This window comes from Lithobates pipiens, unplaced genomic scaffold, assembly GCF_037356315.1.
Source record: "Lithobates pipiens isolate NorthernLeopardFrog02 unplaced genomic scaffold, aLitPip1_a1.2 Scaffold_8, whole genome shotgun sequence".
NCBI classification, from domain to species: Eukaryota; Metazoa; Chordata; class Amphibia; order Anura; family Ranidae; genus Lithobates; species Lithobates pipiens.
In genome coordinates, this window is record NW_027507903.1 from 468,366,443 (window position 1) to 468,510,621 (window position 144,179).

Genomic DNA, 144,179 nt, shown 5'->3' on the forward strand with positions numbered 1-144,179 from the left:
GAGTATGGCGATACCACATGTGTAGGACTTTTACACAGCCTGGCCACATAGAGAGGCCGAACATTGAAGTAGTACGTTCAGGCGTTCTAGGAGCATAAATGACACATCTCATTTCATTCCTACCTATCACACTTTTGAAGGTCCTGGACCACCAGGACAGTGAAATTACCCACAAAATGACCCCATTTTGGAAAGCAAACACCCCAACGTGTATTCTATGAGACTTGGGCTGCAAATAGGTACTCGGGTACTCTGATGGGCTGGAGATAGGTACTCTGGTACTCTGATGGCCTGGTGACAGGTACTCTGGTACTCTGATGGCCTGGTGACAGGTACTCGGGTACTCTGATGGCCTGGTGACAGGTACTCGGGTACTCTGATGGCCTGGTGACAGGTACTCTGATGGCTTGGTGACTGGTATTTGGGTACTCTGAAGGGCAGTGACAGGTACTCATATGGACTGTGACAGGTACTCGGGTACTAAGATGAACTGTGACGGGTACTCAGGTACTCAAATGAACTGTGACAGGTACTCGGGTACTCAGATGAACTGTGACAGGTACTCGGGTACTCGGACTGTGACAGGTACTCGGGTACTCAGATGGACTGGGACAGGTACTCGGGTACTCAATTGGACTGGAACAGGTACTCGGGTACTCAGATGGGCTGTGACAGGTACTCGGGTACTCGGATGAACCGTGACAGGTACACGGGTACCCTGATGGACTGTGACAGGTACTCGGGTACCCTGATGGACTGTGACAGGTACTCGGGACCCTGATGGGCCGTGACAGATACTCGGGTACTCTGATGGGCCGTGACAGATACTCGGGTACTCTGATGGACCGTGACAGGTACTCGGGTACTCTGATGGGCCGTGACAGGTACTCGGGTACTCTGATGGGCCGTGACAGGTACTCGGGTACTCTGATGGGCCGGGACAGGTACTCGGGTACTCTGATGTGCCGGGACAGGTACTCAGGTACTCTAATGTGCTGGGACAGGTACTCGGGTACTCTGATGGGCCGGGACAGGTACTCGGGTACTCTGATGGGCCGGGACAGGTACTCGAATACACTGATGGTCCGGGACAGGTATTCGGGTACTCTGATGGGCCAGGACAGGTACTCGGGTACTCTGATGGGCCGGGACAGGTACTCGGGTACTCAGATGAACTGTGACAGGTACTCGGGTACTCAGATGGGCTGTGACAGGTACTCAGGTACTCAGATGGGCTGTGACAGGTACTCAAATACTTTGATGGGCTGTGACAGGTACTCGGGTACTCTGATGGGCCGGGACAGGTACTCGGGTACTCTGATGTGCCAGGACAGGTACTCAGGTACTCTAATGTGCCGGGACAGGTACTCGGGTACTCTGATGGGCCGGGACAGGTACTCGGGTACTCTGATGGGCCGGGACAGGTACTCGAATACACTGATGGTCCGGGACAGGTATTCGGGTACTCTGATGGGCCAGGACAGGTACTCGGGTACTCTGATGGGCCGGGACAGGTACTCGGGTACTCAGATGAACTGTGACAGGTACTCGGGTACTCAGATGGGCTGGGACAGGTACTCAGGTACTCAGATGGGCTGTGACAGGTACTCAAATACTCTGATGGGCTGTGACAGGTACTCGGGTACTCTGATGGGCCGGGACAGGTACTCGGGTACTCTGATGTGCCAGGACAGGTACTCAGGTACTCTAATGTGCCGGGACAGGTACTCGGGTACTCTGATGGGCCGGGACAGGTACTCGGGTACTCTGATGGGCCGGGACAGGTACTCGGGTACTCTGATGGGCCGGGACAGGTACTCGAATACACTGATGGTCCGGGACAGGTATTTGGGTACTCTGATGGGCCAGGACAGGTACTCGGGTACTCTGATGGCCCGGGACAGGTACTCGGGTACTCAGATGAACTGTGACAGGTACTCGGATACTCAGATGGGCTGGGACAGGTACTTGGGTACTCAGATGAACTGTGACAGGTACTCGGGTACTCAGATGGGCTGGGACAGGTACTCAGGTACTCAGATGGGCTGTGACAGGTACTCAAATACTCTGATGGGCTGTGACAGGTACTCTGATGGACTGTGATTGACAGGTACTATGAGGGGTGGTGACAGGTCCTCTTTATTGGGGGGGGGCAATCAGTATGATTGGTGCACACTGTATGCCGTAACGAGATGTTACCGCAATCTCCTCCTCACACACGATCGGCGTGTGAGGAGGAGAACCCGGTAACATCTCGTTACCGCGGTTTGTTTACATTTTAGTGATCGGCTGTGAAAGGATCACAGCCGATCACGTGGGTAAACAGCCAGCCAATGGCTGTTTACCAGCGTCGGTGACGAGCAGTGTTCCCGGGGAACACGCCGCCACCGACGTGCACACGCAGCGCGCTCGCGATCGCGCGCATGCGCCGTGCACAGTCGGGGTGTGACCATCTGTGATCGGCCGTGACTTCATCACGGCCGATCATGTGGCAAACAGCCATAACCAATGGCTGTTCACCCCCTTTGGTGGCGAGCGGTGTCTCCGTGACACGCCACCACCGAAGAAACAGGGGTGCACGCGCGCGCACGATCGCATTTTACAGCTGGCGGTCAGCATCTAGTTAAAAAATGAGGGTGTGAAGCAATGGATCTGAAATTGGATCAGCTTTTCAGTGAAAAGATGAGCCCATACTGTAGGGTACGATGACTCTGGTTAGACAAACAAGAAGGGACATCAAAATTGCCCCAGGTAAACACAGGGGGGGGTGTATCAATAAGAGTGCTGCACCAACAATTTAGTAATCCAAGAGAATTTATTTGATAGAAGGTAAAAAACAACCAATACATTTTGGGATGCTATACATTTTCCTCTGGCTTCTGCACTGCAGCTTACACCTGTATTTGCAGATGTGTGCAGACGAAACCCCTTGTTTATAATGTGAATAGTTAGGGTCAATTCAGTTTGTTGCAAGCTGGCTGGTAAGTGGGCTGGGAATATTTATTTATTTTTTGACATGCATCGCCCTTCCATGTGTGCCTTGCTGTAAAGGCCAGTTATAGGTTGGGGTGATAGACTTTGTGTGTATAAGCTATAAGTTGTCCCCCTTCATTGGAGCTTAAACTGCTTGTTTGAATGAACTGTTATACTCGTGTGGGTTTATAGAAGGTTAATTCAATTCAGGAAAGAAACTGGCTTCAGCAGCTGACTGTGTAGGAGGGTTCTACACAACCAGCTGAAGAGGCATGCATTTGGAACAAAATAGCCAGTTTATTCCTGAAATGAATTAACCTTCTATTAACCTATATGAGTCCAAAATTCCATTCAAACGAGGAGTTAAAGTCTTGATTAAGGGGGAATCTTATAGCACCCGAGATGCATTGGCCCGTCATGTTTGGATTCATATCCAAAAAATATAGGACTGCTAAACCTTTGGTGTGATGGTCTTGTTTTCCCTACGTTGTTAATGACACCCCCAGATCGGTTCCCAGATCGCAGTGCGAACTGTGAATTCGCTCAGGAATCAGATCGCATAGATGAGAGCACCCATGCGATCCGATTTCAGAGCAGGACAAAAAAAGTCCATGCACTATTTTCGTGTGAATCCAATCGCATTGCACAGACATCGCATGCGATCGGCACCACAGTACGGGTGCAAATCACATGCAATGTCTGTGTTCGCACTAGCGTGAACCTGGGCTCAGGATTCGTCTTCTCTCTATGGGTCGAATGACGATTTGCCAGGGGTCACCGAATCCTGGGCTGTTCCTGAAGCCCACACCGCTCTCCCAGCCTTTTTGCGGCCACCCAGCAGGGCTATCCCTGGAGCCTGTGGCCGTCCAGCCAGGCTGTTCCTGGGGCCCGCGGCCCCCCACTCATCTCTTTGCAAGCGTTCAGTTCACGGCATGGCTGGGGGGCAGAGACTAGAGGTCAGCTGACTGGTGAGGAATGTGAAGTGGGAGGGGCTGGAGGAGACCCAATCTCCTGATTTCCGCATAGGTGTCACTGCTACGGGACACCACAAAGTCGGAGACACAGTGAGTAATTCTACATGTGATTATAGTTGCCATTAACCACTTTCCGACAGCCTCATGCAGATATACTGCAGTAAAAAGGCATGTACAGGCACGTACATACCTGTACATTTGTCATTTAAGAGGCGCCTGCCGGGAGCTCAGTGAGCGTGATCGCGGGTCCCGCCGGACTCGATGTCCGCGGGGATACCTGCGATCATCTCACGGTGAGGAAGAACAGGGAAATGCTTGTTTACATTAGCATTTCCTCATTCTTCCTCACCGTGAGACGATCGCAGGTATCCCCGCGGACTTCTGCCTAATGACACTGATCATAGTTCCCTGTAATCGGGAGCGGTGATCAGTGTCGTGTCACACATAGCCCCTCCCCACCACTGTTAGAATACCTCCCTAGGACATACTTAACCCTTACAGCGCCACCTAGTGGTTACCCCCTTCACTGCCAGTCACATTTACACAGTAATCAGTGCATTTTTAATTGCACTGATTGTTGTATAAATGTTACTAGCAAAAAAAAAAAAATATTAATAAAAATGCCATAAAACTATCCCCTATTTTGTAGACGCTATTTTTGCGCAAACCAATTAATAAAAGCTTATTGTGTTTTTTTAACCAAAAATATGTAGAAGAATAAGTATGGGCCTAAATTGAGGAAAAAACATTTTTTTTAAATATTTTTGGGGGATATTTATTATAGCAAAAAGTAAAAAATAATGTGTTTTTTTCAAAATTGTCGCTATTTTTTTTGTTTATAGCTCAAAAAATAAAAACCGCAGAGGTGATCAAATACCACCAAAAGAAAGCTCTATTTGTGGGGAAAAAAAGGACGTACATTTTTTTGGGAGCCATGTCGCATGACCGTGCAATTGTCAGTTAAAGCAACGCAGTCTTTGTCCATCCGAATGGTCCGGGGCTTAAGTGGTTAAAATACTTTTTTAATATTTTTTTTTATATATATATATATATAGTTTTATATATATATATATATATATATATATATATATATATATATATATATATATATATATTATATATTTTTTTTACAATATTATTTTTTAGGAGTCTGCTGGGGGCCTTTGGTGAGATACCAGGGGTAGAAAACAGACCTCTGATGTGCCACCTGTGAGACAGAAAAGGGAGATTGAGGACACAGACACAATGTAATGGGAGCGCTAAATGTCCATGGGTTAGGGGCACAAATTACTTGTCTTGCCTTGGGTGCCGACAACCCAGGCTACGAAAATAATTTTACTGTTAGGGGTCCCCACAACTTGGGAAATTTTATCAAGGGATCACGGCACTTGGAGGTTGAGAACCACTGGTCTATGTCCTCCTGAAATGCATTGTCCCTCACATTGTTATAAAAACAGACACTTCAGAGAAACCCTTGTTTCCTGTCCTTTTTATGGTATGCTTTGGACTATCAAAGATAAGCTTCAAGTCAACCCAATGAATAGGAAGGGTATAGTGTAGTTACCACTATTGCATGGCAGACATGCAAAGGCATGAGATGGGCTTCCCACTTTCCTGTTTAACCATATGCAGACCAGGCCATACCCAAAAGGCGACTACAGCGCGGTCGGCCTATTCTGGAATGGCGTCTATGGACGTCCTCACAGAATCTTGCTCCCGCGCGCATCTGTGACCGCCAAGCCCAGAAGACCCGGCGCATCACTGATCATGGTAAATGGCCGCTGATAGCGGCCGTTTACCACGTGATTGCTCTATCAAATGACAGAGTGATCACAACAAAAGACCGGCGTCACGTCCAGTTCTCCCTCCCCTCTCTGTACCGATTGGTACAGTGTGAGGGGAGAGGGGGAGAGATTGTTTGCAGCAGTGCTGTAGGCTGGATGTGTAGTGCCCATTCCAGCAATTCCACTCTGCAATACTCTGCCCATACTCTGACTCTGCCAATACCCTGAAATACTCTACCGTACCCTGCAATACTCTGCCATACGCTGCCATACCCTGTAATACTCTGCCATACCGTGCAATACTCTGCCATACCCTGCAATACTCTGCCATACCCTGCCATACTCTGCCATACCCTGCAATACTCTGCCATACCCTGCAATATCCTGCAATACCCTGCCATACCCTGCAATACCCTGCAATATTCTGCAATACTCTGCCATACCCTACAATACTCTGCAATACTCTGCCATACCCTGCAATACTCTGCCATACCCTGCCATACTCTGCCATACCCTGCAATACTCTGCCATACCCTGCAATACCCTGCAATACCCTGCAATACCCTGCAATACTCTGCAATACTCTGCCATACCCTACAATACTCTGCAATACTCTTCCATACCCTGCAATACTCTACCATATCCTGCAATACTCTGCCACACCCTGCAATACTCTGCTATACCCTGAAATACCTTGCAAAGCTCTGCCATGCCCTGCAATACTCTGCAATACTCTTTAATATCCTGAAATACTCTGCAATACTCTGCCATACCCTGCAATACTCTGCCATACCTTGCAATACTCATCCATACTCTGCAATACTAATTCCTACTCTGCCATACTCTGCAATACTCATCCATACTCTGCAATACTCATCCATCCATACTCAGCCATACCCAGCTATACTCAGCCATACCCAGCCATCCCACCCACACTCAGCCATCCCACTCACACTCAGCATACCCATCCATATCCAACCATCCACATCCACGGCTCATCCATGCCACGTCAGTTCGCATCCATACTACTACAGTGCTTCAAAGTGTAATTATATAATCAAATTAGACTTGTAATTTATGCCCCTAGTGCACGCCTGCTGGTGCTCCCTGCACGCTGGGCCTCTGTATGTGGCCACGCTGTGTAAAAGTCTCACACATGTAGTATTGCCATAATCAGGAGGAGTGTCATTTGTGGTATGCATATGCTGTGTGTGAGAAATAACCTGATAATATGACAATTTTGTTTAAAAAAAAAAAAAAGAAAATAACTTAATTTTGCAAAGAAATGTGGGAAAAAAAATTACAAAACCTCACCATGCCTCTTTCTAAATATCTTGGAATGTCTATTTTCCAAAATGGGTTCTTTTGGGGGGTATTTGTACTTTCCTGGCATGTTAGGGTCTCAAGAAATGAAATAGGCCTTCAGTACTTCAGGTGAGATACATTTTCTGAGATTGGCACCATAGCTTGTGAACGCTATAACTTTCTCACCGACCAAATAATATACACTGATTTTGATTATTTTCACCAAAGATATGCAGTAGCATAAATTTTAACAGAAACAAAGACTTTTTTTTTCAGTATTTTTTGATTTGTAGCGCAAATAATAAAAATCCCAGCGGTGATTAAATACCACCAAAAGAAAGCTCTATTTGTGTGAAAAAAAGGACAACAATTTCATATGGGTACAGTGTTGCATGACTGAGTAAAAGTGTGAGAGCACCGAAAGCTGAAAATTGGTCTGGTTAGGAAGGGGGTTTAAGTGCCCAGTGGTCAAGTGGTTAAAACATTGTAGGTAAACTTGATGGGCACAGTTTCTCCGAAAATAAGACCTAGCGTGATTGTCGGTGATGGCCCTACCCCCTAAATAACCCTAGCTAAAGTCCTTGTAGGTCTTATTTTCAGGATAGGGCTTATTTTGGGGGAAAACAGGGTAGGGCTTATTTGGGGGGGGGGGGTAGGGCTTATATTGCAGCCATCACCGACAATCACGCTAGGTCTTATTTTTGGAGAAACAGTATAGGAAATAAAATGGCTCAATCTGACTTGCTGCTGCTTCTAATGCACATTGGGATGTGTGCAATTAAATCAATTAAATCAAAATAAGCAATTTCTGTACAAAAGAGGAGGTTGTTCAACAGTGTGAGGCTGAAGATATGGCTGGAGTTCCCCTTTAAGCTATTCAACCTTTCAGTTTATCTATTCTGTGGTGTCAAAGGAGACAGATTATGCAGGCAGGAAAGCCATACTTCATATATAACATGGACATGTTCTTTTTTATGTTCAGTAAACTACCTTCAACCCCTGAGTCAAGTACGATATTAAACAGAGACTTGACTCAGCTATACACAAGGGAAAGTACATTGCTAATGAGCAGACGCAGGGGGATCTCTAGGTGTCTTGGCTGTGTGCTTGATATACGGTCCATTGAATTGGGAGGATGTCAAGGAAACATACTGTACATTGATGGGGAGGGGGTGCCTAAAAATATGACAGCCAATCCATTTACACGGGGAGGCCTTGGTGCACTTAACTGCAAACATAATCAGTAACTCCTGTGCTTTGGTCTTCATTCCGCCTGTTATCCGAGTTTATTGTCAGGAATACAAACACTCTCTGAGCGTGATTGGCTCCCCTGGGATTTGTTTCATGTTTGAAAGCAACTTATCAAGGGTATCAAAAGGATAAAAAAAAAAAAGCTTTTAATTACTCAAATTGCTGCAGAAATGAAACGCGGTGATTGCCTGAATGATTTCCTAGGTCTGTATTTATCAACACTTGTTGCCTGTTTTACCATGTGCGTAAAGAGTCAAAGGATTTCATTTGTAAAAAAAACATGATTTGAGGTAGTGATGTCTTATTTTAACCACTTCAGCCCCAGAAGAATTTACCCCTTCCCTGACCAGGCCATTTTTTGCGATACAGCACTGTGTCGCTTTAACTGACAATTGCGCGGTCGTGCGACATTGTACCCAACGTTGTACCCAACGTTGTAGCACACGACGTTGTACCACAACATTTTGTGCACAAAAAAAAAAGCGACTACCCTGTTTCCCAAAAAAAATAAGACCTAGCGTGATTGTCGGTGAAGGCTGCAATATAAGCCCTACCCCCCCCCCCCAAATAAGCTTGTAGGTCTTATTTTCAGGGTAGGGCTTATTTTTGGGGGAAACAGGGTAGGGCTTATTTGGGGGGTAGGGCTTATATTGCAGCCATCAAACGACAATTTTGAAAAAAAAATTATTATTTTTTTACTTTTTGCTATAATAAATATCCCCAAATAATATATAAAAAAGTAATTTCTTTCTCAGGTTAGGCCGATATATATTCTTCTACATATTTTTGGTAAAAAAAATTGCAATAAGCGTATATTGAATGGTTTTCGCAAAAGTTATAGCGTCTACAAAATAGGGGATAGATTTATAGCATTTCTATTATTAGTTTCTTTTTATTAGTAATGGTGGCGATCTGTGATTTTTATCGTGACTGCAACATTATGGCGGACACATCGGACACTTTTGAGACTATTTTGGGACCATTGTCATTTATACAGCAATCGGTGCTATAAAAATGCATTGATTACTGTATAAAAGACACTGGCAGGGAAGGGGGATAAACACTAGGGGGTGATCAAGGGATTAAGTGTGTCCTAGGGAGTGATTCTAACTGTGGGGGCTACCACCGACATGACAGCGATCACTGCTCCCGATGACAGGGATTAGTAGATCTCTGTCATGTCACTAGGCAGAACGGGGAAATTCCTTGTTTACATAGGCATCTCCCCGTTCTGCTGCTCCGTGACACAATCGCGGGACACCGGTGGACATCAAGTCCGTGGGACCCGCGTGCGCAGTCATGGAGAACACGGTGGGCGTGCGCAGGGGTACGTACAGGCACGCCCATTTGCACAGCCGTGCCATCGTATATCAGTGTGCACTGGTCGGCAAGCGGTTAAGGCTGAACTCCAGGCAAGCAGCCAAATGCATACTTGAAATATGTACACTATATTGCTTTCATTTAGAAAAAAATTATTTAATGATGTATTCATGAATACAGAGCTGTATTAATATGTGTCTTTTATACCTGCCTGGGGTTCAGCTTTAAATGAAAGTGATTCAAATTAAAGTAATAGTTTAGGTGACGCTTCACTTTTATCCTGTTTGAAATGATAACATGATGTACCATAGCAACTCTTACCTTTAATGGCAGGACTTCCTTTTATTACCTTATTCTGTGCTGGACCCGCACATTTACAGGTGTATGCAAACAAATCACATGGCAGTATTATGGTAAAGCAGTTTTTTTTCTGATTTTCTAAATTACAATTGCTGTTCCACAAATTTCATGGTAATATATTGGTTTATACAGCATTTCCGACCAGTTAGCACAGCTCGTATGTATAATGAGCAAACATTTTAAAAACTCTCAAGACTTTCATAGAAAGACCCATTCACCCCATAACAATTTTAAAAATGAAAAATGATCTGTCATCACAGAATTAGCCGTTATAGGGCCTTATGCACAATTTTGCACTTTTTATTGGCGACAACTTCAAACCAATTCAAAAATGTACTGCCAAAAAAATGTTGTATGTATGTTTTAATTGTATATAACCAATTAGACCTATCTATCTATCTTTGTTACAAGTTGGTGGAAAAGACCCCACAGGGTCAAAACACATTACTGATTGCTTTGATTTTTTTTATTGGTGCTCTTTTTTATAAATTTTTATAAATGTGAACATTTTATAATAAGGCCATGGCTGAGTTGATCATTGTGCTTGGCTGAATACCTGTGGATGGAGACCATTGAACATGCACTCTGGGGGCTTTATGAAGGGATCCTGAGCTGGAGGTGAGCTGAGTTTTACCTTTAAAGTCAACTGTTGTTGTTTTTTTTTTTTTGCCCATGTAGGGAAAAATAAAAGAGTCATACACTTTACATCCAAATATTTGATAATACTTGACCATCATACCTATATGAGCTCATGGGGTATCCCATTCCGCAACCAATGGGCATTAATATAGAGTCGTCGTCCCCCCACCCCCCATTTTGTGGATATAATAGCCTCCATTCTTCTGGAAAGGTTTTGTACAAAATGTTGGAAGGTGTCTAAAGGCCATTCAGCCAAAAGAGCATTTGTGAGGGCAGGTACTGTTTTTGGATGAGAAGACCTAGCTTGCAATTAGTGTTCCAATTCATCTTAAAAGTGTTCCATAGGATTGAGGTCAAGGTTCTAGGCAAGCACTCAAGTTCCTCTACACCAAACTCATCAAACCATGTGTTGATGGAGCTAGATGCAGTCATACTGCAACAGAAAGGGGCCTTCCCCAAACTATTGCTACATGTTTGGAAATGCACAATTGTCTAAAATATATTTACACACTATAGCATTAACAGTACCCTTCACTGCAAACACAAGAACCCAATAATTTTGAGATTGTCTTTTACCTTTGACCATACAGTGTAGCTATCATGGTGAGTTGTACACAACGCCCCCTTCGCCCAAAGTCCTCACCGTTTCATTCTTCCCTGCCTATCCATTCATTCCATGGGACTGGGGCGAGAAAGACCTGTGTAAGCTCCAGACTGACTTGTTAGAGCTTACACAGGACTATGTATTCTTTCTCCAGCCCCATATGACAGCGCTGAGCAAACCATAAGGAACATAGCACTCTTACATGGAGGAGGAGGAGAGTAAGTCTTGCTTACCTATAACCAAAAGTTCCATCCCCTGGGAGAGAAAAGGTACATGTTGCTGTAGGGGTGGGGGATTAAGTTATCCTTTTCTTTTTCTGTGTATTGGAAAGTAAAGGTTCCTTTTAAAAGAAACATGTCACTACAAAGAATGTTGTCAGCTGGAATGTGACAGTTGAATTAGATTAGAATTAGATTAAACTTCTGATTGAGCAAATTAATATTTCACGGTCATACCAAATTTATTCTGGGTGCAGCCACATTGAATGTTTTGCTTTGTTGATTATTAAAATAACTTTATTGTTAAAGATGTATATTTTTCTAATAAAATCTATTTAAATATTTTAAATAGATTTCGGCTCAAGCAGTGTGTATTCGGGGGGTGGGTTAGGTTGGGAATCCGGGGTTAGATAAAGGGAAAGGCTACAATAACTTTAATGTTGTGTATAGCTCTTTTCTTGTGGTAGTGATGATGGTTTCTGAGAGCTGTGAATATTTTTGTTAATTTTGTGGTTGAAAATTTAATAAAAATAATTAAATTAAATTATATATATATATATATATATATATATATATATATATATATATATATATATACATATATATATATATATATATTATATGTGACTGTCTAATTCAGTTGTTGTACGGTACCAGTAAAGTCCACCATAGCCCCCCCCCCCCCTTAATTTTTTCCTTCATATTGAATGTTTATCTCCAGTGTCCAAAGCTCCGAGTCTGTCAGAACTTCTCCTTTTCCACGGTTGATGAATTGTTAGAGGAGTGTGAAAGATTTATTTTAATCTGAATACATACTGCATATATAGAAAAAAAAGACAATAGATTTTGTTCAACAGTAATGCAATAAGTGCTGTATAATGATGAACATTAGATCAGAACAAGCTGCATGCTGAGGATTTTCTAGAACATTCCTCCTTTGTCTCCACCACTTAAAACACTTTATAGATCTCACCAAACGTTCTGCACTTTACAAAGTACACTTGGCCTGTATTATGCAGTGCATTCAGCAGAGCACTTAGGGAACCAGTTTCAGGTCAGACAGAAAGCTGTGCCGGGCAGAGTGCTTCCAAGTTACTGGAAGGACTGACAGACGTGTAGATGGATACCAATTACTTTCAATGGGCTGATGAAATTGAGGGATTCGGTCAAACACCAGACGTAGCTCAGGAATCCAGATGAATGCAACGTTTACAATATCTAAAGCAAATTGCGCAGGCCATCCAGAAACAAATATGGGCAGTCAAGAGAAGATTCCAAGCCAAAATCCTGCCAAAACCTTTGCAATTGGGACAGAAAGTGATTAGAAATCTCTCCTTTTTTTTTTCTCCTTTTTTTGTTTTTGTTTTTTGTGTGTTGGTTAGTTTTTGTATGTTTGTGTATATGCAGTTAATATTTGTAGATGTGTATATGCTTTTTTTTTAAACTCTTTATTTTTTTTCGTTGTTTTCACCAATACAAAACAACCGTTGAAAAAAAAAAACAATAATATTTATACATACATCAACATATAATAACTTTTTTTACAAAAAGATGTGTATATGCTAATTATGTTATATAGATGATATATGCAAGGAAAAAAAAAAAGAAAAATTTCAGAACTTGCCTTGGACTGACCACATATATGGTTTTAGAAATAAGGAAATTATGTATTAGTTTAAGCCCTTGTACACACGGTCGGACATTCCAACAACAAAATCCGTCGGATTGTGTCCGAAACTGGTGCATACACACGGTCGGACAAAGTTGTCGGAAAATTTGATCGTTCGGAACATGATGACGTTATTTAGTTACGACAGGTCTACGTTCAGGCTAGTAGCCAATAGCTTTGGTCTAGGAATTTGATCTGAGCATGCGTGACACTTTGTCCGATCGGAACTCTCTACAAACCATATGTTTTCGGAAAATGTTTATATCCAGCTCTCAAACTTTGTTGGTCGGACATTCTGACGGAAAAAGTCAGATGAAGCCCACACATGGTCGGATTATCCGACATCACGGTCCGATCGGACATTTTCCGTGGGTTTGTCCGACTGTGTGTACAAGGGCTAATAATGAGATAAGGATTCGATTTTCCAACAAAAATGTATTTTGGTCTGTAAATGATGAAATTATATAATAAAGAAATATAAAGAAAAAAAAAGAAATCTCTCCTACAGGAAACAAATTTCAACATAGTAGGAAAAGATTACGACTTCTGCCTGTTTTACTATTGCTCTCTGTATCATAAATTCCTGATAACAACCCTACCTTCATTTCTTTGTATGGATGTCACAGGGACAGGAAGTAAGGAAAAATATCCCGAGTTGGGTCACAGACAGAAATAAAAACGTTTTATTTTTATTTATTTTTTTTATTTTTTTTACACAGTACAACCATTTTGCTGTGCACCCACCTTTAGGCTTTTTCCATTAGTAGTCTGTACTGTATGGTTTTCTTTGATTTAGAGTTAAAAACCTGGCAAAAATTGGCTGGAGTTTAGCTTTCATCTCTACTGCTCACAGATCTGTCCCATGTTACAATACATTTATTAATGGAAGATTTACCTGAAAGTAAATTGTTGGCATGCCTTTCACATTGTTTACATGCATTTACATTTCCCTCTACTGGCTCCTTTTATACAGTGCTGAAATTACAGGATAAGCCACCTAGAGACTCCATGGTCTTTAGTCCATCTTAGCATACTGATTGAATTCTGTGGAAAGGAACAGTAACACACAATATCCATGTAGTACAACTAAGAGCCTACTCTAGTGTGGTTCTCTTTTGTTTCTATAGCTCCTTGTACTTGTTTGGATGTCCTTGTTCCATGTTCACCTCACCTCACGCAGTAAATTAGGCTCTAAAAGCAAGCAAAGAAGAAAAGTAAAAAAAAAAAGAAAGAAAAGAAAAAAAAAAGAATTAAAGAAGGGGAAGAAATGTAGAAGAAAAGTAAAACAAGCAAAAAAGGGAAAAAAAAAGAAAAGTAAAGAAGAAATGTAAAATAAGCTTGTAATGAAAATGAAGTTTCCCCACATTTTTTACATGCATTTACAATTCCCTCTACTGGCTCCTTATATACAGTGCTGAATTTACAGGGTAAGCCACCTAGAGACTCCATGGTCTTTAGTCCATCCTAGGATACTGATTGAATTCTGAGGAAAGAAACAGTAACGCACAATATCCATGTAGTACAGCTAAGAGCCTACTCTAATGTGGTTTTCTTTTGTTTCTATACTATATCTCCTTATACTTGTTTGGATGTCCTTGTTCCATGTTCACCTCACCTCATGCAGTAAATTAGGCTCTAAAAGCAAGCAAAGAAGAAAAGTAAAAAAAAGAAAGAAAAGAAAAAAAAAAACAATTAAAGAAGGGGAAGAAAAAGTAGAAGTAAAACAAGCAAAAAAGTTAAAAAAAGAGGTAAGAAGAAATGTAAAAGAAGCTTGTAATGAAAATGAAGTTTCCCCACATTTTTTACATGCATTTATATTTCCAACTACTGGATCCTTTTATACAGTGCTGAAATTAACGGGTAAGCCACCTAGAGACTCCATGGTCTTTAGTCTATCCTAGGATACTGATTGAATTCTGAGGAAAGAAACAGTAATGCACAATATCCATGTAGTACAACTAAGAGCCTACTTTAGTGTGGTTTTCTTTTGTTTCTATACTATATCTCCTTATACTTGTTTGGATGTCCTTGTTCCATGTTCACCTCACACAGTAAATTAGGCTCGAAAAGCAAGCAAACAAGAAAAGTAAAAAAGAAAGAAAAGAAAAAAAAGAATTAAAGAAGAGGAAGAAAAAGTATAAGAAAAATAAAACAAGCAAAAAAGTAAAAAAAAATAAAAATAAAAAAAAGTAAAGTAAAGAAGAAATGTAAAAGAAGCTTGTAATGAAAATGAAGTTTCCCCATGGACATACATAAACTGTATATGGAAACACACTAGCAGTGACACACACAAATACCATTATGTAGTTTATTCTTTCACACAATGCATATAATATTATATAAATGGGTGTAACTACAAATCATAGGGCCCCAAAGGAAAACGTTGATGGGACCCTAGGGTAACTCTGTCTGTAGTATCTGCAGCAGCATTGACAACTGTGACAATACGTGTCCAGACATCCCAACCTGCAAAAACTAATTTCAGGGAGGTGACGCAATGTGACCCTCCCCTTCCCCCGACATGTTAATAGATGTGCGAACATTTTCTGTGTGTGTGTATAATGTCACTCACATGCAGCTTACATGCAGATGGTCAGAGACTGAGGACATGATACAGGAGATGGTCAGAGACCGCAGACATGATACAAGAGATGGTCAGAGACTGCAGACATGATACAGGAGATGGTCAGAGACTGCAGACATGATACAAGAGATGGTCAGAGATTGCAGACATGATACAGGAGATGGTCAGAGACTGCAGACATGATATAAGAGATGGTAAGAGACTGCAGACATGATACAGGAGATGGTCAGAGACTGCAGAGATGATACAAGAGATGGTCAGAGACTGCAGACATGATGCAAGAGATGCTCAGAGACTGCAGACATGATACAAGAGATGCTCAGAGACTGCAGATATTATACAGAATATGGTCAGAGACTTCAGACATGATACAGGAGATGCTCAGAGACTGCAGACATGATATAAGAGATGGTCAGAGATTGCAGACATGATATAAGAGATGCTCAGAGACTGCAGACATGATACAAGAGATGGTCAGAGACTGCAGACATGATACAAGAGATGGTCAGAGACTGCAGACATGATACAGGGGGTGGTCATAGACTGCAGACATAACACAAGAGATGTAACCCCCCTGTGCAATCCCCCTAATGTAACACCCCCTCTGTGCAATCCCCCCCTGTGCAATCCCCCTAATGTAACCCTCCTCCCACGCAATCCCCCTAATGTAACCCCCCTGTATATATGTCCCCTCCCTACATTCACAGACCTCAGTTTAGCGCACTCTGTCCACATAGATGTTCCTCCTCCTCCTAGGCTCCTCCTCCTGATGTGGATGTACTGTCAGTGTGGAAGAGGAGCCTAGACTCCATCTGTCTGAAGAGTGTAATTGTTGTCATAGGCAGCCGACAACGGCGATTGCAGTACCAGTTCCCAGAGGACATGGGGGCACCGTGCACTGGGCTATAGCACTCTGGACGGAGCTGTCTGCCTCACAACACAATTCTTACTCCTCCTCCCTCCCCGAACATCGCAGGGAGTGAAGGAGATACCGAAGTGTGCAGGGGAAGAGCCGCGGCACCTCTCTCAATCCAGCGAGATCCCCCTGAGTGACAGGCTCAGCCGGGAGATTGCCTGGCACTCACGGGTGTCCGGGAGCCCGCAGTCAAATGTGGGAGACTCCCGCAAGTCGCGGGAGACTTGTGATTTCTGCGTGTCATTGTCTTAGCATAAAGAATAGCTAAATCAAGGAGAGGCAGCAGGAGAGGCGTCAGCATAGTCAGTGCATTTATAGGGACAAGGATTTTGGATAAAAGTTATAGTTGAAGTAGCAATAATATTAAAGGGGTTGTAAAGGTTCATTTTTTGTTTTCTAAATGGGTTCCTTTAAGCTAGTGCATTGTTGGTTCGCTTACCTTTTCTCTCGATTTACCTTCTAAATGTTTTTTTTTCTTTGTTTTCTTTGTCTGAATTTCTTACTTCCTGTTGCTCCTCAGTAAGCTGTTCAGTAAGCTGTTCTGGCTGACTAAACACCGCTCGGAAGATGGTGTGAAGTTTACTGAGGAGGAACAGGAAGTGGGAAATTCAGACAAAGAAAAAAAACATTTAGAAGGGAAATCGAAGGAAAAGGTAAGTGAACCAACAATGTACTAGCTTAAAGGAACCTATTTAGAAAATAAAAAAAGAACCTTTACAACCCCTTTAATAAGAAAAAATAAGAGCCATTTTATATTATAGTTAAACCATTAATGTATATGCACACCATTGCTAACACTAATACAAACTTGTTTTTTGAGAACTGCAAACCTCAGCTGTCCAATAAGATTTTAGCTGAGAAGATCTGTGACTCTGGTGCGTATACAGGGTTTCATTTCAGTCTGTAGAAGACGTTCAGAGGACAGTACATCTAAACTGATGAGACAACTTAGGTCTCATGTGCACTGGGTGTTTTTACAGCTGCTGTTTTGGGCAACAGATGTTTTTTTCTACAGCTGGTAAACTCCCAAGCATGTTATCCTCTGGGGTTTATTTACTAAAGGCAAATCCATTTTTCACTGCAAGTGCACTTGGAAGTGCAGTCGCTGTAGATCTGAGGGGGATATGCAAGGAAAATAAAAAACAGCATTTTAGCTTGCACATGATTGGATGATAACATCAGCAGAGCTTCCACTCATTTCAGAGCTTCCCCTCAGATCTACAGCGACTGCACTTACAAGTGCACTTGCAGTGAAAAATGGATTTGCCTTTAGTAAATCAACTCCTCAGACTTTTATTAGCGTTTTTTTTTGGCATGTATACTGATGAGAAAAAGTATTTAGCAGTTTATATTTACTATATTAATTGCATTTACATGTTCTGTATACTGTAGGTTGACCAAATATAGTGAATGCAGGGTCCTGAACACTTTAAGTCTGGAGTTTGGCTTTAAGACATGGGAGGAAGAGGTGAAAGGAACCACATGCTCTCCATCTAAAATCAATAAAGGATGCCATACATTAAGGTAAAACTATCATCTATTATCTGTAGACATATACTGTATAGAGAAAATGCATGACCGTGACAGACTTAGCTTGATTTAAAAGCCAGTTGAGCCATGGACAAGCCAGGGCTAGGTGAAGAACTCCTTGATAGGGCTCAGATAGCAGTAAAGAGAACCAGCCCTGCCTTCTCCATTTAAAATTGAGAAATCTTTGCATTGGCAGCTCTTCAATGCGTTACTTGTGCATTTGGACCAATTAGATAAATTGGTACGAATGCAGTTCACTACTCCTTTCTCTCTTCTCATAAATAATAGGGTATAATCAGGTGATTTATGGGTAGCCATGGAAAGAGGAGAGGAGAGCGGCGATACTGTGTCAGACTCCTACATCAATACTACACAATGCGGATTTTTGATTGCTATATGCATTGCCAGCACCTGGGCTTCCAAACTGGAGGAGAGCTTTTCTACCTTTGTCTGACCTACCTGGAGCGGTGATATCCCTTTCCCTACACAATGCGGATGGACGAAGCTTATGCTGTGCTGATTGTTCTCTGACAAGAATATCTTAACCACTTTCAGGTCCATTTTGCTGACTTAAGACCAGACCACTTTTTGCAATTCGGCACTGCGTCGCTTTAACTTACAATTGCATGGTCGTGCGATGTGGCTCCCAAACTAAATTGATGTCCTTTTTTTCCCCACAAATAGAGCTTTCTTTTGGTGGTATTTGATCACCCCTGCAGTTTTAATTTTTTGCGCTATAAACAAAAATAGAGCGACAATTTTGAAAAAAAACACATTCTTTTTTACTTTTTGCTATAATAAATATCCCCCATAAATATATAAAAAAACATTTTTTTTTCCTCAGTTTAGGCCGATACGTATTCCTCTACATATTTTTGTTAAAAAAAAAATCGCAATAAGCGATTATTGATTGGTTTGCGCAATATGTATAGCGCTTACAAAATAGGGATAGTTTTATGGCATTTTTACAATTTTTTTTTTACTAGTAATGGCGGTGATCAGCGATTTTTATTGTAACTGCGACATTATGGCGGACACCTCGGACATTTTTGACACATTTTTGGGACCATTGTCATTTATACACCAATCAGTGCTATACAAATGCACTGATTCCTGTGTAAACGACACTGGCAGTTAAGGGGTTAACCAGGGGGTCGCAGTGTAGGGGTTAAGTGTGTCCTAGGGGCATGTTACTAACTGTGGGGGGCTGGGCTGTGTATTAGTGAACACTGATCTCTGCTCCAATCACAGGGAGCAGAGATCAGTGTCACTTGTTGCTAGGCAGAACGGGGAGATGCTGTTTACACCGGCATCTCCCCGTTCAGCCTCCCCGTGAGATAATCACGGGTATTCCCGTGGCAATCGAGTCCACGGGACCCGCGACTGGATTCACGGGGGCCCCGACCGCGCGCGCCGGCAGCGGCGCGCGCGCAATGGCAGGGCGGCAATTACAAATGGGCATACCTGTACGCCAATTTGCCTGTCCGTGCCATTCTGCCGACGTACATCGTCGTGCTCTGGTCGGGAAGTGGTTAAAGTGTCACTAAACCTACAACAGTAAAATCAGTCTGTATATGCAGTAATGCATGCTTGTTATACTCACTGTAAAACCTAAAGTATTAACCCTCTGTATTGCGTAAAAAGGCTGTTTGATGCTGTCTTTTCTGATCCTCCCCTTCTTCCACTGACCCCAATCCATCTGCTGATAGTACCGAGCCTTGGAGGCACTCTGCAAATGCTTTGGTGTCTATTGCTAGAGAGTTGTTTTTTTTGTTTTATTTTTTTAAGAGGCTGCATGTGATCAGCACAGGGCCAATCAGCACTGGCTAGACTGGATCAGGGGTCATGCAGCCTCATAGGACAGAGTAGAATGAAAACTTCTCCTACCTTAACCAGTGCTCGGCCGGACACTGATAGAAGTTCTAAGACTGTTATGTATGTGGATGAGAAAAGGTATTATATTTACTAAATATTTACAGTTTATATTTACTAAAATAATTTCCATGTTCTGTGTACTGCGGGAGACCAGATATAGTGAATGTAGGGTCCTGGGGTTAGTAACACTTGAACAGTGGCTGCATCTGAATGAATACAACCACTGTTCAGCCAAAATTTTTCCATTTGGGTCCTTTCATTTTCAGTTGAAGGATGTTGGGTGGGAGGGGCCATCCATATAGCAAATATCACATTGTGTATTGCCAGCATTGGGAAAATAGAGGGAGAATCCAGGGTTGAAGCGAGAAAGAGGGAGAGGGAGTGTGGGATATTAGCAATATAAGCGGACAGAAAAAGGGTGGGAAGGCATTATTTAAAGTGGTTGTAAACCCTTTACAACCACTTTTTGCTACAGGTAAGCCTATAATTAGATATAAATATAAATAATTATAATTCTGGATATCCCCTAAACCTCCATGTTTTAGGAGATATCCCCTATATCTGCATGTGCCAACGTCATCGGCACATGCGCACTGAAGCAATGGCAGTATGTGCCGTTGCTTCAGTTGGACTGTGCCGTTACCGCATGCACGGGAGTGACGTCATCGCGGCTCCGGCCAATCACAGTGCCGGAGCTCGCGATACTCGGAAGTAACTCCGGGAGCGATGTCGTCAGCTGGAGCGGTGAAGGAGGAAAGCTGCGGAGGCTTCGATCTAAGGTAAGTAGTACATAATGTGCTAGTATGCTATGCCTACTAGCTTATTATGCCTTTAAAAAAGCACAGAGATTAGGACTTTATGGGTGCAAATAAATTGAAGAGATATCAAATATAATGTGTAAAACGTTCCTTTATTTTGAAAAACAAGATAAAAATTCATTCATTAGAAAAACGTTTCTAATGAATGAATTTTTATCTTGTTTTTCAAAATAAAGAAATGTTTTATACATTATACTTGAAATCTCTTTAAATTTATTTGCACCCATAAAGTCCCAATCTCTGTGCTTATGTATTACCTAATTCTAGGATGTGGTGCCAAAAACAAATTGGTATGCTCGTGTACATAATAATCTGCTTATTATGCCTTTGTCTTGCAGGTTTTTATTTTTTATTTTGTTAGTTTTATTTTTGGGTTTACAACCACTTTAATAAAAAGGGATGTAGGTGTTAGAGCAGGGGTCTCAAACTGGCGGCCTTCCAGCTGTTGCAAAACTACAAGTCCCATGAGGCATTGCAAGGCTGGTAGTTACAAGCATGACTCCCACAGGCAGAGGCATGATGGGACTCATAGTTTTGCAACAGCTGGAGGGTTGCCAGTTTGATATCCCTGTGTTAGAGGGAAAGAAAGAGAAAGAAGGAACACTGTGAAAGAGAAAATAAAAGGTAAAGGCAGTGAGGAAGGGGGAAAGAAAGGGGAAGATAAGAGAGAAAGGAATAGATAAAATGATAAAAAACAGAGAATAAAAAGGAAAGAGACAGATAAAAAAAGAAGAGAACAGGATAGACATGGAGGAAAAGCAGGATGGGGAGAGAGCAGGAAAAAGAGAGAGAGAGTTACTAAGTTAAATCACTAGATGGACAAAGATGCACAAACAAGTTGTCATCATAAGTGCTTCCCAAGAATAAGATGGATGAACTGCACCTACCAGGCATGTACTGGCCATCGGGACTACCGGGAGTTTCCCGGTGGGCCGATGGCTCAGTGGGCCAGTTTCAGAGACAGGGGAGGAGAGAGAGATACACAGCGCCAATTGTAGCATTAAAACACCTTTTATTCCACTTAAAGAACGTTACTGACAAAGTTGTAGGGTGAAAGGCATTAAGACACTGTGCAAGAGTCCAGGCTTGTCATCGATCTGAATTAGGAGCCTCCACCGGGAACCGATCGGGCCAGTAGATAGAGCATCGGTGTGTGCTACTACTTCCTGGTGGCGGAGGAATGATGGCCTGAAGGATGCGTCACCTCCCACAACTTGCATCATTTCCGGCTGATAACATCACGTCCGCCCCATCATGTGTTCCACCGCTACCAGAAAGTAGTAGTACACACCAATGCTCTGCATCTACTGGCTCGATCGGTTCCCGGTGGCGGCTCCTAATTCAGATCGATGACAAGCTTGGACTGTTGTACAGTGTCTCAATGCCTTTTACCCTACTAACTTTGTCAGTAACGTTCTTTAAGTGGAATAAAAGTTGTCTTAATGCAACATTTGGTACTGTGTATCTCTCTCTCCTCCCTTGTCACGTTGTGTGTTTTTTTTGGGGGGGGGGGTACAGAGCTGGGTTGGAGGTGACCATCAAGTCCTGTAGTAGCACTGCATCTGGTGACAAGTAACTACGTGTGGGGGACCTAAAAAGAAAAGGCACACACAATCTTGCCTCTCCATGGTGGGTCGGCTGGAAATTGGATTATGTGAGGTGCTAACCCAGTCACAGCTGTGGTATTTCTATAGAAAAATCAGGATGGTTACACACCTCAACGTAAATGGCTAAAATTGACTTTATTCCAGAAGGCCTCAGCAGAGACGGAATATTAGCTGTAGGCTGTGGTACTGTGAATCAATTTCTCAGACACCGGTAGATAGTTGTGGCAGCTGGGAATACCTTTTTTATTTGTCACCATTCTTATCTTTCTCTGTTGCGCCTCAATTTTAATTTACCTCTGCAGCATATTCATCTACTTGCATGCTTCTGCACTGTATTTAAACCCATTAGGTGGAGACCGAGATGACGAAGAGGCCTCTCCTGCATCTCTTGCCCAATACTTGGCAACAGGAAATATGAGAACATGGCGTGGCACAAGTGTCAGTGTTACAGCCAGATGTGTTGAGGCTAGCAGGTGCATGGACCAGGTGACTGTGGACTCCTGCACAGGATACAAGCAGGAACACCAAGGTTCAAGAGCAGGTGACAACAACATGGACAGGATAAAAACTGATTTTGGTAAGCATTTAGGAGACGGAGTTGGGGATTGAAGTCAGGGTCAATAAGAGTAGGGAAGTGTCAATAAGATTCATACCAATTCAATAAGACAGAATCTGAGTTAAGGTCTGAAGTCAAGGTTGGTAACGACTGGGAGTCGAGGACTGAAGTCAAAGTTGGTAACGGCTGGGAGTCAAGGACTGAAATCAAGATTGGTAATGGCTGGGAGTCGAGGACTGAAGTCAAGGTTGTTAATGGCTGGGAGTCGAGGACTGAAGTCAATGTTGGTAATGGCTGGGAGTTAAGGACTGAAGTCAAGTTTGGTAACGGCTAGGAGTCAAGGATTGAAGTCAAGGTTGGTAACAGTTGGGCACTGAAGGTACCAATTCAGAAGACAGGATTGGAGTTAAAGTGGTTCTAAAGGCAGAAGGTTTTTTTTTTATCATAATGCATTCTGCGCAATAAGATAAAAAAAACTTTCTGTGTGCAGTAGCCCCCCTAATCGAGCCCCATTTCGATCCAGCGATGTTGCACGAGAGACACAGCAGCGAGCAACATTGACAAAAATTTGGCAGTGAAGGCACCTATATGGAATTTGGGAACGGAGTTGATTGAAGCCGAGAAGAATTGGGTAGTGATGGTAGCAATTCAGAAGACAGGATTGGAGTCAAAGATTGAACTTGAGGTTTGTAACAGCCGGACAAGTGAAGGACTAAAACTATGAGGTGATACTGAGCCCATCTGCCATAACCACATTGCCACCTTTGGTGCACTTCTAAGCTTGGAACCTTTTCTGTGGCCCCTGCCTGAAATGCATACTATAGCTACATTGACAAAGGGTCTGCCATAGCAGGTCGCAGTTGGGATTTGACACACACATACTAGGGCCACCTTGGAATGTATCTAGTTAATCTTCAGCATGGCTTTGGAGTGTGGTGGGAAAAGGACTACCCAGAGGCACAGGGAAAACATGCAAATTCCATAGTGTCCTGGCTAAGGTTTGAACCAAGGGCCCCAGTGCTATGAGGAATGAGTGCTAACCACTAAGCCACCTTACAGCCCCGGGTGCTATCCTGAGATTTCTTTATTCTTGTAATGAGGTGTGCCCAGGGCTGTTCTTCTGATGGTTTGTTTTTCTTTTTACTTCTGCCTATGAAGCAGCATTAGCTCAGCGGAAAGAATTATGTGCCCCCCACATATAGGCATAGAAATCTGACAAGTTTAAAGTGGCTGTAAACCCTTACAAACCACTTTGACCTACAGGTAAGCCTAGATTAAGGCTTACCTGTAGGTCCAAGAAATATCTCCTAAACCTAAACGGTTTAGGAGATATTTGCAAAAAGACAGGCACCACTGTCTACGGCGCATGCACGCCGCTGCTTACAGCGATATGCCGCGAGTGGTGGCTCCCGTGCACATGCGTGGGAGTGACATCACTGTGGCTCAGGCCAGTAACAGCGCCGGAGCCACGATACCCGTAAAGAAGACATCGCTGGCTCCTGTGTCAGGTAAGTGACACATAATGGGCTACTATGCGATGCATACTAGCCCATTATGCTTTACCTTTGCAGGGAAGCAAAGAGGAAGTAAAACCCACCAAGGTTTACTTCCTCTTTAAGCCCATAAAAAAAAGTATGTATATATATATATATATATATATATATATTCCCCAGCCACTTTATAAGGTGGTCTGTGCTGTGCTATGTGCTCAGCATGCCTTGCTCTGTGTGCTTTTCTCTGTATGCTATGCACTGTTTGCTCTGTCCTGCGTGCTCTGCGATGTGTGCGTTCTGTGTGTCTTGCTCTGCAATGTGTGCTCTGCCATATATGCCCTGCTCTGCATGCTCTGTGATGTGTTCCTGAAATTAATGTCTTCTATACATGGACTGCTCTGTGTTCTCTTCCTCAGATGTGGGTCATCATTCTGCACCACCCTTCCCCCTCCTCCTCTTACATCACGATTGCTCCTCTTATATCCCCATTTTTCTCTATTGTAAGTCAGAAGCATGCACAGTACGGCCTCTAATATGCATGCGGCCCTGAGAAATCCAACATCTACTGCGCATGCCTCGGATTTCCGTCCTATGCATGCGCAGTGTAGTCCGGCAAAATCCGGCATCTACTACGAATGCATCGGATTCCCGATCGACGCATTTGCAGTGTGGTCACAAGAAATCCAACATCTACTGTGCATGCGTCATATTCCCGTCCGACGCTTGCGCAATGCGGCCCCGAGAAATCCAACATCTACTGCGCATGTGCCGGATCTCCGCCTGATGCATGCGCAGTGCGGTCTGGCAAAAAACGGCATCTACTGTGCATGTGTCGGATTCTCGGTCGACGCATGCACAGTGCGGTCACGAGAAATCCGACATCTACTGCGCATGCGTCGTATTCCCATCCGACGCATGCGCAGTGGGGTCTGGCTAAACCCAACATCTACTGCGCATGCGTCGGATCCCTGTCCGACGCATGTACAGTGCGGTCTGGCAAAAACTGGCATCTACTGCGCATGGTCGTATTCCCGGGCGACGCAAGCACAGTGCGGTCACGAGAAATCCGACATCTACTGCGCATGCGTCGTAGTCCCGTCCGACACATGCGCAGTGCGGCCCCCAAGAACTCCGGTATCTACTGCGCATGCGTCGGATCCCCGTCCAGGCATGTACTGGCCATCTGGGAGTTTCTCGGTGGGCCGATGGCTCAGTGGGTCAGTTTTAGAGAAAGGGGAGGAGAGAGGGATACACAGCGCCAAATGTGGTATTAAAACAACTTTTTTTCCACTTAAAGAACATTACTGACAAAGTTAGTAGGGTGAAAGGCATCGAGACACTGTACAAGAGTCCAGGCTTGTCATCGATCTGAATTAGGAGCCGCCACCGGGAAACGGTCGGGCCAGTAGATAGAGCATCGGTGTGTACTACTACTTCCTGACATGGCAAGTGACATGCGGCATCTGGTGACATGCGGCATCTGGTAGCAGGTAACGTGGCAAGTTACATGTGGCATCTGGTGACATGCAGCATCTGGTGGCAGGTAACGTGGCAAGTGACATGCGGCATCTGGTGACATGCGGCATCTAGTGGCAGATAACGTGACAAGTGCCCTGGTGTGTACCATCTGGTGACAGGCGATGTGGCAAGTGACATGCGGCATCTGGTGACAGGCAATGGTGGCAAGTGACATGCAGCACCTGGTGGCAGGCAACGTGGCACTCAGAGCTCCCACTGATTCTGCATTATGGTGAGTTGAACTATTTCATGTTATATTACAATGTAATAAAAGAAATAATGCGCTTCAATTATCCTGAAACCATATCAACCATGGTGCTGTGATGATTGAAGCACCAACACCAGGTGTTTGGAGTAAAGTGGGCCGGTCTGGGTGAAGTCCAGGGCCAAATTTTTGTCCCAGTCCAGCCCTGGCACCTGCTGAGTCCAGAACATACATCTAGGCATTTAAATGCAGGAATCCCAGTAGCCCTCACCTCTGCGAAACTGAAAAAGGAAATTGTCTTTGGGAAGCCTATATACTGCATGCATACAGCATGCCAGCGAGGAAGAAGACAGCTGGCCTTATATAGACCTTAAACTGTAAAACACACACACACTCACACACCCACACACACACTCACAGGCTAGTAGGTTGCAGACTAGCACCGTGATCTTCCAGACAGTGCTGGGGTCAATGCTATTTTCAAAAGCACTACACGGTCCTACGACTGGTCCCACAAGCCTCCTATTTCAACCTGTTTGAAATGCTATTTTCTGTTTTGCACCGTTTGCAAATGTCAGGGTCATGTACCAAGAGGGCACGTTAGGAAAACATGTTTGTGACGCCTCTGCAGGTGGCAGCTGTAATGTTATATTGCTTTGCTAAGGGATTCTTGTGTACCTTTAACAAAGAACACTAACCCAGCAAAGAAGAAAAACTGTGTATTTTGGTTGTTTACTGTGGCTTTTGCCCGTTGTCGGCTGGTTCTGGGTCACAGGACGGTACAAGCAAGTGCGCTCCTGTGACTCACAAGAGAAGTATGGTCCAAAAAAAGCTTTGCCCATATTTCTTTTTTAAGTATTAATATAAAAGAAAACTTCCTGTGTAGCCAATAATGTTGCTCCAAGCACCCAAGATGGGCAATCATGTGCCCATATGCCTTTAGTCACTTGATCACAGAGCAGAAAGTGAGAGTAGTGGCCCTGCCATGGTTGGAGTGCCACTAGTCTACATATAGTGGGCCGCCGTAGCCAGCCTGAGCTCTGACTGTAATGCCGCGTACACACGACTGGACTTTCCGGCAGACTAGGTCCGACGGTCTTCCCGACGGACTTTCGGCGGAGTTCAGATGGACTTTCTGAGTGAACAGACTTGGCCACACACAAACGGACTAAGTCCATTCGAAAGTTTGTTAGTTTTGAATGTGATGACGTAAACGGGACTAAACAAGGAAGTTCAACAGCCAGTAGCCAATAGCTGCCCTTGTGTCGTATTTGGTTCATCGGACCAGCATACAGATGAACGGTTTTCCCGATTTTAGTCCGTCGGAATTGAGTCCGTCGGATAGATTTGAAACATGTTCTATTTCTAGGTACGTCATATTTTTTTGGGAAAAAAGATCGGACTAGCCCACACACGATCGGATTATCCAAAGGACTGATTCCATCGGACCTAGTTTGCCGGAAAAGTCCAGTTGTGTCTATGCGGCATTATTGTTATAGCACATGGTTTACTCTGCCAGTTGTTGGAGAATGTTCCCCAGCGGATATAACAAGACGATACAATATAATGGGTCAGGACAGGGCTTGACAAAATTGCTTTAAATCTAGGAGCCAGTTTTTTTAAAGCACTTGCCTACTAGGCACTTTTACCCCCTTCCTGCCCAGGCCAGTTTTCAGCTTTCAGCGCTCTCACAATTTGAATGACAATTGCGCGGTCATGCAACACTGTACTCATATCCAATTTGTATAATTTTTTTTCACACAAATAGAGCTTTCTTTTGGTGGTATTTAATCACCACTGGCTTTTTTATTTTTTGCTAACAAAACTATAAAAGACCAAAAAAAACAAAAACAACCCTTTTCTTAATTTCTGTTATAAAATGTTGTAATTGAGTAATTTTTCTACTTCACTGTTGTGCTGTGATGAGGCTGCACTGATGGGTGTTTTGATGAGGCTGCACTGTTGTTAGGCTGCACTCATGAGGCTTCACTGATGAAGCTGCACTGATAAGGTGGCATTGATGGGCACTGATAGGTGGCAATGATGGGCACTGATATGCTGAACTGATGGACACTGAGGAGGAGCCACTGATGAGGCTGCACTAGTAAGGTGGCATTGATGGGCACTGGTAAGAGGCACTAATGGGAACTGATAGACAGCACTGATATGCTGCACTGTTGGCCACAGATATGCTGCACTGATGATCACTGATTAGCACTGATGGGGCTGCACTGATCATCAGGGCACTGATGATCAATGCCTTGATTATTAATGTAAATGTCCCTTTGTTATCAGCTTTCCTTTCCTCACATTGCGACAACACTGAGGCAAGGAAATGTCATTAACCTGCATTTGTTTACATGTGATCAGCTGTGATTGGACACAGCTGATCAAATGGTAAAGGGCCTGCTTTGATTTGTCCTTTTCCTCGATCTATGTTCAGCTGTCTCAGGCCGCGTACACACGGGCGGACTGTTCGCCCAACTTTGTCCGCTGAACAGTGTTTCAGCGGACAGTCCGCTCGTGTGTGGGCTTCAGCGGACAGTTTCAGCGGACAGTCTGACGAACAAAGTTTTTCGGAATTTCCGTAAGACAGTCCGCTGAAACTTGGTTTCAGCGGACAGTCCGCTCGTGTGTAGGCTTGTTCGACAAACTAAGTTTCGCGCATGCTCAGAAAGGATTTACATGGCGAAGGTTGCATTGCAGTGTATTGGACGTCGAATTTCTCGTCCCGTCGTACGTGCCGTTCACGTCATCGCGCACGCTTTCAGCGGACTGTTCGTTCATCGTGTGTGGTCAAGTCCGTTCATGCAAATTTTGAGCGGACTGTTTGTCGGATTGTTTGACGAACAAAGTTGGGCGAACAGTCCGCCCGTGTGTATGCGGCCTCAGACGCCTCATCACCTTCTTATCACTGCCTTTGATTGAACCAATGGCTCCTGCTCATGTATCTGAGCCAATGAGGAGCTAGAGAGCCTCGGCTCTCATGCACATCGCTGTTTCGAGATCAGGTTTAGGTACGTACTTGGGGGGAGTGGGGGGGCTTTATGCCGTAAGGTAAATAAAAACTTCTGCTTTTGCAACCACTTTAAATGTTTTTTTTTTTAAAACAATTGGCTATGGCAAGCAATGCCACTTTCCTGCATGGAAGCTGATAGATGTAAAGAGGTCCGCCGACGGAGAGGAAGCTGCAGATGAAAGTGTCCTTGTTAGAATGACATGTGAGGCCACGTAACGATGGCCCTATTTTGTTCTGTCACTTAAAAGTAGTAAAGTGACATAGTGCTGTGAGTTCATCGATGTAACACTGATATGGTTTTGTAGGCTATCTATTTCAGGACCTGTCCTGCACGTAAGTCAATACACGATCGGCCTGCATCAGACTCATTATACTGCGTCTCGTGTTACAGTTAAGTCCGTTTTGCCTAGGTGACACGGCTTCACTTTAAGTGACTGTAATGCATCTATTTCGCATTAGGAAGGTATTCTAGGTAAAATGCAGGCTCTTTTGGTGGGAACATTCTGTATAACACTGGCCTGAAAATTATAAAGCTTTATTGGCACAAATGTGTAGCACAATGATTCAGTGATTAGCAGTACCTTACAGAACTGAGCTCTTACTAAACAGTACCAGGAAAATAATTATTTCAGGCATTTATATACTGCTAATTTTTGAAAACTGTACATATACAACAGTCCTTACCCTTATGGAGCTCATGATGAAATGTCCCTAGATACACACCCATCCATACACACCCATCCATACATACACCCATGCACCAGGGCCAAATTAGACAGCAGCCAAATATCCCAATGGAAACTCATGCAAATCCATTCAGATAGTCTCCTGACCATGAGTCAAGCCAAGATCTTCAGTGCTGCAAGGCAGAAGAAGTGCTAACCATTAACCCACTATGCTGCCCTGTGCTTAAAAGCTCAGCTTTAGGATGAAATCCAAATGAATGACATTTTTTTGCAGATAATATAGTCATTAAGGTCCCGTTTACACCTGGGCAGAATTCTGCCTGTGATCCCAAAATGCACTACAATCGCAAAACGCAGGTTCAGGTGCCATTATTTTCAATGGCACCTAAAAACACAATGCAGTTTTGCCGTGACTGTGGCACGATTTTTCGCGTGGCAAATCGCATTGCATGAAGCTTGTGTGCTTTCTTTTGGGGGACAAGCTTCATGCAATGTGATTTGCCGGCATTGCCGCATGATTTCGGCAGTCCTTGTGCAGCAGAGCTCAAAGACGTGGAGGGAGAATCAGCTCAAGGAACCAATCAGTTGTGTGGCAGCGCAAGCAGTATCCAATTGGAGAAGACAGCAGAGTGACAGAGAGATGAGCTCATCGGAGTGCTTTGTGTCCTTTCACTGAGCCGTCACTGGCTTGTAGTGGGTAGGAGACCTGTAAGTAAAAGTGAAACTGCAGAAGAGAAAGATCAGATTCCTCCCTCTGCCAGACAGGACTGTGCATTGGAGCAGAACTGTATAATGGCTACAATTCATTCCAAGTCCCCGTCCTGAAACAAGTATGAGGCAATGAAAAATAGAGAAAATGTCAGGTGTCTTTATCTGCATACTTGGTCAGTAACTCACAGAAGTGAAGCAAGAAAACATGGCAGCCAGGCAATAAACATTTTCTAAAGGAAAAGACAGGCCTTTGTGTTTTCCTGACAGATTTTCTTTTTATCAGGCCTCGAGTCTGTGTCTTCACTATTAGCTGATATTTGGGAGGCGGATATGTTTAGATACATATAGGCATACAGCAGGGAGGCATACAATAGTCTTCAGAACTGCGGAGACCAGTTTAATGCCATACAGACAGTTTTGTGGGCTCACAGGAGCGTGTTACTTTCCATAACATTAGGGGGGCAATGCTACTTACTTCCGGAGACAGGAAGTGAGTGAAAATTTCCCCAATAGGAAAACAGGCAGCAATAAAAATCCATTCATCAACAATCTATTCGGTGACAATACCTTTTAACATCTCACACTGGAGGATGCACGACCAAAGATAAATGTGAAAAAGTGGAGAGAACTCCAAACTGCTGAGGACATAAATGCAAAGTACAAAAACAGACATCATTCCACAACGTTTCGAGGACACATAGGCCCCCTTTCTCAAGGTGACAGACAAACGTAGACTCAAATAGCAACAAATATACATATTTAATTATTTAATCTAAAACCAACACACCTCTAAGATTGCCAGTTCCCTGCGCTCAACCCTGTGCACGTAGGGAAGAAAAAACTATTCCTTACTAGTGAGATGTGTCCTAAACAGAGGATGGCAAGTGGTATGTGCTGGGAGATCAGCTTTCCTGGAAATCGGAACTACCGTGTTTCCCCGAAAGTAAGACAGTGTCTTACTTTCTTTTTATCCCCAAAAGCCCCACTATGTCTTACTTTCGGGGTATGTCTTATATTGGAAAAAAATTGTCGAATTTTTTGTTTTAACCATAAAATTAACATTTATTAACAACCTGAACAGTATTGTATTCACCACAAAACAGTTTTATAAAAGGAAGTGCCAAGAATGTCTTGTTACAACATTGCATAACATGTAAAACAATGAAAAATGTTAAGAACGAACAGTGGAATACTGGAAGATAAAACAGATTTATGTGTGATACAGTACCACCTGCTGTATTTAATCCAGTGTGACACCTGCTGATACCCACTGGGTTACATACAGCAGATGATACCCCAGTATGCCAGTGTGTATGTTTTACTGATGTATGATTAATACTGTGTGCATTACCGTATTTTAAGCAGGAGGCGGCAGTGACAAGTGCAGGGGACAGCGCGGTGACGTATGGAGAGGGGGACGGCTCAGGCATGGGCAGGAGGCGGCGCTCATTAAGATCAGAGGGAAATGGCAGACGCGGCGACGTATGGAGAGGGGGACGGTGCGGACGTGGGCAGGAGGCGGCGCGCAGCTAGATGAGAGGGAGGTGGCAATACCCCCGTGTTTCCCCAAAACTAAGACATATGTCTTACTTTCGGGGTATGGCTTATATTAGCCGACCCCTCTGAAACTCCCGATACGTCTTACAATCGGGGGTGTCTTACTATCGGGGAAACAGGGTAGCATGCACTACACATAAAACACCCTGCAACAGAATCAGCAGTGAGCCTAAAGCCTCGTACACATGATCAGATTTTTCGGACGACCATTCATCCATTTTTTGTGGCATGCTAGTCTCACCGTACGAAAAGTTCTAATACGACAGAATACAACTTCAGAAGTGACGTAAAGTGTTGAATAGTTTTATATGTATTCTTTCATTTCTGAGCATGCATAGTCTTGCTCTTACGTTTTTTTTCGTACAAAAACCGTACTAACTTAGTACGTAAATCGGATGTTGCGTTTACATCCGACAAAAATTTTATAGTCTGAACATCCAGCTTTTGTCGGAAGAAAAAACAGAATTGGCTGTCAAAAGCACCGTACTAATGATCCCAAAATCGGCAGATCGTTCGACAAAATATTTCTTCCGATTTTCGTATAGTGTGTACGGGCATTAAGTCTACCTTAATATAAGACAGAAGTCCTGAAACTGAAAATCACTCTGTTTTCTGTTGGATTATAGAATAGAATAACCAAACAAGTGCAGAGAACACACATATACTTTGCATGTATACTATTGGGAATTGATTTACAAAATGTTTTGTCTCAGCACCTAGATATCTGAACTGGGATAGTAAAGATTTCTTGTGAGATATTTTCAGCGCCATTTAGGTAAAAGCCTGGTACACACGATGAAATTATCGGACAAAGTTTGCATGCTAGTGTCCATATCGAAAATGAAGAGGTTATTAAAGTTCTGAAAATCCTCGTACTGCAAAATAAAAATTTGGAAGTGATGTAATGTATTGCATTGTATTTATATTGTATTTTTGGATGAAAACTGTACTGATTAAACAAATAATCGTACGATCTGGTATCGTATGAGCAAAATTTTCGTGTATAACCCTTCTAATAATTTTGGAATAAATGTTGTGATCGGCTCTAGAAAGCTGTGTACTAAGAATCAGATTATAGTATGATTGCTTCAAAAGCGGTATTTTTTGTCTGATTTTCTGATCGTGTGTGCTAGGCTTAAGTACTGGGTGTTTTTTTTGTAGGTCGTACTTTATCTTGCACAGGTGCTTTAAATCAGAGTCAATGGCTTGAAATTTTGGACAGCTATTTTATCTAAGAGAAAATCCCAAAACATGGCCTGTTATGGGGGGGATACTTGAGGACAGGGTTGAGAACCTCTAGTCTAGTCTATGTTAGGCTTATGCCGCGTACACACGACCGGACGGTCTTTCCGACTGAGTTTCCGATGGAGCTCCGACCGAACGGACTTCCCTACACACGATCACACCAAAGTCCGTTAGTTTCGAACGCGATGGCGTACAACGGGACTAGAGAAGGAAGTTCAATAGCCAGTAGCCAATAGCTGCTCTTGCGTCGTATTTGGTCCGTCGGACTAGCATATAGACGAACGGTTTTCCCGATAGGAATTGATTCCATCAGAAAGATTTAAAACATGTTCTATTTCTAGGTCCGTAAGACTTTTTGAAAAAAAAGTCAGCTGAAGCCCACACATGATCGGGTCAAAGTAAATTTTTAAGGGATACACTATAAGGCTCGTGTTAAGGGTTAAGTTTTAAGGCTAAAGCTGAACATTGCACTTTTCTCCCCTTAAACCAATTAAAGGAATCCTTCCACATTTAAAAAAAAATGTTTTTTTAGATATCTCATCCTACATAATGCAATTTTTTGCAATTGGGTTTCTATTAAATTAAATTCTCAAGATCCCATCAGGAAAGCATCCTGTTTCCACAAAAACAGGTCAAGCCCACATCTGACATTTATGCTTTACTGCAGTCCTATGCTTCTCACCCTACATCAATCTTTTGCAATTGGGCTCCATATCAATTCACTGCCTGGAAACTTTCCTGTTTCAGCAAAAACAAGTCAAGCCTACATCTGACATTAAGCTTTTATGCAATCCTATGCTCAGGGCCGGATTAACATAGGGGCTATTGGAGCTGCAGCTCCAGGCCCCTTTCTCAAGATAGGCCCATTTGCCCAAAAAAAAAAAAAAAATAAATACATTTTTTTTTTTTTTTTTTTTTTTTTTTTTAAAGATAGACTTGTACGAGGATTGTAGCTCAGCAATCAGTCACAGAGACCCCACATTTGGGGAGTAGGTAGCTAAAGACCCACTCCAGCACTGGTTAAAATATGGGGCTGCTATCATCTATGGATACGGGGCTCCTTGCGCAGACTGTCATAAGCTACATACAGAGCGGTCAGTATAAATACAAGCTGGAACACTCTGCAGCAGACTCAGAGGATGAACTCACATAGCTTATAATAATTATTTTTATATTACTTATGATAATTAACCCCTTGCCACCCAGGCCCATTCTGAGACTTCTCTCCTACATGTAAAAATCATAATTTTTTTATGCTACAAAATGACTCAGAACCCCAAGCATTATATATTGTTTTAGCAGACACCCTATGGAATAAAATGGTGGTCTTTGCAATGTTACACAATATTTGCGCAGCAATTTTTCAAATGTTTCATTCATTAAAAAAAACGCTAAAGTTAGCACGATTTTTTGTTGTGTACTAAGTGATGCTTTACATTTTTTTACAGGTTACATGTTTAGAGTTACAGAGGAGGTCTAGTGCTAGAATTCTTGCTCTCACAGTAACGATGGTGGCGTATGTAATCTGTGTGTATCTGGCTCTGATACTAACCAGTGCCTACCCAGGGACTGACTAGTATCTCTCCCCAGCCTGTCCCCACACACCCTCTCACCCGCTGACCTGTGAATGGGGCAATCACTCCCGCAGTGTTATTGTGTTCTGCCAGTGAATACAATGATTAGTGTTGTTAACTATAGCTGGCAGCACTGATTGTTTTGGGGAAAACCTGACAGGCTGGTTGTACTCAAGTCGGTTAATAGGTTGACTTGTGTAAAACCAGCTAGCCCATACATAGATCAACTATGGCTGGTCTCTGCTTAATTGGTGTAATTTCAATCCATGTCTGGCCCGCTTAAGCACTACGCAGTCCCTAAACATCCTTCCAAAAACCTTTACATTTTTCATTCCCAGATTACTTCATCCTCCTCTCCTATACATAGTGCCCACTGTCATACTCTCCACAATTCTCTCCTATACATAGTGCCCACTGTCATATCCTCCACACTACTCTCCTATACATAGTGCCCACTGTCATACCTCCAACACTTCTCTCCTATACATAGTGCCCACTGTCATACCCTCCACACTCCTCTCCTGTACATACTACTCACTGTCATACCCTCCATACACCTCTCCTATACATAGTGCCCACTGTCATACCCTCCCTCCACACTCCTCTCCTGTAATTACTGCTTACTGTCCTACTCTCCACACTTCTCTCCTGTACATAGGGCCCACTGTCATACACTCCACACTCCTGTAGATATTGCTCACTGTCATACCCTCCACACTCTTCTTTTCTACATAGTGCCCAATGTCATACCCCCTACACTCCTCTGCTGTGCATACTGCCCACTGTCATACCCTACACACTCCTCTCCTGTACATAGTGCCTTCTGCCATACCCTCTGCACTCCTCTCATGTACATAGTGCCCACTGTTAGACCCTCAACATTCCTCTCCCTCACCTGCACATACTTCCCACTTTTATACCATCCATACTCCTCCTCTATGCCTCTTACCCACAAAAACTGTTCTTTAAAATTATACTGAATATCCTCAATGTTACCAGCTCTAGAATGGGCACTTTTGTTAGTTCAACTAAAGGAAATCTCACAGTCCTCATATTTGTTCTGCCCCATTATTAGTACTTATTTAATTTTGTAATTACTATTGTGATGCATAGAGGAACACGGGGGATGTCAGCTACTCCAGATATAGCACTTGTAAAAAAAGCGTCCCTGAAAATATTTTTGAAATGTTGACAACTATGTACTTAGGCACTGCCCAAGGGCCACAGGTAGGGGGCCCCATGACAGGCGCCTGTGATATTAAAGTGGTAGTAAACTTTTCTAACATTACTACTTTTTAGAGGTCCTGGGGTAGGTTATGCCACAATGTACAATTATGCCCAGCATATTAGCACATTAGGGTACACTTACCTGTCAGACTGAGCCCTCCAGGGCTGTGCTGTGATTAATCTGGCGGGGCCCGAGCACTTCCATCTTCACCCGCTCTTCCTTCTGGGTTCTGTGCCTTCGGACACTTGCCTTGGCCAGGCTGCTTTCATGTCATTCCCACACATGCTCATGTGCATCCTCTCTCTCTCATCCTCCCTCCCTTACCCCTCACACCTCTTTCATCCCCTTTCTCCCTCTCTCTCTCTAATTTAATTTGTTATAACAAAAATAGTTTGCATTTTTATTTATTTATTGTTTATAAAAGGCCCCACAAAAATCTTCAGCACCAGGTACACGAAGTTCTTAATCTGGCCCTGCCTATGCTTCTCGCCTTTTCAGCTTGGCCCTACAAAAATAGAAGTCCTTAAATCAATCTTATCAATGACTATCTTCCTAAAATTAAAACTATATACAATAGTTGAACCTGTCCTGAAAAATTTACAAAAATCGAGGAACAATGTTTGACCAATCCAAGAGGCTCCCAAATCACAGTCCCCCATTAAATGAGACTAATACCTGGACTAGGCCATGAACTCTAATCTTGTGCTTTTTGGGATATAGTCGGCTTAATGTAGAGAATGAGATTAGAGAATTAACCTCCCTGACAGACTCTGCTGTATTGTGCTTTTTGTTGGCAATAAATGCCCTTATCTTCGATACAGAGAATTTTGTATTGTATTGTACCTACCTTATAGTGTATCTTTTTTTTTGTTTGTTTGTTTCATCCTGCCTTGACTGTTATCAGGTGTATGTGGTCTGTATGAATGTGTAACACGTGGTTTGCTATTGTATTTTGTGTAAAATATGCATTTGTAAAAAAAAAATAATAATAATAATAAAATATGCAAAATAAGCACCTTTTATTAACTACTTAGTAAAAGCACCTCCCACAGTTTAGAAAAACGCTTGCTAGGAACACAGTTAACCCTTTGATCGCCCCTGATGTTAACCCCTTCCCAGCCAGTGTCATTAGTATATTTTTTAGCACTGATCACTGTATTAGTGTCACTTGTGCCAAAAACGTGTTAGTTAGTGTCAGAATGTCCGCCGAAATATCGCAGTCCCGCTATAAGTCGCTGATCGATGCCATTACTAGTATAAAAAACAAACAAAAATAAATGAAAATATCTTATAGTTTGTAGATGCTATAACGTTTGCGCAAACCAATCAATATACGCTTATTTGAACTTTTTTTTTAACAAAAACATGTAGCAGAATACATATTGGCCTAAATATATGAAGAAATACGTTTTTTTTTTTATTATTGTCTATGTTTTATAGCAGTAAAAAATATTGTTTTTTTTTTGTTTATAGTGCAAAAAATAAAAAACACAGAGGTAATCAAATACCACTAAAATAAAGCTCTATTTGTGGGAGAAAAAAAGGACAACAATTTTATTTGGGTACAGTGTGGCATGAACGCACAATTGTCAGTTAAGGTAACGCAGTGCTGTATCACAAAAAATGGCCTGGTCATAAAGGGGGGGGGGGTAAATCTTCTGGAGGGCAAGTGTTTAAAGGTTAAAGCTGAACTCCAGCCTTCCCTTTAGTCTAAAAAATTGTTGAAATTGTGCATTATAAATTGCTGAGAGTCTGTTTCCAATTCAGACTGACTTTCCCTGCACTGCCCCTTTCACTCATTGTATTTAAAGAGGGATTTCACTGAAAAAAAAAATATTAAAAGTCAGCAGCTATAAATACTACAGCTGCTGACTTAATAATTAATAAATGGACACTCACTTGTCCCAGGGTCCAGCGATGTCGGCAGCCGAGACCGATCGATCGGCTCTCGGCTGCTGCCGCTGCCATCCTAGGTGAGGGAATCAGGAAGTGAAGCATTGCGGCTTCACTTCCCGGGTTCCCTACTCCGCATGTGCGAGCCACACAGCGCAATAGGAATGGTCTGCGCTGTCTCTGGAACCCGTGTGTGTCCCATCAGTCATTGAGGCTCATTATTACATGTAGGTGTTTAAAGGGGTATTTTGCATGCAAATGCAGCCTATGTAGGAATGCTCAACTTTTCCAGACTGACATCCAAATATCAAGGCAATTTTAGATTTGCATAACTTCTGCCACGATTCAGCCCACTACTTGCTCATAGATACGAGTTCTTGAAAGGAATACTGAGACAGGGTGTTGTAATGTTTTAAGGCAGCTCTGTTCAGCACCTAGGCCTCCTCCAGCCAGGATCAGCCTGCCTTGCATAGAAAAGCACAGAGACCCCACTGATGACATCACTGGGTCCAAAATAAGGAATGAAATAAAAATGGAAAGGTTTTATTGAAACATGTCATTAGCATCTAATAAGGAGGAAAAATAGGAACCAGGGAAGGCAAAATATGAACAGATTAAACTTCACCTTTAAAGCGGAGGTCCACTCTAAAGTGGACCTTCCGCTAATTGGAATCCTCCCCCCCTCCGGCGCCACAATTGGCACCTTTCAGGGGGGAGGGGGGTGCAGGTACCTGTACAGTACAGGTATCTGCACCCACTTCCGGGATAGCTCTCTGCGGAAAGGGGCGTAGATTCACGCCCCTTTCCGAAAGTCCCCCGCTGCCTGCTGGGAAACACACAGATCCCAGAGGCAGCGGGTCCATCCTTATTGCGCAGCGTGACTCGCGAATGCGCAGTAGGGAACCGGGAAATGAAGCCGAAAGGCTCCACTTCCTGATTCCCATACCCAAGATGGCGGCGGCAGCACCCGAGAGACGATCGAGAGATCGGCTTTGGGTGCCGACATCGCGGGCGCGCTGGGCGGGTAAGTGTCCTTATTTTAAAAGTCAGCAGCTGCAGTATTTGTAACTGCTGGCTTTAAAAAAAAAAAAAAACGGCGGAACTCCCGGCGGACTCCCGCTTTAAAGTGTTACTAAACCCAGGACCCTGCATTCACTATAACTGGTCTCCCACAGAACATGGAAATGCAAATATTTAAGTAATTATAAACCGCTAATTAACTTTTCTCATCAGCAGTATATAGCAGTCTTGTGACTTCTATCAGTGTCTGGTTAAAGCTTATAAGAAGAGTTTTCATTCTACTCTAAATTTCCTATGAGGCTGCAGGACCCTCTGCGTGGACAGTGCTGATTGGTCCTGTGCTGATCACATGAACCCTCCCAGGAAAAAAAAAAAAAAAAAAAAACTCTCTAGCAATACATACCAAACTGAGCATGTGTCTCCAAAGGTTCTTTACTTTCAGATAGATTGGGGACTGTGGAAGAAGGGGAGGATCAGAGAAGACAGGCTCAAACAGCCTTTTTACACAAAGGATTAACCCCTTAGGATTCACAGTGAGTATAACAAGCATGCTTTACAGCATATGCAGACTTATTTTACTGTTGTGGGTTTGGTAACACTTTATGTATTTATAAATCTTTTTTTATTTCATTTATTTATTTAAATATAAGTATTTATAGTCGTGGATAGAATATTGAAGGGTTATATCTCTTGCAAGGTTTCATTGCTGTCTCTGTCCTGGCTTGGGAGTTACACTTTCTCTATTAGTCCTGATAACCATAGCCAGGGACACAGAAAATGTTGGGAAATTCAAAATTTTTAAGGTTGTCACTGGAAAATTAATTGAGAGGAAATCTTCCAATGGGGACACCAAGGTAAGAGGGTTCCCCACATATCTGAAAAGATTTTAACTCTACTCTACTCAGACTACCCACCTGAGTTTTGATAACATGTGGTAAAATGTGTGTAGCACCATGGAGTTTATGCAGGGTTGCTCCTAAATTTACCTGCCAGGAACAGTCATCTTGGCTAATTGTTAGAGATCTATTGATTTCTCCCTAAGTTTGACCTTGTTGCACTTTTCTCTTCTACCACTAGGTGGCCGGGTACCTGGTGGCACTGGATATGAGAAGGGCATTGCAAGGTCGGATCATGGGTATATGGGGTACCTCAACCAATGGACAGGGGCTTTCTTGAATCCCTTGGCCTGCTGAAAGAACCTATATATTTGGGTGGAGTAAGGTGATCAGTGATCACTACTATCTGGGAGGACATGTGTTGTACTGCTAGGTCGGAGACTGGGCCTATCCCAGGCACATCTGGCTGACTGAGGGCCTATCCAGAAGCAAGAAAGCAGCGCAGGGTTGGGACTGCGGCTAGCAGTCCAACCAAAAGTTATGGTTCTGCCAGCCGGAGAACTTGACATAGTCGGAGGTAGAAGGGAAAGCTGTCGCCACTAAGGGTCCAACCCCCTTATTTCCAGGGACCACAGTGAGTAACTGAAGCAAGTACCGGAGCAGCATTCTCACCAACAGGGGACGATGAAGAATCTGGAAACTTCAGTGAGTATCAAGCCAGGGACCCAGCCAGCGGAGATGATGCTTGCAGATCAGTCTTGTGTGTCAAGCCAGGGACCGAGCGGGCCAGTGGGGTAAAGCTTGAGAGGTATCTTGAGTGCCAAGCTAGGGACCCAGCAGAAAGGCAGGTGGGACGCTTGATGAAGATACCACCGCGAAGATTGGAGGAGCTCAAGGGATTCAGTGTCAATGAATCATCTACTCTAGTAAGAGACCAGGAGCTCAGTGGGCTGAAGAACTACAAGACGTGATTGTAGTGGAAGTGAAGAAACTATTACACTTTGTTTTAGGAACTGTTAAAGAATGTTGCCATAGGAGACAGCATTCCTACACATGCAGATGTGGTGTCTTGCCAGATGCCTTTCCCTGCATGGCTGTCCTCCTATTGAAATCTCAAAGTCTGCTAATTGATTTTGCAACTGCCTAAGGGTGTCCTGGCCCTAACCCTCTGTCCCCCAAAACGTTTTTTAAGAGAAATAAACTCTCTTTTGCATTCAAAAAGTGTCTAACTTTAATTACCTTGCACCCACCATGCCTTACAAGCCACCATCTACAGAAGGATGTCAGCTGTCTCTGGCCCTCAAGGTTCTCATTAGACCAAAGGTGGCCTGGGACCTTGCTACATGTGTTACTCCAGGAATCTGCATTGTGCTTTACATATACAACAGGGGTGTCAAACTCAATTTCATTGCGGGCTGCATCTGCGTCCTCAAAGGGCTGGTTGTATCTGTGAGACTAGATGTTCAGAGCAACCCCCCCCCCCACACCATCAGAAGTCAATAGTCCCCCACCCTCCCTTACATCGCAGTGCACCCCCTTACCATGTGCTGCTGCTGGGAAAAAGCTGGGGCATTGCTGGGAAGCATAAAGTGCAGGATCTAGAGGAGGACCAGAGGAGGGCTAGAGCTCTCCTGCAGCTGAGGGCCACATGAAATGGCCTGGAGGGCCGGATTCAGCCAATAGGCCTTGTGTTTGACTGTGTGCATGGCAAATAATGCATTGACAGCTAATTGAAAATAAACCTAGCTTGCCAATCAGAGACATTACATAGCGAAGCCATTGGATTATCATCACAGCCAGACAACTGAAGATTTCAGTACTTGATGTCAGTAACTGTAGCCCTCCTATTTGTCAAATAACATGTTTATTTGGGTAGATGCCCTTAGAGCATGATAACGCAAAGTGCATCTTTTACAGGGCTCTCCCTTTAGACACACATACCATTGTAGCACCCCCCTGACCCCTGTAAGCATGGTGGTAACCAGTGCTGGGACAAGGTCATCCAGCGCCCAGGGCAAAGATGCCAAACTGCTCCCCCTTTTCCCTTAGGGTTAGGGTCAGGGTGCCCCCTACCCCTGCAATAAGCCATTGTACCAGGGGCAGCCGCCCCTCCTGCCCACCCCTTGTCCCGGCCCTGGTAGTAACCCCTGTAGACAGAGTGGGCTGATATTTCACCTCTACGGTAGATTATTAGTGGGATGTGAGCAGTCATTTTAAGGTAAAACAAAAAGGAGTTTATTGTTCACAGACAAACTCCAGGGGGAGAGGGTAAGGACACCAAAAATTACCAGAATCCACATAAAGGGAACAAAAATACTTCATAGATAGATAACCTTGAAGCAAACCTTGCATTCTGTAATTGTAGCTCCTGACTGTAAAGCACTTGAAAAATCAGCTGCCTGCACCCTTGGGAGAAAATTTCCCCTCATCAGGTCATCCATGGCTTCTCAATCCCTAGGACCCACAGGCTAGGGCCCAAATCCAGGCCCTTTCCCAGCCACATGGTCACTGTCTCAGGAGGTTTCAGCAGCAAGACACACCCCTCCCCTAGGCAGGAGTCCCAAGGTCACACCATGAATATTTCTACCCTGTCCCAGGATGCACTAGTGGCCAGCAAACCCCTATTGGTTGGCCAGGGAAAGCTACCTATTTATAAAACTGGTTGGTTCAGCTCTCATGCTGTTGCCAGAGGCAGCAGTGCCACCTACTAGAAACAGAAGGACAAACAGGACCTAGGAGAAACCAGAGAAAGTTGAACTATTAGTGCTCATGTACACACTAGGTTGACTGCCGGCTGTGGGAAAACAGAAAACGCTGCAAAATGGTGCCATGATTTTACCATGCTTTTGCCACGTTTTGCGGCTGGCGGTCAAAACTTTCCTATCTTGAATGAGAGTCTTCTACTTTCAGGAGAGGGAGGTTGACGCTCCCTTAACCGCAGCGCCTTCTAAACTCTTGTAAAAGCCTACGTGTACATGGAAACATAGGCTTTTACGGAGTTGCATTTAGGAGCTTTGGCAAAAAAAAAACACCAAAAGCTCCTAAACTCAAGTTTAAAGTTGTAGTGTACATGAGCCCTAAATTCAACTAAGTGGACTGCAGCTTAGAGCCACTGAATTTCGTTTAACATAATGCAGCAGCATCTACACTAATGCCACGTACAGATCCTGGATTTATTTCCAACTAGTGTTGGCTCAAACTTGTCTTGCATAAACACGGTCGCACAAATGTTGTCGGAAATGCCGAACGTCAAAAATGCGGTGAAGTACAACACATACGACGAGCCGAGAAAAATTAAGTTCAATAGCCAGTGAGGCGCTTCTGCTTGATTCCGAGCATGCGTGGAATTTTGTGCGTCAGAATTGTGTACACACGATCGGAATTTACGACAACGGATTTTGTTGTCGGAAAATTTGAGTACCAGCTCTCAAATTTTTGTCGGAAATTACACACGCTCAGAATTTCCGACAACAAGCTCACATCGAACATTTGCTGAACATTTGCTGAAATTCCGACCATTGCGTATGCGGCATTGCACTAACATTAGTTACAAAACAAAAATACCTTTGTACACTGCTACTGAGTAGTATTCCAGCATTTCGCTCCTTCCGCAATTTATCAACCTCATTCAGCTAATGTGCCCCAGTGCTGAGGGAGAGGGACAAATAAGGACATCCTCGGGCATCTGACATCCTCCTTATCAACCTATAATATGATCTCTTGTAAGGATGCCGGCAGCTGGTCCACATATTGCCCAAGGTTGTAATGCTGCCCAATAAAAAAACTATGGCTTTGTGTAGCAAAAAAAGGCAGGCTTGATCCACCATCTGGCCTGTTGACAAGTTTGGGGCATTCTTTAGCCATTTTCTCAAGGCCCCCCCTGTAGAACCTAGAAAGTACCCCAGGGAAGATACCCCCCAAGGCACCCTGGTTGAAAAAGGCTGGTCTACTACATAGAGTGCCTTGAAAAAGTATTTATACCCCTTTCTATATTTTGTCATGTTACAACCAAAAACGTATATGTATTTTATTGTGATTTTATGTGATAGACCAACACAAAGTGGCACATAATTGTGAAGTAGAAGGTAAAGAAGAAATGGTTTTACAAATAAATATCAGAAAAGTGTGGTGTGCATTTGTATTCAGCCCCCTTTAATGTGATACTCCTAACTAAAATCTAGTGGAACCAATTGCCTTCCGAAGTCTCCTAATTAGTAAATTACATCTGTATGTAATTTGATCTCAGTATAAAGGCAGCTGTTCTGTGAAGCCCTCAGAGGTTTGTTAGAGAACCTTAGTGAACCAACAGCATCATGAAGGCCAAGGAACACACCAGATAGGCCAGGGATAGAGTTGCGCAGAAGTTTAACCATTTCAGCCCTGGGAGGATTTGCCCCCTTCCTGACCAGAGCACTTTTTGTGATACGGCACTGCGTCGCTTTAACTGATAATTGCACAGCCGTGCACCGTTGCACTCAAACAAGACATTTTTTTCCCACAAATAGAGCTTTCTTTTGGTGGTATTTAATCACCTCTGCGGATTTTATTTTTTTGCACTATAAACAAAGAAAGAGCGTCAATTTTTTGTTATAATAAATATCTCCCACAAATTTCTTCCTCAGTTTAGGCTGATATGTATTTTTCTACATATTTTTAGTAAAAGAAAATCGCAATAAGCGTATATTGATTGGTTTGCGTAAAATTTATAGTGTCTACAAAATAGGGGATAGATTTATGTAATTTTTAGCATTATTTTTTTTATTAGTAATGGCGGTGATCTGCGATTTTTATCATGACTGCAACATTGCGGCGGACACATCGGACAGCTTTGACACTATTTTGGGACCATTGACATTTATACAGTGATCAATGCTATAAAAATGCACTGATTACTGTATAAATGACACTGGCAGGGAACGGGTTAAACACTAGGGGGCGATCAAGGGGTTAACTGTGTTCCCTCACTGTGTTCTAACTGTAGGGTGGATGGGCTCACTAGAACATGACAGAGATCACTGCTCCTGATGACAGGGAGCAGTAGATCCCTATCATGTTGCTAGGCAGAACAGACATCTCCCCGCTCTGCCTCTCCGTGTCACTATCGCGGGCCACCAGCAGACATCGAGTCCGCGGGACCTGCTGGCATACTCCAGCGGCGCCCACTAGCCAACGATTTAAAGGGGATGTACAGGTACGCCCATTTGCGCAGATGTGCCATTCTGCCGGCGTACATCATCGTGCGCTGGCCAGCAAGCGGTTAATGACCAGGCTAGTTTTTGCGATACAGCACTGCGTCGCTTTAACTGACAATTGTGATGTTGTGCACTGCTGTACCCAAACAAAATTGAAGTCCCTTTTTTATCACAAATAGATCTTTCTTTTGGTTGAATTTGATCACCTCTGTGGTTTTTAGTTTTTGCGCTATAAACAAAAAAAGACCGACAATTTTGAAATAAAAACATTTTTTTTTACTTTCTTCTATAATACATATCCCAAAAAAATATTTAAAAAAAATGTATTCATCAGTTTAGGCCTGATATGTATTCTTCTACATATTTTTGGTAAAAAGAAATCCTAATAGGTGTATATTGATTGGTTTACGCAAAAGTTATTGTTTCCACAATCTATGGGATAGATTTAGGGACTTTTTTTTATTTTATTGTTTTTACTAGTAATGGCAGTGATCTGCGATTTTTAGCAGGACTGCGACATTATGACAGACAAATTTGACCCCAAATCAAACTTTTTGGGGATCAGTGACATTAGTACATTGATCAGTGCTATAAAAATGCACGGATCAATGTAAAAATTACACTGGCATGGAAGGGGTTAATACTAGGGGGCAACCAAGGGGTTAAGTGTGTTCCCTGGGTGTGTTCTAACTGTACGTTGGATGGGCTTACTGGAATATAACAGCGATCAGTGTTTCCGATAACTGGGAAGAGAAGATCTCTGACATGTCATTAGGCAGAACAGGGAATAGCCTTGTTTACAGTTCCCAGATCTGTCTCTGTACACAGCGGCGCACAGCCGGCAGCGCGCTTGCACCCGCTAAACTCCTTGCATTGGTTTGTGCAGGAGAGCCAACCGGGCACAGTAAATGTATGTGAGCTGGTCGGTAAGCAGTTATAGCAGGGTTATGCCACGTACATACGACCGGACTTTCTGTCAGAAAAGGTCCAACTGTCTTCCCGATGGATTTCCGACCGCACGGACTTGCCCACACACGAATGGACCAAACTCTGTTCGTTTTGAACGTGATGACGTACGACGGGGCTAGAAAAGGAAGTTCAATAGCCAGTAGCCAATAGCTTCCCTTGCGTCGTATTTGGTCTGTTGGACCTGCAACAGTTTTCCCGATAGAAATTGATTCCGTCGGACAGATTTGAAACACGTTCAATTTCTAGGTCCGTCTGAATTTTTAAAGAAAAAAGTCCGAAGCCCACACACGTTTGGAATATCCGACAGAAAGATTCTGTCGGACCTTTTCTGCCGGGAAGGCCGACCGTGTGTACGCGACATTAGGTTATAAAAAAATATCCTAAGCTTTGAACATCTCATGGAGCACTGTTCAATCCATCATCTGAAAATGGAAAGAGTATGGCATAACTGCAAACCTATCAAGACATGGCCCTCCAACTAAACTGACAGGGCGTGCCAGGAGAGCATTAACCGCTTAACGACTGCCCACAGCATATATACTGTGGCAGGGCGGCCCCTCTGTGCCGGATCATGTAGCTGGTACATGATCCACGGGCAAGGGTAGAGAGTGCTCCCTCGCTCCCTCGGCTGTGCTGTGATTCGCTGCAGGGAACACACCCAGGGAACACACCCAGGGAACACACTTAACCAATCAGTGGTTGCCGGCCACTGATTGGTCACCAGCAGCCGATGATTACCGGAGATTACCGAAGAGAGCACTGTGTAGATAAACAAACACGAGGCTCTCTTCTGACAACAGCAATATGCTGTTTTTCTTCCTACAAAGCAGGAAGTAAAATACAGCACATTGCTTAGTAAAATCAGCACACAGCACACACAGTAAAACATGTTAGGCCCACATTTAACCCCTTGATCGCCCCTGATGTTAACTCCTTTCCTGACAGTGTCATTAGTACAGTGACAGCGCATATTTTATAACACTGATCACTGTATTAGTGTCACTGGTTCCCAAAAAAGTGTCAGGTGTCCGATTTGTCCACAGCAATATTGCAGTCCCGCTATAAGACGCTGATCGCCGCCATTACTAGTAAAAAATAAATAGAAATTCCCAAAATCTATTCCATAGTTTGAAGAAGGAAGACATTGTTGAATAAAATCCATAAGAAGTCCTGTTTGTAGTTTGCGAGAGCCATGTGGGGTACACAGCAAACAAGTGGAAGAAGGTGCTCTGGTCAGATGAGACTTTTTGGCCTGAAAGCAAAAGTAAAACGCTAAACTAACACTGCACATCACCCTAAACACCCATCCCCACTGTGAAACATGGTGGTGGCAGCATCATGTTGTGGGGATGCTTTTCTTCAGCAGGGACAGGGAAGGGACAGGAAGCTGATCAGAGTTGATGAGAAGATGGATATAACCAAATACAGAGCAATCTTAGAAGAAAACCTATTAGTCTGCGAAAGACCTGAGACTGGGGCAGAGGTTCACCTTCCAGCAGGACAGCGACCCTAAACATACAGCCTGAGCTACAATGGAATGGTTTTGATCAAAGCATATTCATGTGTTAGAATGGCCCAGTCAAAGTCCAGAACTAAATCCAATTGAGAATCTGTGGCAAGACTTGGAAATTGCTGTTCACAGACGTTCTCCATCCAGTCTGACAGAGCTTCAGCTATTTTGCAAAGAATAATGGACAAAAATGTCACTCTCTAGATGTGCAGAGCTGGTAGAGACATCCTCAAATAGACTTGCAGCTGTAATTGCAATGAAAGGTGGTTCTACAAAGTATTGACTCAGTGGAGCTGAATACAAATCCACGCCACACTTTTCACATACTTTTTTGTATGTGCCGCTTTGTTTTGATCTATCACATAAAATCCCAATAAAATACATTTACTTTTTTTGTTGTAACATGACAAAGTGTGGAAAATGTCAAGGGGTATGAATACTTTTTCAAGGCACTGTATGATTCTGAGTTTGGGCACTGAGAAATTTGCAAAAGTTATTGAGAACTTGCTATCTCTACCCACTTCATTGATCATACATCCAATAAATGAGTATATCTAAATTCTTCTGTACAACAATCTAACTAAACCCAGTGACTGTTATTCACAAGCAGAACTGCTGTTAGAAATTACAATATTTTTGCTAAATATACACAAAACTCATTCTTAGCAGACACACACACAACATCATTTCACAAAATGCCTGCTAAATCTAAAAGATAAAACTGTATTGAGGTAATAAATAAAGCTCTGTGTGTGAATAAGGTCTTAAGACTCATTCACATGGGTGATGTGACCTGTACAGTGTGAATCAGTGTTTTTCTTTTATGTGGTTGGAGCTGTGTGTAGGCAGGCTATGTTACGCTATGGGGACACACAGCAGTTGTATAAACACAGCCGCAGGTCCCAATTTGACAGGCATGTGGGTGCAAGTGTACAAACAGATCTCTGATATATATATATTAATTCTTCAGTGCCTTCTTCTGCAGCCTCAGCTACACTGGACAGTGAATGAACAGAAAGCACTCAGTACAGAGGCTCCTGTTCATTTACAAACTGAAGCATAGCAAACACATAGAAAATACAGTTTACTATGAGTTATTGGTACCCATAATACCGATCATTTGGTGCCAATCACTCATTATGTTCATTCAGGAATAGAAGGGGCCAGTAAATATGACAGATACACATTTACCATCTCCTTCCCCTGCTCTCCATCCTCAAACATCCCTCTGTGTGCCTGCGGCAGCCAGGCACACAGAGGAGAGGAGGAGAGGAGGGAAGGGAACACACAATGAGCCCGGGCAGCAGGGGGAAGAGGATGGTGCACAGGAAATGATTCCCCTGTATGGCTCTCTGCAATAGCTAAAACTAAATGGGTGTTACTATGTCCTATGTCCCCACAGGGAGGATCCTCTATCGCTCCCTGTCCCAGTGACACTCTAGGTGCTAGGGTGTAAAATGTCAGCAGTTCTTCAGCAGGGGCAGAAACCCCCCTTTCTGCTTACAGACAGCACCTTGAGTACAAGGTGACCCACATCTATAGCTACTGAATATGGAACAAAAAAAGCGTCAAATCGAGACAAAATATTTTCAGATAAATGTCAATGACTAGAAATGTGTAGTTGTTGATAATACAGCACAGCCTCCATTTATATGAAGGAATAAATAATGAAATGAAGATTCGTACACACGATCGAATTGTTGGCCAACAAAACCGTAGACTTTTGTCCAAAGAGCATTGGCTCAAACTTGTCTTGCATACACACGGTCACACAATTGTTGGCCAACAATCACGAAAGTAGTTACGTACTAGGTGGTTTTTCATCTCTTTAGCTCCACCCTTTGGGTGCCTTCTGCTAATTTCGTGTTAGTAGAAGTTTGGTGAGTGTTGATTCACACTTTTCATTTCACGCTTTTCAGTTAGTTTCTGAACGGCCGTTCCTCAACCAGACATCTTGCGGAATCAGAGGAGATAACGTGTTGTTTATTATTGGCCTTGGAGTTATTGACAAACAATTGTGACCATAGTGACGTACAAGACGTACTACATGGTTTTTCAACTCTTTAGCTCCACCCTTTGGGCTCCTTCTGCTAATTTCGTGTTAGTGGAAGTTTGGTGAGTGTTGATTCACACTTTTAATTTCGCACTTTTCAGTTTGCGAATTTCAATTGGTTTCTGAAAGGCCATTCGTCAACCAGACATGTTGCGGAATTGGAGGACATAACGTATTATTTATTATTGGCCTTGGAGTTATTGCTTTGACATCATTTTTTTGGTTGAATAATAATGATTTGATTTGGTATATTTTTTATATTTTTGAAAGCACAGAATGCACTTTTTGGTTAAGTTCTGTTGGCAGATAGCACATCTAATTGTATTTGTTTTCAATTTTCAATGCACAATAAAACAAATTGTGTAGACTAATACTTGGCTATGTGTTTTACTTCAAATGGCAGTTTGTATGTAGGCAGTTACATTTAAAAAAATACAATGTAAAATTAACAAGGGACACCAACATAGTTGTATCTTTGATCTTAAAAACTACAGGATAATGGTATTGTGGTAACTTGCCCAAATAGAAAAAAAAGTTTTTGAAAATTTGTTTGCCATAACTCCATCAGTATCACAAGCAAAGCAGCTTCATTATTATGCCATTAAAGAAGAAGATAATTGTGCGCTGCATTTGGAGATTTCATAATTTGCCACGTCACAAATGTAAATTCTCCATTACCAATGCTAGTTTACGAGACAGGCTCGTCCTTGCTTCCGAGCATGCGTGTTTGTACTTTGGACTTTTGTCCGACGGACTTGTGTACACGCGCTCGTAAAATCCAACAACAGACATTTGTCCACTGAAAATTTGAAAACCTGCTAGCCAACAGTTGTTGGCGGAAAGTTTGACAACAATTGTACGATGGAGCATACACATGGTCGGATTTAACGACAAAAGCAAAATCGAACATTTCCCGTTGGAAAGTCCAATCGTGTGTATGGGGCTTTAGTATGAGCTGACATCGACTTAAGACTTAAGGTTGGTAGAAGCACAGCACATGTATTGAATAGTAACATCATAAGAGTGTTGGTATACACATGAGCAGCAGGTCTCTTTTATATATGCACAGTACAGTTGCAGGTCTTGCTATGCAATTAGATCTGCCAGGCACCGTGCCATCAATAATAACACATTAAAGAGAGATTCCATCCAAATAGCAAAATAATCAGTTAATTGCTAATGCAATCCAGAACATCAACAATGATAGGACGTGAGGGAAGAGAAGGGCTGCATTGGATTGAATGGGGGCTCAGGTAAGTAAAAGGGGGGATTGAGGGGTGATACTTATGCCTAAACATTTTTTACCTTAACGCTTGCTGACCAGCCACCGTATATTTTCTGCGGCAATGTGGCGATATTGCGCAAAACGACGTACCTGTATGTTGTTTCGTTCAATAGCCACTAGATGGTGCCATCGCGCCACTGGAGGCGCCATCGCACCATGATTGGCTAGCGGGGATGTCAATTAACGGGCCCAGTGCTGGCCACCCACGATCATGCCGGGAGAGACAGAACAGCAATCTTCCTATGTAGATCACCGTTCTGCAAGGGGACAAGATGGAGATCTTGTGTTCTTGCTAAGCAGGAACCCGGATATCTGTCTTCCCCCAATCAGTGCAACCCCCCCCCCCCCACAGATAGTAAGTATCCCCTAGGGACACATTTAACCCTTTGATTGTCCCTGATGTTAACCCCTTTCCTGTCAGTGTCATTATTGCAGTGGCAGTGCATTTTTTTTTTTTAGCACTGATAACTGCATTAGTGTAACTGGTCCCCAAAAAGTGTCAAAAGTGTCAGTTAGATATACAATTTGTCTGCCGCAATGTCGCAGTCCCACAAAAAAATCACTGATCGCCACCTTTACTAATAAAAAAATTAAATAAATAAAAGTGCTATAAAAATATCGCACCGTTTGTAGACGCTATAACTTTTGCACAAACCAATCAAAATTCAGGAAGAGGGTAAAACTTTCCGGTCCAGAAGTGGTTAATGTAAGGAATTCATTAAGGTAAAAAATGTTTAGGCTTTAGAGCCACAGTTCATTTTTACACACTGTAATTGAATTTAACAGCACTCCTTAAAGTAGCTCTAAACGCAGATACTTTTTTTACTTTAATGCATTCCCTGCATTAAGGTAAAACATTTCCCAGTGGTTGCATCACCCCCTTATCCCCCTTATACTTACCTAAGTCTTATCTTGATCCAGTGCTGTGCTCGTCTTTAGCGGCGTTGGTCTCTATCTCTCCTCACAGGACACAGAGGCATTAGAGCCAAGAGTGCCAGCAGGGAACCCTAGAAGAGAAGGTTCAGGCAGCACCATGCAATACTATTGCACAGAGCAGGTAAGTATAACATGGTTGTTATTTTAGAAAAAAAATCCATTACAACCATATTAAATGCAGATGAGAAGGTCATCCTGAAGTCTAAGCTGTGCGACCGCCTCTCTGAGTCAAAACATTCATTCGATTCAGATCTCTAAGTCAACGCAGAATCTGGTGTCCATAAAAAGGTTCCTAAAAGTTTATTGCCCCGTACACATGGTTGGAAATTCCAACGGAAAAAGTCTGATCGGATTATGTTGTCAGAAAATCCGATCGTGTGTGGGCTCTATCTGACCTTTTCTGTCGGAATTTACGACGATAAAAGTTTGAGAGCTGGATCTAAAATTTTCTGACAACAAAATCCGATCAGACTTTTTCCGATCGTATGTAGAGAATTCCGACGCACAAAGTGCTCAGAAAAAATTTGGAGACGAAAGCTATTGGCTACTGGCCTCTACGTAGTCCTGGCGTACGTTTTGTATGTCACCTCACTCTGAATGATCGATTTTCCGACAACTTTGTGCGACCGTGTGTATGCAAGACAAGTTTTGGCCAAAATCCGTCGGAGAAAATCAGACGGATTTTGTGGTCGGAATGTCCGACCGTGTTTATGGGGCATTAGTCTGGATAAAATAAAAAGTAATATATATACATATATATGTGTACATATCAGTAATACGTGCACATTTCTTCATGTTTTATTGATTTAAAGTGCTGAAAGTACAGAAAGAGTGAGCTCCTAACTTCCTGTTTTTCATCTGCTACACTGTGTTGTCAGTCTTGCAAATTTTTTCCTTGCTGGAGTACAAAAAGCCTTTCTCTCTCCCCATCTACGTCACATAGGCCCCTTTCACACTGGGGCAGTTTTCAGGCGCTACAGCGCTAAAAATAGCGCCTGTGTAGCACCTAAAAAACCGGCCCCTTTCACTCCAGTGTGAAAGCCGGAGGGCTTTCACACTGGAGCGGTGCGCTGGCAGGATGGTGAAAAAAGTCCTGCTAGCCGCATCTTTGGAGCGGTGAAGGAGCTGTGTATTCACCGCTCCTACCCATTGAAATCAATGGGGCAGCACGGCTATACCGCTGGCAAAGTGCCGCTTTGCGGGCGCTTTACGGGCCATTTTAACCCTTTTTCTAAAACAACGCTAAAACTACGGTACACGGCAGTAAAGCGCCGCTAGAAATAGCGGCGCCTCACCGCCGACGCCCGCACCGCCCCAGGGTGAAAGGGGCCATAAGGAACAGGCTTCTTCCTCTGTCATAGCCAGTGACAATACTGGTGCTTCTAGATAAGGAGAAGCATGTGACCTCCTTCAATGTGGTCAAAAAACTATATTAAAGTAGGGTGGATACTCGAGAAACCTTGGTGTTGACTATCCAAAATTCATATCATTTATGGCAGGTAATACAGAAGAGATTTTAATGTCAACACATGTGATGGTAAAAGTAAGAGTAAAACTACCACAAAATATAATATTTTATTTATAATTTATTGTTACAAAAAATAGAAAGTACATACTGCTAAAATTCAAGTATATTTGCATGAAACACTAACAAAGTCAACAAAAAAACAAGCAACGTACAACATAAGTCATTCTTTTCAAACACGTTTTTGTATTTGACCCAAAGTACAAGAAACCTCCAAAACCCTGCATGTTTTGAGGAAATCCCCTTCTTGTTCAGGACTAGAATAGTATGATGCAATTAAAACGTAAAAGTATTTTTTCCATAGCAGAAACTTTTGGAAAGCCGAAAGCTGCCGAGAACGGGCGAGTGTGGCTGAAAATAGCAGAGAACGGCCGAGTGCGGCCGAGAACTACCGATCGCCGCCGAGATACACAGGACATCCGTTCTGTATCTCGGCAGCGCCATTTTTAAATGGCAAAGCCACAGACAAGACTGTAAGGCCGCGTACACACGCGCGGACTGTTCGCCCAACTTTGTCCGCTGAACAGTGTTTGGGCGGACAGTCCGCTCGTGTGTGGGCTTTCAGCGGACAGTTTCAGCGGACAGTTGGACGGACAAGGTTTTTCGGAATTTCCGAAAAACTGTCCGCTGAAACCTTGTTTCAGCGAACAGCCCGCTCGTGTGTAGGCTTGTTCGTCAAACAAAGTTGCGCGCATGCTCAGAAAGGATTTTCACGCCGAAAGCTATAATGCAGTGTATAGGACGTCGTATTTTTCGTCCCGTCGTACGTGCTGTTCACGTCATCGCGCACGGTTTCAGCAAACTGTTCGTTCGTCGTGTGTGGGCATGTCCGTCCATGCTAATTTTGAGCGGACTGTTTGCTGAAACTGTTGGACGGACAAAGTTGGGCGAACAGTCCGCGCGTGTGTACGCGGCCTAAATGACTGACAAGGCTAAATGCAAGGCTGCAAGTGTCTGACAAGGCTGCAATGGAAGGCTGCAAATTACACTGATAAGGCTGCATTGATGGGCATTTAAATGTAAGTTTTTTTTCCTTAAACTTCCCTCATAAAAGTTTTTTTCTTTTAAATTCCTCCTAAACTTGGGGTGCGTGTTATACGCCGGCTCGTGTTATACGCCGATAAATACGGTAATATTCAAATTTTCTGAGATACAGAATTTTGGGTTTTCACTAGCTGTAAGCCATAATCATCAAAATTAAAAGAAAGAAATAATTAAAATATATCACTCCATGTAAAATATATGAGTTTCTCTTTTTGAATTGAATTACTGAAATAAATTAACTTTTTGATGATATTTACATTTTATGAGATGAACCTGTATATTAAGTGTGACTGCAGTACTGATATTCACACATCAAATATCCAACATAAGCTGTTTTCAAAAATAGCGTTGCGCTATCGCATAAATCATAAATTCATAAAGAGCGCATAAATCATAATATTATCAAATTAGAGTCCAAGTAAAAATTCAAACTCAGGTGGTCCACCGTAAATACAAACCCTTTACACCAAATATGCACCAGCCACTTTATACAAATAAAGCAGCTAACCAAACATTTAGACCCCACATCTCAAGAGGTCTAACAGCACTTTACAATAATACATCCTGCCTGGTGGATGGATGTCGTGTATCTCCTGTAATATGTTAGCAGGGCCAAAGCGGCACTGAAGATGAGGATAGGGGAACATTTGACAAAGATTAGGAAGGGCTTTAAGGGCCATAGCCTATCCACACATGCCAAGGTGCTCGGTATAATCCTAGATTCTGACCACTACTTCAACCCCTACATCCAATCACTGGCTAAACCTCGCTGCCTTAACCTCCAAAACATTTCCAGAATTCGTCCCTTTCTAACTGAGGACACCACAAAACAACTTATTCGCTCCTTGGTTATTTCCCCCCTTGACTACTTTCCTCCCTGCAGCTGCCAGACTAATACACCTTACTAACCGGTCCATGACTGCTGCCACTCTCTGCCAATCTCTTCACTGGCTTCCCCTACCCCATCATATCAAATATAAAATACTAACCACAACATACAAGGCCATCCACAACATTGCCCCCAGCTACATTACCAACCTCACCCAAATCATCCTCTCTGCTCCTCCCAAGACCTTCTGCTCTCTAGCTCCCTTGTTACCTCCTCCCAAGCTCACCTCCAGGACTTCTCCAGAGCCTCTTCCATCCACTGGAACTCCCTACCCCAGTATAGCTCCTACCCTGTCCGCCTTTGGGCAATCCCTGAAAACTGACGTATTCAGGGAAGCCTTCCCCACCTCCACCTAAGAACTGTACTTGAGTCACCTCCTTCAGACCATCCCCTGCAGTTATTGCCCTTTGTACCACCACCCCCTCCCTTTAGATTGCAAGCTCCATGAGCAAGGCCTTCCTATATCTTCTCTATTGAACTGTATTGTAATTGTACTGTATCTTTTTATTGTAAAGGGCTGCGAAAATTGTTGGTGCTATATAAATCCTATATAATAACAATAATAATAATCTAAACATTTTGCTTCATGTCACAAAAAATATCCCATAGGTCTCAAAGTGGTTGGGATCTAGGAGTTTGTTGCCCACTGAAGAGGAAGCAATAATGTGCGAGAGATATCATGATGTGAGACATGCTGGATCTATAAACCTTAAACATTTGTGAATCACTGTGCCTGCGGCCGAGACAAAATAGGTCCAGTCGGGCCGAAGGCTCCCGCTGTCTGACAGCTCCGTCTGCCAGTTGACATTATCGACCAGGGGCATGCTGTTTCATTACATCACAAGGGGGCGGAGTCATCCAGCAAATAATATCTTTTTTTACACTACACAATTTTTTGGGTGAATGAGTAGGAGTACTGTGTGCCCTGTACTCATGAGGTGGGGTGGGAACTAGAGACCCCCCTGTTTTAAATGTTGGTCTTTTTTTTTTTGCTTAATTTTTATTGCCGGCATTTTTTTATTTTACTATGTTACATTCAGCTGTCAGCGGGGAACCCCAGTCTCATTGTTTGTTAAGGAAGTGGCGGCCACCCGCTCCTTAACAACCATGAGAGTTACTTATTGTCAAGGACACCAGAGACTGGCCGCTCCTTAACAACCAGCTAGTGACAGCCCCTGGTAAGAACACCGGCTACCGCCTGTGGTAAATTACTACAGGCTTTCACTACTAAAATACTGCATGACTTCATAAAATAACTCATGCAGTATTATAGTAGCGTTTTTTAGTGAATGCTAAAAAACTTTTTTTAAAATGCTATGTGGTATCTTACTGTATACACGGATGCAGTATGATACTGCTTTGTGAATGAAGCCCAATGATTTATGGACTCTTTATTAACTTATAATTTATGAGATAGTGCAACACTATTTTTGGAAGCAATTTGTGCACCGAAGTCTACCAAACATTGGTTTCCAAGATATTGCTTTTCAAGATAGTTCCGCATCTCCACCATATTTGCCACCATGCAGTCATGGCCTGCAAAATCCGAACATGCCTAATTTTGGTTTGCAATCCAAATAGCTGGAAGGTTCTTTGAGGATTGCCTTCTATCATAAAAGCATCTGACTTGGGGCAGATTATGAAACCGATTCATATTACAGCCAATGATACTCATTGCTGAAATTAACTGGAACACGAGCGGGGAGAATCCCTTTAAGCACTCATTCAATTAACTTGCAAATCCTTCATTTATCTGATGTACTATATGTATACATAACATGTATCATACGACCACCAGGCATAAAAACATAAGTAATTGATAGGAGTATTTATAACTCTACATGCATAACACACTAAATTGACCCTGACAACTAGGACATTCTCATACAAATTCCCATACAAAGGGCATTTGGAGGACTTTAAGACTATAGACTCCTCAACAGACTGATCAGGTCACCACTGGGAGCCAACTGTATTGTATTTCAAGAGGCTCTGATTTCCTTTTGGTTAGACATTTGTCAGGGAAAGGGATTCCACAAAGCCTGTAAAATAATGTTTTATTCCATACATAGGCCTACTGTTTATTATAAGATCCCAGCTCCAATATTTTGGTGCATGTGGATCTCAGAACAGAGAATGAAAGTTTATATTCAGATGTTGGCAGTGAACTGTGCCACATCTAGATTCAGTTAGTGTTAGGCTAAGGTTAGCGTCAGGGGGTTAAGATTAGGGATTTAAAAGTTTCATAAAGTTGCATGGCAAATGCTAAGAGCTAATTTTTAGGTTTACATGTTCACCCAAATAGCTTCTTCATCCTACCCACCCAATTGACCTATTGGAGGACAGAAGTGCACTCTCCAATAGCTAGTGTTCCTCATTAGATTTACAGTACTTGTCTCTTCTACCACCTGGTCTACACTTTTGTTCCTCCTCTCACCTCTATATCTAAAATATGAATGCTTGGATAAGCAAACTTAGCCAGAAAATAATTCTTTCAGTAGCCAGGTTGACCTGAACGTCTGTCTAACCATCATCTTTATAACAGTGTTAACTTCGGCATTTGGCACCTTTTGGGGGGGAGCGGATACCTGTCTTCGACAGGTACCCTGTCCCCACTTCTGCGGCAAATTAGGTCAGCAGCTTGCTTCTCTCTTCCTTCCCTCGCCACCAGGCCAGTAGGAGAGCACAACATGCGCAGTAGGGACCCAGCATGAAGCCATAATGCTTCACTACTGGGTTCCCTTACCGGAAATGGCAGTGGCAGCACCCGACACCTGATGGAAACATCAACTACGGTGCCGACATCTCTGGACTCCAGGACAGGTAAGTGTTCTATTACTGACCACTTCGATACAGGGCATTTTCACCCCCTTCCTGCCCAGGCCAATTTTCAGCTTTCAGCACTGTCGCACAATTCATGCAACACTGTACCCAAATTATTTTTATCATTTTTCCCCATAAATAGAGCTTTCTTTTGGTGGTATTTGATCACCTCTCTGGTTATTTTTTGCGCTATAAACAAAAAAGTACATGAAGTTTGAAAAAAACACAATATTTTTAACTTTTTTGCTATAATAAATGTCCCAATTTAAAGGGGTTGTAAAGGTAAATATTTTTTCACCTTAATGCATTCTATGCATTAAGGTGAAAAAACATTGGACAGTGTCGGCACCCCCAGCCCCCCCGTTTTACTTACCTGACCCCTCGAAAGTCCCGCGCTCACCCCCGGTTTCCTCTTCGCCGTTCAGCCTGGCCGCTGATTGGCTAGAGTGGATGGATTGAAAGCAGCGCAGCCATTGGCTCGCGCTGCTATCAATCACATCCAATGATGGGGGGTGGGGCCGAGTGATACAGTGAGAGTGGCTATAGCCGCCGGCAGTATCACGGGAGCGCGCCCGCAAGTGCTTCTCACCATGCGAGGGAGCGCGCATGAAAGAGAGAAGTACTTGCTGGGGAAGCCGCGACAGCCGCCGAGGGATCCGGTTCGAGGCCAGGTTTGAGGCCACTCTGTGCAAAACGAGCTGCACAGTGGAGGTAAGTATAACATGTTTGTTATTTTAAAAAAGAATTTAATTTACTTTACAACCCTTTTAAAAAAACAAATAAAAAAAAACACATTATTTCCTCAGTTTAGGCCGATATGTATTCTTCTACATATTTTTGGTAAAAAAAAAAAAAAAAAAAAAAAAAAGCAATAAGCGTATATCGATTGGTTTGCGCAAAAGTTATAGCACCTACAAAATAGGGGATACATTTATGCCATTTTTATTATTATTGTTTTTTTTACTAGTGATGGTGGTGATCTTTGATTTTTACCATTTCGGTGGACATATCGGACACTTTTGACACTATTTTGGGACCAGTGACTTTTATACAGCGATCTGTGCTATAAATATGCACTGATTAAGTTAACACTAGGGGCGATCGAGGGGTTAAATGTGTTACCTAGGGATTGAGTGATTCTAACTGTGGGGAGATGGGACTGACTAGGGGAGGAGACCTATATACTAGGAACACACGATCTGTCTCGTCTCCCCTGACAGGACGTGCTCTGTCACGAGCGATCGTGAGTGCCGGCAGACATCGTGGCTGTTGGGCATGCGCATCGGGCTCCTGTGTGACGCGGTGCACGTGCCCCCTATACCGCTGGGAAGCCGAGGACATCATATTACGCTTGCCCAGGATGGGAGATCCCATCTGCGGACGTCATATGTCTATGGATGGTATTGAAGTGGTTGAAAGTCAACAGCTGGAGTATGTGTAGCTGCTGGCTGTTAATTTCTGCAGGGTTGGGCGGACCTCCGCTTTAAGTCATTTGACAAAAACTATGATAAAAATCAATTCCAATTTTCATCAATGCACAAAAACAGGACCAAAAATGTGAGGGAGGGACATAAGAACATCTATTAGAGAATTTGATTAATACCAGTAGAATAAGTGGCATTAAAAAAAAAAAAAAAAAAAAAAATGTGGGTGGAACGTTAAACACCACAAAAGAATAAGTAGGGGGGATCTACTAAGTTGCTGAAAGAAAAAAAAAAAAAAGAAAAAGGCTTTTCTTATTTTCTTTTCTTAATATTTAACGTTGGTAATATGTTCAGATAATATGCGCAATGGCATTACAGCCAATAGAGTTTACAGTTTTTTGTTCTTTTTTTATATTTTAAAGTTGCAGTTCTGTTTGTCAAAAAGTAATAATTTTGTTTGTTTATGAAACTTGCTATTATATTTTTAAAGCCGCTATATATCACAACGGCTAAATCTGTGGCGTTCATTTACTAAAACTGAAGAGTGAAAAATCTGGTGCAGCCGTGCATGGTAGCCAATCAGCTTCTAACTTCAGCTTGTTGAATTAAGCTTTGACAATAAAACGTGGAAGCCGACTGGTTTCTTTGCAGAGCTGCACCAGATTTTGCACTCTCCACTTTTAGTAAATCAACCCCTTCGTCTGTAGTGCACATTCAAACCTTAATACCATAAAAACTCCAAAGACATACTGGTAGCAGTGGCGGAACTACCGCCATAGCAACACATGCGGGCGCTATGGGGCCCGCAGTCAAGTGGGGCCCGGTGAGGATAGGCTCCGTGGCTCCGCGGGAGATAGCGGGTGAGAGCGGGCTGTCCGCGGGTGGTCCGCGGGCGGCCAGCGGCTCCGCGGGTGGTCCGCGGCTCCGCGGGTGGTCCGCGGGCGGCCCGCGGCTCCGCGGGTGGTCCGCGGGTAGTCCGCGGGTGGTCCGCGGGTGGTCCGCGGCTCCGCGGGTGGTCCGCGGCTCCGCGGGTGGTCCGCGGGCGGCCCGCGGGTAGTCAGCGGCTCCGCGGGTGGTCCGCGAGCGGCTCCGCGGGTGATAGTGGGACTGGGAGGCAGATGAGAGTGGGCATGAGTGGGCTGGCCAATCAGGGAGCTGACGGGCGGGGGAGCATAGAGATGACATCATCTCTCGCTGCCCTCTCATCCCTGTAGTGCAGTTCCCCCTCACTGTGCAGGCAGCCAGGAAGCAGAGAGATGACATTATCTCTCTGCTGCCTGACTGATAATCTGCTGCCTGACTCTGTGACACAGCAGGAAAGTGGCAGAGCAAGTGACAATCCATAATGTGTGGCAGGCGACGTGGCAAGTGACAACCCGGGACGTGGCAAGTGACAATCCGTAACGTGTGGCAGGTGACATGGCAAGTGACAACCTGGATGTGGCAAGTGACAATCCGTAACATGTGGCAGGTGATGTGGCAAGTGAAAATCCATGACATGGCAAATGACAATCCATAATGTGTGGCAGGCAACGTGGCAAGTGACAACCAGGGACGTGGCAAGTGACAATCCGTAACGTGTGGCAGGTGACATGGCAAGGGACAACCTGGATGTGGCAAGTGACAATCCGTAACATGTGGCAGGTGACGTGGCAAGTGAAAATCCGTGACATGACAAGTGACAATCCGTAATGTGTGGCAGGTGGCGTGGCAAGTGACAACCCGGGACGTGCAAGTGACAATCCATAATGTGTGGCAAGTGACAATCTAGGATGTGGTAAGTGACAATCTGTAATGTGTGGCAATCTAGGACGTGGCAAGTGACAATCCGTAATGTGTGGCAGGTGACGTGGCAAGTGACAACCTGGATGTGGCAAGTGACAATCCGTAACATGTGGCAGGTGACGTGGCAAGTGAAAATCCGTGACAAGACAAGTGACAATCCGTAATGTGTGGCAGGTGACATGGCAAGTGACAATCCGTAATGTGTGGCAGGTGACGTGGCAAGTGACAACCCGAGACGTGGCAAGTGACAATCTAGGACATGGCAAGTGACAATCCGTAATGTGTGGCAGGTAACGTGGCAAGTGACAATCCGGGACGTGGCAAGTGGACAATCCGCAACATGTGGCAGGTGACATTCTGCAAAGTGTGACAAGTGACAATCTGCATCTGGTGGCAGGCGACGTGGCAAGTGGACAATCCGCAATGTGTAGCAGGTGATGTGACAAGTGACAATCCTTAATGTGTGGCAAGTGACAATCCAGGACGTGGCAAGTGACAATCCATAATGTGTGGCAAGTGACAATCCAGGACGTGGCAAGTGACAATCCATAATGTGTGGCAAGTGACGTGGCAAGTGACAATCCAGGACGTGGCAAGTGACAATCCATAATGTGTGGCAAGTGACAATCCAGGATGTGGCAAGTGACAATCCATAATGTGTGGCAGGTGACTTGGCAAGTGACAATCTGGGATGTGGCAAGTGGACAATCCGCAACATGTGGTAGGTGACATTCCGCAACGTTTGACAAGTTACAATCTGCATCTGGTGGCAGGCGATGATGGCAAGTGACACGCTCAGGGATCCCACTGATTTTGCATTATGGTGAGTTGAACTATTTCATTTTATATAACAGAACAGAAATTGGTTAAAAGGCCTGGAGGTCAGCAATGTGTTCCCTTCAGGGGCTGCATAGAGTATACTGCATACTTTGTTGTTCAAAATTTATATAAGCTGTTGCCTGGGTACTGTGCCACATGGGTGTGGTAGTCTGTTGTTTAATAGCATTAGTTCATTTTTTTTTGGTGGGGGGGGGGGGGGCCCATACAACATTTTGCTATGGGGCCCTGTGATCTCTAGTTACGCCCCTGACTGGTAGGTTAATTGAATCCTGTCTAAATTGACCCTAGTATGTATGAATGTGAGTTAGCGACCTTAGATTGTAAGCTCCTTGAGGGTAGGGACTGATGTGAATGTATAATGTATATGTAAAGCGCTGCGTAAATTGATGGCGCTATATAAGTAACTGAAATAAAATAAATAAAACATGTTAATTGATTTTTATGCCAGGAGTATAAAAGGAGTTTGGCAATTCTAGAGAAATGCTTAAATAATGCATTCATTACAATTGAACTAAGCACATTCGATTTTAGTCAACTAAAATATACTGAAGATTTTAATTGGCGAAAATGTACTGGAGATTTTAGTCAACTAAAATATAGCTAAAAAAGAAAACAATTTAGATGACCAAAATACAACTGAAAGTAAAATGGCATTTTAGTAAAAAAAAAAAAAAAACTACCTAAAACGAAATCGAAATTTGACATAAAAAATTAACACTGCTTTATAGGCACCTTTATCGTTATATACTGATGTGATTACAGGGGCAGTGGGGCAAGAACACTTTTGTTATCATGATCAAGGGATGGTCCTGGGACTGGATGAAGACATTGTTTTGTAATGCACATAGCAGATCAACATCCCTATCATTGGAATTGAATCTGTAGATATAAAGATGTGGGTGGATAGATAGATAGATAGATAGATAGATAGATAGATAGATAGATAGATAGATAGATAGATAGATAGATAGATAGATAGATAGATAGATAAACAGAACACAAATGCTAGAACCTGAGAAGTGACCACGTCATGCCCCTGGAGAAAAACCAAGCAATGCAGGGACTGGCTCCAGACCTTTGCTCAGCAAAGAATGGAGGAATATTGATCACCTTTGAAAGGGGATAATGATACCCAAGTGCTTTATTTTCTTGCTGTCTTAGCACAATATCCTCTTTAGACCTCAGTAAATTGCCAGATCACTGTACTATTCAAAATACACTCCACTCAGGCTGCATTTATTGCAAGTCTTGTCTTTTTTTCTGAAATGATAATGAGTAATATCAAACTTTCTCAGAATTCGTCTTTTTTTGATGAGGCTGACACAATTTATGTCCCTAAAAACAGCAATAATTCAGCAGTGACGTTGAACATTCTGCTGATACTTAAAGGAAAATGTCAGACATGACAAAAACCATCAATAGGCTTAAAAAAGCATTAGGTTCTGTCCATATGATTTCTTTGTCTTAAAGACGAGCTCCAGACAAATAGATGGATAAAGGATTTGCAGTATTGTACAGTAAGTCTTGTGATGCACACATATATGCCATACTGCACAACCAGACAAGCAACACAATTAACTAGACGTATTAAATGCTCAAAGCCCTGGCACCTCCAGTTCCCAGCTTCTAAATGGATTACCTTATTGAATTTTGTGTTTGTGTAATCTATACCTTTGGCAGAAAAGATACAGACCGCTATGGCTAAGTATACACGGCTAACCAGCTTCTGAAGCCTGGCTACTAGTAATAAGCCATATTACTCCACAGTTCTCTTATCTATTCAAGGCCGCAAACAGCAATTTGGAGCCGTGATGAAGTGGGAACTGTAAATCCTCTCAAATGTGTTGACTTGCTATCTTTGATTTCTACAATGAAGGTTGAAGGTTTTAAGGTTGAACTGGATGGACTTGTGTCTTTTTTCAACCTGACCAACTATGTAAATGTTACTGGACTTCCAAACCACTGGTGTAGTGCTCCTGTTTTCCTACACCTCCTAGGAAGGTAGAACCTTTATAGTGTTTCCCCTTATGGTACTTTCTTTACCATCACGTGATAGAGACAAAAACAGCAATAAAAACCTAATAGCAGTACTACCCCTTTAACGTTTAGATTTATAAACACTTTAACTATTTGTAATGCTTATGCTGCTAGACGTAAATAGTTAGCAAGGTTTACTAAATGTACTTGCTTTCCATTTTCTTTTCCATTTCCTCAGTTGCTTTCTTGGCAAAATTATGTTACATAGTTACATAGTTAGTAAGGTTGAATAAAGACACCAGCCCATCCAGTTCAACCTGAGTGAGTGTGGGTACGTGTCTACAATTGTCCCCCTGCACATTGCGTCTCATCAAGATGCTCCTCCATTATATATTATTTATTTAAGGTACCCACATAGCATCATCAATTTATGCAGCGCTCCACACACTCACATCGGTGTCCACCCCCAAGGAGACCACAATCCAAGGTCCCCAACTCACATTCATATACTAGTGCCAATTTGGACAGAAGCCAATTAACCTACCAGCAAGTCTTTAGATGTTACATACCCCACTTTTAAGTACACAATGGGGTTTATTTACTAAAGCTGGAAAGGGCAAAATTAGGTTGACTTATGCATAGTAACCAATGAGCTTCCAGGTTTTATTACCAAAGCTTAATTGAACAAGCTAGGGTTAGAAGCTCATTGGTTTCTATGCAGAAGGGATCCTGATTTTGCACTTTCCAGCTTTAGTAAATAAACCCCATTGTGTACTTAAAAGTGGGGTATGCCTGTATATATCTTCAGGAGAGGAGGAGGGGCTCAGCTAAACATTCTGTCTATGTGCCTGAGCTAAGGATAGATAAATTCCAGGAAGTAAATGCTACATGAATCATCTGCCCTTACTCAAGATGGCCACAGCTAGAAATGCTATAGAGGTCTTTTTCAAAGTGATTTCGCAATAAAATAAATCATGGGCTTATGACTGGACAGGTGAGTTTGGTTTAAATATCAAAAATTAATGAAATAGTTAAAATTAAAATAGTTAAAAATGAATAAAAATAATTTTCAGTTTGTGGTGCTCAGATATAGTTTAGCTCTTCTTTAAGTTGATCACTCGTATACCACATATCAACAAAAAGATTAAAAGGACCATATACAATCTATCTATAATCCCTTTCCCTTTTCTAAAAATCTCTTTAATCCCACTTTAATATTTGACATATTTATTATAGCAGTAAGTGTAAGTACGTGGATTCAAACATGCTTGGGACAAACATAGATCTATACTCAGACAAAAAAACAAAAAACGGAAACATGTATAAATATAAAAAAATTGGTAAAATAAGTATTGAACACGTCAGCGTTTTTCTAGGTAAGTATATTTCTAAAAGTGCTATTGACATGAAATTTTCACCACATGACTGTAACAAACCATACAACCTATACATACAAATAAATAAGTTCATAAATTAAGTTATGTGTAATAAAATGGAATGACACAGGGAAAATATTAAACACATTAAGAAAGGGAGGTGAAAAAAGGCATGGAAAGCCCAGACACCAGCTGAAATCTATAAGTAATTAGAAAGCAATCCTGCCCCTTGTTAGTGAAAAATAATATCAGCTGGTTCAGTCTCAACTGATGGCCTATAAAAAGACGTCTCATTACCAAGGTGTCACACAAGAAACACTCCCTCAAGACCTTCGCAACCTTATTGTGCAAAAGATACTGATGACATTAGTTACAGAAGAATTTCTAAACTTTTGAATGTTCCAGTGAGCACTGTTGGGGCCATATTCCAGAAGTGGAAAGAACATCATTTCACCATAAGACAGCCATGACAGGGTGCTTCTCACAAGATTTCTTACAGAGGAGTGAAAAGAATTATCAGAGAAATTTGTTAAAGAGCCAAGGACCACTTGTGGAGAGCTTCAGAAAGACCTGGAATTAGCAGGTACAATTGTTTCAAAGAAAACAATAAGTAAAGCACTCACCCGCCATTGCCTGTATGCATGCTTACCACACAAGACTCAATTTCTGAAGAAAAACAAACTTGTGGTATAATGGGGTTCACATCTGACGTCACATTCGGGTGGAGGTGGAGAAGGTGGAGCGGGATTTGGGATTTCCTGATGAAGGAGCACGCATGCTCTGAACACAAGTATAGCCCACTCTACCTTCTACTCAGATGTGATGTCAGCGGCTTCCTCTGAGGGAACTCGTGTCACCAAATGCATTGGAAGCCACCAGCGAAGCCAACATCAGCAGTTTCCTCACCTTGGATCACAGCACATCCTCTCTAGAGCAAATGAACCCCATTATATCACAAGGGCTTACCTTCTTGTATCTCGTGAGTTGTACTTATGATGCTTACAATAAAAGTTTTTATCATTGCTGCACTTAGATGGAGCTGCTCTCTTTCTCGCTTGCATTGCTGAAGAAAAAGCATGTTGAAGCTCATTTAAAGTTTGCTGCTCAAAATTTAGACAAGCCTGTGAAATACTGGGAGAATATAGTCTGGTCAGATGAGATCAAAATTGAACTCATTTGATGCCATAATACACACCATGTTTGGAGGTGAAATGGCCCTGTACATTACCCCCAAAAAAACATACCAACAGTAAAGTTTGGAGGTGGGAACATTATGGTGTTGGGCTATTTATCAGCATATGGTACTGGCAAACATCATATCGTGGAAGAAAGGATGAATGAAATAATGTACCAATACATTCTTGATAAAATCTGCCGCCATCCACCAGGATGATGAAGATGAAATGAGAGTGGAAATTTCAGCAAGACAATGATCCCAAACTTAGTTTCAAAGAAAGAAAATAAAGCTGCTAGAATGGCCCAGCCAATGACCTGACTTGAATCCAATAGAAAATCTATGGAAAGAACTAAAGATCAGAGTTCATAGAAGAGGCCCACGGAACCTTCAAGATTTGAAGACTGTGTGGAAGAATGGGGCAAAATCACACCTGAACAATTCATGCAACCAATTTCTCCATATAGGAGGCATCTTGACCCTGTCATTACCAACAAAGAATTTTGTGTAAAGTATTAAATATATTTCAATTAGCGTGTTCAATAGTTTTTCCCTGTGTCATTGCATTTTATTACACATAGCTTAATTTCTGAACATTTTTGTATGGTTTCTTTGTATGTATGTATGAATTGCATGGGTTGCTATCGACATGTGGTTAAAATTTCATGTCAATTGCACCTTTAAACATATTTGCCTATAATGGTGACGTGTACAATGCTTACCCACGGTATATATTTTTTCCATTGACCCCAACAGTAGGAGACAATTCCTCTCACTGACATCAACATTGAGGCATATTTCCTCTCACTGATATCAATGATGGGGCATTATTCCTTCTGCTACTGACCACAGGTGCTACGCACATATTTTTACTGCTGTTGACCACCGAGCCTGAGGCACTGCATACTCCCATTGACTCCAGTGCATTTTCTACTCCTACTGGCCACAGTCTGTCCCTTCTGATGTCTGAAGAACAGTAAACTGGCCCTTTGTTTAGAAAGTTTGGAGAGTCCTGATCTAAAGCCTTGCAGTGCCACATGGATTTAACCACTTACCGACTGTGCTAGAGTCAAAAGACGGGTACATCGCGGTCATCCAGTTATGGGAGGGTGCCCATGGAATCACGACCCTTTACCATGTGATCAGCTGTGCCCAACCAAAGCTGATTACAAAAATAAATTAGACAGTTATCAGCATTCCTTTCCTCATGCGCTGTCATAGCATGAGTAAAGGAAAGCCAAAAACCGGCAATTGTGACATGGCACATTTACACTGATAATCAGTGCATTGATCATCAGTTCCCTGATTACTAGTGCAGTCCCATCAGTGCCCATCAGTGTAGCCTATCGGTGCCTATCAGTGCAGCCTATTAGTGCCCATCAGTGCAGCCTATCAGTGCCCATCAGTACAGCCTCTCAGTGCTGCCTATCAGTGCATATTAGTGCCGCCTATCAGAGCCTCCTCATCAGTGTCCATAAGTGCCGCCTATCCATTCCCATTATTGGCACATTTCAGTGCAGCCTCATTGGTGCCACCTCATCAGTGCCGCACCATTAGTTCCGCCTATCAGTGCAGCATCATCAGAGCACATCAGTAAAAGAGAAAAATAACTTTTTTGCAAAAAAATTAACAGAAACTAACTACTTTTTTTTTCCCAAAAAATGTTTTTTTTTGTTTTTCTTAACAAAAAATAAAAAACCCACCAAAAGAAAGCTCTATATGAAAATGGTAAAAATTTCATATGGGCACAGTGTTGCATGGCCGCACAATTTTCATTCAAATTGCAACAGCGATAAAAGCTTAAAATTGGCCTGGGCAGGAAGGGGGTCAAAGTGGACAGCATTGAGGTGGTAAAGCATATGTAAAGGAAAAAAGAGAAAAGTGAATATTTAAAACTTCTGACAAGTTTTTATTTCTTTTTCTGTCCACACTAGGGAGATTTAAAGAGGAAGTAAACCTTTCTGTATTATTTGTACCAATAGGTAAGCCTAGAATAAGGGTTTGTAAATGATGGTAGGAGGTGCTAGTGATATAGTCATATAAACACAATTCCAACAGTAATTAAGATTTGTTGAAAAACGAATCAAGTTCATAAGCATTAATAAAGTGCAACGTGCTCAATAATATTGTGAATAATTATGATAATAAACCAGTCCTTTTAAAAGTCCATAAATTCTTCAGTGATAAATTAGCAAAAACGTAACACCATCATCATTGACAGTAATCTCTGCAGAATACACCCGTGTTTGGTTAATACCTCCTACTCACCAGAAAAATATGACCTCTTTAATTAAAAAGAAGGTCAAACAAGCTTGGTAGGTGGGATCTTTAAAATTGCTTGAATGTCAATGGAGATATGTCAGGAGACTCAAGCCTCGTACACCCAATCGGATTTTCTGCAGACAAAAGACTTTTGTCTGAAGGGGCATTGGCCAGGAACTTGTCTTGCATTCAAATGGCAAGGAATTGTCGGCCAACAAACACGAACATAGTGACGTACTACGAGCCGATAAAGAGGAAGTTCAATTGTCAGGTGCCACCCTTTGGGCTCCTTCTGCTAATTTCGTGTTAGTAGAAGTTTGGTGAGTGTTGATTTGCGCTTTTTAGTTTGTGCTTTTCATTTCAAGCTTTTCATTTCGCCCTTTTCATTTCATGCTTTTCAGTTTGTTTCTGAATGGCCGTTCGTCCACCGGACATGTTGCGGAATCGGAGGAGATAACGTGTTATTTATTATTGGCCTTGGAGTTATTGCTTTGACCCAAGTCCAGTCCGGGAACAGGAGGAGGAGGATTTTTTGGACCAAAAATTGGTTGCTTTATTAATCGTGACCAAGTATGTCATATGCCTTTGCTGCAGGAGTTCCAGGAGAATAATCCGGATGATTTTCGAAATTATCTCCAGATGACGGACCCCTGCTTTCACCAACTCGTGCCATTGTTGACCCCCTATATTAAGAAGCAGGACACATGCATGAGGCTTTTATTTTATTTTTTGGTTGAATAATGATTTGATTTGTTATTTTGTTTATATTTTTAGATGCACAGAATGCACTTTTTGGTTAAGTTCTATTGGCAGATAGCGTGTCTAATTTTATTTGTTTTCTTTTTTTAATGCACAATAAAAAGAAGTGGAGAATAATACTTGGCTATGTGTTTTACTTCAAATTAGTTTGGGAGTAGGCAGTTACATAAAAAAAAAAAAAAAAAGTAAAATTTAACAAGGGACACCAGCATAGTTGTATCTTTGATTTTAAAAACTACGGGATAATGGTGTTGTGGTAACTTGCCCAAAAAAACTAACAAAAAAAAGCATAGTAATATTATTCTTGATATCACTAGAAAACAAAAGCCTTTTAAAATATATTTGCAATAACTCCCATTAAAGAAGAAGAGAATGTGCGCTGCATTTCAAGATTTCATAATTTTCCAAGTCACGAATGTTAATTCTCCATTACTAACGCTAGTTTACAAAACCGACTGACATGGAACTACAGAGTGATCATCTGCTCCTAGTGATTGGTAAGTGCTGATCACCACCATTACTAGTAAAAAAATAATAATAAAAATGGCATAAATCTATCCCCTACTTTGCACAAACCAATCAATATACGCTTATTGCAATTTTTTTTACCAAAAATATATAGATGAATACATATCCGCCTAAAAACTGATGAAGAAATCTGTTTTTTTTTTGGCTATTTATTATAGCAAAAAAGTAAAAATTATTGTTTTTTTTTTCAAAATTGTCAGTTTTTTTTGTTTATAGTGCAAAAAATTAAAACCGCAGAGGTGATCAAATACCACCAAAATAAAGCTCTATTTGTGGGGAAAAAAGGACGTCACTTTTGTTTGGGTACAGTGTAGCATGACCGTGCAATTGTCAGTTAAAGCAAAAAATGGCCTGGTCATTAAGGGGGAAAATCTTCCAGGGCTGAAGTGGTTAATCTTTTGTTTGTCCCAGTAGCCATTGTTTCTGAGACAGAAAGCGATGGAAAATTAAAAATGTTGTCACCAGAGCAAAAGGTGCAGACAACTGACTAAGATGGGAATTCCCTCACTTTGGGAATATCTTCTCTCAAATTCTGTGGTATCTCAGGGAAGTTTTGTCTATACACTTTAAAGGGACGTTTAAAAATATTATACATGGGTAAAAAATGAAGGTAAAAACGATATGGTGTTGGCATACAACATGTGGTGAAAAAAAGTTTATGGACACTTGACCATCACAACTATATGAGCTTAATATATGTCCCATTCCAAAACCAAGGCCATTAATATAGATTGCACCCCACCCACCTTTGCGGCTTTAACAACCTCCACTCTTCTGGGAAGGCTTTGAACAAGATTTCAGAGTGTGTCCATTCAGCCCAAAGAATATTTCTGGGGTCAGATACTGATGTTGAATGACCTAGCTTGCAATTGGCCTTTCAAATCATCAATAAGGTGTTCAATAGGGTTTTAGTCTATGCAGAATACTCGAGTTCCCCCACATCCAACTCATCAATACATGTCTTTATAGAGTTGGCTTTGGACACAGGGGCACAGTCATGCTGGAACAGAAAGGGGCCTTCCACAAATTGTTATTCAAGTTTGAAAAGCTCACCACCATTTAAAATTACTTTGTAAGCTGTAGCATTAATAATACTCTTCATTGGAAACACCTGAACTCAATACTTTCCAGTGGTTTCGACATACGTTTGAACGCATAGCAAGTGTGATGCTCAGGTATCCACAAACTTTTGGCCATATAGTGTATTTTTTTGTATATGACTACCATCCAATAACCGCATACAAGGCACCCTCGTAACTGTAACTAAGATGTACAACAACATTAAACAAAAAGCTGAACAGAACACTGTCTGACAAATACTAAGCCAATAGAAATGGAACACAGATATAGGCATGGAAAAGATGGTGATGGAAAAAAGAGGCCGTAAGCATATAAACAAAAGAACACTACATAAACAATTGCTTTCAGGTGACCTTTATGAGAGAAAAAAGGTAAAATGAGTGCACATGTGTATCTGCACCCTATATATTGCCTTTACCACAAAGGTTGTTTTTATTGTCAGTTTACTGGCCCTTTAAAAGAGTGCTATTATTTCCCTCCAGTGGGACGTTGGCCATTAAAACTTTGCAGCACTTGCAAAAATGCAGCATTTAATGTTTGCAGACACATGCACAATACTGTACCAAGTAGCGGATTCTTTCCAAGGACTGTAACAGTCTTAATGCTCTTCTTCCTTTTAAATTTTTAATTAGCCCATTTGTTAGGCCAGATTTTTGTGTTTTAATATCTCTGTAAGGCAGAAGATGTGTATCAGAGCTTCCTGACTATCTATCACCATAGCCATGAAAAAGAAAGAACGAAGGCTGTGGGCTGAGAGAAACTAAAGCGCGCCATTAGCTGCTCAAATTTCTCCCTTTTCCTGCTGAGTCGGCCACACTTTGAGCTTTGGGTGGCCCGACAGCACCACCTGATTTGACAAATTTGACTGAAAAATCGTCGGTTGGAAAACTGTCATCCAATCAAATGCAGTCACTATTTTGGTATTCAGCAACCACGGGCCCTGGATTTCCAAGGACTCTGCTCCTCTGGGAAGGCTTTGCATGAGATTTTGAAGTGTGTCTGTAGGATGGTGTGCCCATTCAACCAGAAAAAAACATTTCTGAGGTCGTATACTGATATATGAGAACACCTGGCTCACAACTGACATTTCTTTTTATCGCAAAGGTGTTCAATAGTGTTGTAGTCTGTTCAGGCCACTCGCGTTCCTTCAAACCAAACTCATCAAACCATGTCATTATGGAGTTGCCTTTGTGCACAGGGGCACAGTCATGCTGGAACAAAAAAAGGTCCTTGCCCCATTTAGCAAGTGCAGTAAAGTTTTAATGACCAGCATCAAGGTCATTAAAAACTGTCAACCAAACATTACTATTTGGGTATCTAGCAGCCACAGATCCCGTTGGCCTTCAACCATTTCCTGCCCAGCCTATAGTAAATTGAAGGCTGGACGGGCCTCTCTTCGAACCGGGTGGACATTATATGACATCCTCCCGCTTCAGATCTGTGCTGCAGCTTGATCTGTCATCAGCTGTGTCCACTAGACACATTGGACCACTTATCACTGTACTGGCCCACTGCTGGAACCATGTGACTGCTGTAATCAATCACAGCAGGTCACATATCAGTTGTATACAACGAGTGGCTTCCATTCAGTAAAATGCTAGCATATAGCAATGAAATGCATTACTATGTGCAAACGTATGGTTTAAAAAAAAAAAAATACTGATGACTTCCCAGAGTAATACAATGTTACTATGGTAACATTATACTGCTCTGGTCAAAGTGTTAGAAAAAAAAATGTAAAAAAAATAATAAAAAAATGATGACAAAAAATTACAACTTCAAAAAGCTTGCCATGCCTCTTACTAAATACCTTGGACTGTCTACTTTCCAAAAAGGGGTCATTTGGGGCATATTTGTACTGTTCTGACATTTGTGAGATAGGCTGTCAGTACATCAGGATTGATACATTTTTGGATATATACCATAGTTTGTGGACTCTATAACTTTCCTACAGCCTAAATAATAAACACAGATTTGGGTTATTTTCACCAAAGACATGTACCAGAATACATTTTGGCAAAAATGTGTGAAGAACAATTATTTATTTGCAACATTTTACAACAAAGACAACGAAAAATGCTTTTTTTTTCAAGACGTTCTGTCTTCTTCATTATTTAGCAAAAATAAAAGACCCAGTGGTGATTAAATACCACCAAAATAAAGCTCTAGTTGTGTGAAAAAATGATAAAAAATGTAGTTTGCGTAGATTGTTGCATAACCATGCAATTGTCATTTAAATTGCGACATAGGGCTGGGGAAAAAAACGATTTGAATCTTGAATTGAGTTGAGAGGTAAAATCCATTCAAATTTTCAGCAAATGGATTTTTGTTGATTTTTTTTTCTTTCACCAGGACTGGCGCCGTGTGAGGAGCTGCCGGCAGGAGTTTTTAAGCGAGGCCGCGGCTTCTGCCTAGTTTTTTTTGTTTTTTTTTTGGAGAAAATCCCCCAGCTCTAGTGTGACATTGCTGAAAGCTGAAAATTGACCTAGGCAGGAAGGGGGTAAAAGTGCCTGGTATTGCAGTGGTTACATTTAATAGACAAGAGGGGAGATTCCTTTATCCAGGCTGTTTATTGCGGATAGGGAATAAGTACGGATGAGAGAAAAAAAAAGGCAGAAACAAAGTAAGGGAATGAAGGAAGGGAGAGAAAGGGAGAAGTAAGGAAGAAAGGAGTAAAAAAGAAGAAGGAAAGACAGGGGAAAGGATGTAAGGAAGATAGGAGGAAAGAAGGAAAAAAGTAGGGATAGAGGAAGGCAAGAAAGTAAAAGGAAGGAGAAAAAGGGGGGGGGGGTGAGAAGGAAACATTTATGAAAGGGAGGAACGAATGAAACAATGAACATTATTATAAGTGTCTGAAGGAAGGGCTTGTTACCTATAGACATGGGGGCAAGCCTTTTTAGCATTAAAAATGGCAAAAACACATGTTGTTTGCCGGTTGTCATCAACAAAAAGTAACACAACAAAGATACAGTGTTTTCAAAAACACTCTGTACAGGCACAGACAACATAGAACATTACACCCCCTCAACATTTCCCGACGACTGACTGTAAATATAATACGTTTCTGTTATACTCTATATACAACCATCAACTCTATCCAGAATGAATATGTTGAACACAATGCACAGCTATGTTGTACACACACTCTGTGTTTCTATTATTTGTGTTTTACAGTGCCTTGAAAAAGTATTCATACTCCAAGACATTTTCCACATTTTGTCATGTTACAACCAAAAACATAAATGTCCAATCATCAAGGACGCGGTGACATACAGCACGTAAGACGGGACTAGAAAAAGGAAGTTTAATAGCCAGTAGCCAATAGATTACGTCTCATACTTGCTTCAGAGCATGCGTCATTTTTGGTCCATCGGAACAGCATACAGACGAGCGGTTTTCCCGATAGGAAATGGTTCCATCGGAAATATTTAAAACATGTTCTATTACTAGGTCTGTCAGAATTTTCCTAAAAAAACCTCAGGTGAGGCATACACACGTTTGGAATATACGATGAAAAGCTTCCGTCTGACTTTTTCTGTCAGACATTCCGCTTGTGTGTACGCGGCATTAGTGAACAAACAGCATTATGAAGGCCAAGGAACACACCAGGCAGGTCAAGGATAAAGTTGTGGAGAAGTTTAAAGCAGGATTGAGTTATAAAAAAAATATCCCAAGCTTTGGACATTTAATGTTCAATCCATCATCCAAAAATGAGTATGGTCCAACTGCAAACCTACCAAGACATGGCTGTCTTCCTAAACTGATGAGCCAGGCAAGGAGAGCATTAATCAGAGAAGCAGCCAAGAGGCCCATGGTAACTCTGAAGGAGTTGCAGAGATCCACAGCTCAAGTGGGAGAATCTGTCCACAGGACAACTACTAGCCATACACTCCACAAATCTGGACTTTATGGAAGCGTGGCAAGAAGAAAGCCATTGTTAAAAGAAAGCCATAAGAAGTCCTGATTGCAGTTTGCGAGAAGCCTCCACGGAAATACAGCATCTGCTCAGGTGAGACCAAAATGTAACTTTTTTGGACTAAAAGCAAAACGCTATGTGTTTGGCGAAAAACGAACACTGCACACCATCTTCACTATGAAACATGATGGTGGCAACATCATGTTGTGGGGATGCTTTCTTCCGCAGGGACAGGGAAGCTCGTCAGAGTTGATGAGAAGATGGATGGAGCCAAATACAGGGCAATCTTAGAAGAAAACCTGTTAAGCCCCATACACACTATCAGATTTTCTGCTGATTTTTTCCTTCAGATTTACCAAAACCATATCATATGAGGTCAAACCTTCTACTACATGGTTTTGGCAAATCGGAGGGAAAAAAATCAGCAGAAAATCTGATAGTGTGTATGGGGCTTTTGAGTCTGCAAAAGATTTGAGACTCAAAATTTGAGATTTGGGGAGGAGGTTCACCTTCCAGCAGAACAACAACCCTAAACATACAGCCAGAGCTACAATAGAATAGTTTAGATCAAAGCATATTAATGCGTTAGAATGGCCCAGTCAAAGTTCAGACCAAAATCCAATTGAGAATCTGTGACAAGACGTGAAAATTGCTGTTCACAGACGCTCTCCATCCAATCTGACAGAGTTTGAGCTATTTTGCCAAGAAGAATGGGTAAAAATGTCACTCTCTAGATGTGCAAAGATGGTAGAGACACCCCCAAAAAGACTTGGAGCTGTAATTGCAGTGAAAGGTGGTTCTACAAAGTGTTGACTCAGGGGGGCTGAATACAAACGCACACCACAATTTTCAGATATTTATTTTAAAAGATCTTGAAAACCATTTATCATTTTCCTTCCACTTCATAATTATGTGCCACTTTGTGTAGGTGTGTTACATAAAATCCCAAGAAAATACATTTATGTTTTTCGTTGTAACAAAATAGGGAAAATTTGTAGCAGTATTAATACTTGTTTTAAGGCACTGTATATCATAAAGACTTTAACAAAAATACCAAAAACCCATGGGTTTTGCTATAGTTCAAGAAGATGCAAGACACTCGCTGCTCCTGGACTAGAATATGGTGGGATTGTAATATTATTTTTTATATTACAGGATTTATATAGTGCCAACAGTTTGCTCAGCGCTTTATAGCAGTATAGCAGTAGGACAGACAGTATAGTTACAATACAATCCAGTACAGGAAGAATCAGAGTCACTATCACATAATTACAATTAATCAGTTGAAGCAGTTTCTGGCCCTTTGTTGTTAGTAGTTACAGGCTATTACATCTGGGTACACATGGGTACATATGACACCCAAAAGATCTTTAATTTTAGAACTATTATAGCATAAGTGAAATTGGCAATTAAACGTATCACTGCTTGAAAAAATACATTCCGAAGTATATACGATACACAATGTTCCCAAAGCATACTGTGCACAAAATGTATTATTTTGTTGTTAATCAGTGGGAATTATTTTATTAAACCATTTTTTATTTTATAGCCCAGGATTAGGATTAGAACCTCTATAAAGTTTTTTCCTTTTTTTCCCCATTTGTCCTGGTAACCTTTATTACTAAAAATGAAAATTAGAAGACATTCAAATATTTAAATGTCCCCCAGAACAAGAAGTAAGGCAAACCCCTCAATAAGGACACTATAATAAACAACAGTAATTCCCTTTATTTAGTAGAAATATGACCTCACTTGCTGTTTCGTCTCCAGAACAGGAAGTGCAGAAAAATTAGGCAGCAAAAAAATAAATAAATACATAAATAAAACATCAAAGGTTTTCTATACTTTCCAAAACTAAAACATGGGGGCTTTACATTCAAAAAAGCAAAACGTAATTTAAAAGTTGATAGGATACATGATCTGCCCAAAGCGTGCTGTACAGAGATTGTACCATTTTGTTGCCAGTCAGAGAGCATTACATTAAAGTGGAATTTTACTCTATCTGAGCACTACAAACTGAAAATGATATTTCATGTATTTATCGGCATATAACACGCACAGACGTATAACACACACCTTCATTTTAGGGGGGACGTTTCAGGAAAAAAAACTAAAATTTTAACCACTTAAAGCGGAGGTCCACCCTAAAATGGACCTTCCGCTCATTGGAATCCTCCCCCCCTCCGGCGCCACAATTGGCACCTTTCAGGGGGGAGGGGGTGCAGGTACCTGTACAGTACAGGTATCTGCACCCACTTCTGGGATGGCTCTCTGCGGAAAGGGGCGTAGATTACGCCCCTTTCCGAAAGTCCCCCGCTGCCTGCTGGGAAACACAAAGATCCCAGAGGCAGCGGGTCCATCCTTATTGCGCAGCGCGACTCGCGCATGCGCAGTAGGGAACCGGGAAATGAAGCCGAAAGGCTCCACTTCCTGATTCCCATACCCAAGATGGCGGCGGCAGCACCCGAGAGACGATCGAGAGATCGGCTTCGGGTGCCGACATCACGGGCGCGCTGGACAGGTAAGTGTCACTATTTTGCAGTATTTGTAGCTGCTGGCTTTTAAAAAAAAAAAAAACGCGGACTCCCGGCGGAATCCCGCTTTAATAACCAGCCCATAGCCAAATGACGGCTACAGGGCGGCCGGATAACTCTGGGAGGGCGTACAGTGACGTCCTCCCCCTGGGGCGGAAACCCGAGAACATCCGTGACCGTCGGGTCCACAGAAACCGGCGCATCACGAATCACGGTAAACGGCCAATGATCACCCCGGTTTACCACGTTATCGCTCCGTCAAAGTAATGACGCCGGTTCCTCTCTCCCCTCTCTGTACTGATCTGTACAGTGGAGGGGAGAGATCGGATGGTAGCAGTGCTGTGGGCTGGATCTGTAGTGCCCACAGCGCAGCTCTGTGACAATTGCAGTCACATCCATTCATTCCTGATCAGCCATCCCTCCATACTCTGCAATACCCTGCCAATACTCTGCAATATTCTGCCATACCCTGCCAATACTCTGCCATACCCTGCCAATACTCTGCCATACCCTGCCAATACTCTGCAAATACTCTGCAATACCCTGCCAATACTCTGCAATACCATGCCAATACTCTGCAATACTCAACCATACTCTGCCAATACCCTGCAATACCCAGCCATACTCTGCCATACCCTGCCAATACTCTGCAATACCCAGCCATACTCTGCAATACCCAGCCATACTCTGCAATACCCAGCCATACTCTGCAATACTCGTTGATACCCAGCCATACTCTGCAATACTCAGTAATACCCAGCCATACTCAGCAATACCCAGCCCTACCCAGCCATGCTCGGCCTTACCCAGCCATACTCAGCAATACTCAGCCATACCCAGCCATGCTCGGCCATGCTCAGCTGTACTCAACCGTACTCGGCCTCTGCATGTGACCAGGCTGTGAAAGTCTCACACATGTGGTATCACCGTACTCAAGAGGAGTAGGAGAATCTATTTTGGTGTGTCATTTTTGGTATGTACATGCTATGTGTTAGAAATATTGTATAAATGGACAACACTTTGTGTTAAAAAAAATGCATTTTAACCACTTCCCACCCGCCCTTCACTTATCCTTGAGTGGGGTATCTGAATGAAGCCTGCAGCTATAAGCATCATTCAGATATTATCTTTTTCAGCCGCCGAGTCCCTACACCATAAGAATGATCATAGCTTCTGTTCCACTCTTTGATCATTCTTACGGGAGGAAAGAGGGGACATCTCCTCCTGCCGCCCTCCGGTGCTTCTACCAACTCGCCGATACTTCCTAACCAGACCAGGCTGAAAATTGGTCTGGTTAGGAAGGGGGTTTAAGTGCCCAGCGGTCAAGTTGTTAAATAAAGAACTTTGAAGCAAAATAAGGGTCAGTACCCATCAATGCAGACTCACCATTGCCCATCTGTAGCCTGATCAATGCTATCTGCAGCCTCAAAGTTGCCCATCAATGCAGCTTAATCAATGTCCATCTGCAGCCTCACAATTGCCCATCAATGCAGCCTGATCAATGCCCATCTACAGCCTCACAATTGCCTGTCAATGCAGCTTGATCAATGCCCATCTGCAGCCTGATCTTTGCCCATATGCAGCCTCACCATTGCCATGAATGCAGCCTGATCAATGCCCATCTGCAGCCTCACCTCAGATTACTGCTGCCTTGGAGGGGACAGGGAGGGGGGTGGGACGAGTGCCATCAGATTACATACAGTGAGAATCTCCTGTTTACTTGGCGGCCACTTTAATACAAAGTCCCACCTCCTGGACCAGCTTCTATGATAGACAGTACACTGGTCCGATGCCAGCTCAGGAGACAGGACTTCCTATTACAGAGACAGCTGAGTAAACAGGAGATTCTCGCTGTATGTAATCTGACGGTGCTCGTCCCGTCTCCCTCCCCGTTCCCTCCTAGGCAGCCTAAATTGCAGTACTGGCATAATATGCACACACTATTTGCACCCGATTTTCAGGGTGAAAAAAGTGCATGTTAAACACCAATAAATACAGTAATTCGTTTTGTCTCTATGTTTTATTTTGCTGAGAAATCATTTTAAAAAACACTCCCCTAACATTTCTAGCCACTTGCTTACTGGGCACTTAAACCCCCCTCCTGCCCAGACCAATTTTCAGCTTTCAGCGCTGATGCAGTTTGAATGACAATTACGCGGCCATACAACACTGTACCCAACTGAAATTTTTATCATTTTTTTTCCCACAAATAGAGCTTTCTTTTGGTGGTATTTAATTACAGCTGGGATTTTTAATATAAAAAAAAATTAAAAATCATGTTTAATAGTTTGTTATACAATTTTGCAAACAGGTCATTTTTCTCCTTCATTGAAATGCGCTGATGAGGCAGCTCTGGTGGGCACTGATAGGCTGCACTGGTGGGCACTGATAGGCTGCACTGGTGGGCACTGATAGGCACAGTTAAGGCGGCACTAATAGGCACAGATAAGGTGGCACAGATAAGCACAGGTAAGGTGGCACCAATAGGCACAGATAAGGCGGCACTGATGGGCAAAGATGGGCACAGATAAGGTGGCACTGATGGGTGGCACTAATGGGCACTGATAGGTACCACTGATAGATGGCACTGATAGGTGGCACTGATAGGTGGCACTGCTGGGCACTGATGGATGACACTTATGGGCACTGGTAGATGACACTGAGGTGCAACACTGTTGTTGAGGCAGATTGTGGGCACTGATGGGTGGCACTGTGGGCACTGATGGGTTGCACTGTGGGCACTGATGGGTGGCACTTTTGCCTATACTTAGGTGGCACTGGCATAGGGCAGGTGGGCACTGATGAGCTGGCACCAGCTTGCCATAATCGGGACTGAAGTCCCTCTCACGGCCGCCGGTGATCTGCTTTTTTTTTCTCCTCGCGCTACCAGCGCGAGGAGGAAAAATAGCCGATTACCGGTTCTGTTGTCATTACTTAATCAGCTGTCATTGGCTGACAGCTGATCACGTGGTAAGGGGTCGGGATCGACCCCTTACTCCGATCTGTGATCAGGCGAGTCTCACAGACAGGGGGCGCGCAGGCTGCTCGTGCACAGGACAACATCAATAGACGTAGTCCCAGCAAAGCTAGTCTGCGCTGTAGCCATCATTCGGCTATAGCGCGGATCTCTAGTGGCTAGAGGAGGCCATCTTGAGTAAGGTCAGATGATTCATGTAGCATTTACACCTGTGAATACATCTGCTCAGGCATGCACATGAGAACGTGTGCGTACCTGAGAAAGACCCTCCTCCAGATGAAAGAAATGAAAGAAAAAAATGCCAGTGAAGACTCCTGAGATGTATGACGTAATTTTGGCCTAAGTCAAAAAACAGGAAGCAACTGAAGAGATGTAAAACAAGTAATTATAATATGCCTTCCTATCTATTTACTAAGGTTGGTTACATAAGGAGTAGAAATAGTTAATATTGAATGAGAGGGTTTAGTTCTGCTTTATGTGAGTTATGGTGAGAAGGAACTAAAGGAAGCAGAAAGTTTCCCAGCTGAATCAGTGCTACATTTCCATACACTTCACTGATGATGACCAAAAGGCCTGAAACAGCTCTAAGCAGTTTGGAATTAAAGTATTTGTTACCCCATAAATACAAATCAGTGCCGGCCCCTCTATTATAGGCAGGCATAGCAGACTGTATTAGTCTTTTTTTTTTTTTTTTTAATCTTTTTGTAAATACCGATTTAGCCTAGGTTAACACATATGCAATGCAAGAACGAACTCGATTACATCGCCGGTTCCCGCACTGCATCTCTCCCGCAGGCAGTTCATACTGCCTTCTGCGAACCACTGCGGGTGTCAATACAATGTTATTGACATCCCCAGATCACCACCAGAGAACACCCATGCGATCCGATTCCAGTGCGGGTAAAAAAAAGTCCTTGCACTATTTTCCTGCGAATCCAATGCGAGTTCAGCCATACAACTGTGTGGCTGAACTCGCATTGCACAGACATCGCATTCGATCGGCACTGCAGTGTGGATGCAAATCAAATGCGATGTCTGTGTTCCCACAAGTGTGAACCTGGGCTCAGGACGATCTTCAGGCCGGTCACTTGACTTGTGGCCGCTGTATACCTCCGATACATGGCTTATGCAGGAGGGGCCGACATCTCCCTCTGATGTCTGCCAGGGAGGTCACATGGCCGCTCAGCCCCTCCTGCAGTAGCTGTGGAAACCACCCGTGATCGGCCTGAAGATGGCACTAAATCGGTATTTACAAGCCTTGTTTTTATAAAAGATTAATACAGTGTGCTATGCCTAACTATAATAGAGGGGCTGACAGTGACCACTCATAACATTTTATTCATACTAATAGTGGCAGGGATGGGGGGGTGCAGAGACAGAGACACAGAACTGACAGGCAGGGAGGAGGGGGTGAGGGGGAGAGAGGAGAGCTGAAAGCAGGGCTGGGGATGACGAAGGGACGTACTCTGACCACGGTAGTCAGGGCTCAGCAGCCCTGAGTTTCATGGTCAGCACAGAGAGGAAGATACAGGAAGTGGCTGGATCAGCCAGGTTTTTTTAAAGTTTAGAGGGGGGCAGATTACACAGCACAAGCACTGTGCTGTTTAATTGGCTTTAAGGGACCAGGGTCTCTATTTTTTGGGGGGGTTAAAAAACACTTTAAAGGTTCTGATATTAGGCTATACTTGCACTATACACCAGTTGTTCTTGAAGTATATTTAACTAAGCCTTTTTCAACCGGGGTACAATGTGGGCTCCTTAGGGGTGCTGTGGCAAAATTGTAAAAAGTGTAAAAGTGTGGCTCTTTGTAAAAAAAAAGCTCTGTGACTCTGTGATTTCTACAGGTATAAGGCATCTCTTGCATCACAAACTACTGACCAGTGAACTCTGCATCCCAAACTCCTTACCACTGAACTCGGCCTCACAAACAACATTTTAGGGCTTGTTCACACCAGGTGCAATGTGAGAACGTGTGCAAAATTGCACGTTTTCCCACACCACACAAAAATGCACTGCCTTTTGCAGATATATTATAATTATATTATATTATAACCATGTGTGGACCTCTGTCTGCAATATCCTATCGAAAATGGCCACCGTAATCACGCCGTATTACATATTATGACTTCTGTCTGCAATATCATATCAAAAATGGCCACCGTAATTATGCAGGTCACGATGCACTATAAATAGGAGGTGAGGCAAGTACGGATGTACGCTCCAAATGATGTCAGAGTGACGAAAATCGTAGGGCAGAGTCAACACACGTCCTTGCATCACTTCTGGTCCTCGGAAATAGTGTCAGCAATACATGCTTTATTGTTTGTGTTCAAATGTGAGTACATTTCCACATCTTTTTACTAAAATACAAAGTTTCAATAATATTACACTATTGGGTTCCTTCTCTCCTTTACATTGTATATGAGTGGAACATTACCAAAATACTCTGGCCAGTTTTCAGGGTTCTACACAGTGGTAAATACTGTGAATGCCTTATACCCCAGTTGGGTAAGAAAACTCTGGTGAGTGCAGTCACAATAGAAGCATGGATAAGTCACGTATGCTATGTTCACCTTCTGAAGATGAAATCTGATCAGCTTTATCCTATTCTTTTTTCACCAGCACAAAGCACTTTATTGGACACTAATTATTTAATGCAATGCGATTTTGATTTTGATTTTTTATATTCTATTTGGATTCATATCCTGCATCTGGATTTTATGTTCACTATTTATATGCACCTATTGCACATAACTGCACATGATTGTATGTCAAGTTCATTTTTATTTATATACTATTATTAGGTGGTATTTTGGTATAATGGTATGTGAGCATATTTGATCATGGTACCTTCATTTTGAATCACTGGATTTTATCACTATTATATCACCAAAATTACATTTTTAATTTTTAGTTACGTTAGTGTTATATTTATCAATGAACAGCACCACATCTACTTTATTTTATTTTTTTCTGCCCAGCCTGGCACTTTAATGAGTGCTGGAGGGGCACAGTAGAGAGCCAAGGACTGACAGTCACTGCTCTCTCCTCAGGGAAGACTAAGAACTGAGTTATCAGTGGTCATATGATTGCTTAGTTCTTAGTGATCTCTACTAGTCTTGTATTATATGTTATCAGCCTCTCACTCTCAACAAGACCTAAGCACTGGGCAAAATCAAAACATAACTATATTACACAATGTACAGACACATAATACTACCCTTCCAACATAATCTGACCATTGGACATACTCATAACACAACTGCATGACACAATGTATAGACACAGAATACTACACCTCCAACATGATATGACCATTGGACATAATTATAACACAACTGCATTACACAACTTATAGACACATAATACTACACCTCCAACATGATCTGACCATTGGACATAATTATAAAACCACTGCATTACACAATGTATAGACAAACAATACTACACCTCCAACATCAACTGAACATTGGCCATACTCATAACACAACTGCATTACACGATGCAGACAGAGAATTAGGGTTGCACCGATGCCGATACTAAGCATTTGCACGAGTATCGTACTCGTGCAAATGCACGATACTTAAAACTGATACCTACTGGCTCGGCTCTTTCAGCTGTCAACGAGATTCTCCCGCTGACAACTGAAATGTACACAAAAGAATGCAGCAATTATCGATTGTTAAGGACTGGGTCTGCCGCATCCTTAACAACTGATGACTCATTCATCTGTCAAGGGGCTTCCCTGCTTACAGATAAATGTGATTAAAACCAGGGGCACCTGCTGCTAGGGCTCCCTGTAGGATCAGAGCACTCTCCTGCTGGGTCTCCACTCCATCCCCAGCCTGCAGTGCAGCATGAGCACAAGAGGAGCGAGCCAAGTCAAAGAGAAGCCAGCACCGGCTGTGCGTGGGTTTCCTGCAGGGTAAGCATGCTCCCCTGTCAGAACTTCGCTCCATCCCATGCCTGTATTGCAGCCCTTGAACAGAGGGGAGCGAGCCAGTGCAAAGAGCAGCTGGCATGATGATGATACAGGGAACTGGGGCGAGTCGGGTACAATGGAAGCCCTGCATCCTGGCTTGCCGCGATTTCCCCCATCCCTTCTTTTGGGACTGCTGGGGATCTGTTATGCAGCACTGCTTTCTTCCAGGTGGGGCCACCATCACCGCCATGTTTATTGTGCAGTGATAAGGAACATATGTGCAGGGGTTGCAGATATGCAGGGAGATGTATAGAAGGGGAACATATGTGCAGGGTACAGTTTGGAACATATGTGTGGGGTGTGCAGTGGGGATCAGATATGCAGGGCGTGTACAGTGTGGAACATATGTGCAGGGGAGATGTACAGTGGGGAAAATATGTGCAGGGGGGTGTGCAGTGGGGAAAATATGTGCAGGGGGGGTGTACAGGGATGAACATATGTGCAGGGGGTGTACAGTAAGGGAACATATGTGCAGGGGGGTGTACAGTGGAGAACATATGTTTGCATGGGGGTGTACAATGGGGAACATATGTGCAGGGAGGTGTACAGTAGGGAACATATGTGCAGGGGGTGTACAGTGGGGAACATATGTGCAGGGAGGTGTACAGTAAGAAACATATGTGCAAGGGGGTGTACAGTGGGAAATATATGTGCAAGGGGTGAACAGTGGGAAACATATGTGCAAGGAGGGTTACAGTGGGGAACATATGTGTGGGGCGGTGTACAGTGGAAAATGTGTACAGTGGGGAACATATGTGCAAGGGGGTGTACAGTGGGAAACATGTGTACACTGGGCAACAGATGTGCAGGGCGGTGTACAGTGGAAACCGTGTACAGTGGGAAACAGATGTGTGGGGTGGTGTACAGTGGGAAACGTGTACAGTGAAGAACATATACGCAGTGGTGAACATATATGCGGGGGGGTGTAGAGTGGGAAACGTGTACAGTGGGAAACAGATGTGTACAGTGGGAAACAGATGTGCGGGGGGGTGCAAAGTGGGGAACAGGGTATGTAGTAAGTACAGTGGGCAACTGGTTTATAGGGAGATACAGTGATTAACAGGTGTGCAAGATGGTGCAGCAGCAGAGCAGATGTACAGGGGACTACAGTGATGTAGGAATTGTGGTGATCTGAGGTGTGAAGGCAGAAGAATTTGGGTGATCTGAAGCCTGATGATGCAGAAATTTGGGTGATTTGAGGTGTGAAGGTGCTGAAAATTGGGAGATCTGAGGCCTGAAGGTGCAGGAATTGGGGTGATTTGAGTTGTGGAGGTGCAGGAATTGGGGTGATCTGAGTTGTTTTTTTCACAGACTTTTATTATAAGTGGGGCCAATTCGCAGCAGTCGGGACATAACCAGAGATTAAAGCCTCCTTAGGGTGTCAGGATGGGAGGGGTGCACCAGCCCTGCCACTAGCTATCAGTCTGTAGGAGCTGAATCTTCACCTGTGGAGTGTGGGAATGAAGAAACACCTTTCAGAATGCTTCCTTCATTAGCCTTGTTCAGCCCACCAGGTGAAGATTGGGTTGGGATCTGGGAAACAGGTATTGGTAATTGGTATCGGGGAGTACTTAAAAAAAAGTTTCTGTATTCGTTGCTAAAAAATTGGTATCAGTGCATCCCTAGACATAATACTACACCTCCAACATGACCTGACCATTGGACATACTCATAATTAGGGGTGGGCGAACGGTTCAGACCACGCATAAGTTTGGGTCCAACTTTCTTTGTTCGGTTGTTCGGCGAACAGCCGAACAAATGGGTCATTCGACCATTTGTTCGCCTCCCCCCGAACTGACCACATTGAATTGCAGTGCTGAACAGGGCATTGCAAGCCCTGATTGGATGAAGCAGTGAAAGCTTCAGCCAATCAGGGCACAGAGCACTGTTAGAGTCACGATTGGACACTGTCATCATGACTTTATCCAATCATGGCTCATTCCCACCGCACAGTATAAAAGTATTCTTTCAATGGCAGCCTTTTTCAGTGTGATTTTTGCGTGGAGAGAGATAGAACAGGGCTTTGTTCAGTACTATTCCTGTTTGACAGGTGCATATCATTGCATTTTTCTACAGCAAGGCCAATTCTTGCTTTCATCAAGAGTACCTCTATAGGGTTACCATGGGAAGGCGCCCCCCAACACCTAAAGAGTAATTTTTCTGCACCTGTTTGACAGGTGCATATCATTGAAATGTTTTACAACAAGGCCAATTTCATCAAGAGTACCTCTATAGGGTTATGGTGGGAAGGCACCACTGACACCCAAAGACAAATTTTTCAGCACCTGTTTGACAGGTGCATATCATTACAATTTTTTGCAGCAAGACCAATTCTTGCTTTCATCAAAAGTACCTCTATAGGGTTACGGTGGGAAGGGTGCCATCGACATCAAAAGAGTAAATTTTCTGCACCTGTTTGACAGGTGCATATCATTACAATTTTTTACAGCAAGACCAATTCTTACTTTCATCAAGAGTACCTCTATATGGTTACGGTGGGAAGGCACCACCGACACCCAAAGACCAATTTTTCAGCATCTGTTTGACAGGTGAATATCATTGCAATTTTTTACAGCAAGGCCAATTCTTGCTTTCATCAAGAGTACCTCTATAGGGTTACGGAGGGAAGGCACCACCGACACCTAAAGACCAATTTTTCTGCACCTGTTTGACAGGTGCATATCACAGAATTTTTTTGCAGCAAGGCCAATTCTTGCTTTCATCAAGAGTACCTCTATATGGTTACGGTGGGAAGATGCCAGCGAAACCCCAAAAACTATTTTTATGCAACCGTTACTTCTAACCAAAGTCAAAGTGACACCAGAATGTATCCATAAAATCTCTAATCTTGTTCCCAGTGCACTACATTGTGGCCTCATCATACACACTGGCTCCCCAGCAGTTGCTGTGCAAAATAAAGGCATCTTGCAGGGAAAATGTATTTTTTTTGGCTTTATAAATACAATTATTGCTGCTGCAGATTCTAGACATGGTACACACCTGAAACTTTACAGGTAGAGTAAAGCCCCGTACACACGAGCGGACTTTTCAACATCCAAAGTCCGTCAGACCGAGTCCGTCAGACTATCCGATCGTGTGTGGGCTGCAACGGACTTTAGCTTCGCAAAAGTCTGACGGACTTTAGAAATGAAGCATGCTTCAAATTTTCCCGACGGAACTCCGCCGGACCCGGTCCCCTTCGAAAAATTCGCTCGTGTGTGTGCTACTCCGACGGACTAAAACCGACGCTAGGGCAGCTATTGGCTACTGTCTATGAACTTCCTACGTCGAATCCAGTCGTACGTCATCACGTTCGACTCCGTCGGAGTTTGGTGTGATGGTGTGTGGTCAAGTCCGTTCGGTCGAAAAGTCCGCCAGAACTCCGTCGGAACTCCGTCGGAACTCCTTTGGAGGTCTGTCAGACTTAATCCCTCTCGTGTGTACGGGGCATAAGAGGACCCCCAGGTAACATATTGGAAGGATTTTTTTTATTTTTATGCTTTCACTTTAAAAAACAAAAAAAATCACTGCTCATTTAAAAATTAGGTTTTTCACAAACTTTGTTTTTATTGATACATGTCCCCCAGAGCAGGACCTGGACCACTATAACCATTGAATGCCCAATTACTTGCATAGAAGCCTTCAAAATGGGCACTTTTTATTTTTCGATGTTCAGGACCCATTGACTTTAATGAGGTTCATTATTCGGGTCCAAACTTTTGCGGTGTTCAAAAGTTCTGGTGCGAATCAAACATGGGTCCGTTCGGCCCATCCCTAATCATAATACAACTGCATTACATAATGTATAGCCATATAATACTGCACCTCCAACATGATCTGTTCATTGGACATAATTATAACAAAACTGCATTACACAATGTATAGACACAGAATGCTTTACCTCCAACATGATCTGAACATTGGACATACCCATAACACAACTGCATTACACAATGTATAGACACAGAATACTACACCTCCAACATGATCTGACAATTGGACATATCATAACACAACTGCATTACACAATGCATAAACACAGAATACTACACCTCCAACATGATCTGAATGTTGGGCATACGTATAACACAACTGCATTGTAAAATATATAGACACAAAATACTGTACTCTACCTCCAACATGATCTGACCATTGGACATAATTAAAACATAACTGCATTACACAATGTAGAGACACAGAATACATCACCAACATGGTTTTACCATTGGACCTAATCATAACACAACTGCATTACACAATGTGTAGACATGGAATACATACAACTCACATGGATAAATTAGAGAGCCTTTTTTGTCAATTTAAAAGGACCTATTACTTATATTTTAACTACTCCAGTACTTCCTGCCACTGTCCATTTTCCACATCCAGAAGTTGAAAGCCTCCTGCATCACCATGGGTAAACAGTTGACCAATCTTGACAGTTTGTGTTAATGGACACAGATGCAAAAGGATCATTGAATTGTGCTTCAGGCCCCCCTGTCCTCCAGTGTCTAAAAATTATCCAAATCCAAGAACACTCTTGGATATAAGAGAGTACTCAGATAGGCTTTTCTGCATGTACGGTGAGGACTCTGATAGACACTCCTAGATGTACACTAAGGGGGCTTAGGTAATGAAACTGATTTCCTGGCCCACGAAAACTAATAAAATTCACGACATGGGTCTAATACTGAAAAGTTAGAGACCGATGCTCTTGGTAATCAGCCCAAAGGTTTCTGGCAGGATCAACGGGTATATTTTCTGCAACTACTTTATTGTTAGAGTTTACATATACTTTAAGCAGAACATTTTTCCCCAGACCATTCTTCTTCAAAAAGCAATAACCAATGCTGTGCAATTTTGATCTTTTCTTTATGCAACAATGGGCAGCCAAAGCTCTGTGTTACGTCCACCCCCCCATTGTTGGTCCGTGTTGTGCCGTTGTGTGAAGTGTGAATTGTGCGCCCATGTCTCATATTTGTACAGCAGACTATTATGACACATAGCGGGCTCTCGGGTTGTTTGCTGATACATGGTAACTTCGGACACATAATACCTGCATGGCGACATTTGAGAGACACAAGATACATGGTGCCTGCTCTCATTTCCTTATTTATATACCACATAATAAGCGGGATAAGATGTCACATGCTGACAAATAGGCAGTGACACTGCTCACACCATGAAGGTCTGTAAATGGTCATCATGGAATCTGTCCAAGGAGAAACAGAAAAAGTTTTAAAGCTACTTTCCTTTTAGAATTATTGTTGTTTATGTACAGTTCAGTTAAATGGTTAGTTCACCCAAAAGTTCAATTCTAGTTACAGGCAGACTTAGGGCCTGATACCCTATACACTATATGGCATAAGGTTTGTGGACACCTGACCATCATGCTTTTAAGTGCTTGTTGGACAACCTATTTCAACACCATAGTCATTAGTAAGGCATTTCCGCTCCACCACTTCCTTCTGATGTTATAACACCCTCCACTTTTATAGGAAGGGTTTCCACAAAGTTTGCTGCCCAATCAACCATAAGAACATTTGTGAGGTTGGGTACTGATGATGGGTGAGAAGACCTGGCTCACAATGGGCATTTCAATTCCTGCCAAATGCATTCAATAAAGTTGAGGTCAAAGCTCTGTTCAGGCCATTTGAGTTCACCCATACTAAACACCCGGAGGTCTATTTGTAGGTGCATGGGGTTTTCAGCAAATATTCTCTGGTGGAGAATGAGTCACTGCCATTTAAAACACATGGATCTGTAATGCCCTGTACACATGACCGGTTTTTCCATCGGAATAAACTCTAAAGGTTTTTCCAACAGAGTTCTGACGGAATTCCACTGAAACTGTCTTGCATACACACGATCACACCAAAGTCCGATCGTCAAGAACGTGGTGACGTACAACACATAAGACGGGACTAGAAAAAGGAAGTTCAATAGCCAGTAGCCAATAGCTTCCATCTCGTACTTGCTTCAGAGCATGCATTGTTTTTGGTCCGTCGGAACAGCACACAGACGAGCGGTTTTCCCGATATAAATTGGTTTAGTCGGTAATATTTAGAACATGTTCTATTTCTAGGTCTGTCAGAATTTTCAATGTAAAAAGTCCTTTTTCTGTCAGACATTCCACTCGTGTCCACGCGGCATAAGATTCTCCACCAGAGAATGTTTGCTGAAAGTAAAATTCACTGATTTATAAATACCCCCCTAATGCCTTTATGGAACAAAGAGGCACTGTTATACCCAAGTTTAGAAGAGCACAATTAAATAGATTGTTGAAGAATAAAATTGTCCTACTTTATACAGATATAAAATGGTAAATGACTATATCACAATATGACTATATTACAAGTATTTTATAGATCATGCAAAGAGCAGAACATCTCCAATATAACGCAGAACATCTCCAATATAACAAGACCACTAAGCATGGCCATAGTGTGATCTGATCATTAGCCATGGTAACAATTCAATTGCCTTACACAACATGGCCATAGAATCACCTGTCTTTCCAGACTGACTAACCTATGGAAATCAAGATAACACAATACTACAAGACTATATACAGGCACAGAACACTACACACACTATGCATGACCTCTTCTGGCAAGAATTCCTAGCTCTGCACTCTTCCTGCTGTATGATATTTTTGCCATTACAGGGAATGTAAGAAATGCATTGATGGCAGTTAGATATGGATTCTAAATAATTATGGTGAACCTGTCCAATGCCTGTAAACAGTAATGTAACCGTAATTTACTGCTCCTATATATACAGTATATATATATATATATGTGTGTGTGTGTGTGTGTATGTATATATATATATATATATATATATATATTTTTTACACTTGTGACCAGCGATGTACAAACACATATACTATATATATTTATACAAGCATAATCCCAGTACCGTTTTGTTTGCGGCAGCGGTCAGCTCTCTTATAAAAGCCAACTAAGTGGCTAACTAGCCTACTAGCCTAGTCGCCTACTGCTGCTTTCTCGGGCTCTCTCGTTCCACTGGGAGCCCTGAGCAACCAGCCGGCTAATTGGAGAGCCATACAAAGCCAGGACCAGCTTTGCTCGGCTCTCGACTGTGGTAACCCGGAAAGATGTCCCGATATCCATTCCCGGTTTACCCAGTTGTCAAAGGCATCATTTTCAAAAATCAGTGTGATCGATTGCTTTTAAGGGCTATCACAAGGATGTTTACACAAGGATGAATATACAATTTTAGTTTTTTTAAGTGCCCCTGTCCCCCCATGCTCGTACGCAAAAGAGAATGCAAGCCAACAGTGATCGTCCCACACATGTGTAGTTATCAGGTCATGGGCAGTAATTCTAGCACTAGCAGCTTTTAAAGTGTCGCATATGGGTAGTAAAATTTACGTCGTTTGTCGCTGCAGCAGAGGCGTGCACAATTTCAATGCATTACATTTGGTATCTATTTACTCAGAGTAATATCATCTTTTTTACAAAAAAAAATAGGGTTTTGTATTGTGTTTTTTACATTAAAATGAAAAAAAAAGTTATTTTCTGCTGTACAAATACAGTGTGGCATTAACAAATTGCAAAACCCACCAATTTATTCTCTAAGGTTTCTGCTTTAAAAAAAAATATATTTGCGGGTTCTAAGTAATTTTCTATCAAAGAATACTGATCGTTACATGTAAATACCTAAATAAATACTGTACATAAATATATATACAGTATCTCACAAAAGTAATTACACCCCTCACATTTTTGTAAATATTTTATTATATCTTTTCATGTGACAACACTGAAGAAATTACACTTTGCTACAAAAGTAGTGAGTGTACAGCTTGTATAACAGAGTAAATTTGCTGTCCCCTCAAAATAACTCAACACACAGCCATTAATGTCTAAACCGCTGGAAACAAAATTGAGTACACCCCTAAGTGAAAATGTCCAAATTGGGCCCAAAGTGTCAATATTTTGTGTGGCCACCATTATTTTCCAGCACTGCCTTAACCGTCTTGGGCATTGAGTTCACCAGAGCTTCACAGGTTGTCACTGGAGTCTTCTTGGAGCTTGTGAATGTTAAAGACCATGTGCTCCTCCACCTTCCATTTGAGGATGCCCCACAGATGCTCAATAGGGTTTAGGTCTGGGGACATGCTTGGCCAGTCCATCACCTTTACCCTTAGATTCTTTAGCAAGGCAGTGGTCATCTTGGAGGTGTATTTGGGGTCAATATCATGTTGGAATATTGCCCTGTGGCCCAGACTCCAAAGGTAGGGGATCATGCTTTGCTTCAGTATGTCACAGTACAATTTGGCACCCATGGTTCCCTCAATGAACTGTAGCTCCCCAGTGCCAGCAGCACTCATGCAGCCCCAGACCATGACACTCCCACCACCATGCTTGACTGTAATCAAGACACACTTGTCTTTGTACTGCTCACCTGGTTGCCGGTGCACACACTTGACACCATCTGAACAAAATATGTTTATCTTGGTCTCATCAGACCACAGGACATGGTTCCAGTAATCCATGTCCTTAGTACAGGCATACCCCACTTTTAAGTACACAATGGGGTTTATTTAAAAAAGCTGGAAAGTGCAAAATCAGGCTCACTTCTGCATAGAAACCAACAAGCTTCTAACCCCAGCTTGTTTAATTAAGTTTTGGTAATAAAACCTGGAAGCTCATTGGTTTCTATGCAGAAGTGAGCCAGATTTTGCACTTTACAGTTTTAGTAAATAAACCCCATTGTGTACATAAAAGTGGGGTATGCCTGTATTCTTGTCTCAGCAAACATTGCAGGCTTTCTTGTGCATCATCTTTAGAATAGACTTCCTTCTGGGACGACATGGTGTCATGTTGAACTTCCAGTAACCAGTTTGAGAGAGAGAGTGTTAACACCAAATGTAACACACCTGAGACCTTGTAACGCTAATGAGTCACATGGCACAGAGGGGGGGGGGGGGTGGCTAATTGGGCCCAATTTGGACATTTTCACTTGGGGGTGTACTCACTTTTGTTGCCAACGGTTTACACATTAATGGCTGTGTGCTATGTTAAATAGTTACATGGTAGGTGAGGTTGAAAAAAGACACAAGTCCATCAAGTCCAACCCATGTGTGTGATTATATGCCAGTATTACATTGTATATCCCTGTATGTTGCGGTTGTGTTATTTTGAGGGGACAGAAAATTTACACTGTTATACAAGCTGTACACTCACTAATTTACATTGTAGTAAAGTGTAATTTCTTCAGTGTTGTCACATGAAAAGATATAATAAAATATTTGGAAAAATGTGAGGGGTGTACTCAAATTTGTGAGATACTGTATATATGACGTGCAAATTAGTAACTACGGTACTTTTCTCGCTCTCCCTCAACTGTTGGTGCTATATAAATCCTGTATAAGATATATATATATATATATATATATATATATATATATATATATATATATATATATATATATATATATATATATATATATATACTATATTTTAAAAACAGTTTTAATTTCTTCAAAAACAGGCAAACAAAATAGCCTTTCTTCAGCATAAAACCAAACCTAAGCAGTCTAAAAACTTCTAGTACAAGGGCCGGTTCACAACAGAATGTGGTACAGGAAACCCACGTTCCATGCGCATTTCCTGCACCACGTTCAAAACGTACTGCAGCTGCGATCTGCAGCAGGTGTCAATATTACGTTAATGACACTGCAAATGCAGGTCATAAATACCGTGCTCCACAACAGGGCTTGAAGTTCCCAAAAAGTCACAAGAGCCCAGCAGCATCTTAGTAGCCCAAACAGTCCACAGTCTTCTCAAAACTGTGTCCTGTATTTCGACTATTCATGGACACCTGCTGGCTGTTTCCTGTCCTTTCTCAAAGGTGAAATCTCTTTCAGAACTAGTACCTGTAGTAAGGGTTGGGGGCACTTTCCAAACCAAAATCTCTCTGAGCCTCTGAATTCCGGACCAATTAAGGACCTAATAATCTTGGGAAAACTGCAAGCAAGTCGGTTCTCCCCTTTACTGGATCACCTCAGAATCCCATACTGCTTCTTTTTAGACACATAACTCTTGAGACACATATATACACATATATATATATATATATATATATATATATATATATATATATATTGCACTTTCACTTGCATGTCTCTTCTTCACCCCTACCCTCTGATAAGGTGATGAAGGAAGCTTCTTGCACGGCACCACAATTGGTTGGCTCCTTTTGCTGCTTCTCTCTCTTTCCTTCTCTGAGCTCTGCTGTACAATTACTGTAAAGGCCAAGTCAAATTCAGGTACCTTAAAAAGATATATAGGAGATGCAATATTTGTCTTACTGCGTCTTTCTGCTTACTCTGTGTCTTACTCTGCCAAGAGTTTGGCTTTAACTGCTTGTTGAACAGCCGCTGTCATTATACTGCGGCAGGTCGGCACGATCCCGCGAACCAGCGTAGCTATATGTCGGCTTGCGGGATTGGGATAGCAGGCGCCCGTTGCATAGCGGGGGTGCCGATGCTGGTGACCGACGGTCACAATGACTGCCGGCAATTGAGAGCACGAGGAACAGAACACGTGTGTGTGTAAACCCACAAGTCCGTGTTTTGTTCTGAGAGCAGTGACAGAGCGTGTGTTCCTATTAGCTAGGAACCACGATCCGTAACTTCCTCTAGTCAATCCCCTCCCCCTTCAGTTAGAATCACCTCCCAGGGAACACAGTTAACCCCTTGATCGCCCCCTAATGTTAACCCCTTCACTGCCTGTGACATTTTTACAGTAATCAATGCATTTTTATAGCCGATGGCTGTATAAATGCCAATGATCCCAAAAATCTGTCAAAATTGTCTGATGTGTCCGCCATAATATCACAGTCATGATTGCAGATCGCCGCCATTACTAGTAAAAAGAATAATAATAAAAATGCTATAAATCTATCCTCTATTTTGTAGATGCTATAACTTTTGCACAAACCAATCAATATACACTTATTGCATTTTTTTTAACTAAAATATGTAGGAGAATACGTAAACTGAGAAAAAGTTAGCTTTTTTTTTAAAAATGGGGATATTTATTATAGCAATTTTTTTTTTTTAATTGTCGTTCTTTTTTTGTTTATAGCACAAAAAATAAAAACTGCAGAGGTGATCAAATACCACCAAAAGAAAGCTCTATTTGTGGGAAAAAAAGGACGTCAATTTTGTTTGGGTACAGTGTCGCAAAAAATGTCCCGGTCATTCAGCAGCCAAATCTTCCGGGGCTGAAGTGGTTAAAGTGCCACTAAACTCTGGTTTAAAAGAAGAACATTCTATTCAAGTATGGTTTCTTAATGCAAAAAAATCTTTGCTGGTGTGATTTGATGTAGTGTTAGGTTCCTTATCTTGCTTACTCCTGAGATGGACTATATACTATGAACTATAGAATTTGTAGTGTGCATAGAACAAGGCACATGACCCCAACTAACCAGAAAAGGTCAGGACATTATATTTAAGCAGAAAAGCACAGTAAGAAACAGTTTAATGAAAAATAGATTACAGGGCCATTAATCTGTGGATGTGGATGGATTATTTTTGGAGAATAGGGATGTTGCTTAATGCCAATTTAAGTCCTCATACCTTTTTTTCCTTTTCTCTAATCCTGGTGAATAACATAAAAAAAGATCTATATGTGTATAAACCCTCTAGGTGTCTTATCCAGCAGCTGACCTTTGCAGTAATTCACCAGGATGCTTACTTCACTGGCTGACTTACAAATAGCCACTAGTGGGGGAAATCGCTAACATTCGCATGACATAATACAAAATATGGTAAGGAAGCAAAATTTGCAAATACTGTCAGTAATTACATTCCAATAATTTACGTTCAGGTAAATTACATAATATAAATTCAACATGAGCACAAATACATTATATGCATACATCATATTAAAATCATGACATATTTCAAATAAAAAAAATCATGACATATTTAATATAAAATCAACATATAAATATGTCAGCTGCGGCGTGTCCGGATGTGAGAAGAGGCGGACGTGTCTGAGAGGAGCTCCGGGAATCCTAAAATCAATCCTGTGCCATCCGTGCATCTAAGTGCACACACAGTCCAGCCACCTTGCCTATTACCTCTCTCCTGTCCCTGCTGAGCTCTGCCTGAGTCCCAGGTCGGAATCTTGCGGCGGTGAAGCGGTACAAGTGTCATTGCTATACTCCCAGCCGCCGCCATCTTGCTACTCCCTGCCGGACCGGGCCGCCCTGTTCTCCCGCCTGTCGAGCGGTAAGAGCCCATCCTCTCTTCCAGGACCTGCTAGAGACTCTCCCTCCTGCCCCTCCGTTCACTGGCTGCAGCGGTGTGTCTTGCCGTGCCTCTGGGGAAGCCCGCGGCGGTCGCGGCCTAGCGGAGCCTGCCGGACGCCGCTGTTTCCTTGGCGGCCGACCGGTGTAGGACGCCCCGTCCGGCCGAAAAAACAGCCCCCCGCCTTCCGACCAGCCTCTCCGCCCTTCAGGTTTGCTCCGGCGGGCTGTGGGGCCGCCGGGGGCGCTCGGGGCGGCCGCGGCCTGGTGCGGCCTAGTGGAGCCTGCTAGACACCGGTCTTTCCTGGGGCACTTCCCCGCGGAGGTGCGCCGTGGACGGGCCGAGGCCGCACATCCTTCTGCCCCCCCACCTGCTATATCCCGTGGGCTGCTTTCCAGAGGGAGGGTTGTTTGGGGGCTGCGTGAGTCCCCCTCCTCTCTGCCAGGATCCTTCTCCTTGGAGCATTCAGTTCACACTGTCAGTCTGTGGATCCCTGCAGCCCTCCAACCTGCATAGACTGTGCTCACCTGTGCCCATAGCGCATTGAGCATTTGGGCCGCCCTGTGGTCTCCTGGCAGTGGCTCTGGGCACGTGCTGCTCCTTGGCTGGGGCCCCCTATTAGACCCCCACCAAATGTCCCCCTCGTCCAAAAAAGGGAAGAAGGACGCCAAATCCTCTGGACGCGGCTCATCGCCCCTGCGGCCACAGCTCTCCCCGACGCAGCCAGACCCTGCACTGATTGGTCGGCTCCAGGCCCTACTCGCAGAGATGGAGATGGGTCCTGGGGAGGCTTCGGCGGCGGGGGGGTCGGCCCCGCCATCACAGGACAGCACTGCCATGATCCTAGCGGCAATCGAGCAGAGCAAGACCTCGCTGTTAGTGCGCATCGATCACCTGGCCGAGGAGTGTAACCTTATCAGGAATGATCTTGACAAGATAAGAGGGAGAATGACTGAAACTGAGCACAGAATATCCGCTACTGAAGATCTTACTACCTCCCATGCCTCCTCCATTGCTGAGCTACAACGCACGGTACAGTCCCTTGTCGCTAAGTCTGATGATGCAGAGAACCGCCTCCGGCGCAACAATGTCCGAGTCCTGGGTCTGCCCGAGGGAGAGGAGGGGGATCACCCGGCAGAATTCGCGGAGGAGTTCTTTAAAAATCTACTGGGTCTTACCAATGTCCCTCCTACCTATGTGGTTGAACGAGCTCATCGGGTGCCCACCGGCCGCGCTGTCCCGGGAAGACCCCCCAGACCTTTCCTGGTCCGATTCCTTAACTATCGTGACAGGGACAAGATTCTCTCCGAGGCCCGCAGGCACCCCACTCTTCATTATGGCAACACCTCCGTTCTGCTTTTCCCCGACTTTTCAGCCGATTTGCAACGAAAGAGGAAGACCTTCAACGAAGTCCGTAAAAAACTCCGGGATAAGAATATAAAATATGGTATGCTCTACCCTAGCCGCCTGCGAGTCCAACATGAAGGCACAACCCGATTTTTTGACAACCCAACTGATGCCGATGACTGGCTGACCACCCTGCGATGAAGATCCATTTCAAAACTTTATATTCGATGCACGACTTTCCCTCATCCTTGCCTCTTGTATCCTACTGAACCCTTCCTGTGAGTACCGAAGCTACCTCAATAGTACCTTGTAGAGTGATTCGCTTTGAACCCCCACGATCCAGCTGGTTCGTGTGGAACGAGGAACTTGGTGCTCTCCATCCACAGTGCAGATTAAGCACCTGGCCCTTTTTGCTGGGTGGGGATACAGACCCCCCCCCCCCCCCCCCCCCCGTTCGTTTTTTTTTTTTTTTTTTTCCTCTCCCTACTGTTTAGGGCAACGCGAGCTGGGATTATTTCCGATGAACTAGGTGTGGCTTGGAGCGGTGCCACCTTGTGCTGGCTTGCCCCTACCGGAGTATTTCTACAACTTCCCACACACAGCGTTGAACTGTTACACAGACAAGTTTAAAGGGTTAAATTGTTGTTTTTTGGGTATAGGCCCAATCTGATCGCTCCCCAGTTTTTAGGGATGCCATCAGATCTGGGCAGGGTTGACGTTTGGCTGTCACCAAGGGTATGTTTGTTTTTTGTTTATAAATGTGTTTTTTTGTTTGTATGGTTAATGCTAGGTCATGACTCTTCCTCTCTGGGATTCTCTGGATTCACGCGGCTCTTGTGGCACGAGTTTGCTGTTACTGCACGTCTCCTTGTCACCATGATGGAAGCACCTGATGGCTACTCGTGACATGTCCACTTTTAATATCCTATCCTGGAATGTCCGGGGACTAAACTCCAAATTTAAACGATCAGTACTCTTTAAGTACCTTAAATTGCATTCCCCCCATGTGATTTTGCTTCAGGAGACGCACCTTGTGGGCAGCAGGTTACTAGCTCTGAGGAAGCCGTGGATCCAGAGAGCCTTTCATGCCTCATACTCTACCTATGCCAGGGGGGTTTCGGTGCTGATCAGCAAATCGTTTCCATGTGTAGTGGAACAGATCCACACCGACCCTCAGGGCAAGTATGTGATTGTGGTTTTTACAGTTTGGGGCACGAGATATATCGTGGTAAATATTTATATTCCTCCTCCCTTCTCGACATCCACACTGTACACTATTCTAGAGCGGGTTACCCCATATTGCCCTGCCAGGTTATTACTTATGGGTGATTTTAATGCCATACTAGCTCCAGAATTGGACCGACCAGCCCCCCCCAAACATTTCTCTGCAGACTTATTAATTTGGGCGCAGGCGATGGGGGTGGACGAGGTCTGGAGGTGGAAGCACCCCTCGACCAGGGCCTACTCCTGCTTCTCTGCCACCTACAAAACTTCCTCGCGTATTGACTTGGCATTTGCCAATCCGGTCATGATGTCGGACGTGCGGGACGCTACATACCTGCCTAGTGGGCTGTCGGACCACTGCCCCCTCCTTCTAGTTATCCGATCCCCCGCCTCTCGTACGTCCGCTCTCTGGCGCTTGGGAACCCACTGGCTCTCCCACGCTGACCTTTCTGAGACTGTTCCACCTCGCTTACTTGAATACTGGGAGCTTAATACGGGATCCTCCTCCCCAGAGATTACCTGGGATGCCTTTAAGGCTTTTACGAGGGGGCAATATATTTCCTCGATAGCCGGGATCCGTAGGGAACAGACGGCTACCACGACTGAGTTACAGGACACGGTAGATACACAGACGGCAGCCTATACGGCCGACCCCACAGACTCTAGCTTTGACGTCCTTAACGCCGCAAAACGGGAACTGCACCTACATCTCGCGGAACTTACCAGACTGGATCTGTATCGTAACAAGCAAAGATACTTTGAACAGGGGGATCGTAACGGTCGCCTCCTTGCAATGTTAGCGCAACATGACCTTCCCCTGACGGTGATACCCAACATAGTGTCTCCCTCAGGTGAGTCGGTCTCTTCTCTCCAGGACATACTAGACGCATTTCGACATTATTATAGCTCCCTCTACACCTCCGTACTACCCTCGGACTTCAGGCCACAGGACTTGGCTCCTTGGCTGGACCCCTTGGCACTCGGCTGGCTCTCGGATGCTGAGAGGGAGGCCTTGGTAAGACCCGTTACCTCGGATGAGGTTTTGGGGGTCATTCGGTCCTTTCCTGCCGGAAAATCCCCTGGCCCGGACGGTCTCCCTGTGGAGTTCTACAGAACTCACGGCGCTCTCCTTGCCCCCAAGCTGGCCCAACTATATTCTCATTGTCTGACGGAGGGTGCCCTTCCCGACTCCATGAGTCATGCACATGTAATACTAATTCACAAAGCCCCTAAGGACCCTACATCCTGTGCCTCTTATAGGCCGATTGCCCTACTCAACACCGACTTCAAAATTCTTACTAAATTGCTCGCCATGAGACTACAGCCCCTACTGCCATCTGTTATAGAGACAGACCAAACAGGTTTTATGGCTAACAGAGCCACAGATATCAATCTGAGACGCTTGTTTACCAACATACATGCACAACACCTCAATGAGGGTTCTCGGGTGGTGGCCTCCCTAGATATAGAGAAGGCCTTCGACACGGTGGAGTGGCCTTATCTGTGGGAGGTCCTCCGTAGAATGGGGTTCCCCTTGCTGTTTATTGGGTGGTTGCAGACGCTCTACAGTCGTCCCACATCGGCTATTAAGCTGGGGGGAGGCCTGTCGCGGCCCTTCCCTCTGTCCAGGGGCACGCGGCAGGGTTGCCCTCTCTCTCCGGCCCTTTTTGCCATCGCCATGGAACCACTGGCGGAGGCCCTACGCACCTCCCTACATATCAGGGGCCTACGCGTTGGCTGGCTGGAGGAGAGGGTCGCCCTGTACGCGGATGACCTCCTTCTTTTCCTTAATGATGCAGATTCCTCACTCACGGGTGCACTGGAGATTATGAACTCATTCTCCACTTTCACGGGCCTTAGAGTTAACTGGGACAAATCCCTTTTGTTTCCTATAGATCCTGCGGCGCGTACCTCTGCCCCCTCCGATATACGTCTACAATGGGTTGAGAGTTTTAGATATCTTGGGGTGGTGGTGTCGAGACAGGCGTCGGACTTCTTGCCCCTGAATTTATCCCCAGTGATGCAGGAGACGAGGCGGAGACTGAAGGCTTGGGAGGCACTGCCCTTGTCGATACTAGGCCGGATAAATTTGATAAAAATGAAAATCCTGCCCAAATTTACCTATCTTCTGCGTCACTCTCCGCAGTGGATTCCCAAGTCCTTTTTTACCCGGCTACATAGTCTATTTGCTTCCTTTATCTGGGGAACTCAGTCCCCCAGATACGGATGGTCGACACTGGTACGTCCGACCTCCCAGGGGGGTCTGGCGTGCCCTGACCTGTACAAGTATTTCCTAGCAGCCCAGCTAGTCACGGCGGCCTGGTGGCTTTCCCCAGATGTCTCAAACTCCGCCACCATGGTTGAGGCGGCGGTGGTGAGCTCGCTGGAGGCGCTGAAGTTTTTACTTTTTCGGGGCCCCAAGGCTCCATACTCGCTGACCCCCTCTATGCGCACCACACTCCGGGCGTGGGGGGCGGGCCTTAAACTTGAAAAATACCCTAAGAATGCACTCTCACCAGCTGCCCCCCTATGGTTGAACCCCACCCTTGATCATATTTACAATTTGCCTGAACCCCATGCATGGACTAAATTCAACATTAAAACAGTGGTCCAAGTAGTCTCCAATCAATCTCTGGTTCCGTTCCCCAAATTGGTTTCCGACTTCAATGTCCCGCAAACCTATTTTTTTAGATATCTGCAACTTTCTCACGCCTTCAGCCACCAATTTTCCAGTTCTCCCCTCCAGATCACCCAATCCACGCTGGAGGACCTCCTGCGATCCAAGTGTGCGAATAAGCCCACCTCGCAGCTCTACAATCATTTACTAATGACCTCCCTTCCCTCTCTAGACAAGCTTAGAAATAAATGGCTGCTTGACATCCCCGACTTTGACAATGACGATTGGGACGACTTGTGGGACTTCCCCTTTAGATCTCTGGTCTCCTTGAGAGACCGACTGATACAATTCAAGATGGTCCATCGTGCATATTTTACTCCACACAGACTGCACATGATGAACCCTGCCTCCCCCCCTGGCTGCTGGCGCTGTGGAACAGTACCGGGTGATTTCACTCATATTTTCTGGACCTGCCCGGCCATTGCTGAATACTGGAAAGAGATATTACAGGTCATCAAGCAGGTCACCACCTTTTCTATCCAACCCTCCATGGCAATCTGTATGCTGGGCCTGATAGAGCAGATAATCCCCACGGTGGCAAGCCGTACTCTGATCGGGCTACTTCTTTTTTACGCCCGAAAAGCCATAGCCCTTAGTTGGCGTAAGCCCGCTCCTCCTTCTATCTCTCTCTGGAAACGCCTGGTCAACCATAGTCTGCCTCTATATAAGGATTGTTATGCCAATAGGGGTTGCCCTCAGAAGTATGATAAGGTTTGGTCCAAATGGCTGGCAGATTCCTCCACAGCCTCAGACTCGTCTCCTTCTTAACCTGTATTTCCAGTTAACAATTAGGAATATGTAACTGTGCATGCATTATTTGCTCCTGGAACACATGCTTTAGCCCCGCGATGTTCCTGTGGCCCTTGAAAGTAAACCGGCTGCGGCCTTTGTGCAGTTTTGTGCTCCCTGATTCAACTTGTATGAGTATCTGCCTTCTGTTGCACCTCTGTAGGTACCCTGGCAAGTCTACTCTGTCGTGACCTGTGTATGTATGTATGTTTGTTTCTTTTTTTCTTTGTTGAATGTTATTAAATTTAATAAACAGATTTAAAAAAAAAAAAAAAAAAAATATGTCAGCTGCCATTGCTAACTTTTTTTATTTTTAAATGTTTAAAAAAAATGCATTTTCCAAGACTATCAGCCTGACCCACCTTCACTAATCCTGAACAAGCATGCATGCATCAAGTGTTGGGACACCCAATATACACATTCCAAACCTCTGGGAATGTTTGTACTGCTGAATATTCATTAATACTGAGGAAAAGAAAACATGTTCTTGCTTAAATCAACGAATCAAAATCATTCCATAAAATGAGAGATGAAACCTGATTAGTTGCTGTTGTGCTCATTTTCTCATGTTAAAGAACCACCCCCATAATTGTAAATCAAGAGTGAGGCTGACAGCTCCCTTATTGCCATTCTGGCAAATTCTTTTTAACAGAACAAGAACTCATATCACTGACCACATCTAGAAAAGAACCAATTTTATGTCGCCATTTTAACTAAAAAACTAAACCCCAACACACATTTGACACCACAAAGAAATGCTATGACAAAAGAGAAAATGAGATGGATTCCAAGATGTGCTCCATACCTCACGACCCATCTGTACTAATGATTAAAGGGAATGTGTTAAGTTGTCTATTCATGGAAGGAACTCTTAAAAGTTTGTTCCCCCCCCCCATCCAGTAACACATAAGGTTAACATCTCCTGCCTGACGGAACTTACACAACGTTAATGACCTGCTCCACTTCACCATATGACAACGTATGGGCCTGGCCACTTGGGTCCAAGCACTACATCCTAAAAACCTGTCACTTAATGGGCAAAAGTAACAGATTCCCCTCTATAACAGTTTTACAATTTTAAATTGCATGACCTTTTCCGAGAATAGGTTGAGCATCATTTGGACATCGTACACTGGGGTTGATTTACCAAAGGATAGAGGCAGTTAACATAACAAAGTGAATGTTCTAAAAGCTTAGTAAATGTAAATAATCGGGTGCAAGGACAAAAAAAATTACATTTTACTTGCATATCATTGAATGATCAAAGCAAACACTACTTCAGCTTTATTACTAATCTCAGTGAACATTTTATTTAGTGAACAGTATCTAATCCCTTAGTAAATGAACTACATGAAGTAGAGAATGTTAATTTCAATCATCCAACCATGTGCAAGCAAACATCTTAACAAATTAAGATTTTTAGCCCAAATCCAGCCAAAGCATCATATTTATTTTGGACATAATGGGGAATATTGAGAGCCTCTCTCATGTTTTGCTGTCACCAGAACAAGAAATGAGGGTTAATCTTCTAATAGGGAATTCCCCATTTTCTGTTGTGTCAGGATGTGTAGGGAAATCTCCCATGCAACTGAAAATAAACTGACATGGGGATTTAACCTTTTCCTACTCTATCCAAAAATTAAAACATGAAAGATTTAAATGCACAACATAAAAATGACCATGTATAAGTGATTCAATTTTTCACATAATTTGTTTTATAGATCTTTTAATCCAGTGGTCTCCAAACTGCAGTCCGTGGGCTGGATACGGTACTTTGCTTGCCTTTATCTGGCCCTTGGATTACTATTTCTCCCACTTATAATAAGGAACTATTCCTCACATTGACACCAATGATGGGGTACTTTTTCTCTCACTGACACCAATGATGGTGCACTCTTCCTCCCAGGAATATCAAAGATGGTATGGTATGATTGTTTACTCCCATTGGCGCTGAGGTATCTTCTACTTCCACTGGCCAAAGTCTAGTCCTCGTAAAGTCTGAAGTACAGAAAACTGGCCCTTTGTTTAGAAAGATTGGAGACCCCTGGCCAAAACCTGGCCCTCGTGAAGTCTGAAGGACAGAAAACTGTCCCTTTGTTTAGAAAGATTGGCGACCCCTGATCTAACCTGCATGCATTACCCACCAAATGGAGCACAAGTGTAGGAGCAGCCCACAGCAAAAAGCCAACTTTTATATTTAATTCTTAGGGTAAATTCATGTAATTGAATTGAATTTCAACCTTTGCACCAATTCAAGATCCTTATTTTTTCATACAGAACTACAGTTATTTTTTTGACTGGCATAAAAAGAAAGTTGACGCAAAAAGAAACCTTATGGATTACGTTTGCAATTGAAATATGCATTAAAAAAATCTGATTCATTTTAACACAAACAGCACGTAACCAATTTAAACAATGGTGGGCTCATGCATTCAGTTTTTATAGATTTACATGATTTAAAGCTTGCCGTACACATGGAAACTTTGAGGCAATTTTAACCACTTTCAACCAACCAAGAATTGAACATAAAATCTAAAGTAATTGTCTATAAAAAAAAACATGAATTCAATTCTCCACTTGATTTCGATCATTTCGAATAACTGGGCTATAAATTGATAGTTTTGTTTGAAAGATATGATCAAAACCAGAAGAAACACTACAGCAATTTTGACCAAAGTGATAAGATTTTTCTACTGGGTTTGATTAAGGCAATTATGATCCCATCTCCTTATGATCCCATCATCACTAATTTCCACATTTGATTGCTCAGGATTCCAATTCCAGTGCAATTGAAAGTGGTAGAAATTGCTGTAAAGTTGCCATGTGTATGGCTAGTTTCGGACCATTGCAGTACATACAACCCTTAGAACAAATTCAGAAGTAAACCGACTGTAAAAAATATTATGTTTATTTATTATTTCTTTAAATAACAAGCAATTTGTCAAGTGCACGTTCAGGTCTACAAAGACATTTGAGCGCATTTGAAAAAGGTACGACATTTCATCAGACGTTTAACTTTTAGATCTGCATGCCTAGGCTATGTGACTTTATCCCTGTACTTCAAACAAAGGGTTAACCAGATGGGCAGAATTACAATGTGAAAAGTGTCATACACACACTTCAGACTGCATTTAATTTCGTACCTTCAGCCTTTCCAGAAAAATAATAATAATAACAATAATAATAAAAATATATAAAAAAATAAATAAAAAAAAAGAACATGCAGCCATTTCTGTACCCATGCGGAAGCCCATAGATGTGTGGGAACTCCCAAATTCTATATATTCCAGGTTGTCAAAGTTAGCTTCATGGCTAACAATACTGTATCTTATTTTACATGTAATGCATACAGTACAAACATCTTTGGAAAAATGGCTGAAAGGCCATTCAAATTCGCTATTTACATGTAACATCATCTATTGTACTTTACACTGAAGAGAAAGAGATTGTGAGGGAATTGAATGTGTAGGACTGCCAACATCCTTTAAATATAGAAAAAGAGGGAACATGCAACTCGTGCAATAAGAGCTGCCCCCTTGGACTTTTAAGGCAGAAATGGGAATAATGAAGTATGTAAAAGGCAACCTAGTGCCACGAACTCAGTGGCAATTGGTTGCCTTTTACATACTTCATTACTCGTATTTCTGCCTTAAAAGTCCAAGGTGGTGGCTCCTATTGCACCACTTGCATGTTCTCTCTTTCTGTACTTTACACTGAAGCTTAATGCCCTATTATGATTTGCAATACGGATTTCATTTATTGTTGTGAGATTGGTTTGGGCACCCTTGCTCCGATTACATGTTTTTTTTAATTTTCTAAGTAAGGCACAAATTCTGCAGGAAACAGAATTTAACAAAAAAAATAAAAAATTTAAAGTCAGCAGTTACAAATACTGTAGCTGCTGACTTTTAAATAAAAAAACACTTACCTGTCCTTACCTACTTTGGGTCCCTAATGCTGGCGTTATTACTAATGGAAGCCAGCTGTGATTCTTTGTGGCTTCACAGCCGGCTTCCTATTGCGTATGCGCGAGCCGTGCTGCACTTTGTGAATGGTCCCGCAGCCTCCAGAGACCTGTGGCAAGTCCCAGAAGGGGGCGCTTCTAAAACTAGGTACCCCCTCCAAAAAAAACTCCAGAAGAGGTGTTGAAGTGCAACTTCCCTTTTAGGGTGAACTTCCGCTTTAAACACTGCACATTACAGTGTTGGAAAGGAAAAGGAAAGTTACTATGTATTTGCTAAATGTAATAAACTGGACAAAAGAAAAACACAAAATGTTGATACATTTTAGCATGGAGTTTCCAGCATAAAAAAAATGTATCCCTATCACAAAACCCCAAATGCTTAACCTACTACCTTGAAATTAACTGTTTAAAATCCCCCCCAACAGTTAATCCAGTCCTGAAATTAATCTCTTAATGCTTAGCCTTAACCTAACACTTAACCTTACGGGGTTGATTTATAAAGACTTTGCATATCAATTCGCCCAGTGAAAGTTGCATATCAGCAACAACGCATGTTTTGGGAAAAGAAAGATCACTTCTGAAACATCTGACGGAACAGGCGAACTTGCTACTTGTTTACATGCTTGAAAAATGGTAAGGATCAATACCTACTCTAACTTGCAGGCGATAATTTTGGTTGATTACTATTCTATTTATACTGTTGGGTGTTTTTACAGTCTCATCAGCTATGTTCTAGCTGTCTAATATCTTTTTGGCGATTACAAAAAGTAATTTTATGCTACGTTTTCTACTTAAATTTTTTTATAAAAAATTACTGAAAGTGAAAAATGGAAAGGATCACTTTAACCAAACACCTAACTCCCTAACCACTGACACCTACCAAATTACTTAAAAAGCCAGACTTATCTTATTGCCGCCAAAATCATTGGCATGTACATCATGTGCTGAAATCAACCTGGGCCAACTTCTAGCAACCTGGGCCAACTTCCCCACAATCAGCTGTTCCTATGAAATGATCCAAATTAACTAGCAGATTCCTAAATCCACTATGCAGAAAGAAACCCCTCAGTATTTTTACTATAGGAATTGTATCCATGTTTACTTGGAGACCATTTCTGGCTCAAAAATGTTCTTAGGTTATTGTTACTATTATTATTATTATTACAGGATTTACAAAGTGCCAGTGGATTTATCAGGCAGTAGCATTCATAATAGACTAAAGGAGGACTAAAGGATAGCCTGTGTAGAGGTTGGCCTATGAGGAAAGAGTTGTGATAGTCAAGACAAGAGATAACAAGGGAGTGAATGAGTTGCTTGGTGGTTTCATTGGCTAAAACTGGGCATATTTTGGAGATGTTATAGAGGTGAAGTCTGCAAGATTTGAGCTCTGATTGGGTTTTGGGCTGAAAGGACAGGTCAAAGCTCAGGATTAAACCTAGCACCTGGAAGGAGGGGAGGGACTGATAGTTATAATATTGATCTTGATGGAAAAGTCGGGGAGGAAGGTACAGGCGGCGGAGTATATTATTAGCTCAGTTTTGGAAAAACTGAGCTTGAGCAAGTGGTTATTCATGCGGATATGTCAGTTAATAAGTTAGTATTGTGAAAGGAGACTAAAAGAGGTATTTTATGTACATTGCTAATCTGATATCTACCTACAGATTTCATTAGTAGGTGATTCTCTAAAGGACAATACAATATCTTTTTATTTCATTTCCTGAAGTAGTTTGTGATTTTTCGTCCTTAGCTTTGAAGAAGGGACATGTTAAAAACCTTTGAACATGCTGGCATTTTCTACTGTTTTTTGAGAAAATAAAAAGATTAAACTCGAAATCTCTTGTTTTCTGCTTATTTACATTTGACATGCCAATAATTGGAAATAGTTCATGGCTGATTTTGAGTTATATCCAAATCTAATATTGATTTACTACTCTCAGATTTCTAATGAATCAATGGAACCAGTATTTAAAAAAAAAAAGATTTCTCATGTGACCTAAGGCCTAGACAGCTTTGGTCACATGATCTCTGGCTACCAGGAAATAGGATGTTGTGGGTTTTTAATGTTATTTGATATTGTGTGGCGTTTACTACTTTTAATCAGACAGATAAGAAACCACTGAAGAACATTGCTAAGCAGGACTAATAGCTGCACATGTAATGAAGAAGTATGGCTGCCTGTATGTACATTTATTTTTACATACTGTTCGTGGAAATTAAATTTCTAATCTGCAAATACACACTGGGGTTGATTTACTAAAACTGAAGAGTGCAAAATCTGGTGCAGCTCTGCATAGAAATCAATCAGCTTCCAATGTGTTTTTTTTTTTTTAATCAAAGCTTATTTGAACTGAATTGTTAGAAGCTGATTCCCTGCCATGCAAAACTATACCAGATTTTTTACTCTTAGATTTTAGTAAATCAACCCCACTGACATCATTATTTAAATTGAGATGAACTCTTTTAGATGTATACCTATAAAATATTTAAAGGATTATAATTCACCTTTAAGATTGATTCCTGAAAACTTTTTATACCCCTTTGGAAAATCAACAAAACATGCCTTGACCATGGGTACCCAAATGTTTTCTCACAGCTGTATTAATTTAGGTTTATAATGCTACAGAAGGAAAAACCTGAATTATCCCTCAAATACAATTTTGTCTATACATGATAGCAAAGCATATGTTTTTTTTATTTCATTGAAACTTCAAGGAACATAATAATAATAACAGCATTTTTTCCTAATTTCACATCTGTTTTCAGGAATTATGGACCAAGACTTATGTTACCTTCTTCATCTAAGTGTAGAAGGATTTTCATCCTCTAGACATAACAGTGATAAAAACAGGTGCCTAGTGGTACCTAACCTGCAAAAACACTTTATTATTTTTAAACGTTAAGTTTAAACCCCATTTATATGCTTATTATATTATGCTAAAGTAAACGATGTGTCCTTTAAAATTCCTAAACTACTTACAGGACTGAAATCAGGTACTTAGAGGTCCTAAAAAGCCCCAAAATTCTTGGTGCTCAGTCATGCAAATCTAGACTCCTGTGCTGAAAGTCAATTTCTGACCCATCCCTTCCTGCTTCCTAATGGTCCTTCAATGTGATGTGCAGGCCTCACTGGCCAACAGTGAGGTGCAGGAGGCAGGAAGGAACAGGCCGGGGAGTGACTTCAAGAGCTGACGTTATTGGGGTCACTTGGAAGGTACATGCCTCCAGCCTGAGAGTAGTTTACAAAATTGAATGAACGAGGTTTGGTGTATTTCTGCAGCCTGATTTCAGAAATGGTTTAGTATAATGATCCTTTGCCAAAGTCACCTTTTGTTATACATCCCCTTGATAAAGCTGATGGATGAAATGCTCACTTTACACAAATGATTTTGTGAGAAAAGAGTGAAATCACAGGAGAGGTGTAAGCCTTTAAAACGTAGCTGCATTTGCCCACTTTCCTGGAAAATCTGATCCTGAATTTCAGGGCAGGAAGATGCAAAACTTTGTAAACAGCAGCTATTAACAATAGCACATACAGGCTTTTATTCCATCAACTGTACCCAACGGAACATATTTAGGCTTTGCCAATATCCATTTTTGTAGACACCCTTGAATAACTTTTTGAGGCCCAAAACCCATTCAGATTACGTCAGGTGACTTACAAGTCACCCAACAAAAAAATGTGTAATTTATTTTTTCTTCACAAAGTATTCTATATCTCTGCCATTTCTTTCAGTAGCAAATTTATCACCACGGTGGGTATAACCCTTGTGATGCACTGCTTATAAAGCATTAACCTTTTCCAATATAGAGACACTATACTAAGTGTTTCATATTTGCAGGGTATATACGTATTTTCGATACCCATGGCATTGTGCGTCTAAAATAGTAAATAACATTCTGCAGCATTGTATTGCATTGCATATGAATTGGTGGGTAGTCTGGCAAAGAACAGGAAGGAACACATAATCGGACAATGACCAAACAGCAAATGAAAGAAAAAAAAAAGAAAAAGTTGTAGCTTTTTAAGTGCATAAACTCTCACAGGCTGAAAGATCAATTTTCTTCATACAGCACATAAGCAATATAAAAAGCTTTTTACTTGCTTAACAAATAAAAAGCATTAATAATACAAATGATCTTTCAAGATAATATACATCCAAGCATACTGGCCCTGCTCTGTACATTAGAGTTTTTTTTTTTTTTTTTTTCAGGTGACACAAAGGGAGATCACGCCCCTAGGGATTCATATGAAGTTATCAAGACTTTTTTTTACACAGTACAGTTCCTGTACATCTTAGCTCTAGTCACGGAGGCACTTTCAGCAAAGTCGGTGAAGGAAGGATAAAGGCACTAGCAACTATGTAGATGAGGCTTGGGCAACCTCCAGTTTTCTAGATATTGAGGATAGACAACTCCTAGCATCCGTTACCATGAAGAATGTGTGCGCTCAACAACAGGAGAACAACGGAGCTTTCTGGGAATCATTCCTTCTGTTAGCTATGCATGCTGGGAGCGGCCTTTCCTTACCAGCTAGAGAGCCACAGGTAACCCATTCCTGATCTCGATCATTCTCCTCTCTAGAACATAGCACATTCTAGAGCTGTAGAAAAAAAGTTTATGGATGTCAAATGATGAGAGGCTAAGAACATGGTCTGCAGTTTTTAATGCATACTGTAAATGGTAAAATTACATTCTGAGACTGCAGCAAAATGCATGCATCTGCACCAGTTCAGTAAATCTACTCAATTCATTTTTTTTTAAAGTCTTAGGTATTACTACATACTATCCTTTCCAACTTTTATCAAAATCCCACCTTCTCCCTATGTATTTTTGAATTTTTGTTTTTTATTAGTTATGCCTGGAAAAAGTTAACATATTTCCCTGAGTCATACTTCAGGAAAATCAATAGGCCCTTATATTCCAACTGGCTCCTAATCCATTAAGAACTTTTTTCGTTTTGCTTTTTTTTTTTAATTTTTTTTTTTTTTTTTTTTAATACTGATATCATGCATAAATTTACTTCGAATTACACCTTAGTCAAATAGGCCATAATGCTGAATACTTGAACATGCGTGGTCTTCTAAGAAAAGATTATTGTCCCCATTTGACTTGCTATGCATTTACATACAGTACTGCAAATTACTAATTTAAAGTTTCTTTTTTTCGTTTTTTTGTTTTCCAGAAATTAGGAGTGCACTTTTGGTGAATGCAAATGATAATAACCGAAATAAAATTTAAATAATAAATAACAATTTAAAAAAATGCTTTCAGTTCACCCTTTGTTTTGCCAGAGAGGGGCACAGCATCTTGCACTGCAAGCTGTCCCAAACCCCTTTGGAAGACAAAGTGATCCAATTAGGAATTTTAAAAATAATTACCAAAGGAAAAATAAAACTTAACCCCCATATTTTTGAGGTAACATTTCAAGCATGCGAGATTATCAAATAAATACAACTGGTATCAAATTGAAAAACATGCTTATGATTAATACCATTGTGCTGTCTTGCAACGAGGATGATGAGGGAGGAGAGGCATAAAGAGAAGAGGGGTAGTTGCATCCAAGTTTTGTGAACCAAAGAGAAATTAAAAAAGAAAAAGGTCGAACTCATCTGCATTTAAGAAAGAAAACTCTAGCAGCAATTGCAGATGTCTGTCCATTGTTTTCCATTTAAATGTTTTTTTTTTTTAAATATATGTCCCTCTCCCTTTATGATGGAGCAAAGTCATGGATTGATTCCTAAGGTGCTTTATGGATCAGGTCATCGTTTAAGTGCATAATATTTCACTGGACAGTAATACACTTCTTCAGGTCAAAAAAGAGCAAGTAATTGCATACTTCATACTCCTTGGTTAAGGAGAACTTCCTTGGATGTTCAAAGCAACTGTCTTTCAAGAAAGCTACTGAAAAAAATCCATGCATATCTTTTAATCAATGGTTTTGTTCTGAAACTTTAAGATCGACAAGCAGAGGGAAGAAAGTATTTGTGAGTTGCTGTCCTGTAGTACTTTGTTTATACCCCTTTATCTAAGACCACTGGTTGGGAGACACTTCCCAATGACCAGTGGTAACAAAACAAAACAAAAAAAATCCCATTTAAAAATAAATGATAATTATCTTTCACGGATCCTGAAAGCTTCTGTATTTTTTATTTTTTTTTGATCGCTGAGCACAAATTCGCAATGCAACAATGCATTAACGATGGTAAAGCATTCAAAAGACTAGTTTTAAAGCATCTACAGAAAGTGGCAGAGCCAATGAGATCCTGCAGCTTTGGGAAGGGGGTGTGGCTCTACACATCTGTCAGTAGCTTGCTTTTGTTAACACAGTTTTGATTGGCTACGGTGCAGTTGCCAGTTCTCAGATTCGACTCTCTAAAATTATCTATGCTATTATTCAGATCTTCTTCAATCTCCATATACTCAGATTTGCTCATAGTGGAAGAGCTGCGGCGACTCAGGTCACTGTCAGAGGCTAAATTGGGATTGCTAACATGGAGTAACTGAGCCTGTTCTTCCCCTTCTGTTTCTCGGTGGTAGAAGTAGTTGAAGTTGGACACGATGACAGGTACAGGCAGGGCAATTGTCAGGACACCAGCAATGGCACACAATGAGCCCACAATTTTGCCTCCAATTGTCACAGGGTACATGTCACCATAGCCCACAGTGGTCATGGATACCACCGCCCACCAGAAAGCATCAGGTATACTACTAAAATGAGAGTCATCCTCTTCTGCTTCAGCAAAGTACACTGCGCTGGAGAACAAGATGACCCCAATGAACAGAAAAAAGATTAGCAACCCTAGTTCTCTCATGCTAGCTTTCAAGGTCTGTCCCAAAATTTGGAGGCCCTTAGAATGTCTGGAGAGTTTGAAGATTCTAAATACTCTTACCAGTCTGATGACCCTCAGGATGGCCAAAGAGGTTGCCTGCTCCCCTTTTTGGGGACCTTCTTGTTCGGCCATTTCAGTCCCCAAAGTGATAAAGTACGGGATGATGGCCACTATGTCAATAAAGTTCATGATGTTCTTAAAGAATTCTGGTTTGCTGGGACACGCAAAGAACCTTACCACCAACTCAAAAGAAAACCAGATGATGCAGAGAGTCTCCACCACGAAGAAGGGATCTGTGAAGATGTTGGATTTGAAAAAGACTGTACTGTTGTCCACTCTGCGGCTGAAGATCCGCTCGTCCTTTAATTCTGGCAAAGTCTCCAAGCAGAAGATGACAATGGAGATGAGGATTACCATGACCGAAATTATGGCAATGATCCTTGCTGCGCCTGAGCTCTCAGGGTACTCAAACAGAAGCCACACTTGACGTTGGAACTCTTTTTCTGGCAAGGGGCGCTCCTCCTCTTTGATAAAGCCCTCGTCCTCACGAAATTTTTCCATGGCTTCTTCCCCTAGTTCATAGAACTTGATCTCTTCAGAAAACATATCCAGGGGTACGTTGACTGGCCTACGAAGCCTACCCCCAGACTGATAGTAGTACAGTATGGCATCAAAACTAGGGCGGTTACGATCAAAAAAGTACTCATTCCTCAAAGGGTCAAAATAGCGCATCCTTTTTTTGGGATTTCCAAGCAATGTATTGGGGAACTGAGCAAGGGTTTTTAACTGGGTCTCAAAGCGCAACCCAGCCACATTTATGACCACCCGCTCACAGCACTCATGGTCATCGTGGTCAGGGTGGTAGCTGTCTTGAGGGTGGCCTGGAAGGGCTGACGTATCGTCCATGTTTTCTCCCGCTATCACGGTCATTTTGCTGCAGGGGAGGAGGGGTGGGGGAGGGGATGCCGCTGGGGGTAACCACTTTGCTGATGCAGCACCCTCCTTCTAACCCGTCCAGGGTCTTCAAGGTAAAACACAGTAAGGGGACCAAGGGATGCCAACTTTGATGCCCCCGTCACATCTACCACGACCAAAATCCCCTCTCGGGCCAACCCAAATCTTGCAAAAAAAAAAAAGAAAATATCTTCTCACTCCTCTCTGCTCTATTCCAGCAAGTCAGTTCTCCTCTCCGAATATTTCATTTCTGGGCTTGCTGTCACACTTCTCCAGAAATGCTTGCAGGATGCTAAAGGCTTTGCCAACTCAGCAGATTTTCCTCCTCTTCCTCTCCCCTCCTCTTTTTTTGCTTTCACAGTTAGGTAAACCGGATCATAACAGCAGTGCAGTAGAAGAAAGCTGCAGGGGGGAAAAAAGAAAAGAAGAACCACTAAAAAAAAGGAGGAAAAAATAGGGAATCGACTACCCCCAATGTGCAAAAACACATACCCAGACATGCAGACTTTCTGGAGTGGTTCGGAGCAAGGCAAGGCAAAACACTTCACATTCCGACACAAAGCACCAAGTTCAGGGAACTACACAAACAAATCACTCTACTGCAGTGAATAGGATGCAGTGTGGAGGGGAGCAAAGGGAGGAGAAGGGGGGGATTAAGGCAAGTGCTGGTGTCTTACCTTGTTTGTGTGTAGCTGCAGCAGCATGGTAGGTACTGTGATAGCAGCATGGGAATGCGTCAAGCCTTGCAGCATTTGGAAAAAAAAAAATTTAAAAATAAAAGGCGCATGCAGATCAGCCTTCTGTGCCCCTTAAACAAACAGATCGGTTTACAGCAGCCCATCAGCCAGTGCACGTCCTGCTGAAATATTCATACTGCATGCTATGGAAGGCTGCATCGAAAGCAAGTCAAAGGCGGCTGCACAGGCAACTCTTCCGTTAAATAAAATGAGTAGATACAAAAAAAATAAAAAACAAAAATAAAAAAATAATGTGTGCTGTAAAATCCTCACTTATTCCAAAAGAGGCATAGGGAGCCGGGAGAATCCTGGGAACTGCAGACCAGCTGCATCACCAGCAGCAATGAGTGTGGCTTATTGCTAAGTCTGAATACATTAAGAGGGACAGCAAACTAACCATTTATTGACGTTGCAGTATCAGCAGAAACCTGAGAGCGATTTGGTGCAGGAGAGAAGAGGGCAGCAACATCCTCCCTGGCCATCACAAGTCCAGCCACTCCAAATACTACATCCTAAAGGCTTTCTTTTTTTTTTTTTTTTACTGCCAAGGAAGGAGAAAAAACAAAAACAAGGCATTTTTTTTTTCTATGGGAATTCACATAGAGACGCAATGCAGGCGGCATGCAATACAGGCAGACCCCCCCCCCCCCCCCCATCTATGTGAATTAAAGGAAAAACAGGGGGGGGGGGGGGTCAGATCATCTACTAGGCATGATAATGTGTATATGAAGGAACATGTGGGAGGGGAAAGAGAGCTCATTTCACGTGTAGGAGATGGAGCAGCCAGTCCAGAGCCAGCTGTCTGTGCCCAGGTGCCCACTTGCAGCTTTACCTATCAACAGCACCCCCCATCTCCTGTCTAGATCACCCCCATCTTATGTCCAGTGCACACTCCAATCTCCTGTCCAGATCACCCCCATCTTATGTCTCGTGTACCCCCCATATCCTGTCCAGATCACCCCAATCTTATGTCTCGTGCACCCCCAATCTCCTGTCCAGATCACCCCAATCTTATGTCCAGTGCACCCCCATATCCTGTCCAGATCACCCCTATCTTATGTCTCGTGCACCCCCCAAACTCCTGTCCAGATCACCCCCATCTTATGTACAGTACACCCCCATCTCCTGTCCAGATCACCCCATCTTATGTCTCTTGCACCCCCATCTCCTGTCCAGGTCACCCCAATCTTATGCTTCCTGCACCCCCCAATCTCCTGTACAGATCACCCCCATCTTCTGTCCCCCGATCTGCACTGATCTACCCCATCATCAGACATTGTCAGGCTGCCCATTGGCATTGCCCAGCTCATCCATACCCACAAGCAGCAGGGGGGGTGGTGGGTGGCAGGTGCCAGGCTGCGGAGATCCATGCATCCCTGCCTAACACCTCCTGCCCGAGATTTGCCCGCAGCTCCCTTCTCCTTCGCACCTGGCTGCCAATTCCGTGCCATCTGCAGAGGCAGCCCACGCCAGGCGATCAGTCAGCCTCCCTCCCCCTTCCTTCCTCCGCTGGCTGTCCGCCTTACCCGGGCTCAGTCCTCCCACTTTGCGGCTGATTTAGGTTAGTAGATCAGGAGGAGACCACGTACCGTGCTCCATGATCAGCACAAGAAAACGGGGGAGGGGGAGCTAGGGGTCGGCGTGTCGTGGAGATTCCCGGTGTGACAAGGGGCTGCTGTCAGCTGCAGGGTGACAGGAGGGGAGGGAGGGGGAGGGGGAATCCTCCGGTTGTGCTATGCGGGGCTGTGCAGCAGTGGGAGAGATCCGAGCCGCCTCCAAACGGTTCTTCTGCAGCCGCCGCTCACATCTCCCCGGACTCCGTGTGATGGTGTGACGGCGGACTGCAGGCGGTGCGGAGCAATGGGATCTGACATTTCACTGCTCATCACTAGGACCCGACCCCCCCCCCTACATCATCATCGATTCCCCCCCACATCATCATCGATCCCTCCTACATCATAGATCCCCCCTACATCATCATCGATCCCTCCTACATCATCGATCCCCCCCTACATAATCGATCCCTCCTACATCATCAATTCCCCCCCCCCCCACATCATCATCCATCCCTCCTACATCACCGATCCTCCCCTACATCATCGATCCCGCCTACATCATCATCGATCCCACCCCACATCATCAATCCCCCCCACATCATCATCGATCCCTCCTACATCATCATCGATCCCTCCTACATCAACGATCCCCCCCACATCATCATCGATCCCTCCTACATCACCGATCCCCCTACATCATCATCGATCCCTCCTACATCACCGTTCCCCCCTACATCATCATCGATCCCTCCTATATCACCGATCCTCCTACATCATCATCGATCCCTCCTACATCACCGATCCCCCCCCACATCATCATCGATCCCTCCTACATCACTGATCCCCCTACATCATCATCGATCCCTCCTACATCACCGATCCTCCCCACATCATCATCAATCCCTCCTACATCATCATCGATTCCTGCTACATCACCAATCCCTCTACATCATCATCGATCCCTCCTACATCTCCGATCCCCCCCTACATCATCATCTATCTCTCCTACATCACTGATCCCTCCTACATCATCATCGATCCCTGCTACATCACCAATCCCCCTACATCATCATCGATCCCTCCTACATCTCCGATCCCCCCCCACATCATCATCGATCTCTCCTACATCACTGATCCCTCCTACATCATCATCAATCCCTCCTACATCATCACCGATCCCTCCTACATCACCGATCCCCCTACATCATCATCAAATCCCTCCTACATCACGATCCCCCTACATCATCATTGATCCCTCCTACATCACCGATCCCCCCCCCCCACATCATCATAGATCCCTACATCATCGATCCCTCCTACATCACCGATCCTCCACACATCATCATCGATCCCTCCTACATCATCATCGATCCCTGCTACATCACCAATCCCCCTACATCATCATCGATCCCTCCTACATCTCCGATCCCCCCTACATCATCATCAATCTCTCCTACATCACTGATCCCTCCTACATCACCATCGATCCCTCCTACATCACCGATCCCCCCTAAATCATCATCAATCCCTCCTACAGCATCGATTCCTCCTACATCCCCGATCCACCCTATATCACCGATCCCCCTACATCATCATCGATCCCTCCTACATCATCAATCCCCCCTACATCACTGATTCCCCCTACATAACTGATTCCCCCTACATAATCATCGATCCCTCCTACATCATCATCAATCCCCCCACATCACCAATCCCCCCCTACATCGCCGATCTCCCTACATCATCACCGATCCCTCCTACATCACCGATCCCCCCTACATCATCGATCTCCCTACATCACCGATCCCCCTACATCATCAATCCCTCCTACATCATCAATCCCCCCTACATCACTGATCTCCCTACATCATCATCGATCCCTCCTACATCACGATCCCCCCTACATCACCGATTCCCCCTACATCACCATCGATCCCTCCTACATCATCATCGATCCCCCCACATCACCGATCCCCCTACATCATCACTGATTCCCCCTACATCTTCTTCGATCCCTCCTACATCATCATCGATCCCCCCACATCACCGATCCCCCTACATCATCCTCGATTCCTCCTACATCATCATCGATCCCCCACATCACCGATCCCCCCTACATCATCACCAATCCTCCCTACATCATCTATCTCCTTACATCACCGATCCCCCTACATCATCACCGATCCCTCCTACATCACGATCCCCCCTACATCATCAATTCCCAACTGACAGGACATCCTACATCACAATCCCCAACTACCAGGGCCTTCTACTTTACCGATCCCCCCTTCATCACCGATCCCCAATTGACAGGACCCCCTACTTTGCCGATCCCCTTACATCACCTATCCCCAGCTGACAGGACCCCCTACATCACAAATCCCCCCTACATCACTGATCCCCAACTGACTGGACACCCTACATCACGGATCCCCCCTACATCACCGATCCCCAACTGACAGGACCCCCTTAATCACTGATCCCCAACTGACAGGACACCCTACATCAACGATGTCCAAATGACAGGACCCCTGCATCACAATCCCCAATTGCCAGGACCCCTAAATCACTGATCCTCAACTGACAGGACTCCCTACATCACCGATCCCCAACTGACAGGACCCCCTACATCATCGATCCCCAACTGCCAGGACCCCCTTCATCACCGATCCCTAACTACCAGGACCCCCTACATCTTCGATTCCCCAACTGCCTGGAACCTCTACATCATTGATCCCCAACTGACAGGACCCCCTACGCCACCGATCCCCACTGCCAGGATCCCCTACATCACCTATCCCCAACTAACAGGACCCCCTACATCACAGATTCCCATCTGACAGGACCCCCTACATCACCGATCCCCAACTGACAGGACCCCTTATATCACTGATCCCCAACTGACAAGACCCCCTACATCACTGATCCTCAACTGACGGGACCCCCTATATTACCGATCCCCAACTGACAGGACCTCCTACATCGGCGATCCCAAACTGACAGGACCCCCTACATCACCAATCCCCAACTGACAGGACCCCCTACATAACCGCTCCCCAACTGACAGGACCCCCCACATCACTGATTAAAAACTGACAGGACCCCCTACATCACGGATCCCCACCTGCCAGGACCCCCTACATAACTGATCCCCAACTGCCAGGACCCCCTACATCACCGATCCCCAACTGACAGGGCCCCCTACATTACCAATCCCCAACTAACAGGATCCCTACATCACCGATTCCCTACTGACAGGATCCCCTACATCACTGATTCCCAACTAACAGGACCCTTACATCATTGATCCTCAACTGCCAGTACCCCCTACATCACCGATCCCCAACTGCATGTGTGCCACCCCACATCCCAGGGCTACAAGCTGAAGGGACACCCCACAGTGCTGCTGATCCTCTACTAGACTTTTTCCAATACATTTAGCAGGACTAGAGTTCCAGCTACAGGACCACCCAACATCACCAATCCCCCACACTTGTGACAATCAGTATACCAGGGATGTAGAGTGCCAGCTGCAAGACCACCCAACATAACTAATCACCTACTGCACCCATTTTCCAGGGCTATAGAGTACCAGCTACTGGGCCACCCTAAATCACCAACTGCACATATGCAAATCACAGATCACCAAATGCACATATGCCAATTTATATACCAGGCATATAGATCACCAGTTGCACGACCACCCTACATCACCGATCCCCAACTGCAAATCTGCCAATATATTTACCAGGGCTGCTGTAGACTACCAGCTACTCAGCCACCTTACAACACCCATCCCCAACTGCACATATGCCAATCACAGATTACCAACTGCACATACGCCAATCTATAGTCCAGGGCTATAGATTACCAGCTGCAGGAACACTCTACATCACAGATTCCAAACGGCACCTGTGCTTGGGTGCTTCTGCCAAACAGTGCCTCCTCCCCTCCAAACCCTTCCAGCAGACAGAGAGTAAATGCCAGCCCTTTACCTCAAGCATCATGCACAAACAAGATGTTAAGGTAAAACCAAAGGAATGACTGTTTATTAAAGAGAAATACAGGTTTTTATACACTTCACTAGGTCAGTCACCACATATTACTCAAAACATCACACAGTGGTTAGATAACGAGGTAAAGCTGACATCATTTAGGAACCTCCAAGAGGAGTAGCCAACATACAGAAACAATAGGTGACTCAATTAACCTAATTAACAATGGGAATTCACACCTAGGAGGTACACAATGGGGGAGACACACTTAAATCAGAGCTCCACCTAAAAGGGGAAGCTCTTCTTGCCTGCATTCTCCAACCCTCTGCTGCCACATTTGGCACCTTTAGGGGGGAGCGGGTACCTGGTTTTGAGTTTGGCCTCCCTCCTCTTTGCCCCGCAGCCAGGCCATTCATAAAGCGCAGCTAAAACATACACAAGAGGGCGGAAAACATCTCATGCATTACCACCAAGAATATATATATATAAATAAGAGGGCCAGTATGGTGGCCCGTAATTATGGGAGGAGCCCGGAGGGTATATAATCAGACCACCCACAATGGTCTGTGTCGGTTCCAGTGCAAGGTACTGCACATCAAGGGGCCGACTCTTCTCAGCTCCCTCACGGTCGTCTATCTGTGTGTCCAATCGTAGGTGCACTTCGGCTTCTTCATTCGTGGTCTTCGTCGGCGGTTCCCACTCATGGTCGCAGATAAGTAGTATCCGAATCTTTTCATATCATGTGCAAACTTGCGGCTTATCATGCTTACTATCCTGCACCCCTTTTGCAAAACCTACCTCTGAGTTGTTGACACTCATGTCCCGACGTTGTTCGGCACAGCCGAGTCGCTATCAGTTGTTCCTCGTTATCACTCGCCATAGGCTTCACTGGTTATAAAATTCACTGTTCTCATCCTTTTTTGAGATAAACAGGTATTGTTTGTATGGGTTTCTGTGGCTGATTGAGGTGTAATTAAACCCACCTGATGTCTTACCTGCACTTGACTAGCCTGGGGGGATGGGTGGTTGATAGGTGTTTGGTTTCACAGTAAGGAATGGCATACACTCTACAACCAATTCGTATCAGATACTCCTTACTGCCAATTTATATCAGATTCATCTCATACATTTTTGAGCTGATTCGTGTCAAATGCATTGCAGAGGCTGACTCTGCCAACTCACTGCATGTCCACGTAGTTGTACCTTCGAGATCGGTCATGTATCTTCATCGATTGTCCCATGCTCGGACCGCTACACACTCGCTGTCGCAGGTAGGACTTTGTTGTTACCGCTCTTCTAAACTCCAATAGTTACCTTATCATGTTCGTTTTGCAAAGTCGCACTTACGCCACCGTAAGTCTATGTCATCTTTCATGTATTTCATCCTTTCTACCCAACGCGGGTTTACTCGAGCCGATCACTTCACGGTCGATGCGGTCAAATCCGACATTCAAGCCCCTTACTCACCTCGCATCTACGGCCGATTCGAAATCTAGTCGCAACTTCGCTTCTATGTTTCGGATCCTCGGCAATCACAAGCCCCTTCAACCGTCATCACCATTTAGTTGATTCGAACCCAGCCATATCATCGGCAATACGGTCAGATCTGTCATACGAGCCCCGTAGTCACCTCATATCTACGGCCGATTTGAAATCTAGTCGCAACTTCGCTTCTATGTTTCGAATCCTTGGCAGTCACAAGCCCCTTCAACCGCCATCACCATTTAGTCGATTCAAACCCAGCCATATCATCTGCAACACGGGCAGATCTGTCATACGAGCCCTGTAGTCACCTCGCATCTACGGCCGTTTCGAATCTAGTCGCAACTTCGCTTCTATGTTTCGGATCATTGACAATCACCAGCCCCTTCAACCACCATCACAATTCAATCAATCCGAACCCAGCCATATCCTCAGCGATACGGTCGGATCCCATATACGAGCCTCTCAGTCGCATCTACGGAGGATTCGAGTTTAGTCGCAGCGTCGGCGCAACGATTCCAGTCCTTGCCAAACGCAACTCTAACAACCAAGCCGAATCCTGTTGCATCACCGACTCAAATGAGTCAAATCTTTCGCAGACTATTCCATAGCTATAGCCCAGTTCAAACTAGTCACATCGACTGTACGAATTCAGCAGTACTTACATTTGACCTTCTCAGTCTATCCATACATGATCGTACACAATTCTCTCCACCAATTTGCTCATTATTGCGCACGGTCATTTCTACATAATCACATTTCCTCTATAACCTTTCTTTCGCCTTTCAACAAAGCTGCGTTCTTGCAATCGCTGCAAGTCTTTTCTGCATTTGGCTCAAAACTGCCAATCGTCTCCAGTAGCAACACTGCTGTTCACCTCATACCTACACACTTATAAATCCGCAAAACATTGCTTTCACCTTTCAAATCTCATCTCTAGTAGCAAAACGGCTGCTCTCCTCATTCCTACACACTTATAATTAAATTTATAGATTCAAATAAAGCTGCTTTCTTGCAAATCGCTGCAAGCATCTCTGCAATAGCTTAATACGGCCACTCATCGTCTCCAGTAGCAACACAGCTGTTCACCTCATTCATTCATTCATTCATTCTCACCTCATAATTCAATTTATAATTCAAATAAGGCCGCTTCCTTGCAATCGCTGCAAGCATTTCAGCAAATGGCTCAAACTGCCACTCATCGTCTCCAGTAGCAACACGGCTGCTCATCGTTTTTTCTGTCGCTTTCCCCTTTTAGGCCAGTTAGAACACCAGTTAGTCCACCCTGCACCAGGTTTGGACAATATCTCCCAAAAAAAAAACATTGTCGAGGGCTTGCATCTTCACCAGGGGGCCAGCTTTGCCCCAAACAGCTCTTTGCAATCCCCATCGTCAAAACGAAATTCTCATGTCACCTTACTACAGGCTCCCGGTCAACTCAGTTCTCGACCACCAACCAGTCGACCTCACAACTAGGGCATAAAGTCAGGTGTGTAGTTCAATGGGATTCCCCCTTTCTCTTAAACACTCTTTCACTACATATTTTTACTTCACATACAGAATTTGACCTGCTCCTGAGGCGTTAGCAACTGTCACATACTTCTGTGCACTTCACTCTGTTTTCGAAGCACAAGCCTTCAATACGCAGACAAGGTCGCCTAATCTCCATACTTGCTGGCAGTGCAAGCATTAGTAGACCGAACCCACGTCAATTAACTACAGATCGCAACATTCCTACTTAGTATACCAGACTTCAGCTACCCACCCCAGTCCGCCCTGGGGCGCTCTGGTTCATTAGTCTGTGCCGAGCACAGACTGACACCCGAGCTATCGGTTACCTAGCCAGTCACCTCCTGGCTCACCTCGGTTGTTATGCATTCTTTTGAGTTTTCTAAAGTCACACTCAACAGCGCTCGAGCGCAAACCAACTGTCACTATGGCTGTCGTTCCTTGTCCTATTCTTCTTGTTTCCTTCCGCCTTTCATCTTATCTACCCAACGCAACTATCCGCTCCTACCTTTGCAACTTACCTCAAACATACCCCCCTTGCTTTTAGTTGACGCCATGTCGCAGGCAGACAGTGAGGACTTTGCCTCAGCCCTGCCATCACCCTTTACAGGCTCAGCAAGCGGCGGTTTAGTCTCACAAGAGCTTGGACCAATAAAAAACAAATAAACAAAACAAAAAAAACAAACAAAAAAAAAATATATATATAAACTCATAACAGAACGGTGTCACAGGAGTAAATCCTACCCTGCTGCAGCCAGGAAACCAAGCCTTTAGGCTACTGTTTCCACCACCAGTGGCAGCCCTTCCAGGCACCACTTCAGTCTATCTTCTTTGCGACTACTCAGCTGCACTCCTGGGTAACCACACTGTCAGCAGCAGTCGCCGAAGTCCAAGCAGAGTGACAGCCCTGGAGGTACGCCCAGCCATGCCCCTACCAGCTCCAGTCACCACCGTCATTCCCGTACCTTCACTTACAGATACACCCAACTTCTGCACCATCGTCTTCCCTGCACACCTTGTCCTAGCAGGGCATCTAGGAGGACATCTTGGATGACAACGACGTTAACTTAGCATCCCTCCTCATAGCAGTACACAACTTGGCCTAGAACAAATCATATTCGCAGGGAGATGTCTCCGTCATCCTGAAGACCAGAGACCCTTTACTTAATCGCAAGCTCACTGTCACAGAGTTTGTGCGGGCCTTGGGGACAGTCAGAGACATGCTAGGCAGAGCAACCCCAACAGGAGGGTAGAATTGGACCCGTATCTGCACGCAGCAGGTCACAAGTACGCAGGGTGCCCATCCTTTGACTATCACTGCTCATTTTCAGCCAAGGCAGCAGCCAGACTCAAGGGGATCTTTTACCTCCCATCTTTTAGTGTTTCTCTTCCAGGCAAAGACCCTGACTAAATCCTTAAATTAAGATGTGCCAGCTATAGCAGATCTGCCCATGAGAGTCGAATTTCTCACAAATTGGAATGGCATGCCAATGTGTATTCCCTCAGCATCTCTCTCTTCATCTCAGGTAGTCATGGTCACCGCAGCCTCCACAGGTCCTCGCCTCAATTTTGGTCAAATTGGGTTTATAGGGCCATGGCCGTCAGAAATCCTCTTGATTCCTGGGTTCAGTTAGTCCTCCTCTTTGTTCGACCTCTACCCCATTGTCGCAGCAGCTCAAGTCTGGTGCAACAACTGGGCAGGACAAACAGTGACGTTCGCCACAGACAACCAAGCCAATAAACCAATAAAGGAGGTCCTAGTAGCTGGCCATCGTGGCCTTCCTGTGCAGGCTGGTGCCACTATCCCCACAGCACCAATCTAACGTCCTATGCGTCCACATCCCAGACAAATGCAATAATCTGGCCGACGCACTACCCGTTAACTTTGCTTCGTTATTTTTTGCAGGAACCTGGAACCGACCCGACCATGTCTCTTATCCCACACTGGTCGTAGCTAACCTCGGATTCAAACAACACTTTCACGACGCTACCTGCCTTATTAATCTTTCACTATCTCACAACACCCTGAAGGCCTACCGGGCAGCCTAGAGGTTCTATGTCAGGTTACTAGCCTCAAACCCCAGAGCAATACCAAGAGTTCTCCATCACATCCTGGTCTTCGTATTATGCCACCGCACACAGTTGGCATTGTCACACAATACCTTAGATCCCACTCAGCTGACATCCAGTATTTCATCCCCTTATGAGATCCTAACAAACCGTCTTGTTCGCCGCCCATACGGTCAAGACCATGTTGTGTGGTATTCACAGGCAATGACCCCAAATCAGTATCAAACGGCTACCCGTCACCAGCGCCATATTCCGAGACATGTCTTTCATCCTGTCACATTCCCCTTTTGGCTAAATTCAGCCTGGTCCTTCAAGCAGCCATCTACCTGGCTTTCTACAGCTTCTTACGCCCCAGTGAATACTGTCACCATCCCAGTTGTAAAGTGTTACATTGACGCCACCTCACACGCCATCAGACTTCATCTTGCTCCTCAGCGTGTCCAAAACACAATAGTCCGGTCCAGGGGTTGACATAAAACCTTTCCAAACTCTCAAAGCCTGGTGCCCCGTGTCCATCCTAGATCAATTTTTGGCCCATATGTTTGATCCCTCGCAGGACAGCCCATTACTACCGTTCTCGATTAGTACCCCAGGCAGCAACCAGTTCATTAGTCACGTCAGGTTCCTTTTGAGCACATTAGGCCAGGACCTTGGTCATTTTCTTGGACATTCTTTCGCATTGGAGCAGCATCAGCAGCCTCACGAAATGGGGTCCCAGTCCACGCGATCAAAGATGGGCAGGCGGGAATCCACCTGCTTTACTCGATACATCTCCAATCCACAAGTGGAAATGTCCTGAGCCTTCAGAAACTTTGCCCCGTAGTGTCTTGCTGTACATAAATTAATAATTACCTCCCTACACCAAATCTTTTGCAGCCTTCTCTTGGCATATCGCCCAGCAGAGCAGGGCTCACCGCCCAGCTCACCAGGGCTTACCTTACAGCAGACCAAGGGCACAATTCAGGTCTATTTTATGTTGTTAGTCTTGTGACGTGTTTATGTGTTCTTTCATATCTCTTACAGCAGAGGGCTCCAACCATAAATAAGAGGGCCAGTATGGTGGCCCGTAATTATGGGAGGAGCCCGGAGGGTATATAATCAGACCACCCACAACGGTCTGTGTCGGTTCCAGTGCAAGGTACCCACCCCCCCATTTCCCTTCTTAGAGTACTGCACTTAAAACACGTTTCTCTACAGAAACATCCATTTACTTTCTTAAGGTATGCGGCCTTCTCTTGGCATATCGCCCAGCAGAGCAGGGCTCACCGCCCAGCTCACCAGGGCTTACCTTACAGCAGACCAAGGGCACAATTCAGGTCTATTTTATGTTGTTAGTCTTGTGACGTGTTTATGTGTTCTTTCATATCTCTTACAGCAGAGGGCTCCAACCATAAATAAGAGGGCCAGTATGGTGGCCCGTAATTATGGGAGGAGCCCGGAGGGTATATAATCAGACCACCCACAACGGTCTGTGTCGGTTCCAGTGCAAGGTACCCACCCCCCCATTTCCCTTCTTAGAGTACTGCACTTAAAACACGTTTCTCTACAGAAACATCCATTTACTTTCTTAAGGTATGCGGCCTTCTCTTGGCATATCGCCCAGCAGAGCAGGGCTCACCGCCCAGCTCACCAGGGCTTACCTTACAGCAGACCAAGGGCACAATTCAGGTCTATTTTATGTTGTTAGTCTTGTGACGTGTTTATGTGTTCTTTCATATCTCTTACAGCGGAGGGCTCCAACCATAAATATATATATATATATATATATATACAATTTAAAATAAATTTATAGGAATAAAATCAAGCTTGCCATATAAAATGCTTCAGCTGGTGAGGCAGGTGACTCTGTGGCTACACAGTCTAAAAGCTTGCCCCTTTCCTCAGGAGCTTCGCGCATACGCAGTAGGGAATCTGCTGTGAAGCCTCAAGACTTCACTGCCAGTTTTCCCTAGCCGAGATGGCTGTGGCAGCACCCAAGAGCTGATTGAAAAAGGATTCATGGGCAGGTAAGTGCCCTAATAATAAAAGTCAGCAGCTACAGTATTTGTAGCTGCTGACTTTTATTTTTTTCTGAAGGAGCCTAGAGCTCCGCTCTAACAATAAACACATAACACCTTAAAGAGGAAGTAAACCCTGATGGGTTTACTTTCTCTTTGTCTCCCTGCAAAGGTAAAGCATGCATAGTAGCCCATTATGTGTCACTTACCTGACACAGGAGCCAGCGATGTCACCGCTGTCCCCTGTAGAACGGAGCGTCCATCTTCTTTCGGGTATCGCTGCTCTGGCCACTCATAGCGCCAGAGCAGTGATGACGTCACTCCCGTGCATGCGCACGGGAACCGCCACTAACGGCATATCGTCGTTAGCAGCGGCATGCCCAGAGTACCTGCACGCCGCTGTCTACGGCGCATGCCTGTCTTTTTGTAAATATCTCCTAAACCGTGTAGGTTTAGGAGATATTTTTTGGACCTACAGGTAAGCCTTAATCTAGGTTTACCTGTAGGTCAAAGTGGTTTGTAAGGGTTTACAACCACTTTAATAAACTGATTATAGCAGAAGACCCCAGTATCAAGTTTGTTTGAACTGATTATTAGACATGGGCGCCATCAATAAATTAGTTTCGTTCTCTTCCGTTTCGATTCGTATTAAAATTAATTCGTACTTCGTATTTTGTGTCCGAAATTCCATTTCGTTTCGTATGAAATACGTATTGTCGTTAGGCTCGTTAACGTGTATGAACATTCTTTACGATGAATTTAAAGGCAAAAATATACCTCAATATGACAGTCGATGCTGATGGAAGTTTGGTTTTTATCCGAAATACGAAATTCCGTTGAAGAATTTCCTATCCGAAATACGAAGTTTCATTAGATGAGAAAGAGAGAAGCGGATTGGTTGTCTGCCATTGTAGTGTCATATTTTGCTCCCCATCATAGAATGCTCCGGAAGTGATGTTGTGGCCAGAAATTTTGCACTGCGCATGCGCGATGCGTTCCAAATGCTTGCACCATGCGTTCCAGAGGATTTCCGACAATGTAGTTCAGTGAAACCATCAGATAATGTCACGGGAGTGAGGGGAGGTAATCGTGACATTAACTTTAGACAGAGCAGAGAGCAGCGGAGAGAGAGCGGGTAACTGTGGCTCAGGGAGGGGATTACCTCCCCTCACTTCTCTGACATTATCTGACGGTTGCACTGGTCTGCATTGTCGCAAATCATTTGGAATGCATGGCGCAAGTGTTTGGAACGCATAGCGCATGCGCAGTGCTAAATTTCTGGCCGCAACGTCACTCCCGGAGCATTCTATGATGGGGAGCAAAATATGACACTACACCATGCACCGCTGGTCCAGTTTGCGCCTGCTCCTCCTGGGGCTGCTTATTATGAGGGGCTCCCACCATCCCTGTGCTGACATAAGCATAATGACGACAACTGATCCGAAATTCGTAAACAAAAGTTCGTATTGCGTACAGAATTCGGACGCACGGCAATTCATATTTCGGATCCTTCCCGAAATTCGTACGAATTTGAGATTCGGACGAAACGAATCGCACATGTCTACTGATTATATTAACATCTGCTCTGAGGGCATAGAGGCCCCAAATCTGTATCTAGGTCCTCCAGTTCCCAGAGTCTATGTGTTTTGGGGAGATATGGACTTGAATCTGAAGTAAAACTCCTCCAAAGGTCCCCCAGGCACACACCTTCCAAAGAATAGAGTCCCCTCAAACGCCAGGGCCCATAGTCAGTAGGCAAGATGCTACCCTGCACTCCACTCCAAAAGCCCCGGTTGGGTCTGTCACACCAGGGTTATTGATTGCCAGCTGCAGGTCCAGCCTACATCACTGATTTCCAACTGCTTCTGGGCCAATACATTTACCAGGACTATAGGGTACCAGCCAAGGGCGGACTGACAACTCATGGGGCCCCCGGCAATAGGAGATTATGGGGCCCCCGGGCAATAGCAGAAGATTATGGGGCCCTTGGGCAATAGGAGATTATGGGGTCCCCAGGAAATAGATTATGGGGCTCCCAGGCAATAGATTATGGGGCCACACAGTATACACACACACACATACAGTATACACACGTAGACACACAATATACACACGCAGTATACACACACAGAATACATACACACACTTAAAAGGTACTGGAGAGGCGTGGCAGCTATAATCTTGGGATTTTTTTAAAAAACACAGATTTTTACATACTGTCCCTGGTTTTATTGAGGCTGGCAATAGAGATGGCCTTGCGGTTCGCCCGGCGGTCAGTTCACGGCAAATTTTGCTCATTCGCGATTCACTAAACCGACTTCTGCCGCTGTTCACGGTGGCCATATTTGTTTACATTGTGGAGAACTTTGAACCATGACACATCCATCATGGGGTACAGGACAGCCAATTGAGACATTTCAGCACATGGACAATTGGACATTCCCCCTACCTTATAAATAGACCTGATCTGGCGGCCATTTTACATTCTGTCTTTTGTCAGTGTAGGGAGAGGTTGCTGTGTGGAGCAGTGACAGACTGTAGTGACACAAATCGCTAGCTATTAGGTCCACAAAAGTCCTTTTAAGGACTGGTATAGGTGTACAATATATAGGGTTCTGGTGCACTGCTGCTGACTGCTGTGCTGGTGATTGCCGAGTGCACTGCTGACTGATTCTGCAGCTGTCTTTTGTCAGTGTAAGGACAGGACGCTGTGTGGAGCAGGGACAGTCAGTTTAATCACTAGCTATTACTATTAGGTCCACAAAGGTCTTTTTAAGGACTGGTATAGGTGTACAGTATATAGGGTTCTGGTGCACTGCTGCTGACTGTTGTACTGCTGATTGCTGAGTGCACTGCTGACCGATTCTGCAGCTGTCTTTTGTCAGTGTAGGGACAGGACGCTGTGTGGAGCAGGGACAGTCAGTTTAATCACTAGCTATTACTATTAGGTCCACAAAGGTCCTTTTAAGGACTGGTATAGGTGTACAGTATATAGGGTTCTGGTGCACTGCTGCTGACTGCTGTGCTGCTGATTGCTGAGTGCACTGCTGACCGATTCTGCAGCTGTCTTTTGTCAGAGTAGGGACAGGACACTGTGTGGAGCAGGCACAGTCAGTTTAATCACTAGCTATTACTATTAGGTCCACAAAGGTCCTTTTAAGGACTGGTATAGGTGTACAGTATATAGGGTTCTGGTGCACTGCTGCTGACTGCTGTGCTGCTGATTGCTGAGTGCACTGCTGACCGATTCTGCAGCTGTCTTTTGTCAGAGTAGGGACAGGACACTGTGTGGAGCAGGCACAGTCAGTTTAATCAATAGCTATTACTATTAGGTCCACAAAGGTCATTTTAAGGACTGGTATAGGTTTACAGTATATAGGGTTGTACACGTATAATATACTTTCTTTCAAATATACAAAGTATATTATGGTGCACTGCTGACTGCTGTGCTGATGAGTGCTGCCCGATTCTGCAGCTGTCTTTTATCAGTGTAGGGACTGAGGGACAGTTTGGTGTTCTGAGCAGGGACAGTCTGCAATTCACTTGCTACTAGGTCCACAAAGGTTCTTTTATAGGTGTACAGTATATAGGGTTGTACACGTATAATATACTTTCTTTCAAATATAGAAAGCATATTATAGTGCACTGCATGCAGTGCTGCTGACCGATTCTGCAGCTGTCATTTCTCAGTATAGGGTGGGACAGTTTGGTTTTTGGAGACGGGACAGTCTGCAATTAACTAGCTACTATTAGGTCCACAAAGGTCCTTTTAAGGACTGGTATAGGTGTACTATTTGGTGTGCAGTATATAGAGGTGTAATACACGTATAAAATACCTGCACATATAAAAAGCATAGTATAGTGCATTTCCACTGTGCAGCATTGTGACTGCTGAGTGGTTTAGCACCGATACTACAAAGAGTGATAAACGCAATAAAAAAAAAGTATTATAACTGGTGTGATAGACCAGTGGCCCCCAAAAACGACAGATTGAAGCGGGTGTTATACCTTCTTCCACATACATACTGCACTTCTCTAGAGACTTTTGTCACAGGGTCATTTAAAAAATGACAGGCAGAGGAAGAGGCAAGCCCTTCCGCAGGGGTGGTAGGGGTAGGGCAGGAGCAACAGACTTGAGCCAAAGTGGCAAATTGCAGAAGGTGCGTGCGATAACGTCAAAGGACGCACCAGACTTGGTTGAGTGGCTCACTCAGCCTTACTCTTCTGCACCCTCCTCATCCTCTTGATCTGCACCCTCTTCTTCACTCTCTGCTGTGTGCACCCCCAAAGACACTACCACCAACACCACCACCACCATATACCTTCCGCTTGAGTCACAGGAATTATTTTCCGATCCATCACAAGACATTTGACGATGCGCAGCCACTCTTGGCATTGGATCAGGAAGAGGAGGTAGCAACAACCGCCACTCAGCAGTCTGACGACAGTACCGAGATCAGCCCAAGGAGGAGGTTGGTCCCTGGTGTTGCTGCCTACTCCGAGTTCTCTAATTATAGCGGTGGGGAAGATGACGTAGATGATGACATGTCTAGTGATGTCAAGTGGGTGCCCACAAGAGAGGAAGAGGAGGGGAGTTCAGAGGGAGATATGGACCAGCAGATAGGGAGGAGAAGCAGGCAGAACTTGGATTGCACAGGAGGGACAAAGCAGACTGCTAATGTATCAGGAGCGAGGCATCAACCATGTACGGTCACATCTGGCACTCCCATGACGGTGGCACGTGGCTCCGCAGTGTGGGCTTTTTTTAACGTGTCCGCTGCTGACAATAGTGTTGCCATCTGCAGCCTTTGCAGTCAACGCATAAGTCACGGTTAGCCCAACACTCACCTAGGGACGACCGCCTTAAGAAGGCACATAAACTGCCATCACCGAGCCCAGTGGCAGCAACGGAACCCACAAAGCCACACTCCAGGCTCTCACCGTCCAGCCTCATCTTCTACTTCTCCTTCTCCTCACAATTGTCCTCCACTCCACCTTCCATCATGCCATCCTCACGTTTTTCTGAAAAAAGGCAGGCTTCCGTGGGCCAAATGTTCGAGCGTAAAAAAATGATGACGCCGGGTAATCCTCTTGCCCAACGGTTGCCGGCTGGCTTGTCAGAACTGATAGCCCGCCAACTACTGCCATATAAACTGGTGGACTCGGAGGCCTTTGAAAAATTTGTGCCCATTGGAACACCACAATGAAAGGTCCCAGGAAGGAAGTATTTCTCACAGAAGGCCATCCCAGAGCTATATGGCCATGTTCAGCAGTAGGGATGAGCTTCGAGTTCGAGTCGAACTCATGTTCGACTCGAACATTGCCTGTTCACCTGTTCAGCGAACAGTGAACAATTTGGGCTGTTCGCAGCAAATTCGAAAAGCTGGAACACCCTATACAAGTCTATGGGAGAAATCTAAAGTGCTAATTTTAAAGGGTAATATGCAGGTTACTGTCCTAAAAAGTGTTTGGGGACCTGGGTCCTGCCCCAGGGGACATGGATCAATGCAAAAAAAAGTTTTAAAAATGGCCGTTTTTTCAGGAGCAGTGATTTTAATAATGATTAAAGTGAAACAATAAAAGTGTAATATTCCTTTAAATTTCATAGCTGGGGGGTATCTATAGTATGCCTGTGAAGGGGCGCATGTTTCTGGTGCTTAGAACTGTCCCTGCAAAAAGTGTCATTTGTGCAGGAAAAAAGTCTTTTAAAATCACTTGCGGCTAAATTGTCGGGTCTCCGTAATACAGAGAACCCTCAATGAGTGTTCTCTGTATTAGCCGACAATTCATTCATTCATTGATTAAAAAAAAAAAAAAGCGTGCGGGTTCCCCTAAATTCAATTACCAGGCCCTTCAGGTCTGCCATGGATATTAAGGGGAACCCCGTGTCAAATTTTTAAAAAAAATTGACGTGGGGGTCCCCCTAAATATCCATACCAGACCCTTCAGGTCTGATATGGATATTAAGGGGAACCCCGCATCAAATTTTTTAAAAAAATTGACGTGGGGGTCCCCCTAAAAACATATCAGACCCTTTATCCGAGCACGCAACCTGGCAGGCCGCAGGAAAAGAGGGGGGGGGCGAGAGAGCGCCCCCCCTCCCTCCTGAACCATACCAGACCACATACCCTCAACATTGGGAGGATGCTTTGGGGGTCTGTGACCCCTCAAAGCACCTTGTCCCCATGTTGATGAGGACAAGGGCCTCATCCTCACAACCCTGGCCGTTGGTTGTGAGGGTCTGCGGGCGGGGGGATTATCAGAATCTGGAAGCCCCCTTTAACAAGGGGACCCCCAGATCCCAGCCCCCCCCCTGTTTGAAATGGTAAGGGGGTACAAAAGTACCCCTACCATTTCACAAAGAAAGTGTCAAAATGGTTAAATAAGACAAACACACTTTTGAAAAATTCCTTTATTAAAAATTAAAAAAATTAAAAAAAGATTCCAGCAGTGCTAATCCACTCTTGCTATCCAGCGACGGATCTCCGGGGTCCAGCGATGGATGATCATATCCAGCGACAGGGGATCTCTCAGTCCAGCGCTGTCCATACATCCTTCTTCTGTCTCCACTTCGGAGACACTGCAGAGAGCCCAGCGCTGACGTTTTTATATTAGGAGGGCGGGGCCACCCGTCACCTGACCCCGCCCCCTCTGACGCTGGTGAAGGGAGCCAGGGGTTCCCCAGTGACGTATGGGTGACCCCGCCCCCACTGATGTAACAGAAACCTGCGTTACATCAGAGGGGGCGGGGTCACCCACAAGTCACTGGGGAACCCCTGGCTTCCCTCTCCAGCGTCAGAGGGGCGGGGTCAGGTGACGGGTGGCCCCGCCCTCCTAATATAAGAAACGTCAGCGCTGGGATCTCTGCAGTGTCTCCGGAGTGGAGACAGAAGAAGGATGTATGGACAGCGCTGGACTGAGAGATCCCCCATCGCTGGATATGATCATCCATCGCTGGACCCCGGAGATCCGTCGCTGGATAGCAAGAGTGGATTAGCACCGCTGGAATCTTTTTTTTATTTTTTTCATTTTTAATAAAGGAATTTTTCAAAAGTGTGTTTGTCTTATTTAACCATTTTGACACTTTCTTTGTGAAATGGTAGGGGTACTTTTGTACCCCCTTACCATTTCAAACGGGGGGGCGGGATCTGGGGGTCCCCTTATTAAAGGGGGCTTCCAGATTCTGACAAGCCCCCCGCCCGCAGACCCTCACAACCAACGGCCATGGTTGTGAGGATGAGGCCCTTGTCCTCATCAACATGGGGACAAGGTGCTTTGAGGGGTCACAGACCCTCAAAGCATCCTCCCAATGTTGAGGGTATGTGGCCTGGTACGGTTCAGGAGGGAGGGGGGGGGCGCTCTCTCATCCCCCCCTCTTTTCCTGCGGCCTGCCAGGTTGCGTGCTCGGATAAAGGGTCTGATATGGATTTTTAGGGGGACCCCCACGTCAATTTTTTAAAAAAATTTGATGCGGGGTTCCCCTTAATATCCATATCAGACCTGAAGGGTCTGGTATGGATATTTAGGGGGACCCCCACGTCAATTTTTTTTAAAATTTTACACGGGGTTCCCCTTAATATCCATGTCAGACCTGAAGGGCCTGGTAATTGAATTTAGGGGAACCCCCACGCTTTTTTTTTTTATCAATGAATGAATGAATTGTCGGCTAATACAGAGAACACTCATTGAGTGTTCTCTGTATTACAGGGAGCCGACAATTTAGCCGCAAGTGATTTTAAAATACTTTTTTTCCTGCACAAATGACACTTTGTGCAGGGACAGTTCTAAGCCCCAGAAACATGCGCCCCTTCACAGGCATACTATAGATACCCCCCAGCTACGAAATTTAAAGGAATATTACACTTTTATTGTTTCACTTTAATCATTATTAAAATCACTGCTCCTGAAAAAACGGACGTTTTTAAAACTTCTTTTTGCATTGATCCATGTCCCCTGGGGCAGGACCCGGGTCCCCAAACACTTTTTTGGACAGTAACCTGCATATTACCCTTTAAAATGAGCACTTTAGATTGTGAACGTTCGAGTTCCATAGACTTTAAAGCGGAGGTCCACCCTAAAATGGACCTCCGCTCATCGGAATCCCCCCCCCCCTCCGGCGCCACAATTGGCACCTTTCAGGGGGGAGGGGGGTGCAGTTACCTGGATAATCCAGGTAACTGCACCCACTTCCGGGATAGCTGTCTGCGGAAAGGGGCGTAGATTACGCCCCTTTCCGCAACTGCCCGCCCCTTTGCGCAAGTGCCCCGCTGCCTGCTGGGAAACACACAGTTCCCAGAGGCAGCGGGGACCGTCCGGATTGCGCCGCGCGGCTCGCGCATGCGCAGTAGGGAACCGGGCAATGAAGCCGAAAGGCTCCATTTCCTGATTCCCATACCCAAGATGGAGGCGGCAGGACCTGACAGACGACCTAGCGATCGGCTTCGGGTGCCGACATCGCGGGCGCGCTGGACAGGTAAGTGTCACTATTTTAAAAGTCAGCAGCTGCAGTATTTGTAGCTGCTGGCTTTTAAAAAAAAAAAAAAACGCGGAGTCCCGGTGGACTCCCGCTTTAATAGGGTTCTAAAGTTCACACGAAGTTTAGGTCTGTTCGCAGGTTCTGGTGCGAACCGAACAGGGGGATGTTCGGCTCAGCCCTATTCAGCAGCAAGTGAATGTATCTCTGGCGCAAAGTGTCGGTGCCAAAATACATCTGACCACAGACACGTGGTCTAGCAAACACGGGCAGGGAAGGTATATCACTTTTACTGCCCACTGGGTGAACCTTCTGACGCCCGTCAAGCATGTAACCCGTGGCACCTGTGTAGATTTGGTTTTACCGCCATGGATTGCATGCAGGCCTGCCTCTTCTTCTCCTCCTCCTACTCCATCCTCCTCCCTCTCCTACTCGGCTGACTCCTCCTTTTCCGCTGCTAGCGTCTTCCGCTGCGCCACCCAAGATCCCCAGAACCTATTCAACATGCCAGGTGAGACGTTGCTATGCTGTGCTGCGTCTGTTGTGCCTGGAAGCCAAGAGCCACACTGGCCCTGCACTCCTTTCAGCTTTGCGTTCACAGGCAGATCAGTGGCTAACACCGCTCAATTTGACAGTTGGTAGAGTGGTGTGTGACAACGGTGCCAATCTGCTTAGTGCATTGAAACAGGGCAAAATTACGCACGTGCCATGCATGGCACACGTCTTAAACTTGGTTGTGCAGCGATTCGTTGTCAAATACCCTGGGGTCCAGGACATCTTGTGGCAGGCAAGGAAAATCTCGGCCCATTTCAGAAGATCTTACACGGCCATGCTGACATTCAGCAGTGACACAATCTGCCGGTCAGATGTCTTATTTGCGATTGCCTGACGCATTGGAACTCAACCTTCTATATGCTTGATAGGCTGCTCCAGCAGAAACGTGCAGTTAACGACTAACTGTACAAACTCTGCGGCAGAACAGGTTCTGGGGAGCTTGTTTTTTTTTCACCGCGCCAGTGGCTGCTCATGCGCAATGCATGCGGACTTCTGTGGCCATTTGATGAGATCACCAAACTGGTCAGTCTCAGCCATGGCGCCATCAGTGACATTGTACCTTATGCATTATTTATGGAGCGTGCATTGCGTTGTGTCATTGATCAAGCCGTGGAGGAGCAGGAAGATGAGGAAGTCGCAATACTGGATGAATTCCCGGGGGGCTACTCTATCTGAGACAAGTCAACAACAGGAGTCTGAAGAGGAGTCAGAGGAGGATGGTGCCGGGCGGATGAGGAGGAGCAAGAAGAGCATGCTTTAAACCTTTCTGGGATCCCTGTTGTTGTGTGTGGATGGGGAGAGGAGAACAAGGAGGACGACATTATCCTGGATGATGAGCAGGAGCCAGGCCACCACACCGCTTCCAGTTTAGTGCAAATGGGGGCCTTCATGCTCCAGTGTTTTAACAGTGACCCCCTTATAAAAAGCATAAAGGTTAAGGACCAGTACTGGGTGGCAACATACTTAGACCCCTGGTACAAACACAAAATGGCGGAAATGTTACCACATTCACAGAGGGCTGTCAGAATGGAGCACTTACAGACCTTGCTTCGACAACTGCTGCATTCTGCTTTTGCGTGCACTGGTAGAGGAGGAATTCCCACTCCTAGAGAAAGAGTTACCAATCCAACAGCGCCTGCAAGAAGAGAGCGGTTTAAAGATGTGTTGATGACTTCTGATATGAGGTCAATCTTTCAGCCGACCCATTGACAGGTGTCATCCGGATCCAGCATCAGGGAACGCCTAGACCGACAGGTGTCATCCGGATCCAGCATCAGGGAACGCCTAGACCAACAGGTGTCCGACTACATCGGGTTAACGGCCGATGTGGACGCTCTGAGAGGTGATGAACCCCTGGACTACTGGATGAGCAGGCGTGACCTCTGGCCAGAGCTTGCCCAATTTGCAATGGAACTGTTGGCTTGCCCCTCGTCCAGTGTCCTGTCCGAAAGGACGTTCAGAGCAGCAGGGGGATCATGACCGATAAGCGCACTCGCCTAGCTCACAACAGTGTTGACTACCTCACATTTATAAAAATGAATGAGGCATGGATCTTGGAGGAAGTCAACACGTGACCAGTAGACCATGTATATGCATAACTCTATAAACGATTTATTTAATCGAGCACACGGACCTTTTTTCTACATTTGGCTCACTTGTACAAAAAAATCACACCGTACTATATGCCCGTACCCTCCTGTTTGAAGAGGTTGAGCGGTGTCATATTTTTGGGTCCCGCAGTGAGTTGCTGGTATCAGTGCTGCTGTCAGTGCTCTCTATCTCGGTTCTAGTGGGGTGTCAGTGCTCTCTATCTCGGTGCTGGTGTGGTGTTAGTGCTCTCTTTTACGGTGCTGGTGTGGTGTCAGTACCCTCTATCTCGGTGCTGGTGTGGTCTCAGTGCTCTCTATCACGGTGCTGGTGTCAGTGCTCTCTATCTCGGTGCTGGTGTGGTGTCAGTGCTCTCTATCTCGGTGCTGGTGTGGTGTCTGTGCTCTCTATCACAGTGCTGGTGTGGTGTCAGTGCCCTTTATCTCGGTGCTGGTGTGGTCTCAGTGCTGTCTATCACGGCGCTGTTGTGGTGTCAGTGCCCTCTATCTTGGTGCTGGTGTGGTCTCAGTGCTCTCTATCACGGTGCTGGTGTCAGTGCTCTCTATCACGGTGTTGGTGTGGTTTCAGTGCTCTCTATCTCGGTGCTGGTGTGGTCTCAGTGCTCTCTATCATGGTGCTGGTGTGGTCTCAGTGCTCTCTATCTCGGTGCTGGTGTGGTGTCAGTGCCCTCTATCACGGTGCTGGTGTCAGTGCTCTCTATTATGGTGCTGTTGTGGTCTCAGTGCCCTCTATCTCGATGCTGGTGTGGTGTCAGTGCTCTCTATCTCGGTACTGGTGTGGTGTCAGTGCTCTCTATCTTGGTGCTGGTGTGGTCTCAGTGCTCTCTATCACGGTGCTGGTGTCAGTGCTCTCTATCTCAGTGCTGGTGTCAGTGCTCTCTATCTCCGTGCTGGTGTCAGTGCTCTCTATCTCGGTGCTGGTGTCAGTGATCTCTATCTCTGTGCTGGTGTCAGTGCTCTCTATCACGGTGCTGGTGTGATGTCAGTGCTCTCTATCTCGGTGCTGGTGTGGTCTCAGTGCTCTCTATCACGGTGCTGGTGTGGTCTCAGTGCTCTCTATCTTGGTGCTGGTGTGGTGTCAGTGCCCTCTATCTCGGTGCTGGTGTCAGTGCTCTCTATCTCCGTGCTGGTGTCAGTGCTCTCTATCATGGTGCTGGTGTGATGTCAGTGCTCTCTAGCTAGGTGCTGATGTGGTCTCAGTGCTCTCTATCACGGTGCTGGTCTGGTCTCAGTGCTCTCTATCTCGGTGCTGGTGTGGTGTCAGTGCCCTCTATCATGGTGCTGGTGTCAATGCTCTCTATTACGGTGCTGGTGTGGTCTCAGTGCCCTCTATCTCGGTGCTGGTGTGGCGTCAGTGCTCTCTATCTCGGTGCTGGTGTGGTGTCAGTGCTCTCTATCTCGGTGCTGGTGTGGTCTCAGTGCTCTCTATCACGGTGCTGGTGTCAGTGCTCTCTATCTCGGTGCTGGTGTCAGTGCTCTCTATCTCGGTGCTGGTGTCAGTGCTCAGTCTCTATCACGGTGCTGGTGTCAGTGTTCTATCTCAGTACTGGTGTCAGTGAGGGAGATAGCAGCAGAGAAGTCAATCAGCAGGCAGAGCCAGCACCATGGCTGAGGATCAGCACTGGGCTGGCACCTCTGGACCACCGCAGTGGAGCCCTGCATAAGTGGGGGTAAGGGCCGGGCAGAGGGAGGGGCTCAAGCACAGGTTGGCACACTGGGACACTGGCACAGGACTGCGCTGCCCTGACTGTCGCACTGATCATCTCCTGCACCCCCTTCATAGCCTGCCCTGACCTTGCCTCTCCTCCATGGCCTTCATGCACTCCTGAATTGTCAAAATTTCACAGATAAAAAAAGAATACTTGTCATTGTCGATCCCAGATTCACTTAATACTTTTGTTATGTCGGTGTCCATGTTGTGGGACTATGTGTGCACAGCTAGTAAGTATTTTGTGGCTGAAAATATGACCTGGAGGTTTTTAAGGTTCGCCTGCCATTAAAGTCAATGGGGTCCGCCGCAAACTTTGCGGTTTGCAAACTTTTGTCCGCATTTGCGGTCCCGTCCATCACTACTCCCATGTACTCATCTTGAAACATAAGTGGTTGGGCATCGGTGCACACAATGTCTTCCACTTCTGGGGCAGGGCTAGGTGGATGGCCCTGGAAAACCCTGCTAACAGAGTCATCAAAAAGCAATAGAGACTGCTGCATGATTTGGGGCTCAGACGGCTTGGCTGATTTGCAAGGGGGTGAGATGAAAGACTGATGGACATCGGCTGCAGGTGCCAACTCTGATCTTTCAGCAGGAGACTGGATGGAAGACCATGTGAAGGAACTGGAGGCACTGTCAGCAACCCAATCTAATATCGCCTGTACTTGTCCTGGCCTCAACATTCATAGAGCCGCATTAGGCCCGACCAAATACCGCTGCAGGCTCTGTCACCTACTCGCACCTGAGGAAGGTGTTTCACTTGTGCATGTAGCTGCCACAGATCGACTACGTCCTCTCCCTGCAACAGGAGCTCCACCAGTAGCTCCACAACCGGGGCCACGTCCCTTCTTTGACGTTCTCCTCATATTTCTCAAATTTGGGATCTTGCTCTAAATGGGTGTTTCTAGAATAGCAGAATAGAGCAACAGTATCAAAAGGGTATATCTCACACGTACAGATATGCAGAAAACACAGCAAAAAAAAATTTTTTGCCCTACATTTTTTTTTTTTATATAGCAGAATTGAAGAACAGTATCTAAAGTGTGTATCTCACACGTACAGATATGTAGGAAACACTATAAAATATTTTTATCTGCTCTAAATGGATGTTTTTAGAATAGCAGAATAGAGCAACAGTATCTAAAGGGTGTATCTACATGTACAGATATGCAGAAAATGCTCTTCAAAACATTTTTTTTTGCCCTAAATTATTTCTTTTTTGAGTAGAATAATAGAAGAACAGTATCTAAAGTGTGTATCTCACACGTACAGATATGCAGGAAACACTAAAATATTTTTATCTGCCCTAAATGGGTGTTTTTAGAATAGCAGAATAGAGCAACTGTATCTAAAAGGTGTATCTCACACATGCAGATATGCAGAAAACGCACAAAAAAATATTTTTTTGCCCTAAATTATAAATTTTTTGGAATAGCAGAATAGAAGAACGGTATCTAAAGTGTGTATCTCACACGTACAGATATTCAGGGAACACTATAAAATATTTTTATCTGCCCTAAATGGGTGTTTTTAGAATAGCAGAATAGAGCAAATGTATCTAAAAGGTGTATCTCACACATGCAGATATGCAGAAAACGCACAAAAAAATATTTTTTTGCCCTAAATTATACATTTTTTGGAATAGCAGAATAGAAGAACGATATCTAAAGTGTGTATCTCACACGTACAGATATTCAGGGAACACTATAAAATATTTTTATCTGCCCTAAATGGGTGTTTTTAGAATAGCAGAATAGAGCAACTGTATCTAAAAGGTGTATCTCACACATGCAGATATGCAGAAAACGCACAAAAAATTATTTTTTTGCCCTAAATTATACATTTTTTGGAATAGCAGAATAGAAGAACGGTATCTAAAGGGTGTATCTCACACGTACAGATATGCAGAAAACGCATCAAAAAAAATTTCCCGTGCATTTTAAACGTTTAACAGACAAATAAAAGTTATATTTTCTCTGGCACTGGGCTCAGGGCAGTGTAAAAAGATCGTGCACTGCAGCCACACAAGAAAATCAAGGTAGATCGCTGAGTAATTAGATTTCTGAATTAGGACTCCTATCTAATTTTCTCCCTCAAAGCAGCAGCAACAACCTTTCCCTACACTATCTAAAGCAGAGTGACGTGCTGTGCTATGTGACTCTAGCTTATATAGAGGCTGGGTCACATGCTGCACTGGCCAATCACAGCCATGGCATTAGTAGGCATGGCTGTGATAGCTTCTAAGGGCACACGAGTTAAACAAATGTTGATGGGCTGCCCTGCAGCTGTTTAAAAAGCGCCATTACATTACCGAACACCGACCTCGAACCCGAACATACAGTAAATTGTTCGGGTTCGGGTCCGGGACCCAAAAGCCCAAAAGTCCGATACGAACCCCAAACTTTACAGTTCGGGCTCGCTCAACCCTACTGCTAAAGCATTCTCTACAGCCAGTCTTGGCATTCCTACACCTCCCAGACTCTGCACAAACAGGACAACCATTGCTTAACTACCTAATTCACCTCTCTGCTCACTCCACAGAGGTGATGCTGCTAATTTATCAGTGAAGAAGTGACAGAGGAAACTGCATTGTGAATTAGGAAAGACTGACTGTACAAAATTACAAAATAATTTAGTAGAGAAAACCTAATTTAGCTGTTTTAGTCTTGCTTTGCTTAGTGAAGCCCAGTACCAACTTTTTATTTCGTTTTGGATGGAATGAGAAAAGGTATAAACCTCTGTCAAGTTCTTCCTGGCACTGGTAAATTATCACATGACGCTAATCTGAAATATTCCTTGAGCAGGAACTACTCTACAAGTGTTTTTTTGTTCTTCAACTGTAGGAAGAAACCAAAATTTCTGGATGAATCCCAGAAATACACAGGCAGAACATACAAACTCCATGAAGATAAGTAGGAATAGGACTCCGTATCTCAGAACAAGGAATTGCAAGCATTTAAACTGGTTCTAAAGGTTAAAGTTTTTTCTATATCTTAATGCATTCTCTGAATTAAGGTAAAAAAAACTTTCATGTGCAAGCTTCCCCCACAACCCCCCCCCCCCCAAATACTTACCTGAGCCCAATAATCCCGATCCAGCACTGTACCCCAGAGTGGCAGTGTTTTCTCTCTCTCTCTCTCTCTCTCTCCTCATAAGCTCAGAGACAATAGCAGGAGCCATTGGTTCCTGCTACTGTCTGTCAAAGCCATTGAGCAGAAAGCGCTGGTGGGGCTGAGCCACACTGTGTGTGTCTATGGACACACAGAGCTGGCTTGGGAGTGAGCCCACACATATATGCTCCCATAGTAAGCGGTTGCTACGGGGGCAGACACTGAAGAGGAGGAGCGGACAGTGGCGGCAGAGGACCCCAGAAGAGGAGTATTGGGGCTGCTCTGTGCAAAACCATTACCAGGGGAGAATACCATAAGGAATACATCCTCCAGCCCTGCGATCTAAATATCTGACTTTTTCTTTCAAACAGAAACAAGATGGTGTTTAACCAAAATACAGGATACAAGGGTTATTTATCAGTGGACAGGCCTTAAGTACCACAGCTATTGCATATTTGTGTCTGCTGTATGCATTTAATTATCAATGTAGTGTAT

The 144,179-nt window shown here is 43.8% G+C and overlaps 1 protein-coding gene across 4 annotated transcripts; it reads right to left on the reverse strand.

Annotated features, from left to right (window-relative positions):
* Positions 1-12,971: 12,971 nt before the first annotated feature.
* Positions 12,972-117,470, reverse strand: LOC143960225 (potassium voltage-gated channel subfamily A member 1). 4 transcript variants are annotated; one of them, XR_013270286.1, is made up of 3 exons: positions 115,560-116,285; positions 112,590-115,284; positions 12,972-14,288 (listed from the first exon to the last, which is right to left on the reverse strand). XR_013270286.1 is itself a non-coding variant. In XM_077468573.1 (2 exons), exon 2 carries the CDS (start codon positions 114,856-114,858, stop codon positions 113,389-113,391), a length of 1,470 nt encoding a protein of 489 aa, XP_077324699.1. In that variant the 5' UTR covers positions 114,859-115,284; positions 117,209-117,470; the 3' UTR covers positions 106,775-113,388. The 4 variants fall into 4 exon arrangements, 3 of the variants coding, with proteins under 3 accessions (XP_077324699.1, XP_077324698.1, XP_077324697.1); XM_077468573.1 differs by lacking the exons at positions 12,972-14,288; positions 115,560-116,285 and adding an exon at positions 117,209-117,470 and having other exon boundaries at positions 106,775-115,284; XM_077468572.1 differs by lacking the exon at positions 12,972-14,288 and having other exon boundaries at positions 106,775-115,284; positions 116,017-116,285.
* Between the last annotated feature and the right edge of the window lie 26,709 nt (positions 117,471-144,179).

Excerpts from the sequence above, each read along its gene's own strand:
- LOC143960225 (XM_077468573.1), bottom strand. The coding sequence starts at position 114,858 with ATGACCGTGATAGCGGGAGAAAACATGGACGATACGTCAGCCCTTCCA.